At 50.6% G+C, this 117,105-nt stretch overlaps 2 protein-coding genes across 4 annotated transcripts; one reads left to right on the top strand and one right to left on the bottom strand.

The window, feature by feature from the left end:
- The first annotated feature begins 3,670 nt into the window (after positions 1–3,670).
- DPYSL4 (dihydropyrimidinase like 4) lies at positions 3,671–19,376 on the top strand. The gene is made up of 14 exons (XM_035547718.2): positions 3,671–3,770; positions 5,223–5,311; positions 5,748–5,932; positions 6,733–6,897; positions 8,308–8,369; positions 8,467–8,547; positions 9,978–10,046; positions 10,172–10,292; positions 11,002–11,158; positions 12,561–12,702; positions 13,659–13,829; positions 15,269–15,448; positions 17,352–17,523; positions 18,248–19,376. The coding sequence occupies exons 1-14, from the start codon at positions 3,732–3,734 to the stop codon at positions 18,337–18,339; spliced, it is 1,725 nt and encodes a 574-aa protein (XP_035403611.1). The 5' UTR covers positions 3,671–3,731; the 3' UTR covers positions 18,340–19,376.
- A 2,093-nt stretch (positions 19,377–21,469) lies between these two features.
- On the bottom strand, positions 21,470–112,821 carry STK32C (serine/threonine kinase 32C). 3 transcript variants are annotated; one of them, XM_035547889.2, is made up of 12 exons: positions 112,672–112,821; positions 63,491–63,546; positions 37,273–37,424; positions 34,131–34,304; positions 33,544–33,581; positions 31,176–31,265; positions 30,654–30,757; positions 30,438–30,554; positions 28,565–28,690; positions 28,281–28,412; positions 26,563–26,630; positions 21,470–25,838 (listed from the first exon to the last, which is right to left on the bottom strand). In XM_035547889.2, exons 1-12 carry the CDS (start codon positions 112,754–112,756, stop codon positions 25,700–25,702), a joined length of 1,281 nt encoding a protein of 426 aa, XP_035403782.1. In that variant the 5' UTR covers positions 112,757–112,821; the 3' UTR covers positions 21,470–25,699. The 3 variants fall into 3 exon arrangements, with proteins under 3 accessions (XP_035403782.1, XP_035403783.1, XP_035403784.1); XM_035547890.2 differs by having other exon boundaries at positions 28,281–28,409; XM_035547891.2 differs by lacking the exon at positions 63,491–63,546.
- Between the last annotated feature and the right edge of the window lie 4,284 nt (positions 112,822–117,105).

Below are 117,105 nucleotides of genomic sequence, written 5' to 3'. Positions count from 1 at the left end.
ATGAATTATTCATAAAAGTGTTATATTTGTACTGAAGTAGTATGACAAAACATTTTAAAGCAAAGGTTATGGATTTTGGTATCAGTATATGATTATACTGTAAGAGTGATTTAACTAATTCCAGTTCTACCAGATATGAGCATCTATACTGGAATTACGCAGACGTGCTAAATTTTTACTTCCCCGTTTTATGCATAAAACGTTGTTAAATCCTAAGTGTCCATTTTGAGTTCTCCTTAAACATGATGTCTTAACATACTTCATTGACTTGGAAGAACTGCAAACAATAGTATGTGGTAACTACCTGCAGTCCAAGACATTACTCGACTCTGGTGGAGACGTTGTTGGCTGGAAGTCTGCTGGAGCGTCCCATGCTGGCATCTGTCGAAATGCCTTAACTTACCGCCTGAACACGGCCCCGGCGCTCCGGGGAGCACAGGAGCACGGAAGCTGCTATCAGTGTGAATATGCAGGATATCTGCTGCGCTGTTCAGGACCTGGAACAGCGAGGACCAGTGTCTTTGGAAGTTGCTCGGATACATTTCACCTCGGTTTACTCAGGCCATGCTTCTGCATGTTGTGTATATACGTCAAGAATTTCAGTTCTGCTTCCCCCTAAATTAGGCTTTCTTGATCATGTTTTCTTTAACAAAAAGCTAACTGTATAGGACAGATACATGTGTAAATAAGGGATTATGCTTATGCATATGTTAATATTTACATGTAAAAAGTTATGTACATAGGAAAGAAAAAAATGGCTCAAAGAATGTTTTAAAAAAAGTTTCTTGTGTTTAAAGGCACAGACAGGACATTTACATAAATGTGCTATTTAATTTCAACATAAGCGTTTTTTTGCTCAGTTTTCCGTCCCTTTTATGTTGATCCCATCGGGGCTCGGTGTGACAAGCAGGGCTTTGTGCAGCTCACAGGGTCCTCGGCCGCAGTGAGAAGCCGTCCTGGCGAGCGGGGCCCTCACCGGTGAGACAAGCTGCACCAGACCTCGGCTGCTGCCTTCTTACGCATGGCTCCTGCGTGGCTCCTAAAAGCACGGTGGTCTCAAAGCCATGGGACCGCGGGGGGGGAGCCTTCGCCGAAACTGGGCTCTGTCTCAAGGCGTTCCTCCTGCAGCCCCCCCATGGGTGCAAGCCACTGGGGCCCAGCCTGCCTGAGGCTGGCGAGCGCCTGCTCCGCGACCAAGCGGCCGTAAGCCGCAGCCACCAGCCCTGCTCCTGCGTGCACCCTGTGAAGATGCCCCAAGCCTCCTTCAAACAATGGCAAGCCAGGGGGGCAGACACAAGACAAACCACGCGTATCACCGCTTTCATTACCGATCTATTACCATAGCTATGTTTGCCTACTGGAATTTGAGAAGTACGTATAAATGCAGTAGCTCATAAATGTAGACTTTCTGAAGAAATGCCAAAATAGTCATAAATGTTCACAGTCCAGGTAACGAAGCACTTGGGTTGATGTGAACCACGAGTTGTGCTGACCGATTACAGCATGTGCATAGCAATGCGGATTTTTTGATTATGTCTAAACTAAAATCCATTCGAATTGCAGCTTACTTCGTCAACAACCGTATGTTGTGCGTTTCAGGCCTGTACTTCTTGTTCAAGCTGTTGAAGGACTGTGGCTATTAGTTAAAGTATTCTGCTCTAGAAATATCTGTAGCCTTCAGTGTATCCTCGAGTGCCTTACGCAGCTCGTGAACAAAACTACTGACAGTGAAGAGGAGACGGGAGTCATTCCTGGTGGTCTGATGCCAAATCCCCTGGCGTCTCCAACGCCACCGCTGAAACCTGGCAGTGGGCAGTGTGTTTTAGCACAGTAATGGATTTAGTTTAGACTCAGGAAATTGTATTGTGAATATGTGCATTAAACCATGTACTTACGTATTGTACATTTTATAAAAAGGAACTATTGTAAATTTATGCAAACTGTAAACCAGAGAAATTTTTTTTTCTTCCCCCCCCCATGGCCAGTGTGCCGTGACTTGTGTTCTCTAAGATAATCTCTGAATAACCATACCCTGAATACGTAACGTTTGGTTCAGTGCTGAGACAGTAATTGACAGGCCTAGAACAGGGCTGGATTGATCAATTACAGAATTTTACACATATTTTTGTATTGTGATTCATATGATATATATCAAGAGACTTTCTATTCATTTGTAAAATACATAAATTATTGTAAGCTTTTAATAAAAAGATCTGTTTTAAACCTTGAACTTAGACAAATCGTTTTGTTTCTGCTCCAGGTTGCAGACGAAAGCCTTTGGTTAGCTACAGCCACTACGCGGGTTGGTTGTTGGGTTTGTCTCATTCTCACGCCCTAGCTCTCAGCCCCGGGGCTTTACCTGCGCGGCCGGTATCACGACAACGCGACGGCACCGCACGAAGGATCACGACCGAAGCGCGCTCCCGCAGCCCCCGCGGCGTGAGCTCCCCCCGCGCCCACCCCGCGCCCACCCCGCGCCCCGGCAGCCAGCCCCGGCGGAGCGGCGGCGCTCGGCGGGCAGCGCAGCCCGGCCCGGCCCAGCCCGGCCCAGCCCGGCCCAGCGGCGGCCGCAGCTCGGGGCGCTCCGACCGGCCCCAGGGGACGCACCGCGGGGAGGGGGCCGGGGGCCGGGGGGAGGCCGCGGGATCGGGGCGGGCGCTGCCCGTGCCCCCTCCCGCCGCGGCCGCCCGGTGCCCGCCATGTCGGGGCGGCGGGCGGAGGCGCTGCCCGCCTGCTTCGCGGGGCTGGGCGCGGGCAGCCCGCGGCCGCGGCAGAAGCGCGGCGGCATGTTCTGCAGCGTGGAGGACGCCTTCGACAACAAGACGCTGGACTTCCCCTCGCTCGGCGCCGGCCGGCCCCGCGGCCCCGGCCCCGGCCCCGGCCCGCCCGGCGCCCCGTCCGACGGGCACGGCGCCGCTGTCCCGGCCGCCAGCCCCGGGGGGGCCGCGCCGCCGCTCCGCTGCTCGGAGGCCGCCGCCGCGGGAGAGCCGCCCGACGGCTGCCGGCAGGTAGGTGAGGGGCGCCCGCCGCACCGCGCCACCCCAACGGGCCCCGCCGGCGGGGCTCAGCCGGGACACGGGCTGGGCCGGCTCCCTTCCGCGTCCCGTCCCGTCCCGTCCCGTCCCGTCGCGTCCCGTCGGGGGCTCGGGGGACTCCGAGCCGGGGTCGGCGGCAGCGAGCGCCGTGCCCGCGGGGCAGGGCTGCGGAGCGCTGGGGACGGGGCTTCCTTAAACTGGAAGAGGGGAGGTTTAGAGTAGATGTTGGGAAGAAATTCTTCCCCCTGAGGGCGGCGAGGCCCTGCCCAGGCTGCCCCGAGGAGCTGTGGGTGCCCCATCCCTGGCAGTGCCCAAGGCCAGGCTGGGGGGCTTTGGGCAGCCTGGGCTGGGGCAGGGGTCCTGCCCATGGCAGGGGTGGCACAGGACGGTCGCTAGGGTCCCTGCCACCCCGAACCGCTCCGGGCGCTGTGGTTCCCCCCGGGGGCACGGCTCCCCTCGGCGACGGGGAAGCCCCCGGCCCGCAGACGGCCCCGCACGGCCGAGGCGAGCGCGCGCCGAGTGCCGCCGGCCCCGGGCTGGGTCCCGCAGCGCCCCGGCCCCGCAGTGCCGGCAGCGCGGCCCCGGGCCGGGGGGGGCCGAGGGGGAGCGGGGGGAGCCGGCGGCGGGGGCGCGCAGGCGCGCACGGGCGCGCGCACGGGCGCGCGGGCACGGCCGGGCAGGGAGGCAGGCAGGAGGATGTCGCAGCCGGGCAAGAAGAGCATCCCCCGCAGCACGGTGAGGGCGCGCGGCGCAGCCGCTCCCGGCGGCCGGAGCTCGCCGCTCCCCGGCTGCCGCCCGCCCCGGGCCGGCCCCGCACGGGCCCTCCCCTCCGCTCCCCTCCCGGCGGCGGCGGGCGGCCCGCGGGCCCTTTGTCGGCCCGGCCCGGCGGCTGCCGGCTTTGTCCCCCCGGCCGCGCACGGAGCCGGGGCCGCGGACAAAGGCGGCGGGGGCGCGGGGCAGGGGGCGGGGGGCGCTGCCCCCACCGGACCCCGGCAGCGCTGCTGCGGGGCGATTCCCTCCTTCCCCTCCTTCCCCTCCCTCCCCTGCTGCCGGGGCTCGGGGCAGCAGCAGGACGCGCCCCCGGCAGCTCCGCTCTTCCTTCCTCTCCTTTCTTTCCTTTCTTCCCTCGGCCGCCCCCCGGCCGCGCTCCCGGGCGGACCCCGCGGGCAGCGGCTGCGGGGCCGGGGCCGCCAGGGCGGAGCCTTCCCGGGACCGGGATTGCGGGGCCGGGAGCCGAGCGGGGGGGCGGTGAGCGCCTTGGGAGTTGGGGAACCAGCAGCGCAGTCGTTGGGTAGCTTCTCCGTGCGGCCCTGAGGGGCTCTAGAACCAGGCGCCGGGGGTTTTCCAGGCTCGGCGTTGCGGCAGCGCACGGTGCCGTGCGGGCAGCCGTGCGGGCTGTGCCGCCTGCTCCTGCGTCCCTCCGCGGGGTCTGTGCCCCGGGACGGCCCCGGGACGGCCCCTTTCGGCCCTTAACGGCACCAGAGAGCAGGGAAGGAGCCCCTCGTTCTGCTGCAGTTCCACGTTTACAGAAATGCAGCTGCTTTCTGATTTTTGTGGTTAAAGATCTTGTAAGGCTGACAACCGTGCCACAGTCTTGCTTTGAAATGAAGCAAGTCCTTGAGGCATTACCAGCCTTTGACAAGACTGGGAAAGCTAATTAGGGAATGCCAATAAATTACCGGGTTAATAAGATGCACTTAACAGCCCTCACAAGAGGCGCTGATGGAGGAGTCAGATGCACGGCTGAGCTTCGGGATGTTGTCTTGCCACACTGGTAGAGCCGCTGAGCACCTCACCCGGGCAGCCGGTCCCGGCACCCGTCACGGGTCCGAGGGGGCTCCTGCCCGGGGCTTGCTCTGCACGGGCCCGGGGCCAGGCCCCACCACAGCGCCCGGCCGCTGGCGTGCTCCCTGCGAGCCCTGCCTCCGGAGCTGGGCGCCTGGGCTCTGCGGCGTCCCTGTCCTGGGCTCGTGCCCTGCATCACAGGAGATTGTGTCTTGCTCTGAAACTGTATGTGGACTTTTCTGCAGGGTACAGCTGGGCTTTGGTATGGAATACTTAGGATATTAAACTAAATTTGGATCGTTAAAGCACAAAATGTTAAGTCCTAGACTTCATAAAAGCTCATCCTGAGCAAAGAAGCATCTAAATAAAGCAATCTCGAATTTTTATTTGCTTTTCCACTAGAGCGATCAGCTTCTAATCAAGGGAGGAAAAATTGTCAACGATGACCAGTCATTTTATGCAGACATTTATGTGGAAGATGGTTTAATAAAGTAAGTTAAAATTTTGTGGGTTTTTTTTGTAACAAAATTTCCGGGAATATTACAGCATCATTTAATTTGAACAAGGTTCCTTTCTGTCAGTTTTTCTCGTGGAAATATGTCCCCTATCTGAAAAACAAGAATTTTAGAATATGGCCAGGCAGTGCCTAGTGTGCCCCAGCGGCGTTAGGCAGCCCCGGGGCAGGGAGGGATGCGGGGTTTGGTTCGGCAGATCCCGGTCCGGTCCTGGAGCCGACAGCTCCTGACCGTGCTCTGTCGGAGCAGAGCTCTGCCCTGCTCTGGGGACAGCCTGGCAGGGAACGTTCCCCAGAAGAGCTGGGGAAGCCCACATGAGCGGGCCCCACCAGCAGGGCTTGGACTGGGCTCTTTGTACACCCGCACTTAAAAGTTGCTGCCACTTACCAGGGCATCTTAATACTGTTTTCAGACAAATTGGAGAAAACTTGATCGTTCCCAGTGGGGTGAAGACAGTTGATGCCTACAGCCAGATCGTTATGCCGGGCGGGATAGACGTGCATACAAGGCTGCAGATGCCTGTGATGGGGATGACCTCTGCTGATGACTTCTACCAAGGCACGAAAGCAGCCCTGGCAGGAGGAACCACAATGATCAGTAAGACGGAGCGGTGTTTGAACAGACTTCTAAGTAGAACATCGTGTAGTGAAATACATGGGGCCTTTTGTCGTGGCAGAGATTATTTATCCTCAAAGCAGAGAAATGTTAATTTTTGCTATAGTAATCAAAACATCGCAAAACTAATTAAAATGCATTATGTGCCTTTCAGTATCTGCCTTCCTTTGCTGTACACATATATTGCAAACATATAGCTGTTCCTGTTTTACCTCATAAGACAGTAAAGCAGAAGAAAACTTTAAACACCTTTTTATATATATTTTTTGTTATGTATGTAGAATAATTTTTATTTCTGTTTTGTTCTTATTCTGTTCCCAAAGCACATGGTAGTATTGGCCCAAAGAAGCAGTTCTGAAAAAATCTGCTGTCGTTCTGTCCCATTGTCATAGCCAGTACCGCAGGGATTAAGAGCAAACACAAGAGGAAAAGCAGAAAGGGATGGGCTGTGCATGGCTGCACGTGGGGAATGCCCAAGGGAGCTGCGCAGCAGTATGCAAGGCCATGCTTTGTCCTCTCAGCTTGCCATGTGGTGGAGGCTGTATGAAAAAAAAGGCATAACAATAGCCATAAATTAGTTAGTCTGTTTCTTTTGTTTCACTTTTCTGATACATGTATCTGTAATCAAAGCTATAAAAGCGAATTACTATGAAAATGTCTCTTTATCATAGCAGTAAAGTCTTGCACAGAAATACCTGTGGCTGTTGTAATCTCCAGGTGTTTCTCTAGTCACACAGAGCTGTCCCTAGAAAGCATACCAATACTCTGCAGTATTTCCTCAGTTGACCACGTGTTCCCCGATCCCGGAACGAGCCTTCTTGCTGCATACGAGCAGTGGAGAGAGTGCGCCGACAGCAAAGCCTGTTGTGATTACTCACTGCACGTCGACATCCCTCGCTGGCACGAAAGCCTCAAAGAGGAGCTGGAAGCCCTCGTGAAAGACAAAGGTAAAGCACAAAGAGCAGTATTCTGACACAACCCCACCCCCACCAAAAAAAAAAAAAAAAAGAATATTGCAGTATAGGCACATAAGCAAGTTCCCCCAGGGTAAGCTGTGACAGTGCTTCTCTGCAGTAATGCTTTTATCCACTGATAAATGCGTACGTGCAGGGGACCTTACTCATTTGCTATTGAGGTGTGAATCACCCATCTTTTACCATCTAGGCTAAAGATGTAGACAAGAGTATTTACACTGGATTCATACCCTAACATATTTTGCAGGATCTTGTTCATGTGCTCTTACCTTTGGGCAATTTATAGCCCAGTATTGAAAATCTGTTTTGGAAACTACAGAAATTATATCAGGCTTCCTGATTCAGGCTCCCTGACTTACAGACAATATTTAAATAAAAACATTTGAGACTGGACTAACAGGCCCAAAAGCTTTAGGGTTTTCCCAGAGATGTCATTTGTGTTTCTAATTCCTGTACATCCTAAAGTATCCCTTGGATATAGCTTACCAAAAAGCTGGCCATGTGTCAGGAATTCATGCATTTCATTAATACTTAATTCGATGTTTGGAACTACATTTTGCTTTCAGATATGCTAATGTAGAGCTAAATGACTTCAGTGTAATTTGCAGTCTTGCAAGCAAGGGCTTAATTGGTCAATTAACATAGAAATTTGCAGTGAATTTCCCATTAAAATGCTGAGCGGATGAAGTAATGTAGCCATTCAAAGCTTAAACCAGATATTTTTCATATGTATGTTCCCATGAAATACAGTTTGTTTGCAATTTGATCGTAGTTTGGGATTAGTTGTTGCCTTTATCCATATAAAAAACTGTGGCAATTGTCAGGCTTTGACACCATTCTTCATGTTTCATGTTTGACAGAAATGAATTAAGATTGTGTGCAATGCTGTGTGCAGAAATACTGTACGTCTATTTGTCTAACTAAATGCCAATGTGCTAAATAACAGTGCTTTAAAACAAGAGAGTCTCATATTTTGTTGTATTTTGTGGTCTTGGCAGTAATGCATTAATTCAAATACAGTTAGAAGTTGAAAGAAACCATAAATTCAGACCACTTCTGGAGGGAAAATTAAGTTTGAAAGCAATGCATTTATTTCTGTGAATTTGGATCGAGTTACAGAGAGTATCTAAAATCAGAAATGGATGATGTGGTTTTTTTTTTGTTCAGGTGTATCCAAACATAGGAGCGTATTGTCTCTCGTGACTCCCAAAACGTGGGGTTCAGCTCTCATGAGAAGAGTTTCAGTGCTTAGCCTTGGTTTGCTTTCAGCCTAACCCCCCCCTGCACAAAGCCACCTGAGTCGAACATCTCTGCTCAGCCCGTACCAAGGTGCTGCGTTCTGAGCTGTGATAATAAATGCACGTGTTGTTTTCTTTTTTCAAGGCGTGAACTCCTTCCTGGTTTTTATGGCTTATAAAGACAAACTTCAGTGCACTGATGCCCAGGTAATACAGACAGCCAAAGTGCAATAGAAGTAATTTTGCACTTCTGAGCATAGACCATAATTTATCTGATACTGGGCAACCCATTCTCTCTTGACAGATGTATGAAATATTCAGCATTATTCGAGACTTGGGGGCCATTGCCCAAGTGCATGCTGAAAACGGAGACATCATTGATGAGGTACAGTAATTACGTTCATTTAAATTAAAGGTGGAGCAGAGTAACTTGATGTAAGGCAAAGTGCTGACTTCAACAGATAGGAGACAGACTCTAATAGACGGTGCCAGCATGCTTTTAGCATTCATTTGATGCTGCAAAATCAACAGAGATATGTCCAAATGAGACAAAGAGGAGCAACCCGCAATTGCTTTGGGAAGAGAATCAGCATGCACTTTTAGTGTGTGCTGTCCACTGCTATCACCTGGATTGTTCACCTTTGAAACCTCTAGCAGGGCAATCTCTCATTCCTCTTTGCATCTTGACACCAAGCCTGAAGAGGTCAGGGGAATCCAGAAATGGTGTCATCCGTCACCTGCCCCTTCTCTCCTCCACCCACACGCTCCTGGTGGGATTTGGTCTCCAGTATAATCTGAGTACCAAAGCTTTGGCGGGAAGGGGCTGAGATGAAATCCTGTTGTGGTAGCATGTGCAGACACAAGAATGTGCAGGAGGATCTGGAGCTCCTGCTAAAATCAACAGCATCCTTCCAGTTTTTCCCATGCACTTGGGTTTCATCACAGAAATCTGTTCAATAGTTCCCAGATAGGAGCCTCTTAAAGGTTGACTGACTGCCTTAAGTGATATTTTATCACATTATTTATCTTGTTTAGAAATCTTGAGTATGCTTAGAAGACTTGAGGACTTGAGAAGGTTAAAGAGTTTTGCATTTTTTAAATAATCTACATTAGACGTGGTAATATATAATCTCCAAAAATGGCTTTCAAGAACTTACTTGGTATTGCAAACTGTTCATTATTTTTCCTTTTTAGCTTTAGAGAAGAAAGTCCTAGGTAAATACTGCAAATAGTTGATAGATGTAGAATTAGACTTGTGGTTCCTTTTAGTTTACGGTCACTTAAGTGTTCAGCATGGTGTGGGAGGAGAGTTTAAAATGAAAGCAGAATCCCAGTCCTTGAAATGGGTTTATCTGAACAAACAAGTTAGAGGGTAGTTCCCACCCCCATCTTCTCTTGTTCCATGGGATTCTCTGAGCAGCTTCAGCCTAGGCTCAAGAGCCCAGGAGATACCTGCTCCTTTTCTGTAGCCGTGAATCATTTTTAGCATAGGCTTAGAGTAAGCAGCGGTGGGTCTGAAATCCCAAATCTTCCAGAACTGTAACTGGGTTTAAAAAATAGAGAAGGTCCAAAGGACATGTAGCAGTTCCCAGTCCAAAGATGTTTCCACAGCATAAGGTGGGCCTTACTTTCACTCCCAGCAGTTGATGGATTGTCATAGATATCATGTAATTGTATTCATTTATCATTTACATGTATCATGTAATTGTATTCATGAATTGCCATCATCCGCCAGGCACTTCTGAACAAGGTGAGTCCCACATCACTTCAGACAGACTATTCACATTGCTCACTTGTTCATCGTCTTCCCCCTAGGAGCAAAAGAGACTGTTGGACCTTGGGATTACGGGGCCAGAAGGGCATGTCCTGAGCCGCCCCGAGGAGGTAATGTCAACAGCTTTTCCAGCAGAACTATTCAAAGCTGCAGACCAGCCACTGCTTGTGGTGGTTCAGCTTTGACAGAGATGTCTTGAGGTGTTTTCTGCTTGTATTCGTTTTTGTGTCCGCAGGTTGAAGCAGAGGCAGTGTACCGGGCCATTACAATAGCAAAACAAGCCAACTGCCCCTTGTACATCACAAAAATAATGAGCAAAGGTGCAGCAGATGTGTTAGCCCAAGCAAAGAGAAAAGGTAAAGCGCTATTTAATGTTTGCACACTAATTAAGCCTATTCAAATACGTCCAGGAATGTCATGCTAGCTGCAAGGTTTAATAACTCGTTAGCACCTGAGTTCTCTCACATTTTAAGGGTGCTAAAACTTGGTGTTGGCTTTTCTTCACAGAGTATGCCAGAGCTAATTGCTCTGAACTGAACTCAAAAGATGTGAAGAGATGTGCTTGAAACTGACACCCGAATCCGAGTAGATGCAGCAAAAAAAGAAAACAACAGCTCGCTTCTGATCATTTCTCATGAACTAAATGAAAAATGGAACTGGAACAAACTCCATATTTAAATGGGGTGCGCTGGGGAGGGCTAGCAATGTTCCTACAGGGAAGCAAGGTTGAGCAATGTCCTGAGAACACGGTGTTCTGCAGCCATGGCTGCCCCCAGCCAGAGAGCCTCCGATTTGATGTAAAGAAATGTGTAACGCTTAGCAGATAGAAATGTGCATTTTTTTCTAAGGGGAAAAGAGATGCATTCAAAACTTGTTCTGGCAGTGCTTCCCAGTCATCTGAGATAATCTGAGGGATTAGTCTATATTTAAAAAGCTGAAATACTGAGAGCACAGGAGGTAAATGAAGCCATCCTTACTGCTAACCACGGTATTTGTCTGCGCTGTGTGAAAGGAGGCTCAAGGGCATGCAGCACGTTTGCAGTCCCCGATACCATTGCTCTGCAGGCACTGTTGTGTACGGAGAGCCCATCACCGCCAGCCTCAGCACCGACGGCTCGCACTACTGGAGTAAGAACTGGGCCAAAGCCGCAGCCTTCGTCACCTCTCCTCCCATCAGCCCCGACCCGAGCACGCCGGATCGTCTCACCTCCCTGCTGTCCTGGTGAGTTCTGTGCTGGCGCCTGTGGTGCTTACACCCTGCCCGGCTGGGTATGTGGTGGAGCGGTGCAGATGGGATTTCCGGAGGGCACCGGTAGCACCGGTAGCAGGTGGGCAGCCTGCACGTGGGCACGTGGCGTGCGGCACGGCCTGCGCCTCCCTGAGCCCGCTGGAGTGCAGTCAACGTGCGGAAACCAGCCTAGAGACTGCCACGCTTCTCCGTAGCAGAAGCGTAAATCTTGGGTTGTTTTTTCTAACAAGGAGCCAGGTGACAGTCGTGTGGCTGCTTTGAAGGAGAATCTAGGTTCGGCTTTGATGAAGCCGGGTGGCAGCTACCAGACTTCTCCCATATAAATCAGTCTCACACGACCTGCTTCCATCCTCAGAACTGCGATCGGGAGCACGCTGCGCCCTCCCTGTCACCCGGGGGGCCCAGGGCACGGGGAACTCAGCGGCCAGCAGTGCTCTGTCTCACCGTAGGCCACAGAAATCTACCTGCATTAGTTTAGCTTTATGGTAAATTGAAGGGTTTATCAGAAGCAACGTTAGGTATTCACAAGCTTTTAAAATCTGAAACATAAACATTTAGGGCATGTTACCCTGGAGAGCTGTTTTCAATCTATTGTTATACAACAAAGCCCATCATGTCAGCATGAGCATCTCTGGAACAGTTCACAAACACAACAGACACTGACAAGTCAGCAAACAAATGGACAGGTGAATAACAATGGCTGCATGTGCTCTGTCTGTATCCAGAGATGCAACTGTGACTGGAACTTTGCATTTACATGCAGTATGCATCCATACAGTACTACGTAAAATGTAGTATCTTATAGGACATTACATTTGGTTTTATCCAGAATCTTGTTTTATTTAACCATATCCTTGCTTTAAGAGATATTTTAGCACCATATCAAAAGAACGGTTCTTCTTAGAACCACTTTCATATTAAAACAATATGAGGTTCAAAATGAAGGTACAAAGATTGAGATGTTTACTAAACAGTAAAAGTAATAGCCAGTTTACGAGAAAATATCAAAAGCACATATGAGGCTGCTGTTACTGTTCTTAGAAGATTTCAGTGCTTTATTCCTGTACAAATTAGTAGAGTGAGATGCCTCTGTGTACTTGTAAAAATTGCCTTAACTTATCTGGACTTTCAGTGGGATTTAAAGATCGGAAGTCGCCTGCCTGTGCAGCGTTTATTGATTAAATCAATGTACAGCAAACAGGCGGAGCACAGAGCCCGCAGGCACTTGTGTCACAGTCTTGTAGGCAAGGGTGAACTTCACCCAGGGAGAGCAGCCCTTTCAGCGGAAAGGAGACACATTTTCACAGTTCCCAGAAGCCCATTCAAAGCCGCTGTCGTTCTTTGCCTCTGACCACATCTCTTCTGTTTGTCCCAGCGGCGACCTGCAGGTGGCGGGCAGCGCTCACTGCACGTTTACCACCGCCCAGAAGGCAGTGGGAAAAGACAACTTCACCCTCATTCCCGAGGGAACAAACGGCATTGAAGAACGAATGTCAGTAATTTGGGAGAAGTGTGTGGTAGGTACTGAAATAACACTGATTCCTTCCTCCACGCGAACACAAGTAGATGTGAAGAGTGCTTGGGGCAGATGATGTCAGATTTCTCATTAATTCAAATGAGCCCTGAAGTGTGACATTGTCTAGACTGCTCCTTCAGAAGAGCTTGATAATGGGAGAGAATGTGACACTCGAATGCCTTCAAAGTGTCTTCAAAGGGTTCGGTGGGGGAATAACCCCCCCGCTTCAACTTGCAGTCAGGAGAGAAAGTCTTCTACAGATTTCTGTAAGGGGAGGACGTGATGTTGCTCTTCACTAGAGTTCGCAGGAGGCCCGGGGAGGTTGGAGGGGACAGGGAGCATCCGTTATACCTGCAGGAGGTTCCCGCAGCCCTGTCCCACACCGCTGCACGTCGGTGTGCTCAGCCCCGTGGGCCTGCCGCCCCCCAGAGCACCCCCGGGAATGCATCCCGTGGCACGGAGAGCTTCGTGGCGACTTCCTGGAGGCAGGGAACCATGCTGAAGTCTCATGTAGGCTTTGTTCTTGAGGAAACGAAGGAGTTCTTTAGGAGTTGGACTCAATGATCCTTGTGGGTCCCTTCCAACTCAGATTTTCTATGAAATATAATTCTGTAGAATCATAGTGTGGCTTGGGTTGGAAGGGACCTTACAGACCATCGAACTCCAGCCCCCTGCCATAGGCAGGGACACCACCCACTAGATGAGGCAGCTGTTGAACGTCTGAGTGGTCCATTTCCAGCTGTTTAATGCTTCAGCGGAGCTTAATAACCATCGCGGGGACAAACATCTTGAATTAAATACTGTGGTCAAGACTGTGGGATTTTTGTCGGTGTATAAAAGCGCTAAGAGAAAAGTTGCATGCAATCTCTGTGTTTGTATGGAAAGTGCAGATTTGTTTGTGGTGGGCCCGCTGTGCTTTCCCGTATCAAATGGTCCTTCCTTCCCTCTGCTGTCCAGGTCTCAGGGAAGATGGATGAGAATGACTTTGTAGCAGTGACCAGTACAAATGCTGCCAAAATCTTTAACTGCTACCCCAGGAAAGGGCGAATTGCAGTCGGCTCTGATGCAGACTTGGTCTTGTGGAACCCCAAGGCGACAAAAATTATCTCAGCAAAAACCCACAATTCGGTAAACTAGCTTTTTAAGTATTTTATTGAGATGATACTATAGTCAGAAGAGAGCAGTAAAGTAATACACTTCTTCAGATCAGAAAGATTAGTGCATTCACCAAGGGGTGAGTAATGTAGATAAGATGATGAAGGACCTTGCATTTGATTTTTAAAATGCAAGCAAATAAAAATATCCCTTGTTTACTGTAGAACTGGAGAATTTGTGAGGGGCAGGATTCTGACTGAGTAGCTGGGTGATTGAGCTGAGACAGTCTGCCTCTGGAACACAGGTCTTATGATTGATGTGCTCGCTGCAGACTGGAAAAAAGGTGTTGACCTTGTTTTGAGTCCTAAATCAAAAGAAAGAGCGTGTCCAGTGAAGGCAGCATGTGGAGGCCTGAAGCACATGGGGGAACAAACCCCAACTCGCATTAATTCCTGTTTGGTCAATGTGAACTTTTAAGTTCCAATTTAGAAAACAGATAGTGGTTCTTTTAATACCTGTGCAATGATTAAAGAAAACAGCTGTTCATAGCGTAAAGCCATTTTGCCACCAGAGCCAAACGCCAACATGCCCCAGAGACCCAGGTGCCCTCCCCTCAGGCTCTGGTCCTTGGCAGGTGTTGCTGGTCGGCAGAGTGAGTCAGTCAGAAAAAGTTCGGGGTGTCTCTTAGTGGCATTTTATCCGTGGTTTTCCAGGCTGCAGACATCCCCAGATTAATTTCCAACATGAGTCTCGGGTAGAAAGCTGTAGTTGAAAGTGAGGGATGCATTTGAGGTGGCGTGAGGTGAGTTAAAGATGGAGCTGATTTAAACTAATGTAGAAACATTTTTTGGCACAAGGTGTTTTATTGAAGAAAATTATCATTATTACTGAAATATTTTGGTGTTTTCTTTAAAAAATAGAAGCAGTTTATTTTTTTTGTCCAGAAAATTCTCTTATGCTTTTTCAAGATGCAGCATTTTTTCATGGTAAAGTTTGGGTTTTGGGTAGTTTGTTAGTGATAGTAATGGGAATATTTGAAAAAAGTTGGCATGATTTTGCATTTCCCATAAAATTCAATTCTCTCACATTTACTGTGGTAGAAGACTTGCAGTGTCTTGGAAAAAAATTACAGGAACGTTGTCACCAAATGTGGAACTGCAGCAGAGCTCTTCTGAGGTTTTTAAATAATTATTTGTTAGTGTATAGTAAAAATCTGGTTTGCTTCAGGAATGCCACGAGTCTTTTGGGCAAGTACTGAATCTTCTGAGGATTTAATTTTTCTGTTCCACTTTGCCTTAGTTCATCCAATTAGAAGAACCTTATTATTTGAAATATAAAGGCTTAAGTTAAGTACAACTAATTGTGCATGAGGAGTAATGTACAAAAACGCATGCATGTGTAACTGGATAGACTGTGACCTCCTTTTCTTAAATCTTAAATTTACTTGACAACCTGTTTTTTTTTTTTTCCAGAATGTGGAGTACAACATATTTGAAGGCACGGAGTGCCATGGGGCTCCTACTGTGGTCATAAGTCAAGGAAAAGTTGTTCTTGAGGATGGGAACCTGTTTGTCACCCAGGGGTCAGGTCGCTTCATTCCCAGAAAGACGTTCCCTGATTTTGTTTATAAAAGAATAAAGGCAAGAAACAGGGTAAGAAGACTTCATTTGCAATACTCCCATATTTTCATTGCAGTCTCCCTGCATTATTGTACTGAAGTCACTGTTCTGGTATGCCCGCTGGTGCAATAGGCAGCAGAAACAAGCGTATTGTTAATGTTACTCCTCCTCATACCTTGGAAATCTGTGATGTTATCATGTAACTGCTTTGGTGTATGGCTTGGCACAAACTACTTCATAATGCCTGTTTTAGTATTATAACTGATCATACTAGTTTTATTAGCATTACTTACCTATTATAAAGATACAGAGCAAAAATATGACTTCTACCAAATCTATTTGTTTTGCATTGAGCTAGAAGGGAAGAATTCATCTCTACCTGTGCTAGAAATGATTACGTTACTGTATTACCAATCTGCTGCTTTGCTTCTGTCCGTGACTAATAGGGGTAGCGTTCAGTAGTTGCTGGAAATAACTAAGTCCTTTACAGTGTGCTAGCACAGCTTTTTTAGGAGATACAAAGACATTCAAACGTATACAAATCTCCTTAACGACTGCGCCCTCCTTCCCTTTTCCATGGGTTATTTTAGACATTTTCATTATGCACTGTAGATGAATGCAGTGCAAGAATCACAACCCCCAAGCTCACCAACAGCACTGGCAGTGGCAGCAGTGGTCCCAGTTTGCCTCTCTGGAGTCCCTGCTGCAGTGGAGTCAGGGGAAGGCCCCCAGGAGAGGGCAGGACCTTGTGGTCCACCTCCAGTCCCTTCAGGCAGTCCAGCAGCATCGACAGCTGCAGCACAAGAAGCCCTGTGCTGTCGGCTCCATCTCCCTGGCACTCCTAGCAGCCTCTGCATTGCTCTCACACACAGGGATGCCATGCGGGCTGCCGGGACAAGGAGCCCCTGGGCTCCTTGCTAGCAGTCAGGTTGTGTCTGTGTTAGCTTTGAAAGAAGACACCCTGTGCCGCTATTGTGTCCTAAAGGACAGAGCTTGCTAAATATTAACTCTCACTTACTGAAGGTCCGTAGTCTCCTGGCTAGATGATAATTGAGTGTCAAACCAGGCAGTTAGTGATTTCTTTAAGTTAATTCATTTGGGCAGGCGCACTTGGTACTTTGCAAGCAACCAGACAGTCTGCCCATGCCATCTCTTGATCCTTGATTTAACTGGAGCTTTGGAAAAGAGCTAGGGTCAAGAGGAGTGCTGTAGAGCACTGAGCAGAGTATTTTCTCTACAAGGCAGTCAGCATGAAGATGAAGGTGATGTATGAGAAAAATTGCTATGGAAAACTTTATATACTTGTTGATTACCTATCAGTCTGTCCCTTCTTATTTGAAACCCAGCACTTCTCATCTGCAAAACAAGCCCATTCTGACCCTGTGGCTCCCAAATGACTGCCACACTGTTTTGCCTGTGAGGAGAAACAGCCTTAAGCACATTCTGGATGAAGTACTGGCAATTAAGTCTTTTCCCTGTGCCAGCTGTGGCTTTTCTCATACAGGTCTGAAGGGACGGAGTGTGGCAGGACACGGCAGTGGCACCACGCCATACCGCCTGGGGCGCGTGCTGCTGGGACGCTGCCACCAGGGCAGAGCGGCCGTGGTGTGGTGGGCGAGGGGCCGGGCACCTCCTGCCCGCCCGCCTTTAAGGGGAACGGAAGGGGGCCTGTGGGTGAGACACCGGCATGGCAGCTGGGTGCCAGGACTGAAAGAATAAAAAGCAGTTTTTATGCTTGTTTCACAAAATGCAGGTAACCCCTTGCGCAGTAGTTTTGCAGGACTAACCTTTAAGTGCTTTTCTTTTTGGGGTGAGTGCAGCCAGGGGCTAGTGCGGCAGCGCTGCAGCAGTAGGTGAGGACCAAAACCAGCCGGGATCCCGTTCGGGTTCGCCAGCGTTTGTGTGTTCCTCACGCCTGCTCCTTCGCTCCCCGCAGCTGGCCGAGGTGCACGGCGTCCCGCGGGGGCTCTACGATGGGCCGGTCCACGACGTCGTCCTAAGCACGAAAGCCGTGGCGCCCACCACGGCATCGAGGATGGCGGCCTGCGCGGGCAAAGTGCCGCCCGTCCCCGTGCGCAACCTGCACCAGTCGGGGTTCAGCCTGTCCGGTAGGTGCGGCCCGGCGCAGCGGGACGGGGCCCGGCGGCGCTGAGGAGCCGCCACGAGCGTGGCCGGGCCTGGCTGGAGGCACCCGGAGCGGGAGGGCGAGGTGGAGGCCATGGGCGGTGGCAAGGCCCTGCCAGGCCAGGCAGGGGCTGTGTGTGGTCAGGGCTCCGGGGAAGCGATACATATCTGTATGACAGCTGGCTTGTTCAGGCTGGTTCAGTTCTGAGCTTGGACTGAGTCGTGTAGCTCCATCCTCAGGAACCAGCAATAAAACTTCCTCTGCCTTCCCATGTAGGCAGAGGGTGCTTCAGCACTGCCTGGCACAGCATCCCGTGAAAATCTGCCCGGCAGCATTAGTGACCTTGGAAAAAATTACACTTTGTCTTAAAATAACTGCCATCATTTTGTTTTCTTGGCTGGCTGAACTCATACAGGTGGATCATACAGTGTTTAATAAATCTACAGGGTCCCACGTTTTATTGCATAGAAGCTGTTTATTTACAGGGAAGCCATTTACAACGTCCAGAAAGAAGCAATAAAAAATAAAGGCATTCAGGCAACCAAAGTCATTCCAAACTGTACTGTGATAATACAGCATCCAAATTAACACATATTGAAAATACTAGCACTGCTCAAAAGCGAAATACTTGATGACTGGTGCATTTAAAGCAGCGGGACCTTCACAGCTTGTGGATGTTACAGCCACATGCCTCTCCTTTCCCGCAGGGTCACAGGCAGATGACCACATTGCCAGACGTACGGCTCAGAAGATCATCGCCCCTCCGGGCGGGCGCTCCAACATCACCTCCCTGTCCTGATGCCGCGGTCCTGCCCACTGCGCCCGGCTGCCTGCGGTGGTGCCTCCTGCCCACGGCAGCCCCACGGCAGGGGATCGTGCCGGTGGTGCTGGGGCCGAGCCAGGAAAGGCACGGTTGGTTCCCTCAAGCTCAGGATGAAAACGAGGCATTCTTCAGATACCCTGGGCCCCTTCTTCTCTTAGGTAGAAAATAGACGAAGCCCACCCAAGAGATAGTGGTGATAGTATGCCCATCTGCATTTCTCCCACTCCGTAGAGCTCCCAGTCTGTATTTCTTACCTAGATACTCAGAAAGCCCTTAGCATATGCATGCCAACACCTAGAAGTACGTTTTAAAGTGTGTTCAGCGGTGCTGCTAGCTGTCTTGTGACCAGGATGACCATGAAGGTGCATTTGGCTGGAATATGCCCCTTTCTGTCGCTATGACTGCCCTTCCTACTCCAAGGACTTTTTCCTGAAGAACACTTTCGTACACAGTGAATCAGGGCTGTTGTGCTTGCAGCTCTCACCAGGCAGCTCTTTACACCATCTCCTTGGGCAGCTCGGGCATGCTCCAGGAGCTGTCACTGATGAGACGGCGCAGCGGTACGAGCCCACAGCGTGGCCGACTCGCCCTGTAGCGTCCCTGGGGCTGGTGCAGGTGCTGTCAGGGCAGGCCAGGGTCATGGCTGTGTTTGTGGGAGCCACAAGTCCGGTCTCCTGTAGTCTTGTTAGGCTTGTTTTTAAAGGTTATTTATACAGTTTTTCAAGTACCAAGTGTATGTCTTACAACCAATAAAAGGCTCATTTGAAGGCCAGTTGCATATGACAGACTTTTTTATAAAGGCTATTCTACCCCGTTTATTATATTCAAAGGTACGTACAGTAAAAGTGAACCTCTATGCCACAAAGCTATGCATGGACCTCTGACAGAATGGATCACCATTTGGTTTTTGTTCCTTGCTTGGAATAAAGTTTGTTGGAAATCCTGAAATGATGGAAGTGGTTGACCGGTCTTTGTCTATTTTTGTGTGGTCTTCTTGGCTTTTTATGCATGAGAGTTTGTAAAATTGATTCCTGACGTATGGGTTTCTGCATACTGACAGTAAGAGTTCAGTGTTTTTGTTTGTTTGGTTGGTTGGTTGTTTTTTTTAGCTTGTCTACTCTGACCTATATCTCATAGCCCCATGCAATTACCTTTAGGAATTTCTGTATCAAATACAGATGAATATGCAATTGTTCAGATATATTTTATTTAAAAGAAATAATTTATTTTTGTTTAATGGTTTTCCCTTTTTTTGCCTGCAGTTGCAATGAGGCTATTGAACATCTATTTATTTTCTTCCTGAATTGTGTTTTGTTTCTTTCTAATAAAAAGCATTTTCTTTCTAAAAACTGTAAAATCCAGTCATAGAGAAAACACTTGAATTAATTCCCAAAGCTGCGTGCTGCTAAGAAGCACCCCCCCCCCATCCAGCGAGGATGAACGCAGCCAGTAACCCAGAACAGAGGCTTGCGCCCCTGGGTTTCCCCAGGCCCTGCACAGCCCCAAATCCTGCTGTTCTTAGCCGGGGACTTTCTGCAGGCTCTTCCTTGGCAACATTCCTTCCTTCAGCAGCCAGGCTGCTCGTTGTAAGGGGCCAGGCCAGGGGGACCATGGCAGTGCCTGCAGACACCGTCCCCTCCCCGCTGAGCCCTGCGGGTAGGGTTGGGGCCAGTGCCCCCCTCAGCCCCCGTCAGCTCTGCTGCTGAGGACGGGTTCGCGTTCGTTCCCTCTGTGGGGGATATTTCCCAAAGAAGTGTCCTGGGGAGCAGCAGAGCCCGCAATGCTGCAGGTTCACCCCAGCCTCCACATGCAGCAGCGGGGGCTAAAACACTGAGTGTGCCCCCCTGGGATGTCTGACGGGTCCTGCAGACCCAGCTGTCTGCAAACGCATCCAGAGCCTGCAGGAAACGAACCCACCTGGGGCACAAGCAGTCTGCGTGGCCTTAATTCCCTCTGACAGCGTCGCTGCAGGCTCTGGGTCAGACGCTTCCAGGCGCTGGCTCAGCCGGCGAGGCAGAGCTGGCGTGCCTTCGCCGTGCGACGCTGGAGCTCAGGTCACGGGGGGCTGCTGGGGGACAGGGACCCCCGGAGAGCATCGGTCCAAGCCCGGGCTCCAGCGGGGCAGCCGGCTGGAGGCAGCGCCGAGCCAATGCCCGGTGTTTGGGGATGATGTCTCGCCTTCTAGCAGAAGAGCCGCGCTATGTTCCAAAAAAAAAAAAAAAAGTAAAATTCAAAGACAATTGCCCAGCTGCAAGCAAAGCGGACTGTACAGGGCATGAGCCTGCAGGCACCCAGCGGGGGAACCGGCCGAAGCCCGAGGCTGCAGGACACGGCTGCAGAGGCACCGGGAAGCAGGGCTCACGCTTGTAGGGGGGAGCAGCCCAAAGCACGCAGATCAGCCGGCAGGCTCTTTCCTGCTTTTTCCCCAGCTTGCAGCATACCTAGCCATGAACCACCCTCTGGTGGGCAAGCGGGCTCCTTCCCAACCCATCCAGCACAGGCAGCTTTCGTTCAGACCCAGCCATCCCAAACGGCAGCACAGTCACCCCGAGCAGGTAGAAAGGCAACTTGGATGCTGAGCATGGGCAGGGGCATCCCCCTTGTTCCGCCCTGAGGACGAGCACCAGCAAACGGTTTGCAGCCTCTTAGGAGAAGAAATCCCAACCCAAGGGCAGGCCGTGGGGAGATGGCAGGCGCTGCTGCTGCGGATGAGCGACTGGAAACGCTCCTGCGGCAGGCGGGTCCAGCGGGCACTGCGCTGCCACCGGGATAAGCTGGGGAAATGCAGCACCGCTCACAGAGCTGCTGCCGCGAACAGAGCTGCTCATTGCCCGGCTGTAAGGTGCTGCTGCTGCTGAGCTTCTGCAAGCGAAATGCAGCACACGCAGCAGACTGGTGGTATGTTTTGGCCATTACACCAACTGGTGTACTTTGGATGCTAAACAACTCCGGTCTGTGACGCGTAAACAAGAGATATAATTATAGCATGCACTTTTTACAAGTTTTAGTGTTTTCCTACAGAGCAATAACCTAAAAATGACTGCAGAAACTTGGCAATGCTAAAAACACACATTTATTACTCCACATATGCAATGGCTTCTTGCAGTATCTGCAAAAACACAAATTTGTTGTCATAACTGAAATCTTCAGTGACATGGCAGTATTGTCATGCAATAAAATTACAGAAATGTATGAACTTAACATACAGAGATATGCTTTACATATCCAATTTACACAGAAATAATTAAAAACTATACCCTACCAAGGCATCAGGATTTCGGCACTGTCCAACGTCAAGTTCATATTATTGGCATTTTTGCTATTATTACTCCTATTCTCTTTTTGGCAAGGTATAGAGCAATAATAAAGAACTGGCAACAAAAGAAACATCCGGACCTGATCTGGCATTTGTTTTCTATGCAAAATTCCCAGTGAAGTCTGTGTAATTCAATGGAAACACTTAAAAATATGCAACTTTGCAGAACCTCAAAATACAACAGATAAGAAACTCTTATGGCAAGGAATTTCAGGAGAATAATTTATAGGTGATGCAGACTTTTCACAGCAGATCATGGCACACCCTGTATAAATCTGTCATACAAAAAATACGTGTATTTAAATACCTATATACAGAAAATTATTGTATTCTGGTTCTAGTGGAGATGTAAACCAGAGCTGGATCAACTTCCAAGCTCTGCGTTACGGGGTTTGGTAACGGTAGTGCTTCACGACTTCACCATGAGTTTTGCTTACACCTGGAGCTGAATCAGGCTCTAAAGCAACAGAGGGAGAACAGAAGGACAGAAACGGCACAGAGGACTTCAAAGCAACACGGTTTTCCTAGGAACCAGCCCTTCCACAGGGTGTACACCCCACAGCCGCACGCCGAGCCCTGCCGGCAGTGCCTGCGCTGCTGCCCCAGCACAAGCACCCCGCACGGCCACGGGCACCACGCTCTGCTCCAGGGCAGCCCCACGCTGCACCCAGGGCATGGGCTGGGCACGGGGCCGCACGGAGCCGGGCGTGCAGGGGACGGCAGCACGGGGACGGCAGCATGGGGACAGCAGCGGTGCAGCCGATGCGAACCCGCCCCAGCCCACGCGCCACGGACGGCGGTGAGAGAGCGGCCCCGACACCCCGAGGTGACAAACAACGCCCTGCCCCACGGCCCCACGGCAGGAATTGAGGTGACAACATACAGACACAAACAAAACAGCAACAGGGAGCAGGGCACAGCAGAGGCGACACATTAAAACCCATCCTGGGCTTTTTTACAGTGAAGCAAACAGGTATCCGTTTATTACTGTGTTTCCTTTTTACAATTACTCGTTTCTTTCAGTTTCATCTCTGGGGTCTCTGCATAAGTAGGCATCAATAAAACCTGTTCCCCAACTGGGCAGTAGTGAAGTGTACGTCCATGCAGTTTTGGAAATGAGTACTCAAATTATATCGTACTCACGGTGTCTCGACTACACGGCACAGTGATCCTAGAAGTCTACGTTGTGTCACCTGTTCCCAGTGAGCAAGATCTAGAAGTTTCTGATGTGAGGCAGAAATGAGAGTTCCCAAACATGTTTCCCTAGGTGTTTGCTGGATTTCAGCAGTGCTTTCTGGGCAGCCAGGATCTGCCCCCAGATCGTTTTGTCTTGGGAGCAGCCATGACATGGTGTCTCCCCAGAAGCTTTGCGGGTCACTGCTCAGCGCTGCTGAGGGCATTTTTCACCACTTATACAGGAAGCGGAGTGCTGAAAGGAGAACATAAATGACCAAGACAGGTTCTGGAGTGAGGCACTCCGGTTTCTGGGAAGTGAGCCAGCTCATGTCTGCACACAGCAGCGGGATGTTAAGGGCCATTTGTAACATGTCCTAAAGAAAGCGATGAAGATCTCTGATGAGACACGTCCTACAGGACTGCAGACATCTCCTCTGGCCTGAGAGCTTGCGGCTGAACAGGATGTACCTGTACCTCCCGCACAGGGTGCATTTTGGTCCCCAAATAAACGTTACACTCCTCGTTGATCTCAGAGTCTCTAAATTTGTCATTATTTACAGAAAGAAGCTAAATAGTGAAATGGAATTTAATGAAAAGAACCATTCATACCGGTGAAGTAAACCACCTATAATTCATACTTCCTGAACAAAAACATCTCGTGACCCTCATCCTGCTCCTTTCACACCCACCTGGCTCCTGGCAGGCCACGAGGCAGGTTTCCAGCCCCTCGCGGCAGCAGGGTTATGAGACTATTCCCACCAGAAGCCAGACAGAGCCTGTCTCGACGTGGTTCCGTGACTCGAGACTGAAGTGCTGTTCCCGTGATCGTGCTGCTCACACCCAGCGGTGCTGTGCCGCGAGAGGTGCTCAGCACAACCCCGCCACTGGGGCAGCCGAGGCAGAGGGCAGCTGGTGCCGAACAGCCACAGCCGTGCCGCCGGCTCCGCGAAGAGGCTGGGGGAAACGCAACGCACGCAGACAGTACAGGACCGAGGAGCAAGCCGGCAGGTCCCGCCGTACATCCAAATGTACAGGACTCGCTCCGACGCGCTGGAGAGCCCAGTTCCGTGAGCTGCCCGTGTCCCCGGCACCGCGCTGGTGCCCCTCAGGCGCAGAGCGACGAGGATCTCTTCCAGGGAACCGGGGCTGCCGCGGGGAGAGGTGCTGCCAGCGGGCCGAAGGCACGTGGGACCCATTTATCGACGTGGCTCGCTCAGCGCCTGCCGCCTTGCCCCCAGCCCCACGCACGGGACCGCACCGCTCCGTGGAGCCGTGGGGTTGTACTGCGCAGATGCTGATCGGATGCACCGTGTACCTGGCGCTGTCCTGAACACAACTGTGCCACTGGTATAAAAGCTTTGGCTTCCCCCAGCCCCCCCCTAAAAGTTGTGCCTGCACACCTGAACACGTCTATTGAAAGACTTTTGAAAGTTTGGTTCTGCACAAACATAGTCACTCACTGATTTCCACATAAAACTGTGGAAAATAAATGCTTTGTGTCTTTTTTTCATATAAAAGAGTTTTAAACTGGTTAAGCCATTCTATTTCATCCACTGAACACAAAATTTGTCCTAAAAGAGTCTGCATCTGTTAAAAACGTTTTCTATCCCTTTTTGTGTTACGAATCTGCACGAGGGATGCAAACCCAGCAACCTCCTTAATGGCTGGCAGCAAACAGATTATGACAGCTGTAAAGTGAATGCAGTTCTCATGAAACCTTTGCATATCACAACGGGTTTGTGTTGCAGCAGACCCAATGGCTCATTTTTAGCAATAGTAACCAAAAGCCACTGTACAGCAGATTAAGCAACTAATATAGTGAAGGCTCCTGAAACAAGAAGAAAGGTAACATCCACAGCTGGAACAAGCCAAAGAGATCTCCTGTCTTATTAAGAAGGTAAAACAGGTATTGGTAAATTATACACAGCAGTTTTACTTTACACTGAAAATAAAGTAAATCGAAGGGTGAAATAAGATACTCCCCTCTCTTTGTGATCGAGCAGCATTGTAAGGCCACCCACTTTGCTTCCACTAAAATCTGCATCTATGATGAAATAAATCCTCCGAACCTGGACAAACAGCACCAGAATGATCTGATCCGTTTGCACAGCTCCTTGCAACTCACAACAGCTATGTGAAGAAAGCAAATATTTAGATATATTTTACATATCAGTTATGCGTTTAATCATTACCCAGCCCCAGGAGAATCCATGGAGTGCACAGAAAACATTTATTTGCCGGGAGTCGGGAAAAAGACTCTGGCAGGTGATGAAGAGACAAGGGAGTGCCCGGGCCACCCCATCCCATGCCACAGGGCCGTCCCTACACCACGGGACCGTCATTGCCCTTGGCTCTCACCAGGCTGCTGCCACCCTCTGGGACCAGCGAGGCTCTGGGGCTGCTTCGACTCGCAGTGGGAGCGCTCGTCCCCGCGCAGCCCTCACTACCGGGAATGCCAGAGTACGGTGTAACCCCTGTTCAGCCTGCCTCCTGCTCCACACCTGCTGTGCCCCTTTGTTGTAGGTGTAACTTCGTATGTTGGCATCTTAGTGTGTTAAAAGCATGTCCAGATCAGCAATCTGACATTAAAAAAGAACAAATAAAGAAATTGGTCTACTTCCTCCGACGAGTTGCATAGCAAGGATCCTTACCCACGACAGGCACCCCGGTGTGCAGACCGGCATTCGCCTAAATCCCGAATTCGGTTCTGTGAGAACTGTCTGTGTTGCTACAGCATTGCGAGACGACTTGTCGCGCGTCTCCGGTTGTCTCGGAGCGCAGCCGGTGTTACTCAGCGCAACCTGAGAACGGGGGGCGGGGACGGGGCGGCCGGCAGCCCCCAGCCTAGCTGCTGCCCGCCGAGGAGCACACGGAGCTGCACATGTTCAAGTTGGAGGTCTCAGACTCGGCCTCCGTCTCGGCTTCATCGGTGGTTTCGGGGGGGGACACGGACTCGCTCGTCTGCTCTTGGCTCTTCTTTAGCCTGTGCGGAGCAGAGGGACCAGGCGTTACACCGCGATCCCCAGGGCGAAAGCAGAACAGGCGGTGTGGAACGTGTCTGCAGCAGCAGCACGGCCCCGCGGCCCATGCACTGCTCCTCGTCAGGTGCCTACAGCAGGCCCTAGGTAACGGAGAGGAGGCTTTCCAGGGAGGCAACACCCCCCCACCACATGGAAAGGTCCTTACACGGGCTGAAGTACCAGCAAAACACACCAACATGGTCTCAAACGCTCTGCCACAGCCTGCAGGCTTCAGCTTTCAGAAGCGCTGCCTGCCCGACCTCGGCCACAAGCGGCAGCAGCTGCTTTAATGCCAGCACTTCTACTGCCCGCTCGTGATGTGCAGAGAACATTTTCCCACGTTCCTCGCTTTTGTCCTCCCAACAACATCCTCTAAAAGCAAGATGGACAAGGGGACAGTATGGGTGAACTGGAGGTGTGTCATATGTCCATGTTAGACCCCAGAAGCTTCTCTGCAGCATATTTTCTTTGCCTGCAGTGGTTAATACCCACTGATCTTGTCCCCCTTTTTGGGAAGAACTTTTTTGCAAGGATGCACCACCTGGGCTCCTTGGCTGACATCTGTCACACAGAGCCAAGACCTCAGCGAGATGCTCCTGACCTTCTGGCTCTGGCACTCTCGATTTCTGAGATAAGACAGGAAAAAAAGGTATTTTTTCTTTCCAAAAAAATATCCCCCACACTTACTTCTCTCTGTTAAAGATGACAAAGTCTTGCTGGATAGCTTCAAGGCATTCTTGGAGATAGTCATTTTCCTGTTGAAGAAAAAAACCACACACGCGTAAGAAGTCCCATCTGCATACCACTGCTTCCTACAGCAGGCACAGCACATAGCAGCCACCAGAAACTTCAGCCTCAACAGCTGATGGAAATAGCAGAAGCGATCGCTTTTGTGGCTTTCACTGGGGGCTTGTTTCAGCTGCGGCGTGCGCAGCTCTCCGTGAGATGCAGGTAACACCGTTCTCCAGTTCAACACAACGTGTTTGTCTGTGTGTCCTGCGGTCAGTGTTACCTGCTGGCAGCGAGGAAGAGGCCCAGCACAGCCTGCGGGCGTGAGCTGGTGGCCGAGCGCAGCCCCACGGTGGGTGCGCCCCGGGGTGCCCACACCAGGGAGCTGACAGCGCCCGCACGGCAGGAGGAAGGCGCGGATGTGCGGACGGCTCGTGTCCTATGTCTGCTGCTGTCCTACCCCCTGCACCCGCCTGTCCATGTGCAGAGACCTCCCCTGAGGTCACACACTGCCGCTGCGGGGCCAGCTCCCATCCCGTGCTGCCACACGCGCTGAGGGTCTTGGCAGACAACACGCCCCTAGCTCTCCCGGCAACAAACCCTCCCAGAGGTATTCTCAAGTCTGCTTATTCTGTTCTTTTCCTCCCCAGCTTCCCGATTTATGCCCCGGCCCTTTACAGTAAGTCTCATTGATCGCAGCATTAACTCCTGTCGAAGAAGGAAGGGATCTATTGCAGTTAATTGGCGCAGACGAGGCAGGCAAAATCCTGACTGGCGCTTCCTGCTGCTGCTCAGATAACGGGTATCGGTGTCCTTGCGGGAGGGGACGACTTCTGTTTCCGTATTTTGGAATTTGCTCAGCTCAGAGAGGAACTGCAGCACCGAAGTGGCGGTGATGGGATAATGCATCCTGCCACCCCCTGCACACCAGCCCTACCTGCAAGCGGCCCTCACAAAGCACTCCTTGCCCCAGGACCTCCTGCCCTGGTGCACAGCGTGATGGTTTTATTCCGAGGACGTGTCGGATCTGTAAAACCCAGATTCTTGTATTTATCTCCCTACTGGCATAAAAGCACCCTAACTCCCACAGTGAACAAGGGAAACAAATGCATCTGATCTCCAGCTGAATTTCCTGGCTGATGAACTCTCTCCAGAAAGCGCTCGTGGCACGCTCCTCCAGACTCACGTGCTGGCCTCTCCGGCACAGGAGCCCAGCAGGGCTGCGGGGGCTTACACAGGCGTACAGCCCATGTGGCGTGAGGAAGAGCCGGGCCAATTATCCAAAAAATGGAACTGACACCCTGGATGTTTCTGTGTGGTCATCATCCAATGCTCGGACAAACCACTACAATCTAACCCCGTCCTCAGCTGTCGGAGACACGGGACAGTGCCCTTCAGAAAGGCTGCGATCATATGGACTTTGGTTTTTTAGTGTTACTCTGGACCAGCATGCCCAGACCTCTCATTTCATTTACCAAGGCACAGATTATTGTGAAAGGGCTTTATCAAACTTATGTAAGAGGAACATTTGGTTGTCATGAAGACTCATCTGGCAAATGTTTTTATCAAAACAAATCTGCACGGGAAGCCACTGCCGCAGTAACTACTGGTGCACACCCCCACAGTTGGTATCTCAGCCTTTTTCCCTGCTGGCTGTTACCGCAGAGATCACTTACGGACTGGGAGCTGTCTTTGCTGTTGTCCCTCGACTTGTTCTTTGCAAGCCTCTTCTTCTTCTTGTGCAGGGGCCTCGACTCCAGGATCATCTCCTCCAGCTCGAAGGTGGGGTCGCAGTGCAGGCGGCCCTTCTGCGAGGCACAGGGACACCGCAGGCGCGGGTTAGCCATGGGGCGGGCTCCCTCCTTCTCAGCAAACACGCTCAGAACTACTGCTGAGCACAGCCGTTCACCTTAGGGTGCAAACTGGCCCCGGCTGGGCGAGGGAAGCTGCTCGTACTCACGTTCGGGACGAAGCCCGGCTCCACGCGTTTCTCGCCGACGTCGCTCCAGACCACGCCTGACAAGTAGGCCGACGTCTGAATGTCGGCGAGGCAGGAGAAGCGGTGCTCGGGGTTCACCGTCAGCAGCTGCCATGACAAAAGCGTTCCCGTGAGGAAGGAGAAACAGAAAGAAGAACCCCCTGCTTCCCAAACACGCTCGAGTAACTCGGCAATGCTGCAAAGTTTCTGTTTTGGGAAATATGCAACACCCTCTATAAAAAAACAAACCCAAAGCTTAGAAAGCTGTTCTACAGAGTGTGAAACCAGGCGGTCACAAGTTCGGTACAGTGAGGACTCGGAGCAGCCCGGGTTTGCCTCCCCACGTGTGCCCACGATGCACGACCCCCCCTGCCGCAGCCAGGCGCTGCCCCCTGCCGCCGCTCCCCCCGGGGCCGGAGTGGACAGACCCTGCCTGCCGCAGCCCTGCTCCCTGGAGAGGTGCTCGGCCTTCCCAGAGGCCCTTCCTCTTGGTTTCAGACTGCACACAGCCTATTTTCACACCTCTTCTGTGTACCAGGGGATACCAATCCGTTTATCACACACACGGACTACTGAGTATATATGAAAAAAAAATAAAGTCAGATAGAAATGGTAGCTGGCTTGCTGCTCCACCAAGGAGCCGATGTGAAGGCAGACCTGAATTTTCAGAGACGCCTGCACGGTACCATGCTGCGTGCTCAACAGCTCTGAGGTACAGCTCTTAGGACTGTCGGTGGTGTCTCTAGCATGGGACTTGGGTAAAGCTTCCGGAAAACTCAGTGCTTTGTCTCCACCACCGAAAGCCTTGGCCGCAGCCTGGCCACGCCACCACCCCGAGGCCCGTCCCGGCGATTTCCCCAGGGCACGCAGAACTCCAGCCCCGGCCTCCAGCCCTCCCAGCTCAGCTCTGGCATCCACAACCTGAGCGCAGTCCTGCTGCCCGGAGAGCCTGGACACGACGTCCCCGCTCGCAGTGACATTCACCCCCACCGCACGGCACTCCCACGGCACGGCCGGGCGGCGGTGCCAGGGGACAGAGCGGGGCGTGGGGACAGGAGCGTCCCGCGGGGCCGGGGCTGCGGGGAGGCCATGGCCAGCGACTGAGCTCTGTGCCGCTTCTAAAAGCTGGCACCTCGTGCAGCCCAGCAGATGGCAATGTGAACTTGCTTGAACACTCCACCCAGCGGTAACTAACTCTGCTTCTCCTTAAAACAAAACCTAATTACGTAAATTGTCCACCCGACATTAACTTATACTGGAGTCCTTATTTGCTGTCAGCACTGGGCATATCTTTTCTACAGCATACTCAGCAGCTGCCTTCTGAGCTCTCAAGCAAGCAGCCTCCACACCAAATCAAAAACTTTCTAGCTGCAGCAATAAAATCCAAGCAGCTGTCCGTTTCACAGATACACAGAAACCCTCTCGGACAGGTCTCACCACTAACTGCCCCTGAGCCAGACTCTTCAGCTGTGCAGAGCTGAAGAGGAAGCAGCTGACGCAGCAGGCTCAGCACAGACTTACTCTTACTCCATCTTACTCTGCTGTCCCAGCCACGACCGCCACCTTTCCAAGTCAGAAGACCATATATATGCTTGGATGCTGAAAGAACGCAATCCTCGCCTAGGTAAGAACTGGACTGTTACAACAAAATCAGCCTCTTTTCTTCACTTGCTGTGAAGCAATGCGTCTTATTACAGAGGTAAGTGAAAGAACAAAACACAAGATGAATCTGTGCTTAAGCCTGAGCAAAGTCATAAAAAAAATTAGTCCCATTTCAATTTTACATTAACACACTGGAAGATTTCCAGTTAGTCCTGTCGTGTACAGTTCAAAGCACACCCACAAGGCACCTTACCTTCCTTAACAGAGCAACCATTTCCTTTGACCACGTGGATGAGTACTGAACGCTGACAGTACTGAACAGCTGGACCAAGGACTCCACTGGGTTGTTGGAGTGGATGTCATACGGTCTCTGGGGAAAACACAGAAAGGTGAGAAGAAAGTCACTTTTCTCTCTGCGGCTCACTAAGGAAGCGTGTTCTTAGAGCTCAGGCAGTCCAGAGCACCCTACCCAGCCCCGAAGGAGTTCGTAAGCCATAATTCCCAACGACCACCAATCCACTTCGAAGGAGTAACCCGTCCCGCCGTTCAGGAAGGAATGGAAAATCTCTGGAGCTGAACGGGAAGAGCACAACCACAACAGTTTATTCACTGCCTTCAGTCAGCTTCTGTTTCCATCACCTACTTCATGCAAGTCCGTAGGTAAACACAGTGATCGTTTTCACGCGTGAAGGCCACCAGGGGGGCTTTCAGGACAAGCCAGGCGGCAGCACGCCCGGCCACGCAGGGCGCTGGGAGCCCCGCTCCCTCCAAGCAAGGAGCAAGGCCAGCGGCGGGGCAGGAGAGCGGGGCAGGAGAGCGGGGCAGGCTGGCACGGCAGCACCGGCAGGGCTCTGCTGAACGACTTGGGTGCATGCATTAATGGGCTAAATTAACTCCGTGCCTTTGTGACAGGCAGGAGTTATGAGACGGCATGCAGCGAGCATTCTCTCAAGGTAAAATACAGATGTAATGAACAGCTATTATTTCTTACCCATGTATGGCTTTGTTCCAGCTAACGCAGTTGCTCTTTCACCATCCCTAATTATTGTTGCAATATTAAAATCTGTTAAATGTGCATGACCTTAAATAAAGACACAGTTTAAGAAGGAATTACTCTCAGCACAGAACAATCACAATGCAGAGTACAATTTTTTCAGAGAGCATAGCACAGGGACAGCCAGGTTGCTGTACAGATCCCACCAAATGGCCACAACAGATCCCGGAGCTTTCTCAGGATCCTGTGCTTGCCAGACAATTAAATGGTAGCTAGATTTGCTTCTTGGTTTTGAATTGCACATGGAGCTTCACATTTTGAATAGAAGCCATTTACAATATCCAGCTTATTCCACCCTACCTGGCTACTCTGCTTCTTTGTTCACGTTACCCCCACCGTGAGCCAGTGACTGCTCAGATCCCCGTGGTACAAACCAGCCAGCTCTCAGAGCTCTGCTACGTCACACGGGCATCCAGAAAATCCCCAGGCTTCCTTCAGGACTACAACGCCCGTTCCCCTCTCTGCAAACATTGCTGGCACTGGGCACTGCTACGACCAACGAAAATTCAAGGCTGAACATGAAAAAGGATTTTTGTTTGTTTGTTGGTTTGTTTACAGGATTCTGAGTTTCAAACCTGGGATGACAAGTCCAGTTTTAAATGCTAAATGCTTTACCTTTGGAAAACTCAGGTTCAGCTTGTGGTCAGCATGAACAAACACGAGGAATGTGACAGCACTGAGCCAAGGTGCAGCACAAAACCAGGGGAATGCATAAAGTAGCAAGAAAAGCACTGTAACAGTTTAAGCTTACAGAGCTTAAACATTACTGGTTAAGCCTACCTCAGGAACTAGTGAGCTCCAGCACTTGGTCACATTGATATATCCATCTATAGTCAGTAACGAAGACAGTAGAAAAACACTATACTAAAACAATGCCTCAGTCATGTTGATTAAAAATAACCTGTAACTATTTTTTGATGAAAGCCACTGAACCACGACTACCACCAAAGTCCTAAAGCTAAGACAGGACAACACTCTGCAACCCAGAGCAAATCCGGGCATGTCACTCTAAGCAAACTTGTAACACTTTGCAAACCCTAAGATTGTACAAAGAATTCATTACAATATTTCAGACAGCGCTGCAGTGCTTTCTCTCTTTCTACATTCTCCATCATCAGGACTGGGAGTTAAAATCTGGAGAAAAAAATAGTCTGAATGATTTTAACAGGCTGGAAAACACCTCTCTTCTTAGATCTGCTGCCAGCCAGCCGGGGCAGATCGGGTAAGCACTGGGGTATTTACCGGCACAGATCAGGCATCTGCAAGGCTTTAAGAAGTCTTGCCACGAACTGAGTATCTCTGCAATACTGCTGTACAAAGTGCTGCATACCTCACGCACAGACTCAACAGGAGCAGGGATAATGAGCGCAAGCCGAAGCAGCAGAGGCTTAGGTATGACATCAGAAGAGGTGTTCAGAAACACAACAATTCAGCGCAGCTGAGCCCCTGGGCAGGCTGCTTGGGGAAGCTGGGGTCTCCAGGACTGGGGCAGAAGCCCCAGGCCCGGGGAAGAAGAAAAACACACCCACGTGCCTTTCTTGAGGCTTTCTGCTATCTACCAGGCAGCTGTGAAAATGGTCTGTAAATCACAAACAACTTTGTGCTGTCAGTTCTTCCTTGTATCTCTGTTTTCTCAATATGCTTGGGCTTTATACCCTGCCCTGTCTAATAAACTTCCATGCAAGTGTAAGCTTTGGTTTTGACAAGCCTTTATGCTAAAACTCAGGTGCTTTGGAGCCTTCTGCCCTGAGAGATTGTGTCTTCATTTTGTAAGGTTTACTGCTGGAAAAGAGGTGAATATATGGGAGCTGTCCAATTAGACCACTGAGAGCCTACAAATTGCTTAATAATAATAGTATCAATAGATGGTCTCATGAAGGTTTCCAAGCTTGCTCCTGGCTCAGCCCAGATCTCTCTCTACAGGAAGACATCAAAACTCTTTTTTCCTGCCTAGTAAAAGTATATGTGCAGATCACTCACTTTAGAACTCAAAAAAGACAGTTCTTGTGCTCTGTGCCCCTTCACAATGCATTTCTTGCATGGATAACCTGTGCAATGTAAGAGGCACTCGCTTGGTGCTGGCGAGAAGGGAGGCAGAGGCAGGGGGTCAGTGAGAAGTGCTCCTCACGATGGAGCTTTCCTCGCATGGCACTGCACATGTATGTCCAACCAAGCACCAATCAAATATAAGAAGTGGTGCCTTTTCCACAGTTTTTGCAAATAAAAAGATGCACGGTATTCAAGAATGTAAAGAATCGGTCCCTTGAATGAAGGAGGTGGACAAAGCGAGACAGAGAGATCCTACCTTGCTCATCCAGGAGAATGTTGTCTGGTTTTACATCTCTGGAAAAAGAAGCAAGGTTACAGCAAGATGAAATCTCAGTCAGATGAGGGATGCAATTCTACAACAACAAAAACTGCGACTTTTTTATCTACCAAAAATTAGAAAGATATAACCCCAAAATATCCTAATAAGGAACAAGTCCTTTTAAGATGGAAAAAAATACGTTTCCCCGGGGAAAACAAACAAACAAACAAAAGTGGGACCACCTGACTTATTCAGGCAGCACCTCCATGAAATTAATACTACAAGACTATGCCTGTGAAGCCCTCGATTACAGCTCTTTTGGCTGCCCCATGGAGGAGCGAGGAGCGGGCAGGGCCAGCAGCCCCCCGCCGCCCTGCTCGCAGCACCAGGGGCCTCCCGGCAGCACAGCCTCGCCGGGACAGGCAGCCCACCCAAATCCCAGCACGGGCACCTCTGGTGCCCGGCCAGCTCCCACCAGCCGCAGGGCCACCGTGGGCTCTCACACCACAGGGCACCTCGTGTCCCTGTGCTCGCGTATGGAAATGCCCTCATTTCCTGCAGCACGGGGTAGCAGAGGGTGTTACCTGTGAATAATATGCTGACTGCGTAGGTAGTCTAGAGCCAGAGCCATCTCACAGATGTACAGTCTGACTGTTTCTTCTGTAAACTGCACGTTTTGCTGCAGATGATAGCGTAGGTCACCCCCAAGGAGCAAGTCCACCACCATGAACATGTCCTCCTCGTCCTGGAAGGAGTACCTGCGGGGAGCAGGGTGGTGAGCGAGCAGGCTGGCTCCTGCGGCACCTCACAGGAGTCACAAAATGAAGTTGTTTTTTTTTCCTCTCTTAATTATACAGCACCTGTGAAAAACTGCAAACATCCCCGCAACGAGCATATGTTGGCCTCGGTGTTTACACTTTTTTAATTAAGCGAGCACAATTCAAGATGCTGCCTTGCTTTTTAGCCTTTTGCTGTGCTAGGCAGCGCCTCCCATGACAGGAGAACCATCCCCATCAGGCCCTCCCCGCTCAACCAGCGCGCTGCCATCGCGCACAGCAGGCCGCACACTGCTACAGATCCCGTAACTCCCTGGGGCGAGGCTTAGGACACTTCAGAAAACTGCAAAGCAAACTGAGGTGTCTAAGCTCCCACCTCAGCACCCTGCTTTGCCGGGGTGCCTCGTGCCCGGGCAGCGCCTGGCCGAGGCTGGCCCTGCTCCCCTCACATCCCGGCAGGCCTGGCGCCAAGCGTGCCCCCCCTGCGCGCCGCCCCCCTCCTGCCAGCAGGCCGCCTCGATTTGCAGTTGGGGAAAACATGATAGAACTGTACCGAAAATATCCCCGCGTATCCTGAAAGTGAATTAGAAAACGCAAGTGCTAATTTAACTACAAAAAAAAAAACACAGAAAAAAAGACCTATATTTACGGTAGAGTAAAACGCCTCTCTCTATTTGCAGTGGATCCCGAAGGAGACTGACAGCAGTGAGGATACACTACAAAATAACGTTCAATTGTTATATTTGGCAACACCATTTCTATGGAGGGAGTCTGTGGGGTTGTATAATACTTGTGAATCACACACTTCTCATCCTGAATGTATGCTCATTCTAAATGTATGAGCTGAGAGGGGGAAGTCTGCAATGAGCAGATTTCCTCAAGAACTTCATTACCTGTTGGGAAAAAAATATGTTTGCAACTGTTAAAACACTGAAAACATAAATACTAACTTCTTTGGCTACTGTGGAGTAACAGACCAGAGAAAGCAGGTGAAGCTTTAACACCTCTGCACAGGGCTAGCGGCCCCAGCCTGCCAACACGCTCCGAGGGCACCACAAGCCTCGCGGTCTGAAGGAAAACAACGCGTGCTGCAGATGCATTTTGTGCTTAACACCTCGTTTTCACTTACCCATGATTTTCCAGGTAAGCATGGCCTCTCTTTTATATTTGCAATTTGCTCCTCTTAGCAGTAGAGAAGTTGCAGCTCCAGGAATTTGTAGGTAATCTCAAAAACTGCTGGGCTGGAAATACTGCCTGAAAGACTCGATTATGCTCCCTAAGCAACAAGCGCAGAGGCCTGATTTTACAAAGAGCCATGCTACCATCTGAAAGAGTGTATCACAAACCAGGCAACGGATGTGCAAAGCAGTGAGGAAATCACTCCTAGGCAAAACGTTAAGTTACCCTGGTCACACGCACAACAGAGACAGGAGAGCGTGCTCCTCTCTCCCTCTCGGTCTGTCATCCTCCTCCCAAAGGGGTGCGAACGTTTTCCACCAGCTCCCAGAAATGCCATTCTTCCTGCAGGCTAGGTGTACAGGCTGTGAACTCCGTATTTCTGTAGCCCGCAGCGTGTCCCGTGTCTGCCCTTCCCCTGGCTCCCCCCAGCAGCGTCCAGGCCTGCTCGCACAGGACCAGGCGGGGGCTGCGACGGGCTCCTGCCCCCCGCCAGGCGCCAGCCCCTCAGGCGGCAGGGAGGCCGCGAGGCTGGCTGCTAAATACTCATTCAAAATTAACCGGCCATCTTAGGATATGATGCCTCATTTTCTAATACTTGTAAATGAGTTTATGTTGTGCAAAACTTGATAACGATTTTTCTGCGCTCCAGAGAAACGTATTTTATTTGGCCAGTGAACCTGTTGCAAAGCACTTCTTTGCCATGAGTTGTTCTCCAGCAGACAGCCATGCACGTGGTGGTTTGAAGAGATCATGTAACTTTTTTGCAGAAACAGATCACTAAAAATAGTTACATTTCAAATTGCTCACTACTAATTAGATTAGATTAGATTATGTTAGATTAGATTACATCAAATTAGATTACATCAAATTAGATTACATTAGATTACATTAGTGCATGTGCACTGGCAAAAAGCATACTCATTACCTGGCACTGTTTTAGGGTCTAATTTAAAAATAACTACCCTTGAATCAGGCTGACATTTAACAACTAGTTCAACTAGTTTTAGTCTGTAATGCTTTTGAAAAACATTTTGTCTAGATAGTTACTGTAAAAAGTGATAGGCAGTACAACTCCTTGGCTTCCCTACAACCACAGTAATCCTCCTGCCCCACAAACATCACTAGTTTACAGAGCAGCCTTGGTGATGACTGCACAGATACAAACACAGGCAGGGCAGCTTTAAGCTACCCTCTAAAGTCTCTTGACTTATCTCAGTAAAACTGTACTGAACACACTGGTTATGGCTAAGAGCAGTTCTGCTTATTTAAACTATTAGCACATCTCTGTGAGACAGAGTCCTTTACTGGGACCAAACATTCACTGTGTAAAACACAACTTTGTATATTTTCATATTAATAAAAGTAATAAATAAACATCTCTAAAAATGCTAGTTTCTTTGAATTTTCAAGTTGCTTTTTGGAGAAAAAAAAAAAGCCTCCCCAGAGAATACAATTCATCACAAACTGACTGTAAAAGTATTCAGCATCTCCAAGCACAAAGGGATGGACTATTTCTTCAATGGCAGTCATTAAAGAGAGCGTCTTACTGTGCCAAGACACCTTAGTCACACAGCACACAACATACTGTGGTATTTTAGTTAAACTGGTGAGTGGCCCCTCAGCAGGTACTTCATAGTACTATTTGCAAGAGGGCTCACTAAGGAAAAAACAACACAAAGGTTTTTGATGGCAAAAGATAGGCTGTCTTAAAATGTTTGAGGACATGACATGCTGGCATGCCACCAGGAGGCAGAGGGAAGGAGATGCTCACCAGAGGTTCACCAGGAACACGTGCTCAATCTCCTGCAGGATTTCCAGCTCCCTGAACACGTTGCGAACCTCGTCCCTTTCGATGCACTGCTGCTTGTTCATGTACTTCATGGCATACATCTTCTCAGTATCTCTCTTCTGCACAATGCACACCTAAAATACAGCAAAAGTGGGGGAAAAGATATAAGGTTTAGCAAAATGTTCTGTATCCTCACTTGCTGCTTTACCTAGCTGAGTAAACCAATTTCAGAGCCGTCTTCTGAGTGACGACAGAGCTCCCGACAAACCCAGCGCTGGCCTGCAGCTGACAGGAGGGCTGGGAGAAGCGCACGGAGCGGGCGGCTCTGCACACACCAACACCAGCTGCAGCCACAGCCCCATCAGTGCTTTGTAACCACAACTTGTGTTGGGAACAAACCGAACCGACGCCGCACACCCGAGCATCCCCACCACGAGTTTGGTTTCCTGCTGCTGGCCCGTCTGGCCAGCCTCCCGTGTGGCTACCAGGCCCTCGCCACTCAGTGCTGCCAGCCCGGTCCCCGCGCTGTGACGTGGCATCCGTGCCCCTGGGGATGGCACCGGGCACTGCTACGGGACAGCCTCCCAGCGGGGAGCCCTCCCTGCGAGCCCCGGGCTCAGGGCCTGACTCCAGGTCGGCTGCGGGGAGTCGCTGGGGGCCCTCCCAGGGCTGACTCGATGCTGCTCACGTCCACCGGGCACGAATTTCCAGCACATTGGCTTCAGTCTACTTCACATATAGCTGTGCCCTGAAAGGCCAAAATAATCCCGTCTGTTTTAGCTGAAAGCGATTGAAATGTAAATGTGTTAAAAATGACAAAAACAAGAGCAAGCCCCGTGCCCTCAGCAACGCTGCGCGGCCCTGCGGGAGCGAGGTGCTGGGCAGGGCGCAGGCTGCGCGCGGTTTTTTGCCTCTGCAGGCACCCCCGCAGCCCTGCGTCCCACCAGAGCCCGGGGGGAAGGCTCTCCAGGGAGCGCAGGGCCGGGGGCTCAGCCAGATTCCCCCGATGATATTTCCTTTGGTGCTGCTCCCCGAGACTCCTCTGACTCCTGACGACGCTCTAATTAGCAAGGTAACTATTTTTAAATGAATTAATGAACATTATACATGTGGTACAATTACGTCTGTCCTCTTTTAATTATCAGACGAGATGCTTATGATTACAACGTGCTGCATGTATTTTCTTCGGAAAAAATAAAATAAAATAAAATCTGGCAGTTTGCTCCTACAGCCTTCGTCTGGAACACCATGGCAAGGCCGACCCAAAGGTGACTTCTCCCTGCCCGTCCGAGCCGTGGCATCTGCGCCGCGCGGGGCACGGACAGGCTGGGGCTTCTCTGGCTGACAGCAAACATCACGCAGGGCCCTAAGCCTCTGAACTCCGCTGCACTTCTAAAAAGCTCCCATTAATAACAATTTGCAAGTGCTAATGGCACATAATATAATATCATCAAGGACACGTTACAGCAAGAAGGTGACAAAATAATGGGTGGTTATCATTAGCCTGATAAAAACATCCCAATTAGCGATACACACTTAAATTACGGGGATTATTTTGCAGTTGTCACTGCGATTACTGTACGAACAGAGAATTACGGATTTTAATAACTACGTGCACACCTCAGACCCCGTGCTAAAGGCTGGCTTCCCAGCTGCCATCTCCCAAGTGACTTGAGCTGCACAAACCAGGTCTGGGCCCGGGGCCGCCAGGGCCCCCCTCCTTGGGGACAGAGCGTGGCCGCACGCCCGGTCCCGCGGCAAGCAGGGCAAGCAGGCCTCGGCACCGGGGCGAGGGGCCCGTGGCCACAGCTGCGGGGAGGGCAGCCCCGGCCACTCTCCGCCAGGCCCAGCAGAACGAGCGAGGGCTCCTGGAGCCCCGTCCCTGCCACCGGCGCTGCCCAGGGGTGCCAAAGCTGCTCGCCTGTGGCTTCTGCTGGGAGTGGTGATAAAAAAACATCGGCTGAAACCCTGCTTACTGCAGGTTAAATGGCAATGAACTACCTAGCGCAGGGCAAAGCACCCGCAGGATCTGACTTAAAGCAGACTAAGCTGGCTGTATGCTTAATAAGCCAAGCAAAAGTAACTCTATTTTTTAATTTCTTTGAACTGAAAGACCTAACAACATGTCTTTAAAACATGGATGCTGCTTTTCTAAACACAAGCCTTTCACTAACAGCATTCCAGACACTGAACAACATCCTCTTCTGATTTCAGTCTGTGTCACATTAAGGCTAGAAGCACATTCATTTCTAAATCTTTCTTTTGTTTGTTTAGATTTTGACTTTCAGTATTTTCACATGTATTGCTTTTCACATTTCTGTCATTTGCTTTTTGTTTCTCTGCAGGGAAAAGGGACACCCAGTAGAATAAATGAGAAAGTGATGGAAGATTCCTGTACTCTGCAATCATCGTAAGTAGTTTTCTGAAATGGAACGGCATCACCTAAATACAAAGCAATTCCAGTTTCAAGGGCTCTAGAAACTTTTATTCTCTATTTCCTGGAAAAAAAAACAAAACACCTGAGAGTCAATAGGAACGTTCTGCTTATCGTCAAGCCTCACAGAGTGCCGGCTGGGGGCAGCCCCATGGGAGCAGAGGGAGGTGCTGGTGCCAGAGTGGTGCTTGCGAGGCCCCACGGCACAAGGCAAAGGGCGCCAGGACAAGTCTTCAGTGCCCCAGGCGCTCCTCCAGGGCTCAGGCATGCTGTTTGCACTGCTGTCACCCCTACAGCCATTAATGGTTAAGGACAACGTTAATGCAGTTCTTGGCAGGGCCTAGCACTAGTCTACAATGTAAGGAGCGCTGTTGGTCCTGCCCTCGCCTGGCACGGACGTTTAGGTCCTCCGTGGCAGCAGGAATCCTTCCTAAAATGTCTGCGATTACAGAAATATGTGCCATGCACAGACACGTAAGTGCCCAACACGCACCTCCGTCTGCTTCTCTGCTCGTGCATCTGCTCCCGTGGAAGCAAGAAACATCTACTTGGTAACAAGTCTAAGTGGTTTTTTATATTAATCTCGATCCATTTTTCAAGTAGATCTACAAAGCGAAGCAACACAAGAAAGCAAAAGAAGAGACTACTTTGTCCTCATCCTGCATAACGTGGTCGCTCGCTGCACAAAGGAAAATTTCGATGCTTAAATGCAGCCATTAGAAGAAATTGTATGTAATGCTGCCAGATTTGCAATGCAGAAGGCAGGCATCAGCTGGTAGTATATTGCTCAAGACATGGCACATAAAAGATTTAATAGAGTCCCAGATACCCTGAGCATTCAGCTGCTGCCAAATGGTTTGTATACAGCTGCTTTTGCTTTTATTGCATTAAAGGCACAAAGGGTTTGGAACTTGCATTTACTATTCAGGACATGAGATGTGCATTTAACATCTCCCATTTCGATCTCACTTTATGGGGCCCCAGACAATGACAACGCCTGTATTGTCATCATAGCTGGCGGCTTGTTTTCATCCGAATCTGGGGCAATCTTGGTCTTTGCTCAACAGCCCGATCTATTGCATTAATTTAGAGGAGACTAACAAGGATCACTGACCTAGATGATGCCCCCCAAAAAGAGTAATGGGAGGGGAAAATGGACTACTGGCTTTGTAATACCCATCTTCTTTATGTAGGTGTTACTGTTAAAGCACACAGCACACGAGTGTGTCTGCACGTGCAGATATGTGTAAAGGCACCAGAGTCCTTTGGGTCTTCTCAAAACAAGCCCAACTTGTCCAAGCTTGGGCAGAGCCACAAGCACAACCCAACATGTTTTAAACAGTTTCCCGGCACGTTCCCAAACTCCTTTATGCAACCTGCACCAGCCAAGGAGGACGCACTGCACATGCACCGAGCACCTCACAAACACCTTTTACAAGACAGACGTGTTCAAAAGAAACCTCGAACACGCAGAGGGACTGAGGCTGTGGCAGGACCCGGCACCCACTGCAGGGCTGACCGCCGGCAGCTCTGCTGGCTCGGCTGCTGACACCTCCTCCACAGCCACGGCACGGCACTCACGTGTGCCGCGCATTTGACGCATTCTGCAGGACCGTCTGTGCGGGTCCCCACGCGGCGTGCAGGTGAACTGCTCCTTCACAACACTTCATGTTGACAGAGCTGCCCTTGTACCTCGTGCCGACAGTGTGTTCTCAGCAGCCAGAGCACTGAAGGATCTAGCCTTAGCCCGCCTGACCCCCGTTTCCCACCCAGGAGCCTTCCATCGCTGCCTTGCTGCCTCCCCGGCAGGCAGACGTGGCTGCGCCGCTCCCGGCCGCTGCTGTCAGGTGCCAGCACCCGGCCGGTTTCCCCGGCCTCGACACTGAGCTGTCCCTGCGGCCTCCTGCTGCCAGGACACCTCACCCTCTGCTGAGCTGACAGCAAATCCGTCCGTTTAAAAATTTAAAAGAAATGAGACACCCTTCTGCAGAGTGGGGTCATGGCGGGAGCGCTGGCTCGAGCCCCAGGGGCCACTGAGGCTGGTGGGCGGACGGACAGACGACGGACAGACGGACAGACGACGGACAGATGGACGGACGCGGGCTGTGCGGATGCACAAAGGGCAGGGGAGGCAGCGCGGGCGGAGGAGGCGGCGGGCAGGCGGCGGGAGGCACGAGGCCGGTCATCCGCTGCTCCGATCCACTGCTGCTGGAGCCAGCCGGGGGGTGCCCGTCTGTGCCGGCTGCTAACTGGCTCAGGGAAAACATTCCGAACTGCAAATATCCGACCACCAATTAAGGTTTTGAAACCAAAAAAAACACCAAAAATCAATACTGGGTGTATCTGAGGAACCTACGTGCCAACCAGCTCACACCATCTGAGGCACGACTGCTCCTGGCCCGGGGATGAGCCCCGCGGTTTCCGGAGGAAGCATACACGTCATTTACACTCGCACAGACATCTTAGGGCAAAGCCTGGGGACAAACCTTACTCTGTAGAATCACAGCACTCTTTGTCACTCAGTGGATTAAGCAGCAACAGCAGAAACAAAGTCCACAAACTGCCAGGAATCATCTGACTTCTTATTCCTCTGCATCACTCATTGAGCTACTGCTTTTAAGAGTTACTTCTATTTTCCACCCAACCATGCTGTAAATTGGAGTTGGATTAGAGAGCAGAGATTTGGTTGTCGTTTTTTTTGTTGTTGTTGTCCAGGGGACAGCAAGACATTTTTTCACTGGAAATTTTTTTGCTATTGTTCTTGTTATTTTAGGATATTTTCCCTGATCCTCTGGATTTTTGCTGCTCTGTACATTTTTCAGTCCAACTTACTTGCTATCTTTTAGGCAGGCAGGCTTTGCCTTTTCTCCTTTAGAAATTCAATAACTTTTTTCCTGCTGATTCTGAATGAATCCAATGGGCTGAAATCCCCACTCAGATGAAAGGTCATCTAATCATTTAATAGCATGTCCTGACTTATCTCAAGCTAATTGTAATGGAACAGCACAATTTGTCTGTGGGCTCAAACAAAAGCAAGTACTTTGCATTCTGGGCAGTATCTGCGAAGCTGATAAATACTTGAGATTGCTTGATCTCAGCTACCCAAAGATTATTTTTCCTTCTACTGAGGCAAACGTCGTCTTAAATTAAGGCACTCACGATCCCATCCTCTGCAGGACATTACTGTCACATCTGATGCTAATGCACACAGATGGGTTCAAGAAATCTTCCTCTTGCTTTGGGAATGTGAGCAGTAGATTTTCCAGAACCTCTTAATGGCTTCTGCCTTTGAAAGACCAGAAAATGCACTATAATCCTTACACACACAGAAATGTTATTGACTCCGGCTGATAGCCATCAAGAAGCTTCAGCGTACAAACCTGGATTTCGCTTATTTTGTTTTTAGAGCAGAGTCAATGCTTTGCATTAGCGAGTACTACACACTAACATCAAACACCTTAATCCTACATGAAAGTGAACCACAGGAGAACACTGCTCCAGCTTGTAGAGGAGCTTATTCGGAGTGGTTACACCTGATCCAAACGTATTGACTTACACTCCCGTTCCTGCTGACTTCCCTTGGGTATTTGTGCCTGGGCTCCTGGACATGCAAAGTGTACGAAACTCCCACCAGATATTCAGATGGTTAAAAAAAAACCCTCGTATTTCCCATCGTGCAGAGATGACAAGCGCTGCAGCTACAAGCGGCCATTCCGGAACCGGCTGTTTATTGCAGCTGACGCATCGATGCCACCCGCAGGGCTCAGCTGACCCCAGCAGCACCCCCTAGTCATTAATCACCCAGAGCAGCAGATTTCAGCTCTCAAACATGAGCCAACTCCAATGAAGTCATTAGAAATCGACATGAGCAAAAGCACCGCCAGAACTTGCCCTAAACTTTTACCCAACAAAGAAAATACCAGTTGCCTCTGGCATCGAACACCTTCTGCATCAATAGCTCAGGCACCAGGCGCCGCCTCCACGCGAGCACGACCGTGCCCCAGACAGGACGTACCTTGCAGGAAGAGCCCAGACTGCAGCCCTTCCCTTCAGGTTGGGCATGGAGCAGCAGCCATCAGGCCTGCTTGGCAGTGATGTGCCCGCTCTGCTCCTCTGCCCCCCGGAGACGCTGCCTTAGCAAGGTGCAGCACCTCCCCAGAAAGGTTCGCTGCCGCTCCCTTTCCCATCCCTCGGGGCTGCGGATGCCCTCGCGCCCTGACTGCAGGCAGTGACATCTGCCAATTATATTTTTATATATTTTTATATATTATATTTTGCCCATTACATATATATGAAAAAAAGAAAGTTGATTTTCGGCTATCAGGAAAGTAACAAAAAGGGATCAAGTTATTCTGAAGAGGAACCAAAGACATTTGACGTGGCCACAGTATCACAGCTGCACAGTAGGCAGCATCAGCTACCCTGTTATTTAAAACCAATCTTCATATCCATTTTGTATTATGATTGCACTGATGGTAATTGAAATACAGTCTTTGCCTGGTAATTAACACCTGTGTAACACTGGTAATTAAAAAGATAATATTAATTTGTTCTACAGTTCTAATAAACATTAAGGATAAAACCATACGATCAAATTTTGTTTTAGCCATAGCCAAGATAACGAAGCTTAAAGCTGTCTCCTAGGTGTACTTGCAGTGATATAATTAAAATGTCAAGGATCCATTAGGCACACGAACCACGGTGAGCAGCTGGATGGAGCTCTGCTGGAAGCACCTACCCGCTTAACAGGCAGGTCCTGACTTCTGTGTCCGGCCGGGAAGGACCCCAGGGCTCGGGTCACCCCTGCGGCACTGCACAAGCCCGAGCCCCGGTGCCGTGGACATGCAGGGGCGGACACCCAGCTGGGCGGTGACTCTGGCCCCACGTCCCCTGGCTCAGGCTGTGGCCGCTGCTCACCCCTTGCTATCGTCCAGCTACCGGCTCCCAGCAGGGGGCACGCTGAGGGACGCGACACTCCGTCCATAAATGCTGGGGTCCACCCGCAGGTCCGCCTCCCGAGTCAGAGAATCACAGAACCATCTAGCCTGGAAAAAACCTCCAAGATCATCAAGTCCAACCATGCGCCTGACCTGCCGAGCCCACCGCGGAACCATGTCCCCTAGTGCCACAGGTCCTCCCCATCCAGCCGGGGTATAGTCTGCCAAGAGCCTCCACTGTCTGGGAGAGGTCTGCACAAAAACCATCTTCAGCCTTCCCTCAAGGGCACTCCCTGGGTCTTTCTGGCTGTTTTGATCCCATAATTACAGTGCTGGATCCCAGGCACTGCGTTACCAGCCATGGAAAACCAGCTCCTACAAAGCAAAAGAAGCACTGGGCTACAGGTTGCATCAGGTGTGAAACACCGACAGCACCTGACAAATATCAACTCAAATTTACCAAATCAGATTTAGCCGATCTAAAGTGTTCCCGAAAAGGCCCCATTTGTGTTGGCTCTGACGAAAGCAGCCATCTGGCAGCTGGGTCCTGAGCAGGAGCTGTCCCCTCCCAGCGCCCCGACACGAGCGCAGGAGGCGGGAAGGGCAGAAGCGCTCGGGCACAGCCCGGAGAGCAGCCATGGGGAGCACGAAGCCGAGCAGGCTGGGCAGGAGGGGTTGGGAACAAAAGGGGAACTGAGGGTTACCTGACACACACAACAGTAACACCGACGGATCCCAGAGGACAGGACGTGGGCTGCGGAGTGCAGGAACCTGCAGCAGGAGCAGGCCCCGATGAGGTGCCCAGCACCGCCAGGACGCTGACCCCTCCAAGGCCTCTGAGCCCCACGGCTGCTGGCAAGGAGCTGACCCAGGAGCTGGCACAACGACTCGCAGAGGCTGGGGACACTGGTGTGGGTGCTGCAGGAGCCCTACCCCACTCTCAGAGGGGACCCATTGCTGTAATACTGTCTGATCCTGAGTAAAAACATACTTTAAAACAATCAAAAGCCTTCATTGCTTTGATTATGCAGCTTATTTAACCAGAACTTTGTTCTGGGAACAGTTTTGACAATAGTGTCTCTGGCAGTGTTTTCCCCAACTATTATCTCCAGCACACAAAGACCCGTTTAAAGAATGGGACATCTGCAGCCCTGATCCCGGTGGCAATCTGCACAGCAATCTCCTGTACTATGCGACGCTGACAAATGAGGCACAGTGACACACGCTTGCACGGCTGCTGGCCGTGACGACAGCGCTTCTCAGCCCTTCCTCGTCTCCTCCACCCCTCGGCCATGCCTCTGAACGGGATCAGGCCAAGGTCACTGCTCAGGGCCGGGCCTGCACGGCACAGCAGTGCTGCATTTGGACGCTCACCTGTGCAGTTCTGCTCCTCAAAACAACGTACACCTCCAGGTGTAATGCTGAAATCGCTGCTCCTACCTCTGGTCATAACTGGTGCGGGTGGGATGCTGGTGCTCGCAGACTGGGACACGCACAGCACCAGTAGGCACTCCTGCTGCACTCTGCTGTTTTTTGCAAGTACCTCCACATTTTTAGGCTCCTGGAAAGGGCACACCGGCTGGCACAGCAGCTCCGTATGGCCTTTGTGAGAGAGGTCTGTCCTGTGTGCTGGGCTGCACCCAGACGAGGGCATCTGGCCTCCAGAGCAAGCTGGTACCATAAGCAGCTTTTCAGCAATTATCAATTTCAGCCAGTTTGGACCACATTATAGCTACATCTCAAAGAACAACAGCAAATATTTTAATAACACAGTTCCCTCTTCAGATGCAAAGGTCAAAATCAGAACCCATTTACTCAGGTATAAAGGAAATTAAAAGGTATTAAGTTACAAACAATGGAAAACGCCTACAGTCCTCAGCAGACATGCTCTAAGCACAAGGTTAGCAGCTCAACACATCTGCTTTCACATCCTTACCTCAAGAGTTGATTTTATTTTTTATTCTGAACACCTCCCCATATTTTATACCTTAAGATATTTTTCATGGAGTCTTGCCGTTTCACTTTTTCCCTGCTGAAAGTTACGCTTTATCGCAAGATTGATGAAGGACTGGTTTGTGAGAACACCATAGATCATTAAAACCTCTTTAATTCAGCATGGCTGTTTGCTACAGCCAAGTTGTAACAGCAGCTGATAAAACTTTTATTCACAGCAAGCCTGCTGGTGTTTTCAGGTCATGTCAACACTTCCATTAAAAATCCCTTTCTCAGTAGCGTCTGATAGAGGTGAAAACCTCTTCCGACCTAAAATAAAAGTTGCCGTTCAAGATAACATCTCAGTGTGTCACGCCTCAGTAACTTTAGCTGTCTGGTCTTAAGAACGCGTTCATGCTCTTGTGTAAATCTGCAGAACTGTGAGTTCCACAGACCGGACTGATCTGTATCGTGCTCACTCCTCCGTGTTCGAGGGGCAGGAAAACACGTAGAACAGGGACAGTTGGGAGCGTGCTCAAACACATGCAAAGCTGCCATTGCAGGGTTTGTTTTGTTTTGTTTTGTTTTTTGCTTTGATTTTTTTTTTCAAAATGAACCTTATTTCTTATTTTTATTTCTTATTTCTATTTCTATCTTGCTGTTGACATAAATTGCATCTAAATGTTAACACAACCAACACACAACCCGCCCCCCCCCCCCGAAAAACTCATTACTGGTTCCTGTATCTAGCAAGGTGGGAGCTGAGTTCTTCTATCTGGTGTCTATCTTGGAATTTTTTCCAACTTTCCTGAAAGAGTTACTGAGGAGACAATGCAGAATGTTATCCACAAGCTCTGAATCCTGTGATTTAAAGCAATTTTGCATGGTTCAGATTAAACACTTCCTTTTCATGTCACGCTGAGAAAATAACATCTAGTCAGACATTAAGCAGATGTTTCTGTAATCGAGTTTTGGGTATGGGTGATTATTTGACTTGCAGCTCCAAAAAATACGTAGACTTCTATACCTCATCAGAGACATTAATCCAAATAAACAAGGAAAAACTAAGGATGTGACAGCATATAAACCAAAGAAATAAAAAAGGAAAAGAAGCACTGTCTTTTAGTTTTGTTTGCCTTTTTCCCTCACCCTCTCCCCTCGTGCACACTGGCTATATGGTTTCATTGCTTGACAGAAGTCATTGTCAGCTACCTCAAAATCCGACGTCTTTACTAAATGCTGCAACACCGAAGTAAGCAGACTGTTCCTTTGGTCATAGCCTCGAATACATGCCCTCCGTGTGGCACTGCCCGGACTTGCTGACCTCAGGGACACACGAGAGCAGATGCCTGTGAGTGTCTGAAAGCGGACCGGCATCTTGTTTTCCTCTGCTGCGAGGCCGGGAGGACAACCAGGGAGATGTGTTTTGAAGCTGCCACACTTCCAGGGAAGCCTGACAGGCACCTACATTTTTGTACAGCTTCAGTCATGCCCATCTCTCTGCTAGGATTTTCCGGTCTTAATATTATTCAAAGAACAGCAGTGAAAAGTCCCACCGACCTGCAGAACCCCCCGAGCACACTGTGACCCGTCTTCTTTCTGCCTTTTGGATGCACCCACCCTGGGCCCACCGCTTACTCCACATCAGCAGCAATCCCCGCATTTCTGTGAGCATCTGGACCCCAGTAGACAACTCCAGTTAACAAGTCTTTTCTGAATAAAATGTGGAAAATACATCTTCCTGAGGCTGACAAACAGTTTGAGTTAAGCCTTGTACTTGGAGTCATCTTTCATTACAGCCATAATTAGATTCTGTGATGTTCTCTACGCCGGTCAAAGAGGTAGACAAGATGATTTTTTTAGTTACATATTTGATAAAACCTGGGAGCAGACGGAAACCTAATTATTTCCAATGAAGAATGGAGGGCTTTATTTAATCTCTGAACATAAATTAATGTTGTAGCTATTCCAGATCCCAAGGCCAAAACAATCCCTGTGCTATCTGGAAAAACCTCATCGCTCATCTTGAAAAGCTGCTGCCAGGCAATGGCACTGAGAGCGGTGTGCCCTAACAGCTAGGTTGCTGTGCTGCTGCCACAACGTGCCTCCCAGGCACAAGTGTCTCCATTGCTGAAGTAAATAAATGCAGGTGTAACTTCGCAGCCAAGGAAGAAGGCAGTACTCGTGATCCACAATGCAAAACTTTCAGGAGGAATTTAATGAAACTTGCAGCCAGTTGCTTAACGTTCCACTGGCAGAAGCTTGCTTCATTGCACTGATGTGTTTATCACCAAATTCTCACGAAGAGATCTGCCCTGGTAGACATCTCATCTAGCGAAGGTCCCCTGTACCAAAAGACCTTGTTTTTCAGCGGCAGGCACAAGGGACTGCGAAGCAACCATAAGAGCTATCACAGTGCAGATGCTTGTACCTAAGACGCCAGCAAATTGTGAAGTGATTCCCAGCAGAAGGTGAGCAAAGCTCACTTCAGTTCATTAAAAACAGCTAATATGCCAAAGCTATAGGAAAACCTCTCAGATTTTGACACTGAGTGTTGGGTCTGCCAACTGGCAGCCAGCAATCAGAGTAAGCGTAAACAATTGCTACTTGACAGCAAACGCCTGCGTGTACATATTGTGCGCGCTGCATTGAGCACTAATTACTCCATCAGCTCCAGGTCTGAAGCCTGTAACTTGGCGGGATGGAAGTTTGGCCAGGTTATAGCTCCATCTGTTCATATTTCCTTTTCAATACTGCATTAAAATCCCCACTATCCTTCCCTTGGGAAAAAGGACAGTTCAGACCTAGACCTTGCAGGACGTGATCAAACATAGCTTTACTCTCCCTTTGTCCAACACTCAACACGAAGCCACCCTCAGAGAACATGCCCCGAACTACCGCGGTACAAGCAGCAAAAGTACCAGTGAGAAACCTCCACCTCAGAAGGGAGAGCATTAGTGATAACTTGTGGTTAAGACCACTGTCGACCCTTCTTTAGAAAAAACCAATGAAGTGCATGCGATGGCAGCTCCTCGAGGCGACGTCTCCTCCAGCTCCAGCACCCACCTCTGCACGTGCAGAAACTAAACACACAAAACATACCGAGTCCCTTGCTCACGACGAATCCGTTGCAATTCCTTCTAGCCACCAGCTCCTGTCACGGCGTGCTGGGGCGAGCCGTGTCTCCTGGGAGAGGAGGCTGCGGGGGCAGACGGGCACGTGGACTACCAACAGCCCAGGGGCTGCCTCCAGCCTGGATGGGGAACATGCTCCTAAGAAGCCAGGGCTGTACCTCACATGCCTTTCCGTCAAACCTACCCAACACCACTGAACAATATCGTATTACCAAAATGAAGAAATATGCTTTGAGCACTCAACAGCACAGAAGAGGATCTTCCTACTGCAGCTCTCCCATTAGGCACTGTGGGGCTTTTATGCTTCCGCTAATTAATCCTGCGGAGTTATTCACCATCCCTCAAGCGGCCCATCACCACAAACATCCCCACGCACAGCAGACAGCAGTTACTCAGCTGAGTAATCGCTGTGCCTTCAGCCAAGCACCCAGAAGAGCCAGCAGCTACCGCGTGCAGCCCTGCGTGACCAGCGCAGGGAGAACTCCGGCGCAGCAAGCGGTGCTCGCTGGGTTAGCGGCACGGGGCATGGCAAGGGGCACGGCAATGACGGAGCTCATCGCTCATCAGTTTTGCTATCCACATTTTATAAATGAACGTGTCTAGAACCTTTCAGCAGATTCATCTGGCATTGCATTTGGATATTTCTGTAACACTCTACTTTTTCTGAATGACCATGGAAAATGATGGTTTTTTCCATACGCTTGCCAACGAATGTGAATAAACCCTAATCCGTCACTTACTTGACAATGCTTCATACATAAATTATTTGCTGTCCTGTCTCACTGCCTGTGTGACATTAGGTCATTTCTGAAGTTGTTCGGTCCATCTTGTCTTTGGCACTGAAGATCGCTCTTACTAATATCAGTCTAAGCCGTTCCTAAAGTGCTGCTATAAATGATAATCTTTCTTCACTATTTTTTTCAGTGAGTTGTCCTGTCTTACATCTTATAGTATTTACTGCCCAATATGTACTTAAAATTATCAACTATGAGATGCTTCCTCTAACTAAAATACGCTTTGACACAAAAGGTTGCCAGATTAGGCATTTCACAACTATAAAAACATAGAATTTGCAATGTAAAGATTAAAATAATTTCCCATGTTTGTGCAGAGCACCTTGAAATCAGTGGCTCCTTTGTGGTTTCGTAGCTCTCCTCATTCAGTGCACAAACTGATTACATGATGGTGCAGTTATCTGTCTACCAGCTCCACTGCGCTGCTATTGCCCAGAACTTCTGCCACGCTACTGCATGCTGACATAGTCCATTTTCAACCTGTATATTGAATTCTTTGTAAAAAAAGGGTGAGCAGTTGTCTTAACTTACTTTTTTCTTCTAATATCAATATAATATCATATGTAATTTTTACATTCATTATACTGTAATATTTTATTATAATATATTTTTTAATCAAGCACAGCTGCACATATAAAGGCAGCCTACGGCTATGACCCCCTACTTTATAAAAAGAAAGTTGGTGTACATACACATTATTAGAATGATGGTTTATCGACAACCCTGACGACAGATCCTTCACCTGTTCCAACACAAACCTGACTTCTCAGAAAATGAGTACAGTATATTTTATGTGAATTGAGAGTATAACTCCGCTGGTATGTTGTGCGTAGGGTCTTTGACAATTTGAAGGTTGTGCGTGTAAAGTCTCTAATAGCACTTCAGAGCTGATACAACAGGCTGACACAACTTGGGGAAAGAGAAAATACTAGTCTGGTACCACAAGGACTGCATCTTAAGATAAATCCTTCCTTTCCAATTAGAGCTGCTATCTCTCTTTGAGGGACTGATCCATGTCGAAAAAACCTTCATGTTAATTAGGAGATAAGCGGCGAATTGGGAAGTAACCTTATTTCCAAGTATAGGCAAAATGACTAGAAGAGACAACACAATTTCCCAAAGGACTCAGCTTTTGGGAGAACACCTGAAGCATACTTATTTCAGACTCCACCTCGCTGGAAATGCTCTCCACCCCGGCCTCAGGAGTACGCACTCCAAGGAAAACAATGGGGGTCACATTGGCCCTAGAGAGAGAGGTACCAAAGGAGAGGGTGTGCAGTCTGCAGCGGGTGCTGTTCACTGTTTTCACTAATGACCTTGATAATGGCAAACAAGCAGCTGGGAGAGAGTGGGAGCGCTGCACACCAGGTAGGAATGCGGAACGGTCTTGGCCAACAGCAGGCAGGCCCTGAGAAGTGGCATGAACCCCCGGGGACCAGGGCTGGGTATGGCAACTGGGCATGAACAATCAGATACATTGCCCAAAAGAGAGCAAGAGGAGTGTCGTATGAAGAAAAACTGCTTGAAATGAGCTCGTTGGCTTAAAAAGGGTTGACTGAAGGAGACATAAATCCCCAAATACACCAAACGATGCTGCAAATCAGAAGAGAATAATTTATTTTTTATATCCAAGGTCAACAGCACAGGTAATAAATGGCAACACGGAAGATTCAGGTTACTTACTGAGAGAAAGTTTCTAAGGCTAGGCACAGTAAGATACTGAAACAGACTGCTGGGGGATCCTCAACAGCAATGCACAGCTTCCAGCACCAGATAGCGTTAGGAACAGTCTAGATACATAACTGCTACAATTGACACAGCGACCCTCCCTTGGAGTGGAAAAGGCTTTCAGATTTCTTGCAGCCCTGGTGTTACCCACATTCCATGGGAAACAAGGCACTTCCATCAGTCTGTCTGTCCTGACTGTCCAGTTTCTTCCTTCCCGAGTAACTTTTGAAGTAACCAACTTCAACCAAGACTGAAAGAAACTAAATGTCTTAACAAAAACGGATTTTTTGCAGGTTGTGTAAAAAATCAGGCAAAGAGAAACCAAAGCAATGCCTCCCCTGAGGAAAAAGCAAGCAAACAACCATTGCTGTCTTGTACTTGACAGCCCCTAACTGCCACGTTAGCAGCTGTACCACTGCAGAACGGTCATATCATACGCTGAGTTTTCCCAACTGCGTTATTAAGGGAAAGACAGATGGAGGGAAGCAGCACTCAAGAACTCAAACCTAACGGAAACCACATTCTACTTCTGCTGTTTACAAAGCCTTTATTTTATGGCCATTTTCTAAGAACCTCTTCAGTAGCGACAGGCTGAGCAGCCTGACCTTTCTGTTTTCCTGTTTTTTTGTTTCCCTGTTTCCCCAATGCTGAAAGCATTAAAGCATTAGCAGAAAGATACAACAACAGAGACAAAAAAAAAAAAAAAAAAAAAAAAAAAGAGCAGGTACCTAGGTACCTAAATGACAGAATAGAATACAGGAATACAGCTCCGGCATGAGAATTAGTCATTTCTGTCTCTCCTTCCCCCAAATCCATCCATCTTGAGGGGAGAATTAAATGAGAAACGGAGTACAGTGCACAACAGTTTGGACACGTTAGGAAAAAGGTTTTCCACTGCTGAAGAGCAGTGTGGTGCCCAGGATGCCGGGTGTGCTCCAGAACAGCTTTCCACGTGCACAACCAAGCCCCTCGCTTGTGCTACACGCAAGGGACCCAGCGAGCTCACCCCCGCAGCACCCGTCCCTGAGCTGCGACGGAGCGAAGCTTTCTGTGCCTGGGCAAGCATTTGAGAAGTGCACTGCGCTTGGCTGAATTAATTCATTATCAGAAAGCATCCAGACAAACACTGAGCTTCTGAGCAACTGGGGAGAGCAGCGCCCACCTGTCACTGGCAAAACATTACCCTTTGTGCAACGCATGAGTTGCTGGTTTCCTGAAACGCTTCCTCACGAAGCAGGTATTCTGAGGGCACTTTTTTTTTTTAAGGAAACTTTCTCCAGGCACTGGGAGAATGAAAACCCTTTGGAAAATATCCAGTATGGTGTACTTTGGCAATTCCAGATATTTTCTGACCACACTTTGCAGGCATCAGATGTGACGGTGTCCACACACTGTGCCGGCGAACGAACAGCAACGCTGCACTGATGGAAAGGACTGGGTGGCACGCTCGGACACGAGGGGCATGCTTTGTATGAACCACTGCCTAGGAAAAGTGTGTCGGAAACACTCACCTGTATTTACACCAAAGGACTCCAGGATCCCCCTGTTTTGTAAGGAATGTGGTCAGACATAATGGCTTTGAGCCCCATAAATAACCAGGGCTGAGGCTACCCGGGCTAGATGAATGTGGCAAATTGTATAGCTTTTATAACAGAATTAGGTAGTGAGACTGTACAGCTCATCTGCTTCCCAGGGAATAAGAGGTATAAATAAAGACTGCCTGGAAAAACACAGACCATTTACAAGAGTTGATCTTACGCCAGCACCATATCCTGCCACTTTTAAAGGACACATACAGACACAGGAGACCTGGCACATTACACAACTTAAAACATAGCATGTAGCTCAAATCTATAATTTTGGTGCTTCCTCCCGTTGGGGCCAATGACCCACAAAAGGAAGGCAGCCTCTAACAAATATCATCTATGTTTATGATCATTAATAAAATCACAATTACTGTTGTTGGCTTGTGGGCAGCTCCTGTATTCACCACTGTACAAACAGAAGAATGGAGCCGTACCCAGTGCAGCTTCTCTGGATTTATGTCGGTACAATTGCTATGAGGAACAGATCTGCTTCTAAGCAGTGCACAGACACTTGCATAGGAAGTCAAGAATTTCAGGCTTCTTTGAATGCTGATCCAATCCACAAGAACAAATACATCACGAGGAGACAAGGAGCAAGTCTCATTCTACAAACATCATTGAATCACGGTGCTGCCTAGAATAACAAAGAGGGCACACCCCATAATCCTCTGGGTAAATCCGGAAAATATTTACTCTAATAAACTCATATAGAAGTGCTTAGGGAATATTTGCTGTATCATGCTAACACGTTCCAAATTTCATAAGAACAGAGGACATTGTTACTTATCATTTATGACATTAAGTGGTTCGTAATTGGATTGTCCAACCACCAGCATGAACAGAACACTCAAAACTCATAAACTGCAGCTTCTAAGGACTTGCAGATGATTTGGACGTCCAATTTAGCTTAAATTTAATTGTTGCCAAATCCTGCATCTGATGCTGAAATATCCCATGCTCTTGGTTCAATTAACTAGCTTGTGGGGGTGTGCTGTATGATTGCTTGTCAGAACAAAAAGAAAGATCCAAATGCTAGCCATATTTAAGCCACTGAGAGATTTATAATTAACATTAGGAAAGCAGGGCACATTTTTTTTATTTAAAAACAAGACGTTTTAATGTTGGCCATGTTAGATCAGCAGTCTGCACGTTGGCTGCGCAGCTGGCACAGAGAGCTGTCAAAGGCACCGTCAAAGAAGAGGCACGGCCTCTTTGCAAAGACTACAGATGAACACAGCCAAGCCGGAGTTTCCCTTACAAGCAATGCTGGAAGAACACGACCTCCAGCTTTTTCACTTCTGCATCTGCTGCCATCACTGCAATGGGTGCTACAGCATCTCCTCCTCCCCTCAAGGCTCTCTGTCTCCCTACCCTGTAATTAGGCTGGCCCTTCTGAACACGAGTATTAATGTTTCATTCAAAGACATCTGACATCCAGCAGACGTAAATCCACAGAAAGGTCTTTTTAATCCAAGTCTAGGAATGAGACTGCATTTGTGGCTTAGATGGGGCCAGGGGGGCAGGAGATACTGTGAGAATTTAATATTGAGAACAGTCACGAGTAAGAGCAAGGAAGAATTCAAGCAGGAAACAGCTATTTGTCCTTGGTGCATACACTGAAAAATCTGTGACAAATACTTTCAGCTGAGACAAGCCACACAAGCATTCACTGTATCGATGGGCAGAAGCAGTCTCGTGGTTCACCTCGGGACGCTGCTCCTTCGCCCAGGCCCAGGGGATCCATCCCCTGCAGCGGTTCTGGGAGCGCGCTCCCGGCAGAGCCACCCACGTGCCGGAGACACGGCCGATGGCAGCTGCTGCAGGGCCCGCCTGTTTGTCCGAACAACGAAAGCAGCGCTATCTTCAGACCCGGGACACACAGCATGGCTTTCGTCTGGCAGGAGACCACAAACGAGAGCTAATGGTTCACCCAAGTCCAGGCAGAGATAACGATGTGAAAGAAAACCAGGCCAGGAATACGGCAGAATGATGTCCTAAAGGGTCCAGCCTGTGGTCCTAAATTGTCAGGGCGCTAACTTGGACATGACGATGTAAACGTGCAAATACAATAATCAAAGATACATTTGCCATAGCCACACGTAATCGGAAAAAACACCTGTTTTTAAAGGGCACGTGAGAACGTGCCAGATGTTCCCATCCACAAGAGCTTCACTGCTCCTCTAATTTTGGGCAGCTGGACACAACTGTGGGACTCTTACAAGGGATTTTGCAGAGGAAAGAGAAAATGCCCCTAAGAAAGCTTGGCTTTGTGCCTCCAGCTCACAGGACTGAGCTGCACCCTCTTGGGAGTTGTTTCTTTTGCCTGCACTGTAACGGCACTGCATCATTTTACTCTTTATAGCAAACAAGAACTTCACAGTCTGTACACAAACATGTCATGTGGAAGATGTATTATGGATTTGCTGTCTAGGCTTCCTCCCACTAACGACCTTTTGGAAACTGCTGTAGGAAAGCATTACATATGCCTACCACTGCGTGACTTTAGGACTGAGAAGGCACTGAGGAAACGTACAGGGCCCGGTGAAGCCTTGGGCCGCCTCAAACGAACAGCAGCGGGCCCGTACAGCGGCAGCGCCGTGCGGCCGCAGCGAGCTGCGTGGCTGCGCCTGGCCTTGTGCCTCTGCCGGCCGGCGGCACGTTCGCGTTGGGTGGGAAGGCCGCGGGCAGGCCCTGCGGCCCAGCCAGGCTCCGAGCCGTACGGCCCCCTTGCCATGGGCATGGCGACGTTTGGGCCCGCTCCGCTCAGGCGCCGCGTGGGAGCTGCGGGTACTTAGGGCTGCCTCCACAGCACCACAGTCTGCCCCAGGGACAGCGGTGGCACCTTCCTGACCCACCGCGGCTTCCAACTCGATCAACTTCACAGCTCCCTGCGGTGGAGCTGCCGGCATCGCTGCCCTGGGTGCGGACCTCCACAGGGAAGGCCCAGACAAAAGACAGATATAGAGGAATAAAGGAGCTGTTCCCACTTACGTCTCCATTTATACTCCTCTCGGGGTGACAACTTTCCTTTCCTTTTCATTTAATGCTTGGCTTTTGGAAAACCAAAAGCTTTACATAAAATTACATACAATTAAAGACATTTTATATTTCATGTTTCCATTTCGTTTTGTACAGTTTGTAGGTGGTAGGGGATAGAAAACCACTGGAAAAAAAAAACAAAACACAACTTGTTTGGATGCCAGGGAAAGGCACTAGTTACATGCCTGGGGCCAACAAAATCAAAGAGTAGGAGCGAGGCAGGGATGCCAGAAACGCAGGACGGGACCATTCGGTACCCTTCTCTCTACCCTTTTCAATCACTTCCTGCCATTACACTTGCTAGTGACGGTTTATCACACCGCCAACGTCCGACATACAAATAGTGCTGGCGTACCGACCCCCCGAGGTGTCGCCGCTGGGGCTGTGACAGCCCCGACGTGTGCTCCCCGCGGCGGCACCCAGCCCCAGAGCGCTGTGTGCAGCTGCTCTGCCCGCTGCCGGCTGGCTGCCAGCCCCGACGGGGTGCCCGGGGACATCGCCACCGCCCCGCCGGCCGGAGCCGCTCCTCCTTGCAGCCCAGGACTCAGGTTTTCCCATAGAGGAGCTCCGCTGCCAACTGCATTACAGTGCAGGCGCATGCCGCAAGGGATTGAGTCTGCTGCCTTTACACGAGGCTTCATGAATTAAACATTTGTGTCTGGTTCGCTAAGAAGATGAGGATATGTGATTTTTTTCATATTTACTCCTACTGACTTTTAGAACTGTTGGCCAGTTTCAGCCAAATTTCACAGAAGGGTGGATGTCTAGAAGGTATAAAAGTTCCTCTCGGCTTTGCAAAAAACAATGAGACGACGCAAAAGACAGACCCAGGAGGGAAAGGCTCCATCGTTAATTAAACTGTATGATTAAACACCAAGGAGTTCTCATCAATTCATCACACCAAGTTCACTGGTCTGTTTTAATTCAGACAGGCTTTATTCTGGCAATGGACACTAGAACCTATCCAGTGCTGGTGCACTTTCATGAGAAACGACAAGAGAAGGTGACAAAACTTCAGGAGAGGGGTGAGCAGGCGCTTTCCCCAACAGCTCTGCAAGCCCAACGTGGAGCACGTCTATCAAGTGCTGGGGAGTGAGCAGAGTGAAAACATCCTATGGTTTATCTTGTAGTCAGTAAAGAGGATAGGCTAGCTCAGATCAAAATTTTATTCTTGGTTGTATACATGACCTGTGGTGTGTTTGCCAGCTACCGGAGCCCAAAGAACACCATGAAGGTGCTGTCTGCATCTGCCCTTCATCGCCTAGGAAGGGAAGTGTAAGGAGGAAGGTATGTGAGCACGAACGTGCACTTGTGAATAAGTACAGTGCAAATACTGCCCCAGGAAAGCCAACCTTAGCCCATCAAGAGGCTTAATCAAAATATGCAGGGCACTTCCCCGAGACAAGATGGAAAGAATCAGTGGACAAACTGGAGTGAGCTCAGGGTTGGACGCTGTTTGAGAACAAACGTCACATTCAAATGCCACGAGTTACAACTGGCATCCCGTTTTCCTCCAGTCTTCCACCACGCAGGAAACAGCAGGTTTCAGGACTCAGGAGGACAGCGGCATCCAAGCGGTAAGCCAAGAAGCTGCATGAGAAAGGAGTGCACAGAGTGAAGTTACCCTGCTCAGGAGCCAGCCCCCGGGAGCCGCCAGGCAGCGCCGCAGCAGGTTTCGGGAGGCGGCTGTTTCCACCCTCTCCTCTCCAACGCTGCTTTGCCAGCCCACAGCCTCCCAGCTGCCGGCGGCAGCATGGGTCCCACCTCCGTCCCACCTCCACCCCACGCCGACGTGACTCATCCGCCAGGAATGCCGGGGGCTGAAATAAACCCCAGGCAGTTTCAGATGCAAGGATTAATAAGGGCCTGGGTATATAATGATAACAAAAGCGTGTAGCTTTTTTTATAAATCACTACCTTAAGAAGGCTGATCCTTCAGAAACCCCAAATATGTCCTCGGCGCGGTGTGCACTATCGTGTCCCAGACCTCGTTTCAGATGAAAATGTTCACTTTGTTCACAACCACGTAGCAGAAAAAGCTGCCGAATAATTTCACTCCTGCTGCTCTCGCAACTTGAGATGCTAATGGCAAGGTATTGCTGGACACATCGGACCAGTTCAGGACGGGCCCTGAACTGTTCTGGTTCTTCCGTGGCTGCGGAGACCCTCCGCACTGCCCCAGGCCTCGGGAGGCCCCTCGCCTGACTGTCCCCAGCCGGCTGGCCCTGCTGCCCAGGGCACCTCCTCTTGTGTGCCCTCCAGGGACACGTCCCTCTGCTGGGAGGTGTGGGGCGAGCTGCGGGGCTGACACCTCGCAGCAACACGTGGCCTGAAACCACCCGCAGCACGGATGTAACCTCGGCCTCGCACCTGCTCCAGCACGGGCAGAGAGATAAAAGGGAAAAAAAATATCCGTGGTGGTTTAATGTCAGAGGATTATGTTTCTAGCCTTTCTTTTGGGGGAAGAACATTCAACATTTATAAAACTGGGAAAAAAAGGAGAAAGGATAAAGCTTGTGTTGATATCAAAGAGGCACTCGGTTGAGAATAGACTTTAGGGGAATTTTATCTATCATGTATCTACTGGATGGGCATCTATGACCTTTAGAAAATGGATTAAAGCTTTACAATACCCAGCTTCAGGCTGTGTGAATTATTAAAGCAACACAGTCACGAAGTTAAAGCACTTCTGCAAAGCAAACGTTAAGAGCAAGCTTTGGTTGGAAAGGTCGCTCCCCGCCGCCCTCCCGGGGCCGGCACAAGGTGTGTGGGGCAGGCGGCTCCTGGCCACCGCCGCGCGGCCCCAGCCGAGGAGCATGGCGGTGGGAACGCCTCACGCTGCGCTGTGACGAGAGATACGACCGCCTTCGTCGGACAAACCGGTGCCAGAATTTAACTTCTCATCTTTGCAGGTTACCGGTTTTCGCGAGCCTTCGTTAATATACTGACCAGGTCAAATGCAATTGGAAAGCAAAGCTGAAGCCAGCCACAGGGCCGAACACTGCAGCACATGGGGCGAGGGCCCTCGGGAGAGAGCCCGTGCCCACAGCCCGGGGGGTGACCCGGGAGCGGGGCACGCCGGCTGGGACAATGTTCGTTCGTTTGCTGCTGCTCTTCCTGCCAGCTTGGATTCACCCCCCCATTCCCAACAGCAGACATGAATTCGAGCCGAGGAACTTAGGATATGCTTTTATTTCTTCACAGCAGTAAAGTGAAAATAACGAATTCCCCATAACCCCGGTTCTTTAATCCTCAGCAAAAATAAAAAAGGCGGTAGCTGATTAGGAGCACATATGGAAACTCAGATAAAAGGAAAACCCTGGGGAGAACAACCTGCCTTTCTGCCTCCTGGCTTGAACTGAAAAAGCCTGAACCCAGGAAAGGTCAGCTTTTAAAAGGGAGATGTCAAGATACCTACAAAGCAACTAATGCCTTCTGAGACTTCCAAGTTTACCGGCGTCTCTCATGAAGCCCACCAAAACTCGGAGCGAGTTTCCCATCAACAGAGTGGATCAAAACTTGCATCAGATTCTGAAAGCCCCTTCCTGGCTGCTGCTCCTCGGGTCACAGCCCAGTTAAAACTGGAGCAACTTCTGCTGCCTGAGAAAGAAGTCTGTGCTACAAGAGAAACATAACACTCCTATTAAAATACTGTAAACCAAATCATATTATCTCTAATACATATGGGAATATTGTAAATTTCCTAATTTGAGTAAGGAACTGAGCACAACCTTTATTTGATTAACAGTACCTTAAACACGGTTAAACTTAACTCTAGCATACAAAAATCAGCCAGTTTTTGCAGCCATCCCAGAGATGAAGTTCAGGGACTCTCCGGTCTCTTCAAAGGCAATTTCTGGGTTCCCTTTTGCTCCATTTTGTCCAGTGCCTGTACCAAGGACCATGCAGTCTGTTCTGAGAGGTGCACAAAATGAGAGTGGAAACAAAAATCTGGAAAAGCAAATGCACTGCCCAGAGCTACCCAGACGCAGGGTGCTGCTGACCAGGTGCCTTCACTACTAGATCGCAGGGCTTCACAAATTTCACAGGTCCCACATGAGCACACCAAGGGTTCACACTCTCAGTTTGAGACGGATGGGACGTTGGCTCCTAAAAACCTTCCTGGATGTGAGCACACAGTGCCTAAACCAACCAAAGCAGCTAAATCACTCATATATTTCAAGTTAACAGTTTTCAGGTAGGTAGTTCCACATTTTCCATAATTAAATGCAAGTTTTAAATGATTTTGTAAATGCAAAAAGTTTTTCCCAATATCAAAGGAAATTTAGCATATTGACATAATTATCCAGAAGGATGACAGATGAATCATTTCAGCATTTTGTTGAAACTGTATATACAGTTCTGATGGCTGACAGACTGCTACACGCTAGACTTAGTCTTTCTTCAACCTAAACAGAAGTGGAAGCAGCCGTGAGGAGTAGCTCTCCAAAGCCAAAAAGGTCCTGCCCTGACACAAGAATAATTTTTCTCCTTTTTTCATTCCGAGTAGAAGTAATTTTCCAGCACACAGTGCTGCTGCTCACCAGAATCAATCTCTTTTCTCTGGAAAGTTTACATCTGGAAGGATGAGTCTCCTCATATGACCTCGAATAAATGTTAGCCGCTATTTTTTAGTAAGGTTTTGATTTAGGTTTTTGGTCTTTGACAATAAGCAGAAGTCATAAGACTCAGATTTCCTGTTCTTGCCAGAAGCATCTGGAGAGACCTTCCCCTGCTGCTTGCCTTACCTTTATATTGTTATCCTAAGGAAGGACCTGTGCTTGTATCTAATCATTCTTCATCATCTAACATAACCTCAGAAATCTGATGTAGCTCTGCTTTCAGCTTTTGCCTCTTCTTGCTCAAGAGACAGGAGTGCAATTGTGGGTGACTGTTTAAAACCCACCCTCTCCCTGCCTTACGCTGTAGTTGGCATAACATTTTCATTAGCCCTCATCCTGTGGGAATTCACAATGAAGCCAGGCAGGGATCTGTGTGGGCAGACTGCGCCCCGAGCGTGCCAGAACGATGCAGTAGATACCTCAGTTAACTCAGGCTGCAAGGAAACATCTTCATGAGCAAGTCGTGCTAACGACAGTGCTACTGCTAACAGTGCCCATTCTCCCAGCTCTAAGAACTGGACTGTACCTCATCAAGACCATGGCTGGGAACGTACATCTGTTGTTTCTCAAGACATGCTACTGACACATCTAAAGTATTTTAAAATACCAGCAATTGGTAAAATGTCATCTCTTCTGGCAAAACAGGTCCCACAGATATCCTGAGACATTTCTGCTTTTGCAAATACTCCAGGCACCTGGGCCTGGGGCACGGGGGGCTAGAGCTGCATCGAATGCAGGGGGCCGTGCTGCATGCGCCTAGGCTGGTGGGACGCTGCCTCGCTGGAGCTGCCAGGAGCAGAGTGAAGGAGTGCAGGGCAGCGCAGCTCACCTCCTGGGCCGGGTCCGGGCTTCCTTACCCACGCTGAGCGAGCTGCTGATCAAAGCAGGATGGGCAGAAACCAGCCAAGACGACCAGACCAGAAAGAAGTGAGGGGATACAGCTTTCTGCTGACCGACCAACTCGTGTTCAGCTTATCTTAGCAGTGTATGGAGACATGAAGGTGCTGGCACCATCCTCTAAACGAGTTTGTGCTATTTTACATGTTTAATATTCCACACATTTTGCCCAACCAAAGGTGCATTTCCCTGCCCCAACCTAACACAATCCTGGTACAAAGCCCCACGCTGTGTAACTGCATGAGAAGATTGTAACAAACCAAACTCAGCAATTTTCATGAATCCTGACCAGGGCTGTTGCTCCAAGGCTCCTGTCCATCGGATGCAGGTCTCTTGGTTAAACAGAGGAACACGGCTACCGCTGGGACGTGGTAAAACACAGGTGACAAAATAACTGTGAAACTGTAGGAATGCAACAAAGTCTCGTGCATGCATACATGCACACTGAGCTTTCGGCTCACAGTGCAAATAAAAGGTATAAAATGCTGTGACAAAATCAGCAAATACAGGGACAGAGAGTCAGTGAAAAAGGGAATGAAGAAGGAATATAAACTAGCAAATCAAACAATAGTTGATTTTCAGAGCCATCCAGCTTTTTGATCATCATCTCCCACCTTCTCCCACATACTTGGCAGAAAAACCTTATTAAAGATAAGCAACAAAAACTCTTAAGCAGAACTCATTTCTGAGTGGGAAAACTGCCCGAGGCTTCAGAGAACCTTCCCGACCACACCGTGTCAGCTCCATCCATCTCCCAGAACAGCTTCCAGCTCCTTCCCGACCAGCTGTCACCGCTCGCTACCAACAAGCCCCCTCAGGAACAGAAAACATAATGAATACTTGCCACAAAATGATCACAATTGTGCTCATAATCTAAAATGCAGCTGTTTCACCAAGATGCCAAGAACTAAAGCAATGCCTTATGGCAACAAAGTATTCTCCTGAATGCCTTTCTCCTGTGTTTACTTAGCAGCCATCACCCCACAATAAAAATAATTAACTTCAGCGACATTACTGTTTCAATAAACGGTAAGTACTTAACAGCAGACACCTGATAAAACGTACAGGGGAACTTGGGACTGAGCGTACAAGCCTACCTTGCCAAAGCTTCCCTTCCCAATCGCCCGGAGAATCTGGAAGTGGTCAAAGTTCACTACAAGACAAAGAAAAAACAATTTAAATTTGTAAATGCTTTACTACAAAGATCGCGTATTTAAAAAGGCAAGGAGATACGCAAAGAGCATTGGTCAAGCTTCACTAGAAATCACCGCCTCCTGTGGAAGATGCAGGACACCAGTCACTTTTCTTTCAGTGGTCTTTTCTTTTACCTGCTTGAAGTTGCTACCAAACACGTTTGCTAACCAGGCGGTTTAGCACCAGTTAAACACGGCCCTAACCTGCGTTGATACTGGAGGGGTCCCGCGGGAACACCCCGAGCGAGGGAGTCCCGGTGACAAGGACACCGCCGCGCCCCACGCCCCCGGCCGGGCAGCTCCTGCTCGCCACGTCCCACGGCTCAGTACCGCTTGTGCACACGCAGCAGACAGTCGGTGCGTTGTTTGTGCCTTCCGAAGGACAACATTTACAGGATGGGGACTGGCTTCCGCTCTCTGCATGTGCAAACCCACCCGTACCAGATCTGGGATTTGCTCCAGAGCCACGGCGAGGAGTAACGACGGGAAGGACAGCGCAGATGCAACACCTCAGCTACTGCCTTCATCAGCAACCGCTGCAAACAAAATCATTTCTACCAACCTGCTGCTATGATCTAAAAGTGGTCTTAAATAAAAAAAATAATGTCTATTTCTACCAATAACGAGACAATCCCCACTACCATATAATCGGAGTGCCTCGTGGATAAACAAATAAAGAAGCACTGTCACAGAAGCAGAGGCAGCAGGCACAGCATCGGTCCCGCTGCACAATGGCCACCTTACACCCGGCTCCTTAACGTCCCCAGGGCTCAGTGGCAGCCAGCAGGGCTGCAGACGAAGCCCAGGACACGCACCCTGCACGACAGCCGGCCCCACGTCCCCTGGGCGGCCAGACGTGCCGCAGGGGCTCAGCCCCACGCCCCCGGGCACCCAGACATGCCGCAGGGGCTCGGCCGTGGGCTGGGCTGCGCCTGCACCTCTGCACCCGTGAACCGCCAGCGCGCCCGCCGTCAGACCCCGGCCTTGCAACGGACCCTCGGGACTTCCTTCCTCCCCAGAAAGCCCTGAAAGTTGGACCAAGAGCAACGCTTGTTACGGGCCTGGGGATTTCCAGCATGAATGATACGTGAGATGGGCAGGAGAGTGCTCCGACCCACGTGTGACTGACAGCAGAGACAGAAATCACACAGGAAGAGTGGGAGCAAAGAATTCACTATAAATACCCCGAGTCCCACTCCCATAGCTTAAATAAACGCACGCCCGTCATCTCTGAGGATGAATCAAAAGCCCACACATGCCCGTGGAGTTCCTATTATCCTTTTGCGCTAGGCTTATCTCCAAAATATTGTTATTGTCACTCTTGTGGGACATTTTCTGCAGAAGAACTCAGAAAACTTTGCCAAATGGAACTGAGAACAGTCTGGCCCGGCTCCTGCCACGTGTCTCCCACGCGCCGGGCCCGCTCCCCCAGGGCGCTGAGGGCTGAGGCCCGGCCCCCTCCGGGCGCTGCAGCGGCGACTCCGCCAAATGCCGGGGGGCTGCTGCCGCCCCCCTCCCGGCAGCCTCCCGGGACACCAGGCACGGGGTGTCCTCCCCTCACCACCCCCCGTCCCCGAGAGCCAGCAGCCTTTGTAGCAGGGCCAGGCGGCCACGGGACCTGGGCAAGGACGCGGGTAAGGCCGGGAGCCAGCGGGCAGCTTGTGGGACGGGAGCTCCCTGGTGGGGGCAGAGCCCACCCCTGGAGGAGCAGTCCGGAGCCACGCGCAGCACCCTGCTGAGGGCTTCCCACCACGCCAGGGACAGAACTGTACCGAGCAATGCACAGCCCACGGCTACAGCTCGGTAGTAAACACTTCAGCTGAAACCCAGGGCTCCAGCACACAGTGCTGAAGCATTCTGGGCAACGGATCCAGTGCTTTTCCAGATGCACGCAAATCCATTAATTGAACTTTGGTCACTAGGAAATATTCGAAGAGGAAACATGATTACAGTGAGTGTGTTTAAAGCACAGTAAGCCATTCGCAATTAAACTGTGCGCCAGCGCTCATGATCTGTGAACCCCTTCAGGAGGACAGTTTTCGACAACTCTTCATTACAATGTTTGGAATATTGTGTAGAAAAGCATCGCCACTTAGAAAACAAACCCCAAGCTGTCATTCTCACGTATCCATGACTACAACTGATAGAGAAAGCATGCTCCAGTCAGCAGTCAAGACACAAATCCAGATAGGAATATTTACCAGGCCCTTGAACCTCTCAGCAGACATCGCTTTTGATAAATTAAATACACCAGTCTGCTGATTTGAAGTACGGACGATGTCAGATGAACCTGACTTTTTTCCAGTGTCATTATTTTCTTCAGGAATTATTAACTCCAATAAGTAAAAAGCAAACCTCAGCATTTGAGTAGAAAAGCACAGTAGCAGCGTGTTGCTTTTTGTGCGCGGTATTTCTAAAAAAGACAACGTATCACTGCAGCATTTCCGATCATCCCTGAAGCAGAAATCCCGAGCCCGCCTGGAACAATTATGTGTGCTCCAGACTCCTCTTTCTGTGAGCTGGCGGAAGGCTGTCGCGCACCAGCAGCGGAAGAGCTGATTATTCGGGGGTGACTTGTACGAGCCTGAGTCACGGACGCCAGGGAGGGATTTCGTGACACACGCTCCCCGCAGCAGGAGCTGACAGCTGCCGCCTCTGCACGGGACCACGCTCCCCCTCTGCGCTGCCTTCGGCGCGGCACGGCTCGACGGGCACGGTCCGTGGGCACAGCACTGGGCCTGGCTCGAGGCTGGGCCGCAGGGACCTGCGGGAGGGACCTGCAAACCGCTCCGCAGCCGACCATGGCAGCGGCGTGCGGCACGGCGGTGGCACCGCCACCCAACGCCGTCTGCCGTGCTCAGCTCCCCAGCGGGAATTTCGATAGCAACTCGTGGGGAAACTGAGCTAAATATTCCTATTGACTTCCCTAACAGCTCGTTAGCAGCGTAGCACCTTCTCAGTAAAGTGCTGGACGTAACATGTCGGTATTTACCACCAGAGAGACATGCCTCTTCCTGACGTCAAGCACTGAAGCGTGAACCACAAAGATAAATACCGTGACCCGGAGTTGCCTAGCGCAGCCTCGCTTTGTGCTCAGCCCCCGGACCACGAGGAAAGCAGGACAGCAGGGCTTTACGTGCCTGTTGGACCTCCCCGAGCCTCACGCAGCCCCGTCCAGCCCCCTTCACAAGAGAGGGCCAGGTGCTGCGCTGACATCTCTGCAATTAAGATTTCATTGTAATCACTGCACGTACTGAGTTATAAAGCAGACTGGATCCGCTCCTCCTATTTGCCAGGGAAATAAAGAGAACAACTTTTTATACAGAAGGATGAGCATGCCTCAATATGACACGGATGAGTTTTTAGTCTTTACTATCTTAAAACTAGGAATGTTTTCAAGATTTTTGCCGTTCGTTCTGTATTTATTTACAAAATATCAAAGTATGACAAGACAAAAGTACAGCAAATCTTCAGATACTCAGTGGACACCAAGTGAAGGTCCAGTATCAGGACCTGGTATTAACAGTAGGAAAACAATGAGTGTGGTTAGTAAACCTGATATCCTGCATCCTCAAATCTGAGGAAAACAGAAAGTTTGATATCACATTTTAAGGACCAAGACAACCTTTCGCTATTTATCTGCATGTTTTTCAGCTTCACCGATAAAAATAGTGAGGTCTCAGCTCCAAGAATGACTCTATGGGGCTAAAGACAAAAAAATCCCTTTTGATTTTTTTAACAACAAATTTGTAGCACAATTACGGCACAATCAACTCTCTCTATTAATGCATTTCTATATGCTGGCATAATTAATAGCATATGTCTACCTATTACATTACTGCAGCCTAGCTCGGGAAGAAAACACCACAGTAATTGATGTAGAAACACTCGTATGCGGCCACGCTAACCACAAGTTTGCTGCCAAAAAACGCCCGGAGTTTCAGCTCAAAGGAAGCAGAGTTAGATAGACTTAAAAGCAATCACACACATCGACTTCAGCCAGAAAGGAAGGGCCCTTCCGCAAAGCCAGGAGGCAGCGGACGGACCCCGAGAGCAGTCAGCCCGCAGGGAACCGGGCGCAGCGGGCACCGCAGGGGGGAGAGATGGGCACGGAACCGAAGGAACCGGCGCAGGATCCACAGACATCGGGTCAGGAATAGGTTTGAGAGCAAGGGGCAGGGCTTGAACAAGGACAGTGGGCAGACTAGGGAAGTAGCACAGAGACCATGTAAGCATAGACGTCACTGCAACGGAAACCCACAGGAAGTTTCAAAGGCAGCAGTGAGCCTGCTAAAATCCACGGGAGAGAAGCAGGACAGCAGAGGGGCAGGAAGGGCTCAACACAGAAAGCTTCCGAGTTGGAGGACGAATCTGAATGAATTGGAAAGATCAGAAAAAATACAAGTGAGGATCAAAATTAGAGGCGAAGTAAAAGCAACCTGGGAAAAAAAAAAGGTATTTGATGAAGAGAGGGGAGCAAAGACCAGTGGGGAACGATACCAGCAATCCTCCCCACGTCTGAAGCCCTTCTGCTCCACTCCTCCAGAGCCCTTGCAGCGGTCTAAAGCGCGGCATCGGTTCTCTAGCAGGAAGGCTCCACGCGGCACAAGAAATCACTGCTTTCCTTTGTGCGCTGGAAAGGCACAGGCAACACGTTTGGCCTCCAACATGTAAGGCTGATCTGTTTTACCTATTCATATCTACAGAGAAGATTACATGGGTGAGAAAAATGGAAATACAGAATAACGTGACTGACAGGGAACTCAAGTGAGCATTAACTACCCAGGAACTCAGGGAATGCTGGTAGATAATGAACGAAATTAAAGGTATAATACAAGCCCGGTGCTATAAATGAACCCCTTTAGAAAATAAGGATTCAAACATACTATTAGGAAGCAACTCTGAAGTCATGTAAAAACAGTCAGTTATTGTATGATGAAAATGAATCTCTGACTCTGCAAGGAATCGAATACACCACACAAAGCAACTGCAAAGTCATTTTAGGGAGACTGCGTTATTGATGTTGGGTACGAGAACGTTTGCATTGGCCACAACCCATTCCTAATTAGCGCAAAACGACTGTTTACATTGGCCAGGATGCCTTCCAAATGAGTGCCAGTGTGTTACGTTCATCTGCCTCTTCATCAGCAAGCTCAGGAGGCATGAGCGATCGCCATGAGCAGTCCGGCACCTTGTCTGCTGCGAACTGCACGCTTTACAAGCCCCGTTTCTGCCAGAAGAACTGCGTTACGTGGTAATAGCAACCCAGAGGGGAGAACTGGCTATTCATTAACCGCCCAGCCGAGCTCTCTGTCGGTGCAGATTAGCAAGCACTAAATGAGCTCACGGCGGTCTTGGCCACAAGCGCAGGAGACGAGCACGTGCTTTCTCTCCACATGCTGAGGGGCGAACGAGGCGGCCGCAGGTTGCGCAGTGATCCCAGCAGTTCTCCTCGATTCGCCCCCTGCAGCTCGGGGGGAGGCCCGTGGTGCTCACCAGCCTCCTCCGGCCCGCCCAGACCAAAGTAGTGACCTAACACCCTGAGGCCAAGGCCAAAGACATTTTGTTTCTCAGTGCTCTGATGTGTCCAGCAAGTATTTTTAGAAGGGTACTGCCCCGCAGCAAAACTGCCTCTGATCTTGGTAAATGGCCCGTTTTACGTTGGTACCGCTTGCTAAACAGCTTCCAAGCAAGCCTGTCCGCAGGTGGTGCTCCCCCAAAGGGAAAACGGGATTTGCCCCTCACCCCTGCAGGCACGGCACAACGACGGCTGCAGGCAGAGCACCGGGGCCGGGCTGCCCGCGGACGAGGCAGGGCGGCAGGGAGCAACCCGCGCAGGGCTGCGCTCACGCCGGGGGGCTCTGGGCTTGCCCTGCACCCGCTGGGCTGCCGCTTCCAGAGCCGAGCCCTCGGGGGCCTTCCCCTCGCCCTCCCCTAGGGATCTGCTCTGCAGCACGAGGAGGCTGTGCGCAGAGGAAACCACCGAGTTACGGCAGAGGCAGCTCCTCCAGGTCGACAGAGTGCTCAGGTGAGGACGCGATGGTTTGTGAACGGTGCTTGGGTGCGTTTCTAGGGCTCGTACCTATAGCATTATTTTCTCTGTTGGACATTGCTGTAGGCATGCATTTGTCTCTGTGTTACATACACTATTTCAAGTCCACGTATGGGGCTCTTATTCCTATGGAAGATGACAGTTAAAGCGAAGCCGATGCCAATCGTTCGCCCTGGAACAGAAGGGCGCTGCTCCCCAGCAGTGCCGCGTCCTACCACGAGAGCTGGTCCCATGCTGCCGCACGTGGCCCTACCAGGAGCCACCAAGGCGAGACAGCAGCATCCTGCCCAGTGCTGCAGCACACGAGGCAGGCAGCGAGCCGCCTCCGTGCAGCCGGAGCTGCCTCAGCTCGTGGCGGGACAGCCGCACCACTTTGTGCCCCTGGGCGCAGGGGCAGGGGGCAGGAGGTGCTGTGCATGAGGAGCTGCGCACAAGGTGCTGTGCATCAGGAGCCCCCTGCCCTGCCGTGGGGGTGAAGGCACTGCCCAGAGGGTGCTGGTGTGCTGCCCGGGAGTGGGAAGGGTCGCGGAAAGAAGCGGCAGAGCTCCTGGCAGCCTCCCTCCAGGCACAGCCCCGCGGCTGCACTCCACCACGGACACAAGTTGAGCCACCCTCACAAACCACCCCGGGCAGGCTCCTGGGCGGCAGCACCGTGTTATGTGCGTGAAGGAGAGCTTCTCGTGCAGCTGGAATGAAACCTCGCTGGGAAACTGTCAAACTCTGCCAGTGCACCGAGTCTAAAGCAGAGCGGAGCTGCAGCCGTTCGACCACGGTACTGTCGTATCTGGGCTGAAAGGCCTGCTAATTAGAGCCCTGTGAGGTATGACAGGAACACACCGTTTTTATTCCAGCTCCTTGGATGTGTCATTGTAGCAAACCTGAAATCTGTTTCCTGGGGCAGATGCACGTTTCAGAAGCTAATGCTGAAGTACAGGCTTGGATGCACAAGGACTGGAGGAGAACGCTGATGTGGCAGAGAAAACAGCTCTCTGCCTTCACGGCAGCAACTCTGGGAGGTAAAAAATTGTTTCGAGGAGTTTTTACCATATATTTTGCACTTTAACTGTGCTTCGTATCTGAGAATGTGAGCTTAAGACACCAGAAAAAAACAAAGAGACAGGGACAGGAGAAGCAAGGTATTGTCTGCTCCTGCACCGAAGCAGGTGCACCGTGCCGCAGCACCGCTCCCCCGCCACCTCCAGCACCGCTGAGCCCCGCGGGCAGCAGGCAGGGAGCTGCCGTGGAGGAAGGTGCCGGCAGCCAGGGCATTGCCCCAAAGCTCGGGGCAAGAGCCAGGGGCCTTTACCCACACAGGCAGGGGCTGAACGGGCACAGCAGAAGGCCCCAGGCTGATTTCCCGTGCTGAATTATTTAAGCTTACTCTAAAGCGCCTGCGATCACAGAATCACCACGTGGTTTGGGTCGGCAGGCACCTTACAGCCCACCCGGCCCCCCCCTGCCATGGGCAGGACCCCTGCCCCAGCCCAGGCTGCCCAAAGCCCCCCAGCCTGGCCTTGGGCACTGCCAGGGATGGGGCACCCACAGCTCCTCGGGGCAGCCTGGGCAGGGCCTCGCCGCCCTCAGGGGGAAGAATTTCTTCCCAACATCTAATCTACACCTACCCTCTTTCAGCTTCAAGTCAGTACCCCCTGCCCTGGCACTGCACGATCACACAGGTGCCAGTGCCTCGCGCGGGTGATCTCCTTCCCGCCTGTGACTTTTCTCCCGGCTCCCCTCCACGAGCACTGAGACCCGCAGAGACGAGCTGCGGGCGTGCTCTGCTCCGAGGCACCTGCCGGCAGGGCTGCGTGCCCGGGAAGGGAACACGGGTGGTGAAACGGGAGGAACAGGAGGAGGAGAGCAGCGGAGGACCGGGAGGAGGAGGGCAGCAGGCGCGGCTGAGCTGCGGCTCTGGCACGCTCCTTCCCGCACAGGCTCTGTCAGCTCAGGCGCCCGGCTGGAGTTACGGGATAATCACCGCTTCTCGCTCCACGGCACCAGTAATTATTTTTCTTCATCTCTCCCCGCTCTCTCTCCCAGAATAGAACAAGAGCATCAGGAAGGTTATTTGAGCCATTTAATTCTGGGACGGTTCCATTGTAATTACCAAGTCGGGTTATTCCAGCCGTGTGGGGGAAAAAAGAAGGAACAGAATGTCCCCTCCCGGTCACCCCCCGCTCCCTGCGGCACAGCTCCTCCTCCGTATGTGCTGGCAGCAAGAGCCCACCGCCGGCCCTGCCTCCTAAACCCAGGCTGCCCCCCTGGGTGGGCTCTGAGATGCCAACCAGAGGGAAAACCCACTCGTTCGGCAGAAGTAAAGGGTGCAATACTGCTCGGTTTTAGTGCGGATCAGAGCAGGATCCCACCTTTAGAACAGCGCGGCAACCACCGTGCCTGTATGCAGCGAGCGATGGCCTTTATAATTTCAACATAAAAGCTTGCAGAAAAGGCTTCTAGAAAAACATGCAGAAACACGTGCCTGGAAGAAGTGACCAGATAACGGACGGAAAGACTCCTCACTACTCACCCTCCTGCTTTCTTCCGTGCAGCTGTCGATCGGAGTTGGAATTCATCACTTAAGATCAACAGGGGGCACGGGGGACCTGAGACACTTCACAGCCGACATTCCCACATTACACCCGCATCGACGCACCTGGACTGAGCCTGCAGACACCACCCCCGGGCCGCCGCGGCCCCCAGCCGTGCCAGGGCAGAAGGGGCGCTACGCAGCACAGCCGGGGGGCCCAGGTGCACACGAGGCAGCGGCACCCGCCGGAGCCCAGCCCCGGGCCCTGGGGACACGCTGCTGCCGCCAGCACCAGCCCTGCCGTGCCTCCTGGCCCCTGCACGCTGCCGCCGGGAGGGCCCTCGCCAGGGCAGAGCTCGTTCAGCCCTCTGGCTTTAACGCAGGCTAAAGGGGCTTTTTTTTCCCCGTCTTCTCTAGTTCAGTGCCAAACAACCAGTTTCTTATAGGACCAATTGGTGAGCACCTGGGGAGAACTGTCATTGAAAGGCACCAAAACATTCCTTCCTTGAAGGCATGGCACCTTACGCTGGATGACAAATCTAACTAAATTCCAAATTCAACTGCGGTCTTTAACCTAGCCGGCAGATCGGATGTGATCTCCAGCTTACGAAATTTCACTTCAAGTAACTAACACTGATTTTGCAAAAAAGACTGTTGTTATAGCATGTTTACAGTAATATAACATTAGCAATAAACATCCGCTAAATGTTACTTAGTGTTTCTGCAACACATGCTACGAATGACAAACGGCTGACTTCAGGTGCCTTACAAAACATTTAGGCTGTACTGTGCTCGGTGCGGGGCTGCGGCTGCTAAAATCCCTGAAGGGAACAGAAGGCACCTCAGTAAAGCTAAACAGCTTTAGACAAATTTATTTCAACAAAAATTACAAAGATGTCTAGCCCAAAACGTAATTCATTTTCTCAGTTTAATTTCATTTTCTGCTGTGTGTAGGGAGGTGGCAAAGTCTCTCTTTTTTCTGTGCTGTTTTCAAAACTGGATGTGACAGTGCTTTTCTGCATAGCAGACCTCCTTTCTCACCTGAATTTTAAGAGGTAAAAGGAATAAAGAATTAAACAAAAGAAATACTCGATCCAAAATGAAGTTTTGATTTCTCTACTGAAAATACTGAATTTCAGGTCACCGAAGCCAAGCTTGTTTCCCAAATCCTCTGAAACGCTGCTGAAGCGGCAGCCCCGTTACCCCACTCGGGGCAGAGCTGCGCCCCGCCGCCAGCCCTCGCTCCGGTGCCACAAAAAGCAGCTCCAGCAACCGCAGCGCCCCTGGACTCGCCCCAGGCGGGCCTCAGCCCCGCTGCCCTGCAGGCTGCCCCTCGCATGCCTCCGGCTGGAGGAGAACCCCTTCGCGAGGAGAACTCCTCCTCAGCAGTTTTCCACCACGCGTGCAGAGAAGCGTTATTTGATGCCTGCATTACCAGAGCGGCACCGCGAGCCGAGCCAGGGCCCGGCCTCGCAGCTCCAGCTCACAGCCGGCTTCCCACAGAGACTGGCTCTGATGGAAAGCGCTCGCCTCTACTTCAAAAAAAAAAGAAAAAAATCTTAATGTTTGGAGTTTTCCCAAAAACTTGGCTGAAAACAAAGTCTGGGGCAATTCTGCCATTCCCATTTCAAACTAAAAGCTGATGAGCTGTTTTGCCCAGGAAAACAGAAAGTTCTCTGTTTTGCCGGTCTCTCTTTGCTGTACCACATGCTTTGACCCTGCAGTGCTAAGGTTTGCTGAACAACGCCAGTGTAAATAGTTAAAGAATTCTCAGAAGAAGATGCAGACACCTTTAATAATCAGAAATAAAACCCAGGCAGTGAAGAAATACACCGTCTGTAGGAAGAAACACTACGACTAGAAGTAATCCGCTCCAGTGCTCCAAGTTCTATGAGAAAACATCCTCTCACTTTGGACTAAGCACAAGTCCACAAGGGACTCCTGTGATGAAGCAGAAAGCGGGAGGAGCAAGAAGGTGTTGTTCACACGGTTGTAATAAAATCGCGGATGTAGAAGTTCAAGAACCATTGCCAAAATTAAACTACAAGATATGTGGAAATGTAAATCCCAGCCCCAGCTACAGCCGTCGGGCAGGGCTCTGCAGCAGCATCACAGGGGGCAGCAGGTCGCGGCAGGTGGCACCACGTCCCCCCGGGAACTGCTTCGGAGCTGCTGCCGCTCCTTCACGCTCCTTCTTATACCGCAACTCTAGGCTTTGCTCCCAGACTTTTAGCCCGGAAGACAAGCCAATAAAATATTTAAGGCAATCCAGCGAAGCTTGATGAATTTTGGAAGCACGGGAACGCCAATATGGACTGCAGCTAAGCTTATGCAAAACTGCATCTAAGCAGAAGGAGGAGCTCTCTTAAGACCTGCCGAGAGCCCTTTACTGCAATTCCTGACTGGAGGAGACCACGGATGCCCCTTCCTGCCGAGCCACGAGAGGCCCTACCAGCCGCTGCTCTCATGGGGCCCTCCTCAGCAGCAGCTCTCTGAGGTCCTGGCTTCGTGGCAGCCTGACCTGGGCGGGCTGAGCCTGCGAGGGAGAAGGGAAAGACCGAGCTGCCACGCACCCACGGGCACCAATTACCACGGGGCACGAAAGCTAGTTCCACCTCGCTCCTGTGTGTAGCGGGAAGCTTTCCTGGGGTTCTGCAACAGACAACTGGGAACATAGTCAGTGCGTGTTTTCACCGCTCTGTGGGCAAGCAACACTGCCAACCAAATCTAATTGCCTTATTTAAAATTCCTAGGATTCGTGGCAACCAAAGGCAGCAGCGCTGCCCCTTAGCCAGTACTGCCCTGTTAGACTCCGTACTGCAGGAGAGCAGTCACAGCTTCGCACTGCACATGCCAATCCGACATACATCAAATGGGTGAAGAGCAGGACGAGCTGTGATTTTTGGCACAGTTTTTAATGTGGTAGCCAGTTTCCAGCGCTAATATAACAGGGATAGGAATTTTCACATTTATGCCTACAGTAATAGTTTAATTCAGTGTCTTGAACTTGCAGTGCGATAAATAAAAATGTTTCATATCAGAAATACCCTACGCATTTTCATGACCTTAGCTCACCCTGTGGTTCTTACTGTGCGAGGAGAACCATGCAATGATCAATTAGTTCTTTAAACCATCTCAATGCTCTGTTTAACACAGCTGAATAACAACAAAGCAACCTTGGAGGACCTGATACTACAAAGTGCTTTACACCCGCGTGCCTTTAATTCACCTCTGTCCTGGGGATGAGCACAAGCCTAAATCTTGTATCTTCATTCAGCAGGAACCTTCCTGCAATGAATGAGCAGAATTTAAAGGGTGCAAAGGGCTCGTGCTGCCCTCCTGCATAGGGATGTACTTTGTTCTGAAGGCATGCCACCTCGCACGCCACAGCTCCTTCTCTACGTTAATCACTTTGAAGTCACTAAATTATTCACCGTTCAGAAAATGTGTTTTCATCGCCCAGAGTTAGCAATTGGAAGTACCTTGCAGAAATAGGTCAGCCTCATCCCATAGAAGAATTAACATACATTTCATGTGCTCCCCCCCAGTTTCTATTTTTAAACTCTGCTCCACGTGAGGACGGGACAAATTTAAACCCTCTGCATTTTTCATGCTGCTACATCACGCCGAGCCTACAGGCCTCACCATGTGCCCTGACTCTACATTTTTAATAAACTGCACCCAGCAACCAGGGTAACAGACTGAGCTGCCCGGCCTTCCCCCAGGGCGTGAGCAAACCTTTCACAGCGGCTGCAGAGGGCACAACACGAGTTTCCCAACGCCGCTACCTCAGCTCGAGACAACTCCCTCCTGTTTTTCACCTGCTTTGGAGGGGGGGAGCGGTCTGTGGTTTTCTTCTTTTCTGTACCTACGTGCCTCCCAAATAAATGGATTTTAACATGACGTTTAAAAATAAAGGGATCTTTTGCTGGCTCTTGTAATTCGCTGTTTCCACACGCTCCCAAGCGCAGTGCAATTTGCTAGGACTGTTCCCCAGCAAGCTGTTAGCCCAAGCATGCCCAGGCCGCCTCCTGTGGGGTCCACATCAACCCCTGCTCGCGGGAGCCCCGGCACGGGCCCGTGCAGCTCCCGCTGGCTGCTCCTGCCTTGCCCAGGTGGAGGTGCCACGTGCCAGCCCCTGCAGCCACACGGGTGTCTCCAGCCTCCGGGAAGCAGGATCCAACTGAGAGGCAACAAGGACACGTGAAAGTACAGAGCGAGAAACCTTTCGCACGCTATCCCAGATCTGACGAGAAAGAGCAAAACCAAGATCACAGGCCCCAGCACGCCGCCAGGACAGCAAAGGAGCCCAGCCTGCAGGGGCAAAGAGCGACGCAGGAGGACCACAGCTGTGCAGATGTTCCTGGGGCCGCCAACCGCCACCAGCCCCGTGCTCTATTCCTGGCTGCCCGTCTGATCCAAAGCGAATTGAACGGACTCTCCCTTCGCGTTGCCCGCTGAAAAGCCCGTTTTTCGGTGCAAAGCACGCCTCCCACTGTCTGTCGTGCATACTCGAGCTGGCACCGTGGGGTCTTATTCTACACAGAAATCGTGTAAAGATGTCCAAGCAGAATTACACACCAACTGCTTGCGGGTCAGAGCTTTATCTCCTGGGTGGATAAAGAGCAGAAATAATGAGAAGAGGTCTGTGGGTGCCTTGTGAATTCCACGGTCCACATTCAGCAATGCTAACAATGGCAGTGGCAGATCTGGGGGACGATATTTTATTAGTAGACCTTCCTACTGACTTTAATGAGGTGCCCATTTTCTTCGTAAAGCTCTGAAAGTGCCCATCTCACCGCATGGAGAAACACAAGCCGTGTTCCCTTTTGGAAGCACCAGGGATCTGCCTTAAGCCAGTCTCAGTTACACAGCTTAAAATTGGCTGCAAAACAGGCAGAGAAACCATGGCAGAAGCAGGCCCTTCAGGCTGCACACTTTTCAGTGGGATACTGCTTGTTTGTGATTCGTACCAGGACAGAGAGATGCTGATCTCGGAATAAAACCTGTGCTGCCACAGATTTAATTGCTGCATCGCTTTGTTCCTGTAGCACACTGGAGTGATTGTTACCTACCCAGGAAAAGGAGCGCTGATAATGCCATGCTCACAGACTTATGCGAGCATTCGATCCAAAACAACTGGTCAGCTCGACAGCAAACAGTTTGTGCTAATTCCTACTAACTTTTAATATTTGCGTATCAAGAAATACAGAGTTCACACCGAAACGGCACAAATTCTAACACACAGCAGGATTAACTCTTCTCGCTTTAAACTTAATTACGTGCAGTCAGGTGGCACGTAACGTTCTTCCTTCCTTAGCTAAACTCAACACCACACGTTTAATGATTTCAGTGCACATACGCTGATGGAGCTAATTAGGACTCCTGTAGGGCTGAGCTCAGCTTTTTCAGCGTTGTCTAAACTGAAAACAAAATGTTCTAGAAGCCATACTGCGTAGCAGACAACTTGTTTCTACGATTCTACAACCCGATAATGTTTGCTGGAAAAATGAAACTATCTCAAAAGATAAATACCGAACAGTCCATCTCCGGGGCTTTCAGACTGTTCCGCCTGACTCCAGTTTCAAGAGGACCAAACCGGGGACCACATGAAAAAACTCCACGTACATACACTTTGAAATGGATTATGCTAAAGGCTAAGCAAAACCTCAATTTAAGAATACAAGGAATAAACAAAATAAATTCCTCCATCCGTGACTCCCTGCTGAACACGAGAAGGGTGCCCCAGTCAGCCCGGTGAGACATTAGCCGGCCTACCATTAACCAAATGGTACCGTGCCTAAGCATGCCGGTTGAATGCCAAAAGGTAACTTCAGGAGCGTGTTACAGACCGTGCTACGGGATAAGCTTCCTAACACAAGCCAAGGGAACAGAAACCAGCCGCAGAGGAACGTGAAGCCAGCCCGCCGCTCTGCCAGCTGGTGAAGTTGCTGCGGTGGCAGGCACAGACGCCTCGGCCACTTTCCACGGGAACATCGCTGCATCCGGCAGCGGCCCCGGGCAGGGGGAGGCAGGCAGCCACGCTGGCTCCCGGCTGCACGCAGGGAGCCGCCTCCCCGGCGGGCAGAAGGATTTAAGGATTCTGCCGGCCCGTGCTTCGGGGCCCAGGATACTGACCCGCGCACCGACACGCGAAGGGCTCGTGTCATTCTCCGCACAGACAGGGTTACAGGGATGAGCGCCCGTGCCCTGGAGGGAGGAAACGGGACGAGGGGGAAGCCTGGCCACGTCTTGCAGGGGCGGCCGTGACCCTGTGTGCATGCCCTTTTCTCAGCAGCACTGCAGATGTCAAGCTCCCACCGGCTCCCTTCGCGCCCCGGTCCGTGCAGGCGGTGTTTCTGACCCCGACGAGCTCCCCGAAGCAGCCCAGGCAGCTTCCCCACAAACACCGCAGGCTGCCCAGAGGGGTGGCTGGGGCTGCTCCTCGAAGCCACCTGGATGTGGCCCTGCTTGAGCAGAGGCTGGACCAGATGGGCCCAGGGGTCCCTTCCAGCCCCAACATCTCTGTGATCCTGGGATCACCAAGGAAGAAGAAAAGAAACTGGAAGAGAATCGCTAGTATCAGAAAAATCCAGCCATCGGTATTCTTCTTCAGACAGGGTAAGATTTTTAAACTACCATCATCCGCTCTCCGCTTATTCTGAGAGGGCTGATAAAGAGCCGTACAAGGAGCAATCATTTAGTCCTGAATTAAAGTGTCGTTTTCCAAGCCTTACAAGTGACCGCACGTGTAATGAGAGCTGACACCTGAGAAGCCATGGAGAAGAGGACACGGTTACAGAAGCACTGCTGCGAACGCCACACGTGGCACCGCATTTAAGGCTCATCCTTGCAGCACAAGGGTGACCGGGGAATTTCGACACGGGCAACAGAGAGCACGGGGCCTCCTGCAGCAGCTCCCCAACGTCATCCGGTGCCGATCGCGGGCTCCAGCTCCCCAGCTTCGTGCGGGGTGTGCGAGGAGCAGCAGAGTGGCAGAGTTCTTCAGCCCGCCGTGTGCGCCTCTCCCTTCTTCTGGGGGAGATTTCTAGCTGCTTTCTAGCACTGATGCCAACAGGGATTTGTTCCATCAAAATTTCAAGTCCTACAAAAAAAAATCTCCTCTGACGGTACTTACGATGAAGAAATCGCCTGTTAAAATGGCCTCTAACTCTGAACTGTCCCAGAAGTCCCCTTAGCAGCTGGTGCGAATATCCCAGCAGTGCCATCTTAGGGGAAAGCCCAGACCCTGGGGAGGTCGCAGGCACCTGCCCCGAGCCGGGATGCCCCGTGCAGCCTGGCTCCATGCACGTGTGTGTGCACACGAGTGTATGCATGCGTGTCCTCACGGAGCAGGACAGTCAGGAGTTTCCTGGAGGTCAGTAAGTAAGGAGGTTGCTGCTAAAATTCCAATTCCGGCCTTTTCTTCAGCAGAGGTTCGGGAACTGGGGGTAGGTAGCATTCTGGACACAGAGCAGCACAGCTCTAGCTGGCAGCAGCCGCCCTGCACCTCTCGCGGAGGTGCCCTTACCTTCTGCAGCTGCCCATCAGATTCCCTTCCGCCCCTCAGCACGACAAAGCCGTTCTGAATGAGCAGGCAAACGTAAGCGGCACAGATGTAAGCTCCAGCCCCAGGCAGGCCACCTCTGTCCCTTCACACGGCTGTCCCTCCCCGTCACAGGGGCACGAACGGTCCCGACAACCCCAATGCCAAAGGACAGACCATAATCTTCGGGGTTAGGAACCCCGCGGTGGGCGACAGCGCTGCCCCCGCTTGCGTCTGATGGAGATTCCTCTCCGTTCAGACAAGATGACTGCTATTTTTGGACCTTCAGACTCCCGCTTCAAATGTCAGCAAATTTACACCTCAGAAATACATCCACTCCTCCTCTAGCACATACGAAGCATTCTGGGCAGCTGAGAAGGAAATTGTGCTTACTCACTGCAGCACTCCGCTCCCAGACCCTGCCGGTGACAGGCCTTCCTTTGCACAGAGGCTCTGCGAGCCCCGGAGCCTCGGGCAAGCGCCCAGAGCCCCGTCCCCCCTCCAGAAGCGGGTCATGAAACGCCCTCCTCTGCCCAGCAGCCGCTGCAGAGGCTGCTGGCTGCCGTGTGCTCGAGGGGAAGGCTGGGCTGCCTGCTGAAGGGCTGGCTAGCTGTTCTCAGGGCATGAGCCCAGCTTCCCAGACGGTGCCTTCTGCCGGTACAGAGCAACCCCCATCACCTCCCATGCAGGCTCAGAAGAGCTTCAGAAGCAAATCCTTTTAATAAGCAAATAATTTGCACTTTTTTCTACGTTATTATTAAAGGACTAACTGCAAATCCCCTGGGTCAGTCTCACTAGGTGTTACCCCCAGCATGACTTAAGACTGCAAAAATCCGGGCCTGTTAGGAAGACACCAGTCGTCCCTCTCCGAACGCCGAAGTGCTGCAGTGTGTGTCACTTGTATAAATAGAGAAATCATGTAACGTGAAAGCATCAGATGACGTGACCGCAGAATTGCATGCAGAAAGGAAAATACAGGCTTAGCCAGATCCTGACATTAGATTGACCTCTCTCATCTTCCCCTTACCTTTACTTTTTTCCCTGCCTCTCCTGTTTTATTTCTCTTTTTCTTTCCTCCCACTCAAACACTGCAACGAACTGGTACTCAACTCCTGCTAGAAACACACTGATCAAGATGTATTAATTCATGTAAAATCTTTTCCACTTTTCTACACCACAAAGAGAAAGCTGAAAAAAAAATTATTTTGAAGTTTGAGACAAGTAACTACAGCATTCTTACAGAAAAGGCTCTCTATCACAGTAGGTGACCCTGGTTTCCAGCATTACTGCACGGAGAGCTAGTCAAACTATTCATCATTAAATTAGACCCTTTCTTTTCTAATAATCATTTAAGACTCATTCCTGCTTACCGCAAATGTATTCACCCTGTCAGCAAGGTCCGGACCGCGTACTGCACGTATCCAGAGCTCCCAAGAGCGGAGCTCTGCGAGTTGCAGGAAACAAACCCAGACCTCGAACCATGGAAGAACGTTTTCTTCTGAAGAACAAAGTCTCAGAGTGGGCACGTCGCAACAGACACCTGCTCCGCAAAGGGCGGTTTTACTCCACTCCCTTACAACACTGAGCCCCGAGCCACCCCACGCGCTTCAAGCCCTAACGGAGCAGCGCCGAGGCAGGGCAGGGCCCCGCTCCCTCAGGTGAACGCTCTGCTCCCGGGAGCAGCAGGGCCAGCACCTCCGCCGGCCACACAGCGCACCGAGCCTGGGCTGCCCGAGCACCTCCGGACGAGTGCTGTGAGCACCAGCCAACGGGAAGATAGGGATGGTCTAAAGCTCAGAACGTCCATGTGAATACGTATTACCTAACTAGACGGGAATAATAACATTAAAGTAGCCCTGGCAGCTCTGAAACCAACTCCAGTAACTGTAAGGCTGCCCACTGTATCTGACTCGCACCGCACGCAGCAGAACAAAAACTCCCGGTATTCAATAAGTTTTTCAGACGAATTAATACTGATACGGTAATGCTAGACCTTTTCCGAGGTGCGAGGAAATTCAGGGGTTGAAAAATCCCTAGTGTCCAGAAACGTTACCCCTTATGCAAGGCAGAGATAAGAGCCAGGCTAATGAGAGATTACTACAGCAACGCAAGACCAACAAAAGGGAAGCAAATTTTTTTGGCCTGGGGAGGTGAAAATAAGCTAATTCACCAAGAAGTAAAAATTGTAGTAACTCCTATATGCAAGCTCTGTGCAGCAGCTTGGGGTTGGACGGCGGAGGGACCACTTAATGCATTCACGTTTATCAGCCATGGTGCAGCAAGAAGGGACAAGTACAGCAGAGCTTGTGTCTTTCAGCATACCGAAGTGCAGAACAACTGGTGCACAGGGAAGGTTCGTCTGAGCTGGGATCCCCTCCTTCTGAGGCCCCAGTCCTTTCAATAGCTCCCTGGGAGCCTGAGTAATAAAGAGGGACCAACAAGCTAAAATTGAGATATATTAGGAGGAAAAAAAAAAGCAATCAGCTTAACAATGACAAACAAGAGAAAACCGTGCCATCTGGAGTTGATGGACTTTCCATTTATGTCGCAGCATTTTACCTTCCAGATAATCTATCAGCTGATGCACTAGATTTAAAGCAATTCCTCCCTAAATAAGGATGTTGTTCTTATGTGGCAGCCATACACTGAAAACATTTCCATTAAAAAAGATTCAAAGGGAAACAACAACAACAAAACCAACGTAGGAGAGGTAAACCACACAACTGGAGAGCTCCGGGTTGCGCTTCAGAGGCTGTTCCCCGTTCCGCACCAGCTGCACGGCAAGAGCACGCTGCCTGACTCTCATTATAAGCAAATTCTAGAGATGAAAAACAACAGCACTGTAAATGCACAGATCTTCGCCGTGACCCAAGCAGCCTCTTCAGCCCTTGTCACAGGGCACAGGAGCCCTGCTTCCCTTCTGGGAGAGCATGCAGCACAGCGAAGCTGAGATTCGCACCAGAAAGTAAGAAAAACCAGTGTATTACTGATGCCAAAAGCACCAAAGTACATACACGAAGGAATAATCCCCTGTGAAGTGTAGTAACCACTAGCTTGAAATATGCAGTTAAAGCTCCAATTAAGTCCTGCGTTCAGTGAAACTAGTGCAAAATTCCCCCACTAAAAAAGGGACAAATTTCATTCCTAAAACAGACGGTCTTAACGAGCAGGTGAGGACAAAGCAGTGAATTATTTCTACAATTAAAATCTCCACGGAGGGAAGGTGACGTACTGTCTGGCATTCTCACTGGTCTGTAACGCCTCCACAAACCTCTCCTTTACCTCCTTGTTTCTCTGTGGCTGGACCATGTTTGTTGTCCATCTCATGCAACCACTGCACGACAAACAACATATGATATATTAACAAGAACAGATTGCATAGATGTTTCCCAATTACCAATTTAAAAAAAATCTGATAAATGATAGTCAACTGAAAAAAAAAAAGCCTTTCCTTTCTCTCAGGATCTGTTTTCATACCTGACATCCTGAGCACTTTCCAGTTACACTTAATGAATGGAAACTGTTCTCTCCTTATTCCCTAAAGGCAAATACGACTTTTCTACCTCATGGTGGAAAAAAAAGATGCTCAAATCATCTCCTTTAGACTAAAAATAGTGACAGAAAGACAAAATGTCTCCTAAATTAGCTTAATGGTACTCAGTGATATTCAAAAAGCCACATAAGTTTTATATATACATATTTACATTAATATATTTAAACATACGTTCACACCATGATTAATCACTGGGAGGAAACGATTTGCTGCCAGAGGAGGGACTACGTCTCCTGCTCATGGTATGAATGGAGTGCCTCTGTCTGAGGCAGCCTACATATATACACTGACCGGAAAAGCTGCAAGAATACAACCTGTGTTCACCCTCCCAGCTTTAAAATCCTTGTCTTACCACAGCCTCATTCACAAACGATACCCATGGGGCCATAGGGAGGGGGGGAGTTCTGCATGTGCAAGAATTCTGTATTTTTTTCCTTGTCTTTGTACCCCTTCTCAATGTGGTGCTTTGCCTTGAGACATTTTAAGCTGCTAGCTCTCAGCCTTCTTCTAGCTAGTGCTGCACTTACCCGAGCGCAGAATGAAAGCTGTCATCTGCCTTGCGCTGGTAATCACAACAAACTGAACAAGTCTGAATGAATCGTGCTTTTACCCTTCTCTCTTCATCATTCACTACACTTTACCATTCATGACCCATCTGCATAATTAAACATTTCAAAAAAAAAAAAAAAGAAAAATCTAAAAGAAACAAAAACTTTAATTATGTTACATGTTGGTCTCAGCATTTCTGTCAACATGAGAAAATTATTGCTGTGAACGATTTATCCACTTTTAGTATAAGACAAAAGTAACTGTGCACATCAACGTCCAGCCCGTTTAACACTCAGACTGCACACATTTTTCTCAAATGCATATCTGCCCCACAAAAGATTCAGTCTCATCCAGACAAGAGGAGAACAAATGATCATCCGTCATCCCAATGTCGTCTTTTTTTTTTTTTCAAAAAAAAAAAAAAAAAGAACAAAACAAAAACCACACAAAAATACCCTGTCTTACCTACCTGCCTTGATTTATATGAAAGATCCCTAAGGATAACAGAACCAAATACCGACAGTGAATCCGTTCCGGACAGGAAAGCCTCCCCCCAGAAGTCAGTTCCTAGCCATTTGAAGTACATGAAGGAACTAAATTTAGCATTTACAGAGGCTTTATTTTTTAAATTGCCATTTGAATTACCAGCTGAGTTCACGAGCCCCAGTAAGTGGGGGAGAGGAGAAGCAATGGCTCGCGTGCCCCAGAGCAGGACGGGCCAAGCCAGGCGGCGGCGCTGGGGCAGGGTGACCACAAGCCAGCCAGCCGACTCCCCGCACCCAGCGGGTGCGCCGGCACCCGGGGCCTCTCAGCGTTCCCCTAGGGAAGGACTGTCAGCAGGCCCCGTGCCCACATCTGCATCCAAAAACCCAAGTGCTCTCCAAGTTTGTGGGGACTCAGGTTTAGAAGTGTTATTCAGCTACCTGCACTTTTCATTTTTTTAAATAAGCATGTAATTTACAATATTGAACGAAATATGGAATAAATACCACTTGTCACTATCCAATGCTACAACTTCTTTAAGCCTATAATTACTCACAAAAGCCTTTTACTACCATATAAATCTCCCACAGATTTCTCCCTAAATGAGTTCAGTCTGAATCTGAGGATTACCATCCGAAAAGACATGGATTTATTTTAACTTATTTATTCCTCTAGTTTGATCTATCCCAAGGATGAGGAGAAAAGAAGAAATATAAGCTATTTACGCTTACCAAAAGTCCTCGGGAAGTTCAAAACAGGACTCTGCATAACTTCTCAGGTCTCTGCTCCACACTGCTCACTGAGGCCTCGCCAGCACGCACAGCGCGAGCACAGCGTCGTGCTCTGGAAGAGATGCCTGAGGCTAACGAAGGAGGAAGCGATGAGAAGGGTACGGCAAATTCTGGTTCTTCTCCAAGCTAAGCAGCACAAGCAGAAGATGGGAAACAGCACTGGAGCCATGCACAAGCCCCATCACTCCACAAGAGGCTTCCTGCCTGACCCCTGCCAGACCTCCAGACTGGGACCAGCCCTGCTCAGCCCCTCAGGCCACAACAGCACCCACATCAGCATGGTTTCATGCTCAGACAGTTTAGGCACCTAACCTGCCAGAAAACCTAATCCTACAAAAGCTCTCATGGATTTATCTCCCTGAGCCAGCTCACCATCAGGTCAGACGGACACTAATTGGCTATTGGATGTAAAAAAAACAACTATTAATTGTTCGAAAGTCATACACACTCTACAATGGGTACGCTTGCTTGAAAACTGCGCTAGACTCTTATCTCCAAGCTCCCTCTCTAGTGGAAAGACAGAAAAACTTTAAAATAAGAGGGAGACGAGAGCACATCTTCTACGAAAATGAGGTAGATGCTTCATAATAAGCATTTCGAGCAGCACTGCTTGCCGATACGAGGCTAGGAGCCATTCCCCACGTGCTGTCAACCCTACACGCGGTCTGGTGTCAGGAAAACCTCCAGGGATTTGACTTCCCGCTTTAGTGGTCCAATTAATATTTGTCCAAATCAGCAATACATATTTTCCAACATTACTATTAGACATTCTGCAAAGCATGGACTACACCAGGAGTATTTCCAACATGTTTCTATCTTTGCAAAACCACGTTTTGCATATTAAGCACTGCAGAGCCTGTGGGGATATTATGTTGTACCCAGGCAGAAAGCTGGCTTTACCTTTTCTTGTAACAGGTTCAACTTAACATTTTTAAACACAAGCAAGGTATTTTTTCATGTCTTTTGGGCAAGAAGTACTCAAAATGCATTAATGTCTTGCTCTATTAACAAAGAAACTATGGCAACACACTCGTAGTTGCCAAGAGAATTACTGAAACAAGGTTTAATAGTTAATAAGCAGCCAGATGATGTCAGACTCATCTATTAAGACCAGTTTATATCTGCCTATTAGAACTTAATGTCCCAGAAAGTTGGGTTGGCCAGTATTAAATAGTCTTCCTTTCAGCCCAATCATCAGTAATAAAAGCAATTTTCTAAAGAATAGTGCAGAGTTATACAAAACGTGGCCAGACCATGCCTGTATTTCATAGCACAACTATTATTCTTCTTTTGTTAAGAAGCAATTTTCTAGATGTCAGAGATGCGAATCAAAATTTAATGTAATGTGTGTCACAAAACTGGAAATTACAGAAGTTGCCCACAGAATTTCCCAACTGCCACGTACATTGCACATGGAGGAAATCAAAACATTTGCTAAAATAATACTTGTGTCAACACATTTTTGAAGTGTGTTGATTTATTTTTTTGTTTTTAATTGAGGTGGTCAAAACCTCTTAAATAATTTCCAGCAAGTTAGTTTCTAGAATTAACTAAGTAATTTAGGGAAAGACGCTGAGTTAGCAGATGTACTTGTAGATTGCTTTTTTGTTTGTTTCCCTACTTTGGCAAAACCAAAAACATCTCGGTGACTTCTGAAACAGCTTCTCCTGCGTTTGGCTCCCTCCTTCCCTGTCCGCACAAGGGAGAAAGCAGTCCTCTAGCCCGGCTTTGACAAAAACCTGCAAACTCCAGAGAGCAAGCGAACGGGTGCATCTTTTGACCGGATTTTACCCAACGTGGTGCAAAGGAAACGTACCCATATTCCATTCCCTTCCTTCAGCACAGTCAAACCCTAAAAACCGCTCCCATCGGTGCAGCCAAGCGGGAAGGCCACCGAGCCGAGGTGCGGCACACACCGAACCCACAGGCCCCGCGGGGCGCAGAGCGAGGGCAGGCCGCGCCGCCGAGCCTCCCGGTGCCTCAGCCCGGCGGCAGCAGCGGCGCCGCCCGTGCCGCTCCCTGGCGCGACTGGCACAGGGGCTGCCACCAGCAGGGTGAAGTGAGGCCGGCCGGAGGGTGGGCCCTGCGGCCCCGTGGGTGGCAGCTCCCTCGCCTGAGGGCCCACTCTGGTGACAACGCTTTGACGCCAGCCTCCATGTGCCCAGCGGCACGCGGGGGCTGCATCCCCACCCAGCTCCCTGCCCTCCCTCCGCTCAGCACCCATGGGGCGACCGGACTGGGCCTCCTGGCTGCAAAGCCTCAACTACAGCTCCACGCAAATGGCATCGCCTCCCGGCTTGTGCCCGTTTTTATCCACACCTACCCCAAAGCATCTGCTGACAGCATCACTGAGAAGCAGAATGCACGGACACAGGCAACATCTCAACAATTTTCCAAGAGGGATCAGTGACAAGGGTAAATTATCTAAATTGGTGCAAGTCAGATTTTCACTTAAAAAAAAATAAAAACCACACACACGGTACATACCTTGACGCCTGCATAAAAGATGTGCTCCAGAACTGCATGTCTGCCGAAATCTTCCATTTCAGGAAGCAGGCATTTGTCTCGCTTCCATTTGCAATGCACTGAAAGCCTGTGATTACCACTGAAGCACATGTGGCTCTCTCAAAAAACACAAATAAAGCAAGAAATGAGGAGCAAGGGTGCTGCAAGTGCTTAATTAGGGCCACTCAGTGTGCCCCAGGATGGCGATGTGACTGACCCCAGCGATGGGAACTGGGAATATTCAGGACGGCAAGTATCTGGAATTTCCCTGGGAGCTTGTGCCACGAAATGAGACAGGCTGGAGCAACGTGATCTGGTCCCGCATCGAGCAAACGGAACAACCGAAGTATCACAAAAAGAATAATATGTCATCTAATCTGTCCTTTAATAAAGGAAACAGTGCTATGCAGTAAGCACAGCAGGGATATACAGGAAACACTGGATGAAGTTTTGGGAACCGGCTTGGCAGGAAGGTCAGGAACATCTAATACCAAGGAAATTTCACCTCTGTAGCTTGTGGGACACAGTCCCAATGCAGAAAGTTCGAAGTACAGCCCAGTTTGTCAGTCAGTGCCTCGGGGTTTTGTCACCAGCACCCCTCCACCCGTCTAGCTGTCCCTCGCCAGTGCCACATTGCCACATACACCCCAAGTGAGTGAAAATCGCCCAAAAGCCAACAGCCTCCATAACCACTCCCCACACAAACACATTGGGCTGCTGGTGGAGCAACTGTGAGTCCTAAAGCATCCCCTCCTCAGCTCTCTGGAGACACAGGAGACGAGCACACCAGCAAAAGCATTTCCCAGGAACACCAGCCCTGCCCCAGCCACAACCATTCCTCCTGCATCCTTCCGGCAGGCCGCCCCTGCCAGCAGGGCACGGCCATGCCGAGGAGACCTGCAGTCTTCACAGTCCTTCATGGCAGGTGGGGAGGACCACACGCGGTACTGCTATTATTGGCAACACACGAGTCAGTTAGGAAGGCTGGTTATACTCCTGTCTGAATCTGAAGGGAGGTGTGCTGAAATAGGAAGCCTGGAATTCAACGTAACAGAAGAGCTGGAGACATGATAGCGAGACGTACGTCAGTCACTTCAACTTAATACAGCGGCTTTGGCCAGCATCACCTCAAAAACAGCAAAAATAATAATAAAAATAATATTCAAACAAAAATAAGTTACGTATATTAAACAATAACTAATTTTTAAAAATACTAACAGATTTTCTGTGGATTAATGCAGGCACAAAAAATGCCATAAATCTATGTCTATCTATGTCAGGCATCACCATCGCTGGGCTATCAGAATATCAGAGTTTCAGAATCAGGTAAGGCTCCTATTAAGCTGAGAGTTTTACAAATACGGTAAGAAACAATCCCTGCATTGAAAAAAGTTGGGTTTCTAATTATGCAGGATTGGAAAAGGTCAAAATAAAGCAAAATGGAGATGAAATTGGCCAAGGCTACAGAGCAAGTCCAGATCCAAAGCAGGAGCCGCCAGCACATCTCACCCTCAGCTCAGCACTGTTTGCATGGCACAGTGCTGCCTCGCCTCAGCCCTCTTCTCCAACAGGTCAGCATTACGTCCTCTAGTCCATACATAAGAAATCAAATGAAAACGAGACTTTACTGAAGTACTAGGAGATTAATCAACATTACCAAGAAATTGACTTCATTTGCTGGTGATCCAGGCAAGTTCTACAGATGGAAAAGACAGACTGTAAATGGGTTCAAAGTCTGCTGCGCACAGGTGTTTTCCGCATAGGATATTTTCATAGAATCGCAGAATATTGTCTGAAAGCCAGCTTGTCTGCCCCAAGCCTCCAGAAAGGAGCTGTGCCTGAATCACTCACAACAGCGCTGCTTCCTACGCCTGCAGAAACTGCAATTACCTCCGAGGCCCACTCCCCAGAGCTGACTCTACATACTTACCATTAAACAGCTTTCCGTAAAATCCAACCACTCCTTCCTTCCTGTTTATTAAATGAGTTATTGCTTCTTCTACTGACAATGGAAACTGAGAAAAACGTTCTCCCTTCCTCTGCCCTGGCACCCCTCTCACCCGTTCTTCATGGGTCAGACATCCCAGTCCCTCGGTGGTCTCCTGTGAAGACAGGCTGAGAGCTGGGATGTTCAGCCTGGAGAAGAGAAGGTGCCGGGGAGACCTTACTGCAGGTTTTCAATACTTAAAGGGGGCTTATAAAAAAGATGGAGAGCAATTTTTGCTTGGGCACTTACTGACAGGACAAGAGGGAATGGTTTTAAACCAAAAGAGGGGAGATTTAGATTAGAGGTTAGGAGGAAATTCTCCGCTCAGAGGGTGGTGAGGGCCTGTAACGGGTTGCCCGGAGGAGCTGTGGGTGCCCCATCCCTGGCAGTGCCCAAGGCCAGGCTGGGGGGCTTTGGGCAGCCTGGGCTGGGGGCAGGGGTCCTGCCCATGGCAGGGGGTTGGAATTAGATGATCTTTAAGGTCCCTCCCAACACAAGCCCTTCTATGATTCTCTGATTCCTCCAGTCCCTCCCCAAGTAACCCCAATGCCTGGAGATCAATGCTGCGTGCACCCAGCTGAGGCTTCGTTATTGATAACGACCCACTACAAGTTCTAGGTACAACGTCTTTGCTTACAGAACTGCTCTCTAACCAATTTCTTTCCAACCACTTATTGCTCTGCTGCTGCTGTCATCACTAGAGACGCTGTATGCACAGGAGCGTCTTTTCAAAGTGCCTTACACTCCACTTTTGTCTCTGGCATGCTCTCATCTTTGCAACCCCCAGCTCACCAATCCTTTAAAACATCTCATTTTTGGCCTATTACATCTTCCATGACTTTCATTTCAGTTTCCAGTGCTGTTTCCCATGAAATCAATCACAACCCCCTTAATACTCCCAAAGAGAAAGACTGGGCCTTTATCTCTGGATCATTTCTAGCTTTCTCTTGATAACATCTGATTGCTTCCCTTGCACTGCAATGCAAAATTTTATGTTCCCAGGTCCTCTGGCAACGAACGCCTCCTCCACTTCTTAGAGGCCTTTGCACCACAGATCTACCTACTGGAGTCGTGAGCCAGGAAGAACTCTGCTCGGCACCTGAATCTCAGCACAGCCGACACAGCTCACAGTGCAGCGAGGTGCGCTGGGGAAGCGGCGGAAGGCACAAGTGACAGGTTTTGCTCGTCACCACCTCACGTCAGTCGTCACCCCTGGGCAAACAGCAGCCTCGTGCCCGCAGCAGCCACAGCGGCACGCCGCGGGCCCTGTCCCGCCGAGGGAGGGACGTGGCCACCTCGGCACCACAGAGCTCACGAAGCCCACCCAGACCCAGCCATGCGCAGAGGAGGACAACGCTGCCCGGTTTTGCCTGGTTTCGGCAGCCCTGCTGAGTTCCAGCTATGACACTGGTAAGCAGGAAAGAGACGTCCAGAGCCGCCGTTGTGCACAGGAGCTAGCTGACCTACCTAGATCACCACGAACCACAACGATGCAGGGAACCTACGGCACACAGCTGCAGATGGGACCAAGCCAGATTTCATTACTAGTGAAGTGCTTTGGCAACTCTGACGTTTTGGGAACACAGAACGTATAACTTGGTGCAATTCCTCATGACTTAGTATCCTTTCTATATAGGAAAATAAAATAAAATACCCTTAAAAAAACTCAGCTCTTCATGTGAGCATTGCACGAAAGATATGGAAATGTTCTCTTCTCTATGAAGTGAACATCTTAAGAACAGATGGATCATATTTGGATCTTCCTTTCATAAATACAATATTCACCATTTGGAATAAAATGAGCGGTACAGCTGTCCATTGTCCTCACCTCAAGGGTTTTTTTGTTCATTAAATAAGCAGGAAATCAAGAGAGCGTGGAAGAACAGAAAATCACAGCACATCTTAAACAACGCTGGGGTAACTCTCATAACGGCTTTGCAGGGACCTTACACAGAAATGAAAAACACGATCCTGCAAACTGTTCTGGAGCAAAGAGAGCATCTGTGAGCAGCAGCACTGAAAGGATTAGGATTGTTCACCTACTTCATTGCTGAAATAAAGGTCTGCAGTTTGGGAAGAGGTGCTTTTCCCCTCTGTATTTTGCTACTTAAACCTCACAACAGCCACAAAAACAAGCGATAATTAAACTGAAAGCTAATCTGCTGTCTTTACTTAGGATAAATTATGAATTGCTGTATTATGGACATTTGCTAATTCAGAAGGCTGCTAAATAAAAGATACCAATATTCATAACTCCCTGACCCAATGTCCACATAATTTAATAACGCTGGTCTTGTATGGCTTCCGTGAGGCCAGCATCAGGCTTTATTTGGTAGAAACAGGTCCTGCAGGAGTAGGCACAGAAAGGAGTATAAATCTAAACTAAGGCAGAGATGACTCAGACAAGGCCGTTAGAATGAGGTAGATGATAAAAATACTCTAAAGACGTAAGGGAAATTGCAAAAACACGAATTTGGTTCTAAACCAGTACGACTGGGCCACTTCTTTCTCGTTTGCTGTCTAACCCAACTCTAAAATTAAATGTAAATAATGTTAGGGATGAGCCATACGGAGGCTCCCGGTACACAAACACACACCACTCCCCTAGCCTGCCATACGCTCTCCACGCCGGCCCGACCATCCGCTGTGCCATCTCCCTGTTTCAAGCCAGCAAGAGGAGCGAAAAGCCGGCGGTGTGGTGATGCTTCCCTCCCAGCCTCAGCTCCGTACCCTCCCACCGCCACTCTAACCTCCCCGCCCCGGGAACGCACCCTGTGTAAATAGCTTGTGCCAGGGCTGATAGGAAAACGTTGGAAAGTTTTCTGAACGATGAGGAAAAGAATAGCAAAAACCTAGGAAAGTGTGGTGTGTTTTTAAATCTAAAAAGGTACAGATTGATTAATCAGCTCTGTACCAAGTTGAGAACAAAACGCTACAGCTTGCTTTGCAACTGTGACCGCTTTCACAGCAGAATGCGTGCAGAAAGCTAATGCGAATGTTTTTCACTTTCAAAATTAAATCTCTCTAAGGACAGACATCAATTTCTTTTAGGCTTTAGTACTAGAGCAGAATAAGCTACTTTTATCTTATTATTTTGAAAAGAAATTTTTTGTTAGGAAATCGGAGATTTGCTTCTTTCAGCAGCAGTACTTTTCTCTGTCTAATTGCCCCTAAGTAATGGACACCTATTTAATTAAAGACTCTTTGTAACTTGACAGCAATCTCTAGAAATAGTTTCTCTCTTGAATTACCTCCTTGAATTTTTTTCTGTCAAGGCATAATTGAGAAAGTGACCTTCACCGTGAACAGGGGGAATGGAGACAGTCCCAGCACAGTTCACTCCTGGCCAGAAACCTCAGAGCGGCTCGTGCTGCCCCTCGCTGGGATACAGGTAGGTGCTCAGCGCCACGCCAGCCAGGGGATGCTCAAACTGTGGTCTGTGGGCTGTTGAGGCCCCCGTAGTCATCCTGGAGTCCCAAAGTATTTTTCAGAAAAAAATCAAAAACCTTGGCTTAATTTGTTCTCATCTATGTCAATGCCCTGTTAGGCAATTGAGCGAGGCAAAAGGGAAACTGTCACTGAGAGCTTTAGAAAATCCAATTCTTAATTGTGTGTCAAATGTGTGCTGCACATTTTAATGATATATTGAAAGACACGTACATTGTAAGCTATTCCTTGTTAGCTAATTATGAAATGCAAAGTCATTGCCAATTTACCATTGCAAGACAATGTTACAGCTGCTTTCATATTGACACAATAGGCTTAGACTTTAAAATAGACCCTTCAGAGGCAATAAGTGATTAACAGGAAAACCAGACCGTTTTCACATCAAGTGACAATTGAAGATACCCACTGTTTTGAACAGAGAACTCACTCAGAGCCTTAAATATTGTATTCCTGCTACAATATCTGAAGTTTCTAACTCAAAATAAATGAAGACAAGTTGTAATTTCTTTTTTTTTCTCTTCAGTTTTCTTAGCTCAGTTCTCAAAGGCTCACAGAGTCACTCTCAGTGACTTCTCCATACATTACATCTGTTTTTTCTTGCATTCAGGCTACAGAAAATGAATGCAAAAATATACAGACTGGAAGTTTGGGGTTTTAGTGACTAGACTTGAGCTTGACAGTGTATCTTTAATAACCGTATCTCACATTAGCAGAACATCTTTGTTTACGCCAAACATACCACATAACATTCAGCAGTATACGAGGAAGGATCGTAATTAAAGCTGTACTGTAATTGTCAAAACAAACAAGCAACATTGATTTTGCTCATTTGCTGATACAAATTTGCAATGGAAACAGAAAAATCCACTATCCAACATGTTCATTTCAGTGAAGTGGTGTGGGAAAAAGCAAAACAAGGCCATGGGTTGCAAGGTTGGATGGTGAGCAACAGAACAGCTTCACAACACGTACAGCTATTTCGGCTGGGGTGGATGCTGCACCAGCCTGAACGCTCTTCTGAGGAGCAACTCTTACAACATGCACGTAACATCTCGTATGAAAAAGCCCAGAACGCAGCTGGGGTATGTTACGGTTGGAAAACGTAGTGAGAAGAATAGAACAAACAACCGCAAGCTCTTGCTCAAGTCCCTGACAGGACTTTCCTCTTACTTGCTTTTTAATTAACCGCCAATAATTAGCATCACCCAAGCAGCCTCAGTAGAGTACCTCCGAATGGCTTCGCACTACCCTCCAGAAACAGTGCACTCTAATTACAGGCTGAGCCTCACCAGGCCAGCGGGGCTGCGCTTCTCCAGCGCCAAACCCAGCGAGGACATTTTTCTTCCAGTCGTTCCTATATTTAAGTCTACAGAAGCAATTTCTTACGTGCAATGATCATCCTCGGCTCCAGTTAAGGATCTAGCCTCGCGCTGCACAGCACGGAGGTTAGTGCTCACGGGGAGAAGACACGCTGATGGCGCTGGCCGGGACACCTGGCCGGGCCGCACAACATGCGGCCCCGCTTTTTGCCGAGGTTTGCCAACATCTGTGTGCCACTCACACCTGCCTCGATGCTAAGCAATACTGAGGGCGGCCCCCCGAAGCCTGGGGGATGCCTGAAGCCCCTAACCTCACGTCTGTCCCACCACGGCAGTGCTAGCGGGATGCAGTGCGGCGCTCTGCTCGCTGCTCGACGGCAGCATTGCTGGTCCAGCCCCACAGCCAACCGCAAATGGAGTTTGCTACTTCACAGCCCTTTTAAAAACAAAAAACAAACAAAAAAAAACATTGACAGTGCCTGGATTTTGCTTGAAATCAGAGCTAACAGCATAGCACGAAGAGGAGTAATGTTTTAAGTGGAAAAAGCCATTTATGCAGATGATGTCTTACGCTTGGGCAATTAAAAGAGAAACGGGAACAAACGTTCAGAGAACGTGCAGTGAGAGCGGTGCAGCAGCAACGGGCCTGTTCCCTGCATTACTCCCTGCTGTAAACGCCAATTTCTTTTTGCTTTTTTTTAATGCTCTATGACATTAACAAAGTAAATTTAGAAACAACAGACTATTTATATAGCAATACTAACCTGCGGAAGTCGCTGCCCCAAGACTTCAGCAGAACAGATTCTCCAGTCATATTTTTTAAGGATTGTCAAGTTGTATTACCACTAACATGCTGACAGGCTAAGAGAGCAATAGGAAGGATCACGGTTTTTTTCCAAGATACAAACTGAAGGGCAGGAGATGTTCCTGCCCTGCTGCACAAGGCTGCATGACTTCTGCCATTAGCTGCTGGTACGACTGCTCACGGAGATGGGATGTTTACCAGATGCTTCAGAAGCCTAATTCACTGTAGGAATTGTGCAGAAAGTTAAGAAGTGATGTTACCTGTTTAAGGGAAGTGAGAAAACATATTTTGGTAGCTTTCTTACAAAATGGCAAGAGTTATGATGGAGCACTGTTGAACGAAGAGATGAAGCCCTACTTGCAGTGCTGAGCAGCACTGATTCCCGAGCAGTGAGGAGCAGGAGTTCAGGTGCGAAGGAGGCACGTGCAGCATCCCGCCTTCAGCCCAGTAATGACGGCGGCTGTGCTTCTCCAGCACCAAGAACAACGGCGGTGGGTCCATGACCAGACCTTCTAGTTGCTATGGAAATACAGATAATAATGAGCAGTAAGAGTAATTGTAGAGACACACCAGTTGCTAACACGAAATCCAATGCACTTTATAGTACTGTAATAATATTCCAACTCCTGACGTGCTATTACACAAATGCATCTGAGAGAAACAGAACCATTTTGGAGAAGGAAAAAAAAAATGATGCTTTGTATCAAAAGATCAGGGTTTACAAGAATTTTCAAAGTAGACAAACTATTGCTACTGCTAGTATCATGCCACTTGGAAAGGCTCTGACACCATACTCAGAAGATTTTCAACATTAACTAACAGTAAAATTAGCAATATTAATAACCGACCGTATTTTCTTAAGAAAAATTGAGCCCCATTAAATCCAGTAACAGTGGGTAACTGAAGTCCTCACACTTTGCATATTTTTTCTGTGTACCTAAAGAAGGCTACAAAGACTGCTCAAAGAAAAGAAGAAAAGGAACTACCCACTTGTTGTTTAGCTTCATGTTTTATGCAGAAACAAATGCTGAGGTATTGTGAAAAAATTACTGGGCTTACGCTGGCAACTGGTGAATGACTGATCACCTCTGAACAGGGTAAGTCCCCTGTAGTTTTACGGTAAAGAGCCCGACAGCTGTCGGTGCTGTGGGATTTGATCTCCCCTGAAAGTCCTGTGCCACGAGGAGGTACTGCCAGGCACGCAGCAGCAAACTCCCCGCTCCCTGCATTGCCCCTCCGGGCTCCCGCCACAACCAGGCGCTGACCGAACCCGGCCCTGGGGCGCGCGGCCGGTCCCGACGCACGGCACCCACCTGCCCGCCCCGCTGCCGAGGCACCGCGTGCCATCCCCGCGCCCAGCTCCGGCCAGACCGAGCCGCCCCGAGCCCACCTTCCGCTCCTGGGAGCCTGCCCGACACACGACCAAGCAACGCACCACGACAAGACGGGCAATTAAGCAAATCACACCGCCGGCCCCGGCAGACGACCTGACAGACGGCCCGGCGTCTTCCCGGCGCTTTCGCTCCTGCCACGCGAGGTGCCAGCAGGAGCGCCAGGAGCCCACGGCACCAGCGGGCACGTCGACACGCGTGCCAAAAGGCAGCACACGCCGGGACGCAGGAGGAAGGGAGGGTTTGCCCTTGCCTTCCGAGCCGACAGAGGCAGGCACGCTGGAACGTACCTCCCGTGCCGCAAACGAGGGTGCCATTCCCGACAGGGTCTGCACGGGCCTTTAAACAGGAGCCGGTCCCCTTTGCGTATGACAACCCGCCAAAAACCTAACGAGACGGGGAGCCAAAGCAGCAAGAGCCACCCTCTTCCCCGTGCCTTTCGCCCACACCTGTGGAGGCCAGGCCCACACCCCCAGCTCCGTTCCCCCACACGCACAGCCCCCGGGCGCCCTGCGCACCCAGCCGCACGCGGCGGGGCCTGCTGCCCGACGGCTACGGCGTCCCCCTGCATAGTGCGGGATATTTATTACGAAACCTTTTAGCTCTCTTCACCCCCGGTGAGGGAAGCAGGATTTCTGCCGCCCCTCTCTCCCAGCTGCACTGCCAGCAGGCGCTGCCCGGGCCCCGCTCCCGTGGTGCCGAGCGCCAACAGCACAGGGCACCACGAGCTCCGCCAGAGGATGCTCTCTCAAGGCTCCGGTTGACATACTTTCTTTCAATCAACTTCACCAAAACATCATCTGTTTCCTCTGCTCCCTCATGTTTATTTAATTGTGACTTCTTCCTACAGAACTGTCTCTCTTCGCAGAATTGTCTCTGATTTCCCTGCAGGCCCCCATGACACTACCGTAAGACGATTACATTGAAGTGATATTGGTGGCTTTTCAGTCACCCTTCAGGTCTTCCCTCCAGCACTCCCTCATTTTTTCACCCTTTATTTCCCTTCTGATAAGGGCACAGAGCATTTGGGTTTCAAGTGAGAACGTAAGAATGTCTGAGATGAAGAAAGAATTCAGCAATTTTTTATTTTTTTTAAATTGCAAAAGACTCTATAAGAAGTTTGAGACTGACAAAATGTGTTGCCTTTGTGTTCTCTTTCGTGGGGGAAGGAATAGAGGGAGAAGGGGAAACCACCTTCAGCCTCAGTGATATTTAATATGTTCTACGATTATCATTGCTTTTAGCAGATCCTTCCAGCAGTGCTTAACTCTCCCGCGGACACAGTGTGTAACAGTCCTGAGAAAAGAACTCTTTGTACAAGGTGTTTCCGAGAAGATCTTCTTCCAGGACACTACAATCAGCAGCTTCGGGTTTTTAATCAAAAGAGGCTTTTACTGTTTGCCACACCAGCAAATCCATTGTTGGACATGAAAGACAGCCTTGTTCTTCCTGCTGTTTCACTGTGGCTGGTGGCGGTTATCAGAACATGGGGGAAAAGAAAAGGAAAGAAAAGAAAAAAAACCAGTTTGTATACTGGGCAGCTCAGTCTGTCCACTTTCCTGTCGCACTGGTGAATCCCTAAGGCTAGGCGCACAGAACGCCCCCCTTGTCTGTGAAGGTGACCACCCCAACCCAGCGGTGCCTCAGTCAAACACTACACTTATATCACTACCCATCACCGCCGGGTCCCTGAGAAACCTTTTATCCGCAAGAACTGCGATAGAAGGCACACTTAATGGAACGCAGCTTTCGTGCTTCTTAACATGTATGTCCTGTAGCTCCAGCACTGCTGTGCGCATATCGTATTTACATCGTTTAAGGGTAGTCTGTGCTCCAGCTTTCTGCAAGAGCATTGCATTCCCCTTGAGTACTGCGAAGAAAATTCAAAACCAAACAAACCAACCAAAACCACAGCCTCGTGAAGAAGGGCTGCGGTTGTCCGTTCTGTTCATTGCTTGGCAACTAGATAGATGAGCACCATGGAAATGCAGTCGGTGTCTCTTGTGCTGGTTTTTTTTTTTTAAATGTATGCCTATTAACAAGCCCACTGGAGAGGACGATGAATTCCCCCAGCGCTCACAGAGTGGGCCAGCAGCGCGCTGCTTCACAGCGCTGGGCTCGCGGCACAGGCTGCTCAGAGCACACACTGCACCGCACCGCACCCAGAGGAGCTGGCTCGACTCACAGCTTTGGAAGAGAGCACGCAGCAATACAAGGCTTTGCTGCTTCAATGGGCAGGCAGTTTTATATACATATAATATATATGTATTTTAAAAAGCTAATGAGTTTCTTATTTACTCGCATTGTGATCTGCATGCATATACGTTGTACTTACAGTTAATTTATACATTACCCAGTTAAGATAGCGTTCCCTGCGACAACACTGTCAACACAATTATGATAACTTGAAAACAAACTCTGGATTTCCTTCCTCGGCAGAAGCCACCGGTGCAGCCTGCACTGTGCACGTGGCTCCAGAGTGCTATTTTAAGCGCTCAGTCCTATCTTTGTCCTGGAAGCTCACGAGCAGCAGACACGCACTCCCAAAATACCTTCGGCTAGGATAAACCGCCGTGCTCTTCCATCGGCAGTGCCTCAGGATTTTAACGCCTGTGGGAAACGCTGCTTTTCGAGTGCCCTACGCTTTTTTGACAAACACAGCTCAAGAGAGGACGCACACCGCAGGCCAGCAATGCCAGTGGCTCACAGGGCTCTGAGAGGAAAAACAAAGCATCCCAAGGAGCCTGCGGCATGAGCACCGTGACGAATTCAGCTAAGCAGCAGCCCTCAGCTCAAAGGGGGGCAAAGACAAGAACTATCAGAACAAAAAGTGCTCGTGAGGCTTGGGGATCTTTTTATCTCACGGTGACTTCTGGTGTCTGCACATGCGGCGCTGTAACCTGCCGTACATCTCTGGGATCATCCCTTATGTTCGTCAGGCAAGCTGCTTCCCAGACCTCTGGCAATAAGCGTGGCTCTTTTTTGCAAAGAAAGAAGAATTACTGTCAAGATAATAAATTAGTGGTTGTCAGTCATACATGCCTGCAATATGGATAAGTCTGGAAAGGAAGAAAAGACAGCCACAAGAAATTAATGAATACTTGAAAAGTTTCGTTTGATAGGGTAGGTTTGACCCCAGCTCAGAGCGCTAATTCCCTTTGGTTCTCCCCAAAGTTAACAAGTCCGTTCTTTGTTCCGCAGGTAAGAGGCAGGTGTCACAGCAGGTGTGCTCAGGGGACAGGCCACCTGCACGCAGAGGGGCTGAGCCTGCCCACCCTGTACCGCACGAGCATGGAGCGGATGACAACTGCTGCTCAGGATTTATTTAAGCCCGACAACAAAAAGCAGACCCAAATTTACAGGAAATTGCAAACAGAATTATTTACAAAGTTTAACTCCTCTAGGGAAAGCGGACATCCCATTTCTGTGACACGAAATTCTCTTGAATACTGCCAAGTACCAGCCCTCAGGAGACAACATCTCATGCAATAGGGTTTAAAAAAGAGGGAGGGAAACTTTGCCCGTCGCCTGCTGAGCCGAGGGCAGCGCCCGCTCCCCGGCCCCGCTGCGGGTCCCAGCGGGCGCTGGAGCTCCCCGGGCAGCAGCGGGGATGTGCGGGCACCGCGCAGGCAGCTCCCCGAGGCACTGCGGCAGCCGTGGGCTTGGTGCTCAGCACAGCCGGGGCACAGCCGCCAGGGGTGTTCGCACCACGGCTGCTGGTCCGCGGGCTTTCCACCAGCGCTGACGCGCAGAAACAAAACCCTCCTGCAGCCTCGGCGGGACAAGGAGAGAACCGCCAGCAACGGGAAACCCGTCCCAAGGCGGGAAGGACGAAGAGAGGAGCCTTCAAAGAGGGGATAGCTTCAGCGGCGTGGGACAGTGCGCAGGAAAATCTAAACCAAGGCCAGCAGAAACACTACGCTAAAATTATTTCTGAAGTATTATTGAGGGGCAATCAGCGCCTGAATTGTTTGTTGACATTCACCAACGTTCTGACAAACAGAAGCAATTTGTTCTAGTTAAGAGACCCGCTATTTTTAAAGGAATTTCACACGTTGATCTTTATATCAGAAAGCCACATAGAAAAATACACAACATGCTGAAAACACTCATTAATCAATCCCTAAGCTCTCCTCCTGCAACTGCGCTTGTTTTGACACCTGCTTGCAATTTTTCTCGCTGTGGCATTTAACACGAAATAAAAACTAATCAAGCGAAAATGAACAGCGAGCGCGAGTGCCCCGGCGCACCGCGGTCACCCTGTGCCAAACGCACCACGCCGCGCTGCCGACAGACCTCCTCCTGCTGGGCACTGCCACAGAGCACGAGGCACCCACGTCCCCGCGCAGCTGCAGCCCGAGGCAGCTCCCCGGCTGTCCCAGCCGCCCCCGGTGCCCCCCGCGAGCACCGTGCCCGCAGCGCTGGCCACTGGGCGCAGCCGCAGAGCCCGTGCTGTCCGTACAGCCGTGCGGGCACACCGGGATGCGAGTGACTCTGAGAATCCCACCGTAAAGGTGGCGGGCAGCAGCTGCACAGGAGGGATAACTAAGCACGGCGAGATACTGGGGGGGCAGGTCAACCAGCAGCTCCCTGCTACTGGCACCACGCGCTGCTCTGCTTGCGCCTCTTCCTACGTGGGCCTGACTGCGGACCAGGCGTCACTTAACGTTTGGGGAATTCAGGGAGGTTATGTGGAGCTCGTAGCAACAGCCCAAACCCCCACTGACCTTCCTGGTCGTGCTCATGACGGCTTGGAGGGGCAATGATGTATGAAACCAATGGAAACACCCCAAGGTCACAGGCAGGAGGTACCTGGGCGGCTGCGCTCTGGACGCCAGCGAGCGCAGGCAGTGCCCGCAGCAGAGACCCTGCCCGCCCTCCTGCGCTGCCTGCCGGCCGCTGCCTGCAGCCAGACCTTCGGTATGGAGCTGTGGGGACCACTTGGGCGTAGAGGAATTATTCACACGATTGCAATGTACTGAATTGAGCCTTTAAAGTGCAAATTATTTGGGACCGGGCTTTAGCCTTATTATCTGTAAAGCACAAAACACGTTCTCCTATGGTACAAACAATCCAAGTCTAACATATATTATTTTCTGTATTTCCTACTTCCTAGCCTTGCCTACCAGCTTCCATTAAAACTGAAGAACCAGCAAGATATAAAACAAACGTGCAGTATACAGCTTCCCCGTGGATTACATGACATACGTTTTACAAGGTCATTTAGCATTCTACGTATCACAGTTTTAAAAAATGCCTTTCACATGAGATACAACATCACCCTGACAGCAAAAACACCCGGGGTCATAAGTGGGACACCGTGTCCCACTAGCATCAGCGGTACGAGATTTACCCGCTGACAACCTGATCCGAGGGGTAAACCACCACAGCCAGCGGGAGGCTTGCAGTGTGCAAAGACCAGCTGCACAGCCCGCAATATACTTGGGCAGATCCCGTTTTCGCTCAGTTGTCATGGCAGTGGCTTGTGGGTGTTTGCAGCATGCACTGACAGGGAGTGTCACACCTCAGCAACACACTTGCTACCCAGTGCTTCGAAAGTGCTTTTTCTATGCTTGAAATAGCACAGAGACGGTAGTAGCAATGAAAAGCTATTTGCAAGGAAAGCAAGATGTGTTCATGAGACATCCACAGACTCCTCAGCTGTGTGCACGCACTGCGCTGCTTGTGCGGTCTTTGGAGAACAGACTTTGGAGGACCTTGACTGATCCTGATGGTGTCCTGGATGGATCACTGACATTTAAACACACGACTTTTTAACCCCAGAACCCACTCGGTTTCCTTGGCATGCACCGCAGCCCGGCCCTCCTCAGGCATCCCCCCAACCCCCGGGGAGACCCGCTCGCTCAGAGGAGGAGCCAGAGCTTCAGCCCAAGCCTTCCCAAGCCTCTTCCTTCTGACTTTTGTCAATGTATTCAGGGACCAGAACTAGAACATGGGAATCGTGCAAATGACCAATGAGGGGGATCTAAGTAAGTACTCCCTCCGTGCTCTTACGCTAATTAACCTGTCCGTACAGCAATAAAATTAGTCCGGTGCTCGGAAGTGTCTTTGGTGCTAAGCTCCTACGTACTGCACCAGTTCAACATCAATTAATTTTTTTCCTAGTTACTACTGAATTTCCGTGATCCCTTTCTTTCTTCCCCCCTCTGGTGCCTGAAATCTGTACGATGGCCTTTTGCTGCCACCAGGTAATCCTTCTAAACTCACGCGACATGCATCGTTAGCCAGTATTTTAGGTAGGGATGCTGACTTCTGCTTAGTCGTGGGTTCTGTTTGGGGTTTGTCCGATTGGCTGTGGGGGGAAAGGGTTTGGTCAGGGACTTAACCCAAAATGAAAAAAGAACTGCTATTTTCCCGAGCAAAGCCAGCCGTATTTCTCCCTTGTACTGACCGCGCAGACACGGGGAGTCCCGAAGCAACACCCCGTATCTGTGAAGGCACTGCGCACAGCGCCACGCGCTTGTATCTTCACTCTTATCCTCGCTGCTTTGCTGCAGTTTCTCAGCACACTTCAGTACTGCAACGTGCCGTACCCACCATATCAACCACGTACATACAAGTTCACTTGGACCTTCGGACAGCTAGGCTGTAACAACATGAAAGCCTTGGACAACAAGGCGACTTTTTCACCGAACAGCCTTTTGCAGGGTAACTCAAAAGCCACTCAGAGCATGCATCGGCCTCAGCAGCACATGAACTCTCTGCTGATAACCAGAGAACCAAGCAGGTTTGTTTTTTGAACAATACATGAAAATTATCAGGTTCCAGAGCTGTCATTTGAGCTGTAAATACATCAGTAATCGTTTAATTTAATTACCCAGGATGGGTAACCACCAGCCTGTAAGGATTCAGTGCGCGCAGTCACACCAGCAGCCTGCTGGTTCAGCACGTCTCTCAGCGCCTGCCTCTCCCTGCTGGTCCCAGGTACTGGAAAAGACCCCGAACAACAGCCTAGCTGCAAATTAGCACATCAACATTCACGCACTGTCATATCTCATTGCTTAGCAGTATTCAGAGCCGTCTGTTCCCACACGTCCTAAGCACTTTTAATTTTCCATGACTGTCACCTAAAGCAATTTAATTCCTGAAGAAGAGGGGGAGAGGAGAAGAGGACACTGACATTTATCTCCTCTTGTTAGGAGAAGCTAAGCTGCTCGCGAGCCACCCTCCTCTCTTCACCTGGGGAGGCAAACGCCAGAACGCAGGCTGGCTATCATGGTTCTTTTCTCGCTGGCTCCCCGCAGCACGCACATCTCCGCAGCGTTCCGGCTTTAGGTGCCATTCAGCACCCGTTACCGCTGCCAGGCGTTGCGTTACTGCGCTCCAACCTTCAGCCACACCACACAACCGGGAGGTATCGCTCGTGGTTAATGCACGTGCTTTGCTACCAGGACCCTGGGCCAGGCGGCAGGAGGAGCGCGTTAGCACGCCGCGCAGCTACCAGGGGCTTCCTGGACTCAGCACAGCGGCAGCGTTTGAAAGCAGGGCTGCTGCCCGTCCCACGGGCTGACCTCAGCAGCTCCTGCCGACCGAGTACCCCTGGGTGGGCCACAGTAACAAGAACTCGGCCACGGCCACGGGGAGCCGAAAGCCCAACCTCTGATCCAAATGCAGACAAACACCGTTCCAAGCCCCACGCAAACGTTACCCACCATTTTCAATTTAAGGCATTCCCATCAGAAATAAGCAGACATTTGAAAGGAAACGCGCCTCGTGTCCCTACACGCACGGACTCGGTGCACACCCCGGTACGTGCACACCCTCCAGACGACCCCCTGCTGTGCAAGAGCTAAAGCAGCTGCATGCAGTTATACGCTGCTCGTCATTTCATTAGCTACGTTCTGTTTGATAAATGTATCAAATCACAAAAAGAACAACCTTTTCCATTTCCAGGAAGGTTTTACACTTTAGATGATACAAACTGACGTTCTGCCAGCCACAAGCATGGGATGGCACCACAAACACCTTCACACATCCAGCGGTCCCCGTGCATTTTCTCCCACCCGAGAACCGCCAGCACAGGTGTCCCAAAGCCACCTGCAACCACGCGCTGCAGCTCCTGATCGACTCCCTTTAATTGCGTTCATAGCCCCGGGAAGATGCGGCTGCAGGCTTCAGTGGAAATGCTAGCAGAACGGGAAGGGTTATCATTACATACCAGGAACGTGATCAATAAGGTGTTTAAACCCCTAACAGCATGCTTTTACACGCCACTCTGAATTCACAGAAAGTCTGCTTTAAATGGATTGTAGCGATTGTGGCCTTTAGAGAACAGACGAAGTATTAATTTGATCTAACATTTTACCTGAACTGTATTTCTGATTACTTTTTCTTGATGTGCCCTTTTCCCTCCCCATCAGTCAAGCACCCCATGAATCGCAGTCAGGTTTGTTAATTTTCCCTTACTTGACTTCGGGCAGCCTCAGCTGCTGCCAGGATTTGTTTTCACCTGAACTCCTCTCTTAGGACTTCCCATAAACTCATTTGCCCCTCAAGGCCTTGCATAATCTTTCTTCCTTTTTTTCAGAAGACGTCTGGGATGATCCTACGTGAGACGGGGCGTGACAACGGCAGGATCCTGCACTGGACAGTGAAAATACCATGGGGACGGAGCTGAATTCAGCAGGATGCTCTAACTGCATCAGCGATGGGCACATCGCCGTATCAGTCCAAACTCAGCCAGGGAACCCCAAGCTCAGGCAGACGCGGGCTGTGCAGCGACACCGCACAGCCACTAATGTGAGGGAGATGCCACGGTCACAGTTTCACTCAGAGCAGCAGTGATCAGCCAGAGGGTACCCGTGACATCCCGCATCTACCGCGGGCAAATGGCTGCTGTACGGGGTGTGTGCCTCCTGGAGCCCTGCGGGGGCAGCCTGGCAGAGCGCTCTCCCAACGGGAGCCACGCACAAGCTCGAACCCCTTCCTCCCCATCCTCCTCCTGCCGCACTCAGGTGACCCCGGCTTCAGCTCTGTGACACTGCAGGCAGGGCAGGCAGCGGAAAAGAGGCAGCGAGTCCCCCCGACCCGACACGGGGAGGCAGTTCCTTCAGAGAGAGGCAGCAGGCTGCATCACCTGCAGGGTGATCACCTACATCACCTGCAGGGTCCCAGCAATGCAAGCTCTGCTCAGACAAACGTTGCTTGGGAGCCCTTCACCTGAGAATATTGACATTGCAAGCGTCTGTCACAGTTTGTCCTTGTCAAAGGGTGCCTCCGTCCCACTCGCAAGACGGAATGGCTGTACGAATGCTGAAACACATCCAAGTTCAGAGAAACGAAGCCCACAGCAGCCTTGGACAAGTCTGTTGTGTGTGCTGGACCTCTGCTAAATGCAGGAGTATGAGAATTTGCAACTTGCTTACCCTGTTGATGCTTTGACCAGCTGACATCTTTTCAATGTCATGAGAGCATTCTGAGACAGCAAACTTGGTGTGGGGCAGAGGCAGGCGAACAATGCCACGACCCTGTACCACCCGGCGCTGGTCCAAGACAAGCGATGCAGTTGTGCAAGACAGATCGTGAAAGGAGGGCTGTGTCTAAATTGCTAATGGTAAAACCGTAAAACAGAAAGTGGCCAAGTAAACCTGAAAAATTAAAAAGATTTGAAAGAACAAAGTACCTAATGAAGTGCAGGAAACATTTCCAGCCTCCATGCATATTGCATCATCTCTTTGAAAGACAGTTTAAATTTTTAAACAGTTGCAAATTAGAAGATTTAAACAAAAATATATAAGCCAACACAAGCGAAAGATAAAGCATGACTTCAGGTAAGCAACCGTGACGGTTTTACATAAGTGCAATTTTGCAGAGGAAGAAGTTTTATCCCTTTCCTTTGGTGCAAACCAGAACAGCATTTCTCCAGGTTAGTTTCATCACTGTTGAGAACGGGCTCCGGTTTTCAACGTGGATAGTAAAATGAGAGAGGAATTATTCATTATTTCTGAAGGAGAAAGAACCAATAATGCAACTGCTGTGCAGGTAGCTACACACATTCATGGTCTGCAATTACCGAGCTAGCTGGATTTAAACCACTTCTGCATTACACGACACAAAAACTTCACGCACAGAGCTCCTTCAGCAGAAAACCAGCAAGAATGGCACATTTTTGCAGCACTCTCTCCACAACAAACCAACGCGGTGACCTCAAGACCCCACGGCAACTCGCAGAGACGGCAATCACGCCTCGCTCAGCGTGACACCGCACGCCTCTCCTGCCGCTTCCCCCGGGGAGCTGAGGCCGTGCCGAGGCATCGCTGCCTGCCCCGCACCGCAGTCTGCTCCACCTCGTGCCCAGCCCCGCCAGCCCTATGAACAAGTCGGGGACAAACGGGTACAAACGGGTACACCCGACACGGGTGTGTGTTAAAAGTGAGCCCGTTCGACCCGAGGAGGCTGCCGCAGCGCCGAGCCCACCGCCGGCTGCGGTCCCTCGGAGGAGGCCGTGCGCAGGCCCTGCCCGGCAGCACCCCCGGGCCCGCCGCTGACCCAGCTCCGGTTAGAAATGGTAACTGAAAGGTGCAGATCAGTAGAGTGAACAGAGCGCCTGCTTTTCTAGGGAGGTCGGGCTGCAGCCAGAACTTGTCTCTGGGTAAACTACACACACAAAAAAGCCACACATCTGGGAGAAGAAAGATTTCAAAGTAAGAACAACAACAACTGGCAACACTAAACACAGCTTTTCTGACACCTCCTGGTAATTTTCACTCCCTCCTCCCCCCAGATACTTACTTAGTTACCACTTTGATGCATAAATGCTTTTTTCCTCTCGTTTTGAAATAACAGGCAAAGGCATCTGTGCTCCCAACCCACAGCCACATAAGAGTCAGGCGACAACAAAAGGTTTGCTTTGCAGCCTGATGGGGGATTTTCGGATCGGTAACCTACGCAGGCCTAGAGGCACAGGTCCCTGGTTGCCCCGACAGGATAGTTCCTTTACCTTCATTTTAGGAAAAAAAGAAAAAAAAAGTAATAAGCAATTCAGAGAGCACAGAGGCTTAGCAGATCTGTACTTGACCCTACAGAAATAGGATCTGGGATTTTACAGGTGCCCCACCGGGCCCAGAGCTCCCCTACCCAAGGGGCAGCACCTGGTTGCGCGGCGCCCACAGCCCTGCCGCCCTAAGGACACCGGGCACGGGGCACAGCAACGGTTCCTGGCCTCCTGGGGACGGGTCTGGGGGTCCCGTCCTCCAGAAGTCCCCGCTGCACAAGGCAGCAGGGTGCACGGAGAGCTGGGGCCTCCAGGAAGGGGCACAAAGTACAGGTTCCCATTGCACGCTAGGAAAGGCCCAGAGGAAATCAAGCTTTGCTCCCGTCCCTCTCTCCTGCACAGTCAGTCCCACACCGTGCCCTCATCGCTCTTAAGGTCCCAGCTCCCCAAATAAATGATTGTGGGGGCAAGAATCTCAACCTTAAAAGTAATGCTTAGCCCTGAGGACCAGGCTGGACATCTCGCTCCCACAGGATCCGAAAACAGGATGCAAAAGGAGAATAACAACACAGCCTGACACAGCCTAGTTCACGCCTCTGAAACAATTGGAGCCGAAACGGAAGGGGAGCCTGCGGGAGCGTCCCTCCGTCCCGAGCCTCCGCGCGGAGGCAGCCAGCGCAGAGCCCGCGGAGATGGCGCAGGGTGAGGGCCCGCGAGGCACCCGCACGCCTCGCGGCCTCTCTGCACACCGAGCAGCTCCAGAGCGCATCACCCGCGGTCTTGCTCACCGGATTATCACGGTGAGGCAAGAGGGATCTATATTCTGGTGCGCGTGTAGTCCTACGGCCTGCCAACACATTGTTTGAAATTAAAATGGAGATTATTTTAAGCACGTTACCCCAGGTTTTGCAACTTCTTGCCTGTTTCCATGGGGATGGGAGCCGTGCCAGCAGCTGCTGCAGGGCCCTTCAAACTCCTGCACATTTCTGGAGGACTACCAGGGAGAGAGCCAGGGCCAGCTCCCACACACCGCCCAGATGCTACGAGCCCTCCAGGCCCAGCGTATCCCTAAAGCTGAAGTGCTTCAGCAAAGGGAAGCCGGCCCCTCGGGAGCCGCACGAGGCCCACACAAAGCACCCCCGGCTGCCGCCGCGCCCCACGCAGGTTCCACGCGCCGGAGGCCTGGCTGCGTGCTGCACGCGGGGAGCTGCGAATGGCAGAGCGCCTGCCGGCGGGGCTACGTACCCTGGGCACGCAGACGAGCATCTCCGTGCTCCCCTCAGGAAGCGCGCACCACACCACACCTTTCCTTCTGCCTGCTCACCCCAAATCCCAGGTCAGGGCCGGCTCCCACCAGTACCCGAGCCAAAGCATTCCGAGCACAGACTGCTCTTTGCGAGGGAAAACCAAAACACTCACGGACACATCACCTACGGCAGCGAGCAGCCCTACGCCACGCACATCTCGGAGCCAGCCTGGTCGGCTGCAGGAGCTGTACAACTGGGACCTTGCGCCAAGAGCAACTTTATCGAGGAAGCGAGATTAAAGACAGGAGACTGGACGGTGCGTCAAGTCGTCAGCACTTCGGCAGAGAGACAGACAAGGAATTGGCATACACTGACTGAGACAAAACACTAATCAGGACAAACGCTAATTAGGCTGCCACATCACAACCCCGTAAATCTGCTGGGAACCCAATGCAGTGTCACCAACCAGGCAGAAAGCCCTTGGACCAGGCACCTCCTCAGAAGCGAGAGGAAGAACAGCTCAGCGGGTGGTGCCAGATGGCTTTCCATACTGCCGTTTACATTTACATAGGCTTTTTTAGTAAGCCACTTTGACTCAGGAGCAGCCGCGACCAAAATGCTCTCTGCAGATGTAACTCTGCAGCACCCGCGGGCACACCACGCTGCGCTCCTCGCCCCTCACAGACCTGTGGGCAGCGCTACCTCCGAGTGCTCCTTGCATTGCCTCCCCCTCAGTTTTTGCCTCTTTCCCAGTCTGAGCACATCTGCTAAATGTTTTCTAAGTTGAAAGGATATAACATTCCTGTTGGTTTTACAGTGACACTTCGTTCCCCATTTGGAAAAGCAAACAAACAAAACATTTGTTTGGGCTTTTCCCAAAGTAGAAAATCTTAACTGCCCACATTCCCTGACCAGCTAACGAGCTTTCAGGAGGTTCTTATGGGAAGAAACCCTAAAAAGCCCTTACAGACAAGGACCAACGTTTCCTGATGCAGAGCAATACATGGCGATAATGACCTGAGCACGTACCTTAAATCCCCAAGCCTGCTACAATTGACTTCAGTTTACTGAGGCCACCTTAATGCCAGCACCCGATAGCTTTGAGAGTCTTCAACCTTGTAGGCTTTTTCCAGCTCTTTTACTTCTTTTTTCCTTACCTTTTTTTCCCTTTTGCCCTCATTAACCTTCTCTGTTCAGAATCAAGGCACGACCTACCTCGTCAAACGCTTGCTGTCAAAAAGGCATCACTGCCGAGCCTCTCTGGACAGACAGGCCGGTGCACACACCCCAACCGACGTCGTTTTAACAGCTTTTGCACATGCAAAGTTGTCAACGTAAAAGAAAGCACCTGAGCTGATATTCACGAAGGGGACAGGAACCATTCTCTGCACGTACCAATGCTTTCTGGAAGCAAACAACACGCAGCGACACTCCCCTATCAAAGTCAGCTTTCCACTTACTTGAACCCCGACCCCGAAACACTCAGAAACATTTTGAAGATTTTATCAGCCAACACGGAACAGCAAAACGCACATGTTGCGGCCAAGCAGCACGCCAAAAACAAGACTGTCAGCAAGAGGTGCCAAGGCCCTTCTTCCAGGACAGCTCAGACGAGCTGCGCTGGAAGCTGGCGGCAGCTGCACCGGCCCACACCTGGGCTCAGGGCTAACAGAAGGCGGCCGGAGCGGGGCAAAACAGGGCGCAGCAGCCACAGCGGGATGGGAGGGGGGAGCAGGGTGGCCGTGTGGGGCTGTGACTCTCCGCGGTGCCGCACAGCCCTCAGAAGCAGCGAGGGCTGACCACAGGTTACACCGACACCGCACTTGGAGGTGGTTTGATCCCCGTGAAAACACCGGGGTCTGTTCTGGTACGAACGGAGCACGACGCTGAAAAAGCTGGAGGGGGCCCGAGAGACACGCACGACGGGCACAGGAAGTTTTCCTTCAGTCACAGCCTCAAAGTGCTCGGTGCCGCAACCCACCACGGAGCTCGCCAGACAGTTGCGGTCACGGCTGGCGCTGAGCAAGGCAGAAATACAGCAGCAGGCCCGTCGGTTTATCAAGGTCAGATCCAGCAGTGGGGAGCTGAAGTTGGGCAGCCCCGGCTGCAGAGAACGTGGTGCTGCCTTCTGTGTGAGGTTATCTGCAGACGGCCCCCCGGCACCGGGCCCTTAAGCTGAGGACAAACTCGTTACTGCCCAGCCCCCAAAACCCCACCGCGCCCCGGTTTGACCGCGTCTACTTGGCCAAAAGCCTGGGTCGTGTAAGTCTTGAAACCCGTCCTAAGGGCATCAGGCAACATGACGCTGCGGGTTTGTTGCCTTAGAAATGTCGCATCTGTAGCTAGATTCCTCTGAGGGCAAGTTCTGGACCTTGCGTTCGTACACGTTAGAATAAATGTTAGCTTTCCGTTTACGTACAGCCTTTCATAACCGAAAGGGATTAACCACTGCATTTAGGCAGCCAGGCTCATCTTTCTGTACGCATCGTTGGGAGCCTATGGGTAAAATTTCACGTGCTAATCTATTTTTAATTTTTTATTATTTTACTTGAAATTGCCAGCACTAGTAATTCTCCAGCATGATGTCACACGCAAAGCGAAAGCATTAACTGGCTGCTTTATTTAAGGAAGTTATTGGAATGTCTTAAGGGATCTCCATAGCAACCCTGCTGTGCCAGTAAATAGGAGTTCGCCAGAACAACACCGACTGCTCCCAGCACACACCAACGAGCCGTGACAAAAGGCAGGCAATACTGAGAAAGTAACGTCCTAGTAAGTCTCCACTACTGCAAAAGTGCTGCTTAAAAACACCTCACTAGACGGCATCGGGATTTTGCCAGCGTCCACACACCTGCAAAGGTCAGTGGCTCTATGCTGGCCATATACAGGCTCGGTTCAAAATGCAGCGCTTTCCGGATCAGGCAGCAAACCTCCAATTTCAGCGCTTCCCCTCGGCGTGCTTGCTGGTCCCGTGCGCACCACATCCAAGACGAGAGGTTTTTCGCTGGGCACACACAGCCCGGGTGGAGCCCGCAGGACCGCACGCACCCGGCAGCCCCACGGCACCGCCACGCTCGCTGCCGAAACGCACAGAGGGGTTTTCAAGGACTCTGCGGTGCTCCTTCCGAGGCGGGTTCTGTTTGGCGCTCCTCGGTTGGTTCGGTGGCACTAACGGCCACCTGCTCCACGCTTTAGGAGCGGCACGGACGCGCGAGGGGCGGCAACGCGCCCCGCGTCACCCTGCCGCGAACCAGCCGCGCTGGCGGCGTGGCCCAGCTGGGCGCGCAGCACCGGCTCGCCCAGCCCCGCCGCGACGCCGGGGGCACGGCACGGCCCCAGCTGCCAGCACCCGCCGGGGGCCGTGCCCGCGCCAGCGGCCGCGCCGCCTTCAGCTGCCCCCGGGGTAACGCGGCGGCGCCGGAGCACCGGGCGCCGGGGGCACGCAGGGGAGCGGGCTCCCTGCCACCGGCCCGGCGCCTCCCCCGGGGCCGCCGGCAGCCCGGCTCCGCCGCCCTGTAAGGGAGCGGCACGGCGCCCGGGGAGCCCGGCGCGGGGAGCCCCGCACGAGCCCCGCTCCGCCAGCACGGGACGGGGCGGGCGCCGCGCAGCGCCGGGCACTCCTCACAACTTGCGCGGCCGCCGGCACCCGGCCCGGAGGCGGCTGGCGCTCCGCCGGTGCCCCCGCGCGGCTCGGCACGGCACGGCTCGGCACGGCTCGGCTCGGTTCGGCACGGCTCGGCACGGCACGGCTCGGCTCGGCACGGCTCGGCACGGCTCGGCACGGCACGGCTCGGCTCGGCACGGCACGGCACGGCTGGGCTCGGCACGGCACGGCTCGGCACGGCTCGGCACGGCTCGGCACGGCACGGCTCGGCACGGCTCGCTGCCCCCCGCCCGGCCCCCGCGGGGCTCAACAGGCGCGCACTCACCGTCCTCCCTCTCGTCGAAGACGGGTCTCTTGGAGGACGAGGCGCTCGCTCCCATCCTCTTCTTCCACTTGCCCCAGTGAAACATCGGGGCGAGCCGCCTGGCATGCCCTAAGCGCCGCGCCCCGCCGGGCCGCCGGCTCCCGCGGCCGGGACGAGCCCCCGCCGCCCTCAGGCGCCCCGCGCCCCGCCGCCGCCCCCCCGCATGGCAGCGCCCGGCGCCGCCGCCGCCGCCTCCCGCGCCGCGCCCGCTGCTCCTGCCCGCGGCGGTGCCGCAGCGCGGCGGAGGCAGCGGCGGGGCCGGGCCGCGCGGCGCCGGGCGGAGCGGGGCCGGGGGGCGGGGGCGGCGGCGGGGCGGGCCGGGCCGGGCCGGGCAGGGCCGGGGCGCAGCGCCCCCGGCGGCGGCGGGAGGGCGGCGGCGCGGCCCGCGGGTGCGGCCGGGCGGGGACGCCCCGGTGCCGGCGGCCCGGCCCCGCTCCCCGCGCGGCCCGCGGCCGGCCCCGGCCCCGGCCCCGGCCCCGGCCCCGGCCGGGACAGCGCCAGCCGCGCGTCGCTGCCGCGGGGCCGTGCTGTGCTGAAGGCAGCCCCATCGACTTTTCTTCAACTATAGCAGGAAGCCCAGGACCCGATGTGAATTAGCGGGCAGCCGGGACAGTCGATGTCTGCCTTGCGTGCAGGCTGCCCCGAGCCTCAGACTGCAGGGATCCCTGGCACGGCGCCTCTGAAGATGTTGCGTGGGAAGTTGCGGTACGGAGAAGAAGACCGGGCCTGGGGCCGGCAGTTTCGGGCTGCGATGACTCCCATCGCTTCCCACCCTACCGGGTAAACACCACAGCCCAGCGAGAAGCAGGAAAACCATCGGTGCCCGAGCGCACAGCTCACAGCCCTCACCCACGCACGTCTCGGTGCCCGCAGCCACGCACCCGCCGCCCCGCAGCAGCCGCCTCTCCCTGCCCAGCGCTCCCCGGCCGGCCTTTGCTAGCACCGCACAGCCTCGCGGACTCGCTCCGGGTCCTAGAAGAGGCAGGCGCTCCGGGGCCGTGTTCCCCCAGAAGCGAGCCCTGAGGACCTCTGTCATGCTCAGTAACGCACGAGCAACCAGGAGGGCCGCGTGGCCCGCTCCCACTACCACAAACCGTCTGCCAAGGCGCCGATACCGAAGCGTGCACCTGCTCTGTCCTGCTGCACGAAGCCCCGCGCGCGAGGAGGACAAGGTCTGACCCAGAGCCTCTTGCTGCACTTCTGTTCCGAGCAGCGCTATGCGATGGAAGAGCCGCGCTGCCTACGGAACCAGCGCCTCCACCTCACCAGCTCTGGAGATCTCCTGCCCTTCTGTCGGCGATACGGCTCGGCTGCCGCAGAGCTCCTCAGGAAAACACACTCTTGTTTCTCAAGCTTTTGCAGGCTTCGCAGGACGCTGAGCCGTAACACGCTCGTGATGCCATCTCTTTATGGGCTGCTGGACAGAAATGTCTCCTGGAACGTCCAATTACACGCACTGCTCAGAAATAACTCCTGATGGCCACAAACCACATCAGAAATGTCAAGGCGAGTGGCAGCTCTTCAGCCATTACATCGTATCTGTTACCCCAGCAGTACTTTCAGAATTTCGGAGATGCTGCTTTGCAACTCTTAATTTAAAATTTATGCTGTTTTCCTTTGCGGCATGCTTTGAAATGGATAGGTTAGTTAATGCGCTCTTTACAGGAGATTCGCTAAGAGTTAGTCATTATTTGAAGAGCCTGGAAGTTGTAAGAGGATTACAACTGAAGGGTGTAATTTCAGAACAGTTTTCCAAAGGCAAAGAATAGTTCTTAAATTATATTTATTTGAGAAATCAGAAAGAATAGCTCTCAAATAAAAAGATGGAACACCTCAATACAAGATGGCAATTTTTGCTTTGTCTAGGGATCATTTTGTTTTTCAATATATTGCAAATGTCTGAGCCATCAGCTTTCACTCCCGCTTTTCTCTTTCTGTCACATTCTGTAGGAAAAGTCTGAAGACTGCCATGCAATGGCTTCAGTCTGTCTGCCAGCCAGTCGTCACTTCTCTCTTTCTCCACTAAGGCTTGGACAATCGAATCCACAGCCTACAATCACAGACTTTTTCTGAGAAGTTTGCAAGATTTACTACTGTAGGATAAAAGAGTGGTAAATACGGATCTGGTTGTTCACATTCTGGGGGAAAGCTTCATTCCACCAGATTTCTCAATTTCTTTACCTGAGAGACCAAAGAAGGTGCAGCAAGGTGGGTTTTTTTATTATTATTATTTTTGCTGCGTTAACAGTGTAGGAAGTAGTTTCCCCTTCTCAAGGGTAAGTCGAGCAGGAGAGAAACAAAAGGCCTGGTAAGGTTTGTTTCAGTGCTGTTCAGAGCACAGGTGAATTAGTGCTACTCAAAGCTCTGTATAGGGATACAGGCTGCTTAAAATCAGGTCCTCTTGCTGACTCCTGCTTTCTAGGAACCCAGCCATAGGCACGCATATATGTCCTAACAAACACTGTGAAACCCCAAGAAAATTACCATCTAGTCTTCATCCTCACAATGAGATCCGCCTGTTCATGAGACCCATCCATTGCACAGCCAAGAAAATCAGGACGTTAGTGTTGTTTTTTAAAGGAACAAGCAGCAGACGTGTAACGCCACCCAGAATTATGGAGGTTTTTCTCTATTCACAGCCAAACAGCAGGTGCAGCACTGACTGCTGCCAGGAATTGGGTGCCGTGCTCACTGCTCAGCCAGAAGGGCCACTGGCTTCTCGTTGGGGCTCTGCCTGAAGCGGGTGCCCAGGTCCAAATCCTAAGCCCTGTTTCTAACTAAATGATAATATTGAAATTGTCAGGGAGAAAGTTACCTTGAACAGAAAACGGGGTGAGGTTTCTTATGACTTGAATCAGGCAGCTCTGCTCAGGTGTATGTTCATTGGAACTTTGCCCTCTGCTTTGGTTTGGGAGAGGATATTCTTCTTCTAAATACCCAGCCTGGTATTCGGAGACAGCTGGGCCATGCTGGCATCATTTGAACTGTGTCCATTAAAGATCATAAAACAGGTAAGAGAAAAAGAGTTTCGAAAAGTTCCTCCAGACTTCGTGACACGGCAGAGAATCTGGGCCACTAGCAACGGCATTTGGCTGTGGCTGGTAATGTTTTATCTGAGATAATCGCTCATCACGTCCCAGTTTCGAAGACTGCATTTTTGCTTCTGATTTTAAATCGTAGCTCAGGACATCTGAATGATGAAACGGAGGCTGTGTTGGAGGGGAAATGAGAGACATACGAACACTGACTTTGGAGAATTCATGGAAGGAAAATACCAATTGCCGACAGTGACAGGGCGTTTGTTACGCAGTCTCTGAGTCGTGTAGTGGTGGTCCTGCTTTTGAGCAACGCTGCCACAGCTGCTCACCTCAATGGGAAAAGTGAGATTCATATTTAGTTTGCAAATATTTAGCACAAATGGTGTTACATAATGCTTTCCATTTTCAGTATTTTAACACCACTGAAAATAAATTCTAATTTATTTAGAACTCCAAGTCTCCTTGTACTCCTGAATAATTCAGACAGCGCTCTATTGTCGTCTCCTCCTCTGTACCAAAAGAAATGGAGGGAAGGATCAAATGCTCACTGTCTCGGATCAGTTTCCCTATTCATGAACCAGAGAATGCTGGATCATGATTGCCTGTGCACAGTTATTTACGATGGAGCAAAATTAGTTCCACAAAAGCCAAATGTAGTCCTTCTGCTTCCTCTCAGACAACAGTATTAGCTCTTACTTGCAGAGCAAGTGTGTTGGAGGTTCAAACAGCCAGCTCTTCATTATTTCTGCAGCAGAATCGTATTCATTTTCTATTTGTAAAACCCGAGAACAGGGCTCCCTTTCTGTTCTGTGGGCACGTGTCTAATACCACTATTCAACACCAGCGTAGTAAAACACAGGGAAAGACGTTCGTCCCCTCAGTGAACAACTGCACTTCAAAACAGGAGTATCAACAGATTGCCAACCACAGCGCCACGATTACACTAATCTTATGAAAATGTGTATTCAGTAATGGATACTAATCCTACAGGGGAAAATGGTAAAACACACAAACTGCTCCGTAGTGGTCCAATATAGGGAAGGGAAACAGAGAGAGAAGTCTGCCTTCTAGGTATCCTGGTCTCCAGGGAAACAGAAATTCGCTTCGTTTCTGAAATGAGGAACTTTAATAAAAAGCTAACTTCTACCATCATTTATTCCACAAGACATCTTTGAATATAATTCTAACTATACCTCTAAGGGGAAAAATGTGCAGCCTGGGTGACCAAAGGGGTTATTAGGAACAGACTGTTCTTGAAATCACAAAGAATGTTTTGAAATTACTCCTTTCTTATTTTTTCCTCTTCCTCTTTCCTATTCGTTTTGTGTTTTATATTTTACTCAGAGACAGTTAGGCA

Source organism: Cygnus atratus, chromosome 7, assembly GCF_013377495.2.
Source record: "Cygnus atratus isolate AKBS03 ecotype Queensland, Australia chromosome 7, CAtr_DNAZoo_HiC_assembly, whole genome shotgun sequence".
Lineage (NCBI taxonomy): Eukaryota > Metazoa > Chordata > Aves > Anseriformes > Anatidae > Cygnus > Cygnus atratus.
Note: the sequence above shows the minus strand (reverse complement) of the source record. Positions and strands in the feature narration are given on the sequence as shown.

Coding starts and splice junctions, on each gene's coding strand:
- DPYSL4 (XM_035547718.2), top strand. CDS start 3,732: ATGTCGCAGCCGGGCAAGAAGAGCATCCCCCGCAGCACG. Junction 10,047..10,171: donor TCCTGAGCCGCCCCGAGGAG/GTAATGTCAACA, acceptor TTGTGTCCGCAG/GTTGAAGCAGAGGCAGTGTA. Junction 15,449..17,351: donor GAATAAAGGCAAGAAACAGG/GTAAGAAGACTT, acceptor CGCTCCCCGCAG/CTGGCCGAGGTGCACGGCGT.
- STK32C (XM_035547889.2), bottom strand. CDS start 112,756: ATGTTTCACTGGGGCAAGTGGAAGAAGAGGATGGGAGCGAGCGCCTCG. Junction 34,305..37,272: donor GTGTTCCTGGTGAACCTCTG/GTGAGCATCTCC, acceptor TGCTCCCCGCAG/GTACTCCTTCCAGGACGAGG. Junction 26,631..28,280: donor GCAAAGACAGCTCCCAGTCC/GTAAGTGATCTC, acceptor TTTCTTCAACAG/GAAAATGACTATCTCCAAGA.